Raw genomic sequence first — 142,314 nt, 5'->3', positions numbered from 1 at the left:
GCCACCTACACCCAGTTAAAGGAAAGTGTTCAAGCGGTGGGTTGTAAAGATGTCACCAAGGAGAAAAGTTGATCTATTGAACCTTTGTTACTAGCAATTTTGCAGTTTATATTAGATCTCAGTCTGACCTGGTAGGTAATTTACTTAAAATATTAACCCATACACAGCCGTGTATGATCTGGAAATCACAGGAGATCCAATAGCTGTAAAACCCCACCTGCTGCACACAGGACTCTATTTTGGGTATCATATCTGCACACACAAAAATCAGGTAAGCTGTAAAGGCTCTCTCTCAGCAGCAGAATAACTGCCCCCTGCACAGGCAAGCGCTGCTTTGTTTTCTTTCCAGGACAGTCTCATGAACCATTTCCATCTGTCCACTCTCTGACATCCCCTGTGCCAGAAGCATTCAGGAATGCACTGGGGCTCTTCAGCACCTACAGTCCAACTCCATTCCCACCTGATGAAGCAGAATAGTTCCTTTTTAGTGACCCTATTTTCCTATTATACTCTCTCTTTTCTTTCACCATGCATTGCCTGATGCTAGGTGCTCATGCTAAATGCCTGATCCAGATTTGTGGCTGCATTCCTAGTTTAAGTAAGAACTGAGCATTCCTTCATTATTGCAGCATATTTACTCTGTTATCAGTGAATAAGCTGTCACCCTTACACAGTTCACTTACCACGGGCCAACACCACACTGCACTGAAGTTATAGATTCATATGTGTGAGCTCTTACCTGCATCATATGGACCAAACAATCTGTACTGGGCAACAAGCTGCAGATTGCATTGAATGCCAGGCAGGATCCCTGGGGGAGTCTGCCCCAGGCACATCCTAAAGAGGTTACGTTCTACGCTGAAAATTAGGTGCTTAGTTACTAGAAAGTTCACCATGTCCTGCGAGCAAAAACATACAAAAACTGCAATCTCCAGATCAAGCCTCTTCTTATATTGCTTATTCTTGACAGGTTGGTTCCATTGCCTCTGTTGGGATGAACACACAAGTGCTTACATTTCATCAAACAATACAGTAGCATGAGACCTACATGTGACAGTTTAGAAGATAAACCAAATGTATTTTACATGGACTTGTAGTCACAGTTTTAGCATCTTAGATCACATTCTGTAAATGATACTCACAGTATCTGAAGACAGTTCTTCAGCTGGTATAATACTCACCTACCCTGAACTGAGTGGAACAGTGCAGCTGTCTGAGGTCTGTGCTGCCTCCAAAACAGGCACAGCCCAACAGTTCGTGATGGCCACCAAAAGTGCAGACTCTGATACATATGAAAATGGTATTATTTGCAATCACTTTAAACTTTTTACAATATCATTTTCAACTGAGTCCATTGCTTTCAAGTCTGTGACAGCAATAGAGTTCCAAAGCACATCTCTAGTTGCCCAAACACTGCACTGCAAGCTAAATTTGCTTCACATTAATGAAAGCAATTCTTTGTACTAGTGACTGGTCTATCATTAGTTTATAATTGTAATAATTAGCAATAGCATCTCTGACCCACTCTTACCTTCAGCTTAATGCCATTATTTCAATCAGTTCAAAAGCTCTATATGTAAGCACAGCTGTACTCACAAGCACTTTGCACAGGTGGGGAACAAAGCAGGATTGAGAACAGAGGAGACTGTTAAAACTCTTGGGTTTAGCAACCAGTAAAAATTCCATATGATGCACTGCTTTATACACACCAGCTCCTAAGCAAACAGGACTACAAAAGGATATTTATCTATAATACAAACTAAAGACAGAGATGTAAAAAAGAAAACCAACTGGCCTATAGAGTCTCTATCACCTAACTCAAAACTGAGTTTTGAGACTCTTTTTTTCTGACATCACGTGAAAGAGTCCTGCACACTATTTAGGACATGAGAAAACAATGTCCTGAGTGGGCAATAACTGATTTACCTGCATTATGTTTCAACAGGACAAGAACTTGCAAGCACACCCTCCCTACCATGTAGCATTGTCAGGAAACCGCACTGTACATGCTGTAAGTTGAGTGAAATCCACCTCTTACAAAATTGAGGATTTAAGGAAAAAAATAAAAAGAAAAACCACAGACAAACAACAAAAGTAACTTATATACTTAAAATCTTCCTACACACAAAAGTAAGCAAATAAGTAAAAGCAACACTTTAATAAGAGATTTAGATTCATGCTAGAGCTTCTCATACAAGTTACACTTTTTATTCTGTCTCATTATTTTTGGTAAACTTACCTTCTTTCTTGTATAAAGTTTTAGACAGCCATTTACTGAAGTATCTCATCCTGTCACATCTGCAGCAATATGTTTGCTAAACTGTAAGTAGCAGCAATCAAAAACATTAATTCATAAACTGTTCAGATCAAAAGCACTGATTACTGCTCAAGTCACAGACTACAGTAAATAGCTACATGAGCTTACATTTTAATAAGAAACATTTTTTTTCAGTATAAAAATTCCTGACTTCAGGTATATATAATTGTAAAGGTCTTATTCCAAGCTGTATTTCTTTACCAATGTTCATTCAAGAACACTGGAAGCAAAATGTAGGGGAATTCTTGTATGCTTAGACAGAAGAAAATGAAAGTCAGCCCTACTGCAGGAGTCCAAATAGACATTTCATAGCTCTAGACTGAGAAACCCACTGCAAGCACTCCTGAGGGATATCTGCAGTGTTATGAATTTAGTAGCCATTTTCTCAAATATGGCTACTAAAGGGGTTGAAATAGCAAGATCAAAAAACCCTGTTCTAATTCTTAAAGCTTCTATATGTGCTCTCGAAGGCATGGATGGAGCCCATGCTAGAGTTCCTTCATTTCAAGAAGGTACTGGGTTAGAAAATGCAATTAAATAAAAACTCAGGAGATGCTTAATGGTGTAGCTAAGTCATCTTCAGCATCCCTTTTGAGGTAGGTCAGCTTTGACCAGCTCTGCATACTGCCAGCAAAGCTTCATGAGGAAAGGTGGCAAACAGTCCTTTGAGATTTTAATTGCTGACAGTACACATGATTTATGAAAAAGCAAAAGAGGATGAAAAATATCACCAATGCCCAAGCCATAAAACTTACAAGAGGCTTGAGATGTAAAAGACTGGTGTTTAAAAAATACTTCCAATCCCTGATGTGCAGCCTATGTAACCAATATCATACCTGGACTGCACAGAGGTTGGAACAAGCTATCATAAAAATTAAGTTGCAAAACTTCAAAGCATAAGAAGCATTTCAAGAACAGAACAAAAGAAGCAGATGCAGCTAACAGGCAGGAGGCACGTAATAACTATGAATTGGTGAGGCTAAGAAGAGATGGGGCAAGAATTCCTACAGAAATACCTTTATCCCACACATCTCAGCATCCATTCACAGAGGAACAAGTGCTAGGAAAGGACAGGGATTGGCAGTTACAACAAAGCTTAGAGCATGGACTCACCTTCATGTAGAGGCAGTCTTTTAACACCACAAGATGCAACAAAGAAAAAAGCTGCTTGTCTTAAAAACTAGCTACAAATTAAGTGCTCTTTAGCCACTTTATTTTATAGTGACTAGCAAAAACAAGTCAAATTCAGGAGCAACATTTGGAGACTGAGTGGTGCTTAGTGAATGGTGCATATCTGGCCCTGTCCCATGGATTCCTGTGCCACACTACCTCTGCTTCCATTCTTTTATGAAGTTGAAAATGGTCCCACAGTTCATAATGTGCACATTTATAGAGCATGAACACCAGTGAGAGAGTGCTGAAATCTAAAAGCATCTATCACATAGTAAGAGCTGCATTTCCTGTGCATTTATGGATCTGAAGCCTAGCACCAGAGCAGCTACAAGTCATCTGAATGAGGAAAAAGAAATCACACACTGTAATATTTTAACCATCTCTGAATACACATTCTTCACATCCCAGCAGCAATATCTATAAAAGACAAAAGAAATGCCACACTCAGATCAGATGCTCTAGTTCAGTGTCCTGTCTTTGATACTGGAGAGCAGCAGATATGTCAGCAAAAGCATGGAATAAATAGTTGTTAAAAACCTACCTCTTGAGGAAAGCATCTCTTCTCTTAATGCCATCAGCACAAGGGTTGGCACCATTACGAAAATGGGCTGGGTTTTTTCCCCTCATGTCTTCTATATATTCAGTCTCTCCCCCTCTTCCATTTCTTTTCCTTCCCTTTTCAAAGTCTCTGCATCCTCTCAGGGAGTAGAGATAGCCAAGATGTCTCACGAGGTCTTCTCTCAGCAGACATGGGAGAAGCAGCCAGGAGGGAGGGCTGCCATATGGTACTGCCCTTCCAGCAGGATTATCCTGTTCTGAGGCTTTACCATTTAGTTCCCAATACTGCCCTACAAGGAACAGGAGCTAGCCAGGAGAAAAGCTGCAGCTCTGAAGGGCTAGGACACAGAACTTCTTTCTGACCTTTGTTTCTAGACAAACTAACAAAAATCAGTGTTGAGGACTGGTGGGAACGCAGTTCTCATGGCAGGGTGAGCTACAGACACATGCATGGCTAGTACACGTTTCTCTCAGCAAAGTTTATATTTAGGGAACACAGAAACAACTCTCTGCTAGAAATATATATGAGATGACATTTTATTATTATGCTCAATTTTTGTCATTCACAGCTTACTGGTCTGTAGTCCTGAAATGAAGTATGTACAGTAGCAAACTTAAATGATTTTCCATTGACAATGAAAATAAATCACATTTTAGTGTTACATCACACTATTCATTGCATCTCAGTAGACATAGATGGTATAGAATAAGCAATAATAATTCTCATATATTGAGAACTCTAGGATCTTCCACCCCCATTTCCCTTACTTAGATCTAAAACGCCTGCCCTTTAAACTGATGTCAAAAAACCACAAAGCAACAAAAAAAGCAAAACAGGAAGGAAAGACAAGAGGTTTCAGACTTGCACAGATGTGGTTTTCCTTTTCTTTTTTTAACTCAGCAGTCTTTGAAAAGAAATACATGGTATCAACAACAACTGTGTAGTTTTATATTTCAAGTCATACTTTAGCTCTTAAGAAGTTGAAACAAACCCAACAGAACTAGAATTTACTTTGTAATTCAAGAAAGTAAAGAAATACTAACATATACAACATTTCAAACTTTAAAGCTAATCATTCCAATGATGTTTCTTGGTTGGAAAAGTGTTGAAATAGTCAGAAAAGAACCGCAAAGACAGCTGAGTAGCTAACAATACAGTGTTTTACTGTGCATGTATTAACTACACATATTTTGCATATTTTTATCACAGCTTTGTTGTTTTATTATTTGTTGGGAGGTTTTGTGGCAAAACAATAGGAAGCCCAGTTGTTTCACAACAGAAGGTTCTTAAGGGAATAATGCCACAGTCTTAAAGTCCATGCTTCAGTGAGGTTTCACCACTCTGCATCTCCAATGGCTTTTGCAAAAACATGGTCTTTACCCTCAAAGGACATCACTCCATCTTTTAAGAAGAACTTCCATTTGTTCTTAGTTCGATGTATCTGATAAAAAGTAAAAATCAAAATCAATGCCCCCACAAATATGTATTAGACCATCCATTTAATAAAAAAAAAAAAAAATTTTAGCACACCCTGGTTTACGCACCCAGTTTTTATTTGAAAATCCTGATAGCCCAAAATATTCAGTGGAAGCAGTATATTTCATTTGTCTATAATGAATTCCCTGCCCTTTCAAGAGAACAATCTCATGAATCTTAGCACACCTTCTCCCACGCTCCCTCCCCACTCTCCAAGAAAATGTGAGCTATGTGACAACTCAACACCAGCAGGACAAGACAACAGTAATGGAGCAATTTCATGAGAGATCAGTCTGCCCCAAAACAAACTGCACCTTGAAAACAAGTACAGCTTAACTGAAATGCAGTGTTTTCCTTTTTCCATACACATGGCAAAGCAATGTTGCATGCACAGCAGTGTAAGAATAAGGCTAAAAGCATGAAAACTTTGCTTAAGAGCAAATACTGCCATAAAAAAAAAAAATATTATATTCTGTTTCTTTTTGAAGGCCTGCAAAATAATCCCTACTGCAGAAAGCTTTGTTTGATACTAAAAGAAGGAATTTCAAACAACTCTAGAAAATTCCTTGGATTTTCAGCAGTCTAGTTTCATCTCTAGAAAGAAAAAGAAACAGGACAGCAATTTTGCCAACAGCATTCTTTTATAGGTAACGAGGTAACAACAGAAAAATATTTTTATCTACTTTTCACTATGCCTAGTTACTAATCACTTTTGAAAGACTAAAAGTCAAGGCACATTCTCAAGCAAACTATAGCCATATTGTTCCATATTTGTTTTAAAATAAAATATGTACTTTGTTTTGTTATCTTTTAAATTACTGATATATAAGCATCCAAAACCATACCAGAGTTAGTACTTAATCTGATCTTTGGAAGTTCAAAATAAGGTTGGATTTTAAACATTAAAATGAAGGACAAAACGGCCCTTGACAACCAGTTGGTTTTTCAGCCACAACAGAATTCTGGTATGAAAATCTCCCAGTAAGCACTTCAAAGACAAAAAATGTTAAACACTTCTCTTTCTGTTACCCATTTCAAAAGTCTTAATTCATGGCTGAATATGCCTGTGTACATCCATGGAGATGTTGCTATTACTTAAAAGTTAAGGAAAAGCATAAGCTTTTGCACCTTTACACATTTTAATTTTGCAAGACTTGTTCTCTTTTCCTTTAACAGGTCATTCTGATTATCCTCATTTCAGAAAACAGCAGGAAAGTTTTCAGACTATTGTCAGCTAAACACATAATATAAACACTTGATTATTACAGCATTAGATTTTCTCTAAAAAGTATTGACAGTAGAACAGACACAGATTTGCTGAAGATATTATTTGGAATGATTAAGGAACAAAGATAAAAGTACACACTGTACCTTGTCGTACTGACAAACTATCACGTTGTCGGTGTCAAATAAGTCTGGAATGTCCTGTTCACTGACATCATCACCAGAGTTCAAGGGGTCCTAGAAATTAAAATTCTATTTTATACACTCTTTCAGAATAGCATTGAATATACTTGGCATCAAACACACCTAGAACAATAAGGGTTATCACTGAAAAAAAATCAAGACCTAGAGGCTGTGAAGACCACGGTACACAAACTTCGTTTATAAGCACCTTTACATGCTTGCATTCTCAAAAACAAGAACAACCTAAACAAAAACACAGGTCAAAAAGCAAAACTGCTAAAGGATAAAGTGATTCCAGTAACTGGAACACTGATCAACTTGTATTTATTTGAAGTCCAAATGCTACAAGTTGATTCTCTTGTGAACAAATCTCCAGGATACAAAATCACACACCTTTAAGAAAAAGGAAAACCTAGGAAACATATGTACTTGTATCATATTGTTAAATCCCCTATGGTTCTTCAGAAGGAAATCCAGATTTGTATCCTGATCTTATTTAAATATATCTTATTTAAAATCTAAATTTTTTTAATTATATCTTATTTAAATAAAAAGCAGAACTCCATTCCTCTGAGGCCAGGGTTTTACAATAGATCTTTAATTCTGATAATTTAGTACTTTAATTAATCCAATAAACAAATGACTTTTCAACATTTCTTTCATTTGTCCACACTCTTCATAATGAGCTTTGAGTCATTTCTCAGCAGTACCTCCTATCTCCTGAGGCATGTAACTTCACTGTGCATTAAACTAACCAGGAATTGTTCTACGTCCAACAATTCAAGTCAAGATACACCTACTATTGTTACGTGCTTCACAAGGCTAAAAAGTAAATTACCTCCTCAACTATATCTATTTGGAGGTCTTCATTATCACCACCACTGCAGCTAGACTCCATATTTGAAGTACTGTCACATTCTTCATCATAGTCTTCCTCATCATCCAGAACTTTTAGATCCTCTGATTCAATAATTCCAATGAATTCATTCTCTTCCTTATCTTTTGCACGTGCTATTTCTTCCTTGGAAGAAACATCACCAGTACCATCCAGCTGGATTATGCCTTCAATGGCACTGCAGGTATCCTTCTCCGATTGGAAGTTATATTCTGTCTGCTCAGTAGGTTCCATGTGACGGGAATAAAAGAGACCAGAGACAGCTTGTGAATTAACACCACAATGAAAGCTATGTTCAGTACAAAGCCTGAGATTTTTGTTCATAAACCAGCATGTTTGGGGCACTAAAACGAGAGTTTCAAGTCCTACTACCTGTAAACCCAGAGTACATTTGCAAACTGTCATTACATCGAACCTTAAATTAAACCCATGTCAAATATTCCTCACCAATACAGGAAAAAAAAAAGAATTCTTTGACTGTTCTTTAAGCACTCCTGTAGTCAACTCTAAAAAAAAGGCAATTAAGTAGGCCTTTAGAATTTCTATTGCAAAAAACCTTCAAAGAAAAAAAAAACAAAACCCAAGCTACTCCTCTGACTCAAAAATAGCATTTGTCATTCTTTAAATAAAAGTCAAGATGAACTGATTCCTCTCTTTCAGCTCAATCAAAATGCTTTGTTTAAATAAGATATAAAAAGCTGGGAGAAACAGTAAACATTTCACTACTTCAAGTTACTGTTCATAAAAGTGCTAGAACTCCTAAACAGAGCATTCACAGGAGCATAAAAAGGCTTTGGCCATCTTCAGTTTCTCATTAAATCCTTATTGTAGCACTTAATTCCCATTCACATACACTTTCTAGCTCAACAAAATAACACTTTGCTTTGACCTTCCATTCTTACTGGGGACAGTCTTCATCATCCTGCCATCAAAGTTCAGATGAGCAACATAATATGCTTTCTATTTTCAGACATTTGGCATTATTGTCACTAAATCTGCATTTAATAAATTTGCCTCAATCACACATAAGCACTACAACTCAAAGCGAGCAAGCCAGTCTGAACTTCAAACATCTGCAAACAATTTCTGGAACAAAAATTAGATGAGGTCGGGAAAGTGGCTTGTTAATAAGTCATTCAAGTTTTCCACACCGCTCTAGTTGAGTTCTAGTTTGTTCAGGACTTTTTCCCAAGGAAATACATTTTCTTCCAGCAGATTTTCACTTATCAAATCTGACTTTTCATCCTCAATGCAACTTAAATGCTCTTCATACATTATAACCTCAAACTAATCCTAGCTGATACTGCAAGCACTTTGTCCACAGCTGACCAGTATCCATATGCTGATCAGTGTCAGAATGATATGGAACTTCTCAAGAGGTCATTCATGTCTGTTTAGTCACCAAAACAAAACAAAAAAAACTATGATCCCCAAAAGTAATCAAGAAGTCTAATACATTATATCTATCTGTTATCCATTACACTTCATCTTTTTAGACTGACATTCTCACCCATCACAGTATTTTACAGTATTTTTGACAAATTCTTAATGTAAAAGTAAGCAGTTAGCTACTGCTCTTCTAAACAAGCTCAAGAAAGAATTTTAAGATGAAAATAATTTTTATTCTTACAATTGAGGTGCTATTTGTCATTTATGGATGTGTTCAAACCACCATCTCCAACAGATATATTTTCACCAGCTGAGAGACAAAAGGCATTACCTCGTCAGAGGAAGCAATGCTGCCCTGACCTTTCAGGAATGCATTGTCATCCAAACTTTCACTCGAGATAATCAGGTCGATGATATCATCAGACACTTGCTGCTGCACCAGGTCCGGAGGCTCCATGTCCAACTGCCCCTCCACATCCAGCAGTACACTGCTCGAGCTGTTTGCCAAGGATTCATCGAGAAAAAGCCCTACAGAGGATTCTGGAGTAAACACAGCTGTGTGAAGATTGTCGTGCTGGGAGTTTTCTGTGGAGTCTGCACACCGATTCAACACTGCATTAGTTGCAAGCTCCTGCTGACTCGCAGGAGGCTGCTGGACCAATGAAGCAGAGTTCTCCAGGGGTTTTTTTTCTGCAATGTTTGGTTTAAATACCATAGTCTGTTGGACAACAGCCTCCTGGGGTTGCAATGTTTCACCAGCTGCCTGGAAAGAAGGTGCATTCATCTGTGCAACACCGGCAACGCTGGCTTGCAGAACTGAAGGTTGCCCGAGGGGATGAATTATCTGCTGCACAGGAGGGTGTAGAATGCTGCTATCTGCTGAGGCCTGTGTAACCATAACAGGCACATTTACTTTATAAAGTTGCCCTACAGAGAGAAGAGTTGAAAACTGCTTCAGCAAGTTAAACTACAGGTTCATCCAGGCCACTGACCTCTTACCACTAAAAACCAATAGCAAACACTCAGGCAAACTACAAGAAAAGGGATGTTTACAAAGGAAAACTTTCCTCGAGCACAGTTTCAGCCCTTGAAAATTAAGCATTCAAAAGCTTTCTGAATCATGGCTTCCAATCCAGTCCATCATGTTTTACACCCATTTTTAGTCTTGGCCTACACAGTGCCCTGTAACAGTAAGTTCAATAATTTAATAACGTACTAGCTTTAAAACAATACATAAATAAAAATCCTGGTTTGATTTTTTTCTATGTTATTTCAGAAACTAACAAATACAAGATGAAACAATAAACTATTCTATATCTACAGGGAGAGTTCAGGACCTTTAGGTATCCCCTCTAAAAAAACTACCCAATTAAGTTAAAAAAAAGAAAAAAAAAGACCATTCCTAATTTCTGTATCTTCTCATTCTATGAAAACCACTCCAAATACTGAATCCTTAAAGTCATTATTATCAGTGTTAGAATTACAATGCCAGAGCCAAGTTCCAAATTCCATTTGATTTTTCTCCTCCACACACACATGCTCACACACACATGCTCACACACACATGCTCACACACACATGCTCACACACACATGCTCACACACACATGCTCACACACACATGCTCACACACACATGCTCACACACAACAGCCACTGGTACCAATCTATTGGTCTCAAAACGTCAGGAGTTATACCTGAAATAGATAACTAGTGACATTAGTTCACAAAGAACAGCTGTTTGAGGAAAGATTTAATGACTGAAATAAGCCTTCCACTGATCATACCTAAGCAGCACAAGCACGTTTTTGTACAAGCAACATAGGCAATTTCATCAGCAAATGAACGTGAGCAAAAAGGTTAATGCTTGATTTTTATTTTATTTGAATAAGAAATCAATTTGTTTCTGAACCAGTGGAGTGTCTTTACCTTTTTAAAACATGGAAGATTGTCCCTCATATAAGAGAAGGAGATACCTTCTTGATCTTGCAAGTGTACACAACTGACACACTAACTAATCCATGCAATTACTTCCCCCACACAGCAATCATGGACACAAACTACAGAGGAAGAGAAGGGTAACTGGCTTTACCCACCTTTACTTTAACTTCTCATCTGTTTTATCTCCTGCACTTGGGACCATCTTTCAATATCCACAGTGCACTGTAACATCTCACATGTCCTCTTTAACCTTACCTGGGGCTGTCTGTAGTGTCACTCCAGCTGGCAGGTGTATGGGATAAGCAACAGCCGAAGGGAGAGCAAGAGTTGTCCCTGCTTGTGAGGGCCCCTGGATACATGAGAGCTGGATTTAGTAAGAAACAGTGCACACTTCATCCCCTGGGGCTCTGACTGCCACACCTAACACATCCATATGGAACACCAATGAGGACCTTTCTGTGGTCATCTTCACTGAAAAGTTGCTTCATGCTTTTGAGATTCAGACAGATGAAGAGTATTCTGCATTAACAGGGTAATGCTTTGCCCTAAGTGTTTCCTACTTCCCAGCTATCACATTCCCTTTTTGTTAACAGAACACTTTTCCATACCCCTTCAATGTACCCACCATCCTGAAAGGTATTTATCCACCTAGAGTCACTTTTCCCTAAGTTTATGCATTACTCCACACAGCACAGACTCCTTTCCTAGGCCTATGAAGTCATTTCACATTCTCTTTTCCTCCTGGAACTCCTCCAAGAGTTGGATATATGGCTCCCTTTCAAACTAGCTGTTTCAGGGAAATCCAAATTTTAAATCAGGAAACTCACACATCGCAGAAACATCTTCCCAATATTATGTTCAACTTTACAAGCTAATTAGCTTGAGCGTCAGGAGGCTCTCAGTAAGTTCATCAAGCTCTGACAAATAGTAGCCACGCCTCAAAGAAATTTTGCCATTCCCAAAGTTCAGAACTTGTCAACTCTAAAAACATCCATTTGCTTCTGGATGATTCCTACACCTCACAGATAATGCTGCTCCCAGCTTCACTAGTGCTAGTATTTCCCAACCATGCATTATTTTAACACCCAGTAATTTATTTTTTTTAAGTAACTGTAGATGTGCATTTCCACTACACTTCCATCCTATGGGCTAAATACATGCAGCCATGTCTTCCAACACACCTCTGGCTGCACTGCCTGCAAAACCGGCTGGTAGATCCCTATCCTTTTTCACTGCTCAAATAGAAGCAGAAGTGTTACAGTTCTCCCCCTTTAAAACTATTAATAACTGACAAACAACCCTTTAGGAGTTCAGGATAATCAAAACTGAAGTAAAATATCACTACAGCTACATACCAGTTCTGCAGCTGTGAAATGCTGAAAACCTCTGCCAGCTGGGATGACAAAAGAAGCTATAAACAAAACAAAAAAACCCACTACTTAACAAAAACATTAATTTCTTGGACACAGTTATCTTTAAATAATTTACCACAGTTATCTTTCAATAATTTACAGCAAGTACACATGAAACTAAAGCAATCTAACTTCAGCTCATACTCATTAGATCAACAACCAAGTGAGCACAAGTATTGCCTTGTCAACATGAGGAAAACATGCAAGTACTTTTCTGCACCAGAACAAATCCAATGGTGCTAACAGTAGGAACAGTAGGATAAGATTTTTCAAAAGCACTTAACACTGACTTCAGTGGGAGAAAAAAAAAAAAAAACCAAAGGGAAAACTTTCCCAGGCTTCAGGAAGCAAACAATTTAGGTAGTCCTAAATACTTTGAAAATCTCTGGCCATAAGGCAATTCAAATCCCATTTTTAAAAAGAAACAGATTCACTGGCTTCAACAGATTGTTTTGCCTTAGTATTGTCACTAAAAACTTAGGAGTAACAAGGTAATGCTCATTAAATATAAGACCACCAGTAGCATGCAAACCCAAAAATATATTCCCTTTCAGCACATGGAATAAATAAAACATCTCTCTCCAAAAGCAATTCATTCAACTATGAAGACTGTAAAAAAAAAAAAAAAAAACAGATGAAGAGTGCCTGCCCAACCCTGAAGTGCACTACAACACAGATTTAAATTAAACCATCTCATATGGGTTTTGTCCTTTATGGGTAAAGGTCCTAACAGCCTCACACTTTGTGATAAGTCTCAGCTGAGCATTACACTCCACCACAACAATACCACAGTGGTCAGCTGGACTTAATTGAGAAGAATAGGTCCTGATGTCAGAGGCCATGTGAAAGTCAAGTACTTCTCTGCAACAGGAGCACTGCTTTTAGAAAAACTAACTGAAAGAAAAACCAAAAAGCTCCCTCTCTTCTGTTTGAGCAAGAGATTACATTTCAGCCACTGGAGAACCAGATTAAACTCCAACACGACAGCAGAGCTGCATGGCACAAACGTGCCAGATAACCTCTGCACACATCAGGACACACATTAAACAGGGAAGCAAAAGCTTAACTCTACAAGTAAAAGGTGCAACTGAAGGGCTACACTTTTGGACTGCAGACAAGAACACTAAAATTCTCTGCATGTTTTGCTACTGGAAATAGGCAGCAGATCAAGAGCACATACAGAGAATTCCATTAGTTTATCAAAGTTTAATTCATCTTTTATTGGTCAAGTTCTGCTTTCAAATAGTTACTGTTCCCCCTCGTGCAATTTACAGAAGCATCACAAACCAAGATTATTGCAAGTCTTCCAAAAATATCCCTGAATCACAGAGCTATTCTTAAATTGCTTCTGTTGTGTCCAACACCTGACCTGCTGAAGCCTGCAGAACGCTGTGAAAATTGCGTGGCAGCTGCAGGGTGAACTGTGGAGAACAGTGGCCATGCCTGAAGAAGCCTTCTGTTGCTTTAGACTCTCTCACCTTGGTTTCCCAAAGCTGCAGAAAGATTATTATTAAGGTCAACAAACATCAGCTTTGAAAACAAACTACGTCTAAAAAGATAATCAAGTATTCCCAGTTTTTTGAGAGTAAACTGACTGATTCTAACCAATAAACATGGTAACAACATGGATTTTAACTGCCCGCAGCCAACATATCACTCACAGGATACTTGTAACTCTAAGTTAAGGTAAAAGTTTGTGTTTTGGAGGGCAAAGAAATGAACAGGTACATCTTCTCAAACAACAACAACAAAAAACCCCACAGCTGCTATTTACACAGGGGAAGCAAACAAACCTGCTTCAAGTCTTTCAGAACCTGTTCCTCTACCCCCTCTTCTGCAAAAAGTTCCCGCACACCTTCAATCACATCTTCGATAATGGAATTGTATAGCACAGACTAAATTAAAAAAAATATATTTTCAAGTTAAGATGAGCATTAAGTCATTTGAAAAGATAGCACAAATTCTAATCTCACTGCATAAACTATTGTTATGAACTGAACAGCAAGAACAGATCAGTTTAATAAACTGAATGTCAAACGTGAAGGTCTGCAATTCTTTTAAATCTGACATCCCTAGAAAAATACTGGATTTGAGCAGCAAATTATTAGTTAGGCTACAGAAACGTTCAAGAAAATCGTAGAAACATTACAAAAACAACTGCTGTGCTTATTTTCAAACAAGCACGTCCAACCACTTTGTATTATTCTATAATCATTGCCCCTAACTTAAAGGCCAACCAACAGTACAAGCTACTAAAAATGAGATGTGCCTATTCCATCAGAAGCAGAATGTAAGGAACCTGCAAAAAATAACAAAGATTTTTTTTTTTTTTTTTTTTTTTTGTGGAAACAGTTTTATGCTGTATAGTGGATTAGCTAAGGAAATTTTAACATTATCATTATCAATACATATCATTCATCTTATATTACAATAGGACTTCAACAGAACATTTTATTCCTTCTTCTGCCCATATAAGTGATTAAATTCTAATGCTCCAGTTAGACCTGGACAGCAGACACACATGAGCTTCAACATTCATACACTCAAATGTAAGATAATTAGCTTGTAGCAATTTAAACCTTATTAATCTTGATTATCATCGTCGCCAGAATAGCCTACACAAGGTGAAAGATGAAGCTAAGATATTTTAGGAAACAGAGGAGTCTGAGTTCTTAATTTTCATTTTTTTTAACATCAAATTAATATTTTACTGCTCTAAAGTTATTCTAAAGTGCAGATGAAAAGTAATTTCATTTTTAAAAAAAAAATAGAAGTTATTAAGAAGTAACACATTACACTTTTTGAAAAAGCAATCAACACAATACAGCACTACTTTAAAATAACCGTACTCATGTATAATTTTTTTATCTGGGATTAGTGATCTCCAAAAATTCTCCACCACATTTCAGGATACTAGGAAGATGAGAAGGAAAAAAAAGTTTACTCTTGTGCCACTGCCCTAAAAGCTGTTGATCAGCCCATATGTCAAATGCTCTGCCTTCACTGTTAATCCAGAAGAGAAACTGTATATAAATCTTTAAACGGGCCTATTCCTCTCCCCAGGATTGCCAAACTAGAGTACAAATATTCATTACGCTACGTAAAAACTGAACATAGCGACTGTAAAATTCAAACACCGCATGCTTCCAAATTAGAGAAAAATGGTTACAGTGCAGACATTGTTGTACTCCAGCTTTATCCCTTCACACACAGGCACTCTTTTGCCGGAACCAGGCCATCCATATCGGGAACCGTCAAACTCCAGTTTTCTTTGTACACAGCGAGGCGGCAGGAAGGGCTTATCAACACTCCATTGCGGCAAAGCCCGAAGTGAGTCTAAGAGTGAAGCCTCCAAGGCTCCCCTAGGATTACTATCCCCTGAGGGACCACCTGAAGCCCCACGCACGGAGAGACAGGAGCAGATGAAACCCAGGGCGGGGGCAAAAGCCGCCGCTTCCCTCCCTGGCACTGCCGGGCTCGCACAGCGCCTCGCTGGAGCTGCCCGGCGCCTCACGCCAAGCCCGGACACGACCCTTCCCCCCGCGCTGCCCACAACGTGTCATTGTCAACAACGACGACGACTACGACAAAAAGGGGGAAGGCAGGGAGAGGGAGGCGATTTCCCCATCCCGCAGGAAAGGGCAGCCCCCGGCCCGGCCCCTCACCACGGGGCTGCCGTGATCCATGGCCGCGGCCGCGCCGCCGCCGCTCCCGCCCGCCTTTAAGGCGCCGTTGCCATGGGGACAGCCCGGCCCCGCCCGGCCGTCCTGGGCGGGCTCCCTGCCCTCCCACATCCCTGAAAATCCGGGGGCCCTGGGAGCGCTGGGTGCTACACCCACACACCGAAAGCAAGACGCGAAAAGAGGGACGGGCCGAAAGGAGGTGTGGGATCCGAGCTCTGGCCTGGAGCTTACCCTCATGAGCGCAGGGGAAAGGAGGATTTGTCTGGAGAACCACAGCTGCTCCACGGTGCGAGAAGGCACGGAGGAAAGCTGGATACAAAGGCATATCATTTTGCTCTAATAAACCCCGAAGTCATGATTACCTCCTAAACAGGGGGATAGCTGAAGCTACTAGTTAAGTAGCAGCAATCTGGCACAACTACTCAAATTATTGCTTACATTTGCAGCAATCTGTTCATATGTTAATACAGAGATTTACCAATTTAGCAATTACTCATCTGGAAAAATGTTCATTAATCCCATATATGTAGTAGAATATATGCTTGGGTCTTTCTGCACCTTCAGTCAGTGTTGCCCTGGTGATTCTGAGAACCTAGAAACATAATCTTCTTTTTTTCCTTTCTTTTTCATTTTTTAGGTAGCTATGTAGTTACAGTGCTGTCTGGCTTGTGAAGAGGAGACTCACCCATTAAGCTTTCATTTTTAAGGCTAACTTACACATCCTGAAAAATGAAAATATTTTAATGAAAATACTGACAGACCCTTAATTATACAGCCACACTAACACCTACAAAAAAAAGAAGCAACATCCATAACTGTATTCTAAGCTGCATTTTCACAAGTGAGACAAATACAATTTCCTATTGAAGTAATTTTGCTCTACCAGAAAATATGTTTAATGACACTGTCTGGGTCTTGAATTAAACAGCAGTTACATATGCAGCTGTTCCGTATGCCCTGCATCTTCACAAGGAAAGGAAGAGCCATGATGCTTTTATTTAAATAATAAAACATGTTTTTTTAAACCACAGTGCTCATTTGAAACTGTCTGGGATAGTGCATACCAAGAGTGTCCTTATTCTTGTCCTGTTTTTTCCCTTCAAGTTAGCAGAGATAGCAGGAAAGAGCTGCAGCCTTGAGGATCTTGCTGGGCCCTGAAGGTCGCAGATGGTGATCCTGCAGCTGGATTCTGCCTTCCTCATCAGGCAGATAGACCTTATGCAGAGCCTTCTCCCTGCCAGCATACTGTACAGTGCTTCTAGAAAGGTGGAAGTGCAGAAAGAAGATCTATAAATGAGCTCCCTTCTTTCTACCTCTGTTTATCTAGGGATTGTGAAGTGCCTTGAAATTGTAACAGTTTGTATGCCTAACTTCAAAAAGGAGAACTGGGGAGCTTGATACCAAAGGACTTCCCAGCTGTCTCAGATAGTGGTCAGATTACTTCGCCTATGTCCACATGTTGCAGACCAAAGCAAATTATCTTCACCTGCACTTCAGGTGGAGAGCACGTCTCTGTATTTGTACTCCCACAAGGCATGTGGGCATACCCCATCTGTTCTAAATTATACCCTTTGCATGGCGAACAACAAAGATCCTGTCACCAAGGTCAACATGTGAGTTCCCTTCATGCAGGGGACAGCAGATAAGCCTACTTATAGTACACTGCTATTGCTGAGGATAAAGTAGAAACTGGGAAAGGGAATACAACTTTCCAAACTGCACAGGGAGTTTGTAGAGGGCACTTCCTGCTAACCAAGGTGCTTATGCTTTCATCTGAGGTCTAGCAACATACCTTATATACTTTCTTTTACAAATGCCTAGGGAAGTTGGTTTTTCACCTAAGCACTGCAAATAGTATCAGCTGAACAGCATGAGAAAGCCCGGTATGCACTGAAAAAATTCAATCATCTCTCAACAAGGAAAAAAATATTAAAATACCTGTGAACAGCATTATCCATACTGACTGCCTAGCTTTGATATGGTGATCTTAACCTACTATCAGTGTCCTGCAGTCATTTTCATGCTTATGGACTTTTCTAACACTCAAACTCTACTTTCAAGAGAAGAAACTAAGGCACAGACACAGCAAATATCTTGTCCAAGCTCACAAACGGCAGTGGGGAACAGTATCCAGGTTTCATCAGCCTTGGTTCAGGTTCCATTCCAGCTCTCCCCATTGTAGTCTCTTCAAGATCTCGCAAGAGTTTTAGAAATGAGACTATCAAAAAGATTAACATGCTGTTCAAACCCTTCTGATTTTTCAGGGATTTTGTCAGCATTTGGGATAGTGCTGCTTAAGGACACCTCAAACATTCGTTTTCTAGACAGGTTTTAATTTGTAATTATTTATACTACTCTTGATACATGATGTCTAGAGGAGATTTATTTTTGGATGATGAAGCTTTATTAATCATTTTTAAAAAATGTACCTTTTTCAAATACCTTCCGTCTAGAAAGAGAAATCCCTCAGTATGCTCGGATGCTTGGTCATGACTGCCCTCTCCTGTTTAAATCTAGCATTGCTGCTGTAGAGGAACACAGCCACTCAACCGCAGGACTGCAGAATTCTATCTCAAGGCATATATTACAAATATCATCTTGCCTTTTCTTTCCAAGTAAAAGCAATCATTCTTAGGAGGAACCAGTTGCAGAATCCAGACAGTCCTCATGGAGATACTGTGACATGAGCAAAAGTGTAATTTCATTTTAAAGATATTCTCTAACATGCTCCCTTTGTTTTTAGCTGTTGACTCATAGATATACAGCACTCCAGTCTCATAACCAATTTTATTAACAGCATGATTTTGTTACAAGCTCCATCATCTCCCTCAGAGTTCTGAGACAGATAATACCAGGACCTGTGATTTGTTCCTTTTTCATTTATCATGTGTGACTCCTGTTTCTTCAAGAGCCTCTCTTTTTTTTTTTTATTACCTGATTTAAACCACTTTATCAGAAGAACTATAGAAAGACCTGTCTCTTAATTCAATTTAATGACAAATTTTCAGGACACTGGGTGGCTTATGAAGGGCTCTGACCTGTACAAACTGCTATATAAAAATGGCAGTCTGATGGATTGAATATACTGAATGGTACTGTATATCTCAGCTCCTCGGCAAGCCCAGAGACTTGTATAGTATGAGTAAGCCTAATTAAGGATGAAATAAGCCTTGCCTCTCCTAAATACTCACTCTGATACATATGCCTTATGTGGAGAGAAATTCTCAAAGGGAAAGAGCAGCCACCAGTCATTTCACTGTCCTTATTCTTGTCCCTGCTTTCTATCACACTCCTGCTGCTGTACAGCTCAGTGCTCATCCCCTGTTCCCACACCTCCTTTGCTGTCTGCCTTGTTTCCCTGGGTGTGACATACAGATGTTTTTACCACCCTTTTCTCCCACAGAGACCCCAAACTCCTGCCCTGTGCCCCAAGAAAGCCACAGTCCAGCTCCCTCTTTTGTCCACTGTCTTTGCCTTCTCTCCCTCTAAGTCCCTTCCCTGCCATCTAGTTTTGCCCCCTTCATCAGTGATTGAAATCCCACTCCTTCCTCACCTGCCTGTGATTGCCACTTACCTGCTCCTGGGCTCCTTGACTCCACTGGGGAGGGACAAGCTAACAGAAACGTGCAGAACCACTCAGAGGCAGGGTGCAGTGGGAGAGTAAATGCCAGAAACATCATTTCTCCTTATTTGAGTTAGCTGATGGAAGTTCAGAGCGGAGCAGACTATTGCAAAAGTCCGGCAGTTTTAGTTCGAATTTAAATAAGAGCAGAGCAGCATGTTTAGGGCAAGGCCAATTTGCTCTGTCTAACTTTGCGTTCGGTAATTTCAAGAGGAATAAAGCTGAGGGACGACATCAGCCCCTTTCACCAGCATTGGGGTTTACAACACCAACCAAACCACTAAAATCATGCAGCAAGTGACTGAGAAACAGGCTGAAGCACAGTTTAGCCGTCAGGCTCTCCTTTTTACTGCCTAATTGATACCAATATAACTCCATTAAAGAACAACTCTGATGTATGGAAACTAACCTGCATTGCTATATTGGGTGTGGGAAGCATTGATGGAGGACCCCAACATTTGCTCAAGATCATATTCCTGATCTTCCTTTTCTGAGCAAATGTGGATGGTGTAAATCTGCCCAAAGCAGATCATTTAGACAGTAAAATCTACTCCATATTACAGATTACTTGACAGGTGAAGGTCCCTTCCTAGATAGCAGTCTAAGAAAGTTACAGTGGTAGCTTACCTCTGGGTATCACCAGGCTAAGGTCTAAGTTCTTGCTGTATATCCTCCCTGTTTCACTTCTGGGTTTTGTTTGATATTTTCATTGCACCGCTTTCAGCATGACTGTCTCATTCCCCTTGCCTGAGCAAGATTGCCCTGTGCAGGAAGACGGGTCACCATTACCAACAGCTGTGCAGAGGTGACACGGGGATGCTCTAGGGGGAGCAAGTTCTGCTTGGTGCACGATGGCAGCACGTAGTGGATGAGAGCAGGGCCAGCTGCATGGCATGGTGCTGCCTTGAGCTGCAGCGCGCCACAAGCAGGTACCAGCTTGGCTTGTTCGGGGAGGACACCTCTCACTGTGCTCCATCAGTTTCACAACCACCTGCTGTGTCTTCAGTGGCTCTGCCCCTGCCCCCCCACCCACCCCTTCTTCAGCTGCTTCAGCTCCTCCTCCCCACCCCAGGAGATCACCCAGTTCATTTTGCTTCACCCCCCGCAGCTACTCACAACTTTGTTCTCAACTCCTTCCCTTGACGGCACTTCTCTACATGGTTTCCTCACCACTGTTCTGTTTCAGTCCTTCTTATAGTTAAGCTTTTCAACTTGACTTGAGAGGCATCAGTTCTCCTTATCCCCTGCAAAAAAGCTCTGCCTGTTGCCCTTTCCTTCTTGCCAACTCCCTGCTCACTCCCTGCTTCCTCTGTCTTATCTCCACTGCTGGTCACTCTTCACAGGTCTCTTCTACTCCCAACCCATCCCCACTTCTGATTTTTCCCCCTTGGACTTTTCTTGTTGAAAATGGAAATGGAAGTGGAAGTTCTTCCATATTAAACCGAAAAGGCCATCATAGTGCAACGTAACATTAGACTGTATGCACCCACAATCAGAAACACCTAATCACAATAGGGTTTGGGATGGCAAAACAGAATTTAAGTGAATGTTTTTTTATCAGTAAGGCTTCAGCAGGGAGTGTGAGCACCACTTACCACATGTTATGATGGTTATTGTAAAAAATTACAGGTTGTTTTTGCTAAGGAAAGAGCAGCGCTATAAAATAGCGCATACTAGGCATAACAGAATCTAGGAAGCTGTCCCAAAATAAATGTTTTTATGTTTTTACTTATACTCTAGTAATTTGTCATCTCACTTTTCATGCACCTGAATCATTTTGTGCACTGATACTTTTAAACATTGCAAAATGTTTAAACTCTGTAAGGGAACTGTACTTTTGCTAGACACCTGCTTTCCATTTGCAGGTGCTCACTGAAGGATAGAACACCACTGAAGTGAGAATGGATGTTAACTCTATTTCCCAGTGTTTCCCAGAATAGCTGACAGCTTTGGTACAGACGCAGCAGCATAGGACAAGTGGCATAGTTATTTTATTCTTTAAACCCATTCTTTGAATGCTGCCTCACAAACCTCTCACCTTATTCCCATATTTCCCCACAGAGGTTTCACTGTTTCCCTAGTAACAGCTCATTTCAAGAACAGGCTTTGAAATTTGTGAAAGTCTTAAACAGTTGTCGCTACATTATATTCGAATACCCCAGAGAGATTAGAGGGAGAAAAACCAGGGTATTCTCTGGGTTACTGTTATGCAAATAAGGCAGGAAAAGGGTCTGTCATAAATGATCATCATGAGACCCCCACCTGGAGTACTGCATCCAGCTCTGGGGCCCCCAACAAAATAAGGACATGGACCTGCTGGAACAAGTTCAGAGGAGAGCCACAGAGAGGCTTGTAGTGCTGGAGCACCTCTCCTATGAAGAGAGAGAGCTGGGTTTGTTCAGCCTGGAAAAGAGAAGGCTCCAGGGAGACCTTATAGCACCTTCCAGTACCTAAAGTGGACTACAAGAAAGATGGAGAGGGACTTGTTACAAGGGCATGTAGTGATAGGACAATGAGGAATGGCTTTAAAGTGAAAGAGGGTAGGTCTGGATTAGATATTAGTAAGAAATTCTTTACCATGAGGGTGGTGAGGCACTGGAACAGGTTGCCTAAAGAAGCTGTGGATGCCTCATCCCTGAAAGTGTCCAAGGTCAGGATGGATGAGGCTTTGAGCAACCTGGTCTAGTGGAAGGTATTCCTGCCTATGGCAGGGAGCCTGGAACTGGATAATCTTCAAGGTCCCTTCCAACCCAAACCATTCTATGATCAATGGAATTTACTGCATCATTGAGCTTCCTGCAACTGGGTTTATCTAGTATGAGGAGTGGTGTTACCCACTCACAGAGAAGAACAGTTCTTTCTAATAAACTGCAATACCTGATGATTTAGATCAACCAGTTAATTATAGTAAATGTAAAACTAGCTTGATAAATTTCTAGTGAGGGGACAAGAAACTGCTAGTTTGAAATACAACTTTATTTTTTTTAATCAATATGCAATCTACAAAATGTTATTACAAGATTATCAGCATGATCTGTTTGTACTTATACTGACAAAGAGATCCAAATAAAATTATAGTTTCCATTAACAGTAACAACACTGCTTCAGAGTTATCAGAATTATTGCTAAGAACTACTAACTGCAGCAATTAGTGTGTTTAGTTAACAAAAAGACAAATAAATGCAAAATAGAAGTATGGACACCAATACTGCAGCTAAGAAGCCTGTCAAGTAAAATAAACACAACCAAAAGTAATATGTGAAAATATGTTTTCAGATGTAAAGTACTTTTGGACAATTAATACAGAATCTGGGGAAAAAAAATACAAGGAGCATAAGGATGACAGTGGCTTGGCACCAAGTTCAATGGAATGCATCATCATCCTCATTTCTCAGGAGCTGCTACACAGGGCCAACTGGACCATTGTTTCCAATCACTGTAAAGCTTCAGCTTTGACACCCAGTAACACCTCTTTTCCTATCTTTTGTGCTCTTTTCTGGTTGGAATAAGCACACACTGCAGGTTGCTTACTAACATCAAAAATCTTCTACAGCCCATTACCACGATTTCTTTCTTCTTTTTTTTTTTTTTCCTCCCCTTAGAGATTTTGATGCAGGTCCCATTTTGTCGGTTAAAAGACTTCCATTGACTTCAATGGGTGTTTGAATCCAAAATTACATCAAGTACCATTTACCTACAGTAATACAATTAGTTTGAGAAAGATGAATGCGAAGATAAGGTCTGTCGGTTTCAGCTAACACGGCGCTTTGTAAGTAAGGCAAACACACTATAAAAATAGCTGTTCTCATTGATTTATGTTTTAAATACAAAATATCCCAAACCCTGCTGGTCCTCTCTGAAGGAAACACAGATAGTATCTAAACACTGCCTTGTAGTAAACGTTAGCAAAATGTCAGCATCTTAAGTGACCCAAACAGTTGGAAGCATTGCAGTGACTGCAGGCACTCACTGCGGGAAGCACAGATCAGATACGTGTGAAAACTGGTTCCTCACATGATGCCAGTGTACCTCATGGGTTATTTAAAGATCCAATCCTTCTGCTAGCTGGACACTGAGCATCACAACAGCTTATTGCAACTGTCCTTCCTCTCCATTCCCCCTCCCCCCCCAAAGAAAAAATTACAATTAGACTACTTACAGCCCAGATTTTTAAAGAATCAAAGTCGGTATGTTTACTCACTATCGGCTGCTGTCGTGTTCATGGAAAATGTTAGCAAATGAGTCGTAAACATTGAGAATATTTACTCAGTAGGTTATACTTAAGGTCACCAGACAGTGCAGAAAAAAGGGGAAGCCAGGGTGTTTCTGCTTAGGCATGTTGCAATACAATAGGAAGTTAGAATTTGAGGAGGGAAAAAAAGTCAGACAACCCAAACTTTCCTTCATTAAACTGCAGCCTATTTTTAAATATTCTGACACCAAGGCATATAAACATCAGTTTGAGACTGAACAGGGCAATTATTCAACCTTAGGCTGCACTAATTGTCAGGTTTAAACAGAAAGCCATGTATTAAACAGAGTAACTTTCTTTCAGTGTGGCAATATTTCTATGGAATTAATTCCCCGTGATCCTGATCCAATTCCTATTAAAGTTAATAGCAAGACTTGCAAACCTCAGATGGAAATCCAAGAGTTTGCAACATATACAAAGCTGTAGCTTGACCTTTTTATGTTAATGAGTTCAGTAAGTCTGAATGACCATTTGCACCATACCAGATACAATACAGATTCACTAGGAGGAATGATGACTTGTAAGGTGGTTGTTCATCATTTAGGCCACTCACTCAAAACAGTAGCTCATATCTTGAAGGGTCAACACTAGACAACCTTCTTAAACACATCCTGAAACAAAGCAGACACCTGAGAGAAAAAAAGCAGCCACTGCTTCTGTAACACCACCGGGTACTAAATGCCCAGGAGATGAGTGCTGTGAATGGAGGCACTAAGGTGAAAGAGTTCCTCCTTCTTAAGAAACAGAAAAATAGGGGCCAGGTGTGCAAGACAGGCTTTGGAGAGTAACCACTGTTAATAGGTTTACTAAATTAGATGTATTAATGCAAGTCAAAACAAATCAGCCTCAGACAAGGGTTTGTGCAGGTATTTGCAACACGTATTTTGCTTCCTCTACCTCATGGAGCAAAGAGGTTAATAGATATTGTAGCTCTAGTATAACCATGGACTTCAGCAAACTGCAGAACTTGTCATGGTGCCAAGTACAAACACTTTGCCCCTTAGTTCAGCCAAGCAGTATATAAACCAAAATTAAATATTAATAAAACACAACAAACATGATTTGAAGGTGGCTAATGGTTTCTCAATTCAAAACACGGATGGAGGATGGAAGAGCTGAGACACATTTGGATCACTACTATACTCCAATGCTTGCTTAGATTTATAACAATATAATCTGCTAATAAAAAGGGATATATAGAGAAGCCCAAATACCATAATAGTCTATTTGGAGCTTTGGCAATGCAATACCCATAAAAAACCTGCCCTCAGGACTTACTGTAGAATCTATTACCCATTTCATTCTCAGCTTCCAAATGGGGGGAAGAGTTTATTGTGATGAACTAGGTTCATATTATGGCCTTCTGTTTCCTCAGACTGGTAATTTTCTCAGTGCATATCCCACATATTTCTACTTTTGGGGAATAACATTTATCTGTATTTTTACACAGTGTTCATATAAACAGTTACAAGCTGTACAAAATATAAAGTGAGGCAGTGCATTACTATATTTTTGTTCTCCACTAATTTCAGTTTGAAGTAAGGACAGTTTTAGGAAAACTGCAGCCAAAAAAAAAGTATCAGGAGCATTTTTTCAATTTATAAGATTTTTTTCAGACCTGGAATTACAGCCTGCAGAAAATGATCAAGGGGAAAATGGCTGAGGGGAAGTATTAGAGCCTTTCCCTAAAAGACAATTGTTTGTTGAAAACATATTTAACACACTGACGTGATTAGTAGCTCAGGCTGCCTGATGAAGCATCACAACTTCATGTCTCTTGTGACAGTCCATTTCTGCACTATTTCCCCATGGAAAATGCCTTTAAAGTCAGTAGCATGAAAACATCTCCATTCCCATGTATGAAAAGACTGTCTTAAAAGTTACTCAAAGCCACAACTTCTGCAATTTCCAAACCAACATCTGGAATTTGCATCCTAAAGGAGACCCAGAGCAAACAACAGCCATCAGCCTTTTCCTCAGCTTGTGGGGGAAAATCTCCTCTGGTGTATATTCTCAAAGCTTCATCAAATGAAATGGGCCTGGACCGATTTACACTTGCTGAGGATCCACCCCTTACCTCACTTGCTACAGTAGTGAAAAATAATTGTCTAATGCTGGCACAGAAATTACAATCACATGTGCCATATGTTTTTTTTCCCCTCGAGATTACTTTGAGTGAACCTATAAAGTGCTGGGGAGGAGACAGTCACAGCCACAGAAAAATGAAGAGTATTATTCCAGAGGAACTTCTCCCATTTTACCAATGAAATCACCCAGTTTCCAAGTCATTAATTAAGGCTCTTGTCAAGAATAGTGTTTTGCCTTCTTCTGTTCACATACATCAAGGGGAGCAGAAACATGAGGGACTTGAATTTTCAAACAGCACTAAGAAATATAATTGGTCCTGTTGGACCTTACACAGATGCTGGTCTGCATATAAGCAGTCTGGAAGTTTTTATTACCAAATATGACATGTCCAAGTGACATGAGTTCTTTAAGTAGTGCCATTAGGTTTCAACATGGAGTATGAGATCATTCCCAAGTCATAGATACACAACAGGAAAAGAATATATTACAATCAGTCAATTAAGTGCTCACATCTTGCAGCTCTTTATAAGGAGAGCTTACTCATATCGGTATTCCCATGACAGGAAGCTTACTTGAATGCAGGCCAGTCAAATGAGCACTGATTTGCAGAATCAAACCCATAAGCATTAAAAAAAATTCAATGACCATGTTTATCCTAAACTAGGTCACTGCGCTTCTTCTAACAATAGAATTTCCTACGTAAATTGATTCCTACTAATATCCTATGATGATGCCTCTTCTCTTTCACTGCATTAGGCAGTTGCCAGCCTTATCTGGGTCTTCTCCATCAAGCCTAATCCACTTCTTTTCAATTTCAACCTGTAGTTAGAAAACAAAAAGAACCAGGTAGAATTAGCAAATAATTGGACACTGAAAATGTGAACTGCAGCAATGACATGAAAAAAAGCTTTGACAAGAACCAAAACATTTCCAGACCCAACAGATTTCAAAACCACTACTCCCAAAAATAGCTCAGCTGAGGAAAAACAAGGCTGCATTCACAGTTCTGTTTTTCAGCATCATCTTTGATCAGACAAGGAATTATTATTTAATGATTCTTTTGCTCAAAATCATTATCAAAAGTACATGCAAGATATGTTTAGAATACAGAGTACATTTGCTTTTCAAACACTGTATGGGGGAGTAGGGAAGAAGAAGAGGAGGAAAATACAGAAAGCATAGCCCTTAAAGTACCTGGCAATTGTAAAAAGCTTTCTGAACCACGTGTTTCTGGGGCTGCAGATCACTCTCTATGCCCAAGGACTTGACTTCTGTTCCTGAGGCACAGGTATCATGAACAACAAACTGGACAGTAGCAAATGGATACCAGTCAGATGGTATTTCCTGGTCTGATCCAAGTTCCAACTTATAAGACAGGCTGTGTGGATGATCTGAATCTTGAAAACAAAAAGAAAACCACCACATCATCAGTGAATTATCTTTTCTTTGTTTACAATATAAGGTTCATCTCCTAGCAAGAGAGCACAGCTCTATTTTTTATAAATACAGAGCAGTTGTTATGATACAAGATTATTCTATCTATAACATTTTGCTACTTGGACATAAGGTACCCCTTTACTCATTTTTTTCTGCTTCAACACACTTTTCACAATCAATGCAGTTTTACAAATTAATTTACGCAAGATTTATCAGATCCTTCCAGCTTCAAATTGAGAGAAGAATGTTACAAACTTAGGGCTTCATTGCTATATTCATACTGTTTGGAAGAATCTAAGTTTTCTCTTAAAAATGCACTTCTTATGCTCATAGAAAAATAAAAACTGAAAGGAACCAGTGTAGCTAAGGCAGAGATGCTGCCCTGTGTGCAACAAGCCCCCTTTCCAGAGATCTCCGCTGTAGGAATTTTACTGGAGTGTTTATTTCAAGTACTACAGCTATCTTGTGTAACATCATTTATTACAGTATGTCTACATCAGAAAGATAAAGGCACAGCTCAGAGTGCTGCTCAAACAAGATATATCCCAGCTGCCAGGCTAAGGGCTACCTGGACTCCCTTTCTAGCTTGTTTTGTTACAGGAAAAGAACATAACCCCATGTCTTCAGAAAAAAAAAGTATTGCTAAAATAACTGCCATGTTATAAAGCAGAGTCATGAAGGCCATGTGCAGGATATTCTGGAGCAGTGTAATCCAAGCTTAGATCCTAGGGATCAGTTGCTTTAGCATTTCTTACATGTGGCAGTGATATGGGAAAGCACTTTTGGCACAGAGGAACACCAAGGTGAAAGCCTGCTTTCCAAAGCAACTGAAGTCAGTAGGCTCACTGTGTGCATGAAAGCAGTACAATATAACATAACAAAAAGAATCCTCTCCAAATTCTTTAGGGCAAAACGTCGTAATTCTGTGTTTCTCCTTCTCTCCAGGATTTTAATCATCAGCACAGACAACTAACTATGCTTTGGCTGCAGGCAGAAAAAAAAAGCAGAGAAAGGATTGGCTGTATTTTGTCAAAGGCAAGCCTGGCAATGCATATTTGGTTTTCATCTATTACAATGAATGGCATCTCAAAGTTCAGGCAAAAACGTTCCATTCTTTATGTACTGGCTTCCTCTGGTGACAGGAATCAATTTCATATCAGAATGAAGGAAATACTGAAGATGGAGTTAACACACACTGAGCTTTATCCATCCCATGGGAAAAGTCATGGTAATATTCCACATCCACAGGCTCACAGGCATTTTGTAAGGCAAAAATAAATAAAAAAAGCTACATCTCCATTGCTCCTAGGAGTCTTGGATCATCCTCTGCTCTGTGCTGCAGGTTTCCCTGGAATCTGCCTCACAGCCTGCCCAAGAGTTTAGGTAATAATTTACATTTGAGGAGTTTGACGGGCAGAGTTCTGTCACACATATCTCTGACTGCACTGGAGCAAAGTCTAATTCAATAAACCATCCTCCACATTTCATTTCAAGTCTGGCATAAATCAAAAGGCCCCCAAAAATCAAGGCTTGAAGAGCATGAAATTCATGCTCTTTATTCTTAATCATACTAAAACAATTCATATTTTTTTACTAATTACATAATTAGCAGAATTAATAATTCCCCTCCCTCTTCTTTGCTGTTACACTCAACAGCACAATTGAAACTTGACTGCCTGAAATAAAAGGTGAGGGAAAGGCAGGAAGAAATAGGCAGTGTCCTTTGGATTATCAGCCCCTAAATTTCAGAGGGGGAGGCCTCTGACTCTTTACTCTTTTTCTCCACTCTTCTTTTTAACATGTTTAATAACAGCAAAAATCAACAGTAGCTTACAAAGCTGTTTGCTGACTGCAAGTGTTCAATGCCCCAAAGACACACACACACAGGAACACAGCAGCATTTACAGCCACCACTTCAGAGAAGAGACTTGGCACTGGACAAGTGCAGTCCTTCACCAGCTGGACTCCATATGTGGCTGATTTACAAGCATCCCCTGCAGACTTGCTCCCAGCAGTACATCGCATTCCATCCTTATCCTAAATGCTGATTCTTCACATGGATTTCAGAAAATAGTGCTATATGCACACCAGCTAGGATCCTGCACCATGGAAGAGTATCAAACTCTGGCCATGAAGTCTCCCAGGCGCCTCTGAAGAAACATGTATCACAATGGAGAGCCAGCAACCACTCCCCATGTGGGAGCAGATGCTTCTTTCTATCAAAGCACAGATCTATTACATGCTCATAAGGAAATGGTGACAGAAATCGAGGGAAGATGTCATGCAACTCACACATAAATGCAAGGGCAGATCCATAAAAGGGACTGGTAGGGATCACTGCAACAAAAAATGTGTAGGTCCCAAGTTTTGGGAACAAAGCTCCCCTAAATATGTCCAATATAATAGCACCTTTAAGGTGAGCGAGTAGGCACCCAGCAATGGTCAATGCCAGCACAGAGGGAGGGAAACCAAAGCAAGCAGGACAGGCTGGAGAGATCAGATGGAAGAACTTCACCCCTCCTTGCAGACCTTGCAACCCACCCACCTCATCAGTCAAGGCAAAATGCTTTACAACCCACCTGCACTTAAAAAATGACAACCATCACCCAAACCATGGCCCATGACCAAAAGGAGCAGCACTATCACTTCCCTTTCATACAAGAGCCTGCTGTTTAGTGCACTTGTGCATGAACTGGGCTCAGTCACACACAACTAGACAGCAAGGCTGGTGTGCGGGTGGAGTAAGAGGGACTGACTGCAATTTGAGCTAAATTGGGGCTCTCAGCATGTGTGAGACATTGCTCACACCTCTGAGCACACCACAGGACAGGGTCCTTCAGGGCACTAAAGCAAAGAGTGCCATGCCAGGGGCATGCAGCATGTGGCTGAAGTCTCAGGACAATAACACAAAACACACAGACCAGTAAAACTATAACATTAGGGATTTTATTTCAGAAATAGAGGAGGGAACAAAGTCAGAAATAAGGGTTAGAGACACCCGCCAACCCCTTCAGAATGAAGCTGCAGCACTGAACAACTGTGAGGAGGTGGTGTTTCATCACTCATGTACCCAGGGATGGGCAGATCTCTGTATCTGTGATGTGAGCCTTGTCCGTGATCTGCTGCTGCTCATCTCTTGCTGTGTCCAAGCCCATTTCTCCTGCACTAACACTCTCTTGGTCCACAGTCCCTCTTCCAGACACCCTGGACGTGGTGGAATGAGCCCCTGTCGAGGTGTGCCTCTCCATCCTTGAATCCTCCATCATCCCAGCAACAGCTGTGGTGACAGCAGCACCAGCAGTGAAGGAGGCCATAAGGAGCACCCCAGTTTCAGAGCCAAACCATGAGATGTCATCCCACGTGTGGTGTCACAGCACCACAACCCACCTGAGCTGTACTCCTTTTGGCTCCCTGGGCCTGGTCCATTCTGCTGTGGTGGTGCCAGGATGCAGCTTGGCAACACACTTTGTTGTCCTGGTCTTTGTGCTGTTTGCTGGGTTGGGCTGTGCAGACTGCACGTCAGACACAACTGAAGCATCCTGAGGAAGATAAGCAGGGGTTGCAGCACCAAGATGGCGTGTCATGTCTTGGCTAGGGAAGCAGCACTCTCTGCCTCTGGGTCTATGGTTAATCAAGGATCTGTTGTTTGGAGTCCATTTGTGGTAGAAGGAAATCAGCACAGATCTAAGGGCTTTTGGAGATCAAATTCAGCATCTTCCAGCTGGAGGGGGGGAGGTCTTCGAAGAAATAAGCAGCAATGGGAGTTGTCTGGATAAGTATTTTGTCTTCCCAGAAATGGAATCCAGAAATAATCACTGCTTGGAATTTTCCTAGGCAGAGCTGATGGCAAATGTTGGATGATAGGTGTCCACTTGAGTCCAGGCATAAATGGTCCACAGTCCACAGCCTAGACCATTCCTCTTGGTCTGCTGATGTTAGTTGTGATTCAGTACCATACAGCCCTTAAAGAAATCTCTGGGTTTATATTCCAGCTGACCCACACCCATGAGGTGGTCTTCATGTTGGGATGCAGTGAGTTCTGGGATGCTTCCTTTTCCTTAGGTGGTAACCTGCAAAGGTAGAGACAATAGTTTTGGGATCTCAGTAAGGCTACTGCCTCTGGTCCTCTGGAGCAGCCTCCATTGGACATTTTTGCATGCTCCTAAAATACAGAGTTCCTCCCAGCCCATCTATCCCTTGAACCAATGTCAATGTCAGGAGGAGGTACTCACCACTTCACTTGTGGAGAAGTCCTGAACTCCTAGCAATGCTGAACTGTGCTAGGAGCGTACAGCAACTTCTTCCCATAAGCTGTCAGATGACAAAGTGACCAGCATTGGTTGACCAAACATTGCCTTAGTTTCCACCTAAAATTGGCCAGTCCTTATCATTTCTCCTCCATGAAACTACTGCTTCCCAGGCCTTGTATTACACTGGAGTTAGAATAACAAAGAGAGGCTGCATGTACAGGATCCTTTTGCAAAACAAACTGCAATGCTCTAATGGCCAGAAGGAGAGAGAAGGTAGTTCTGTGGAAAGACAAGTGGGTTGGAGTAGGCACAGTGTAATCTGCATACCATGAGACAACATATCCAGATGCAAGCCCAGCTATCCAAAATGTGGCCCAACAGGCATCCTGGAGAAATGAGCACCTGGCACGATGAAACTGAATCACTCCTGAAAGGCAACCAGATAATTTGGGGAGATAATTGAGCTTTCACTAGCTGATTTAGGAGACAGAAATCCTACAGTTTAGGTGCCTGTGCAACTTGTTAAGACTTCTGTGAATTGAGAGACTTTAGTCTGTCTTGATTCTTCAAGTCTGGCTCTTGTATCCTAAAAAACATTCCAAATTCTTGCTCTCTTTCTCTGAAGAATACCAACAAGAAAGCCAAAACAAACAAACAAAAGATCAGTAAAACTATGAAACTAGATTCAAAATATCATTTAACACTCATATGGCATTTCAAAAGCAATTAATAATCTAACTCTGCATCTATTCACAGTGTTTAGACCTTATTCATCTCTATAAGTAACATTCAAGCAACCTTGATCTGAGAAAGGTTCCTGAAGCCAGGCAATTTAAGCCAAAAAAATGTACTGGTTATTTCAGTTAAGTTGTAATTCTATTTTTGCCAAAATTGGTCCAATTATAAAAGTCTTATTTTGAACACGAAAACACCAACAATTACTAAGACACAGATTTATAATAGGATTGTTAGAAGTTAATAACTCCTACAGCTATGTCTAAATGGCTGCATTTACCCAACCTGCTGGGAGAAATCCACAGGAAGTAGGGGAGTGGGAATGGTACCACCACCAAGGAGCAGCTTGCAATGGTGCCAGTGCCAGAAGGAGGTGGCTGGGCAGGGATGGAGCCCACCTGACAAAGTCATGGCTTGGAGTTTCCACCTAGGCAATTTAGAAAATAAGAAAAGCAGCAGCAGTTGCTGAGAACCGCATCACCTCCCACACTCCAGAGTCCATGCTCAGATGCTAAAGGCAGTAAAGGGCTGCCACCAGCCACAAGCTCCCCTGGCTCCAATTTGCTGTGTTGTTTAATCACTGCTTCCTCAGTGTGACTCCAGGATGCAGAATAAAAGAAGAAATAATCAGCTGAAGAGCTGTTGCTTTACACAACAGCCCAAGGAAGGAGGTGTCCTAGCAGGAAACACCACGGGACTCAAATTTACACAGCAAGCAATTAAAACAGAGCATTTCAAAGTCTCTCCCCAGTCCCTGGACGAGACAGGTGCACACAATTTCTCCACTGCAAAGACTGGCCCCAGCACTGTGCTAAAATCGTAATATGTTTTGCATTTCCTTACAAGTGCCCTGACTTCAGAAATATAGAATCAATTTGCAGAAATTTCACTGGATCAGCCCTTCAAAGTCTGTGGCTTTTTTACTTTTTTTTTACTTTTTTTTTTTTAAATAATGCTAACATTCTGACTCCAAGCTCTACAAACTCTACCTATGTATATCTGAATAAGCATAGGCAGCTTTTAAAAATCTGGAGAATCTCACAGCTCATATCAACTTCACTTGACCACTTTTCCAAGAAGTGCTTTAGTAGAATCCAGTGGATAATAACATATTTCAATGTCTATTATCAAAGCCACAATATAACTACAGGCAACCTTCCCTTTTCTTCTTTTTTTTTTTTTTTTAAGAAGCCTCGGGCAAAGGCTTTTTGACAGCAAAAGCCTCAGCATATTTTTCCCACTGCGATAAACATATTATGAAAGTTTACATATTTCTATTAGTCTGACTGTTTCCAGATTTTTGGCACGCCCTGGGATAACTCTATTTTTAAACTCTTAACTGTGTACGGAGCACTTGATAAAGAGGTTTAAAATTTGACCAGGCAGCATTACTACTAAAATGTTTTTTCAAACACATGAACATTTCAAGGATACAAATGATTTTGCAGGTCTCAGGCAGAGGAATTATTCAAATGTCAAAAGTTTAAGCTACTGGTAGAAAATAACGTAAAGCTGTAGAATGCCACAAAAAAACCCAGTTTTTACTTTTAAATAACATAAATGTAAAGTTAATTGTGCACACCAAATCTTAAGGTGAAAGAACTGTAGGGAATTAAAAACTGGAAGACTTAAAATCTTTAAAATTTCCTAAATTGTTGACTTGGTTTTGCAGAACCAAACCTACATTAAATAGCAAAGAATACTAAAAGCTTCCCAGTTAGTCCAGTAAGCCTTGAAAAAATACATGGGTCATAGCAGCATTTCAAGGTGCAAACCCTTGAAACCTGGAGCACAGGACACCCATATCTACAGATCTGGAAGACCTGAAGAATCTTTTTCTGCCTACTAATTCTCCAGCACCTCTTCATCAAATCCTCTGCCCTCCCTGTCCATTTTCTACTCTCCCCAACCCCTCCTTTACTGCCTCCCCTTATCTTCCTTCTCTCTGTCATTTCTCTCCCCCCACCATTAGTTCTGGCTTGGCTCCCTGCCTTGTGTTGGCACATCTGCTGATGCTGCATCTCCTCCTCTCTCCCACTGCCTTGGCAGCCACCCGCATCCTCTCCGAGCAGAGCAGCAGAAACCCAGCATGTAAAAGGGAGGGCTCAGCCAGTTCAGGGGGAACTGTATATGGCATTAGCCACAGGTCCAAGCCAACCACAGCTTCCTCCAAAGAAAAAGAAAGGGAAAAACAGAGGTGGCATTAACACAACATAATTTCTGATTGCGACCGCAGCGGGGTTTGTGCTGTTCCTCCCACCGAGTGTATCATGGGGAAGTGAAAGGCACAATCACTCAAGCCTTGAGAGACCTCAGCACCTGAGCAAGTCCCAGTAGACACGCAAAGGGGACAAGCATTTCCATGCAGCATTGTTAGTAAACATACCACCTCTCATCTCTTGATGCAGGATGATTACAAATGCTGTTCTAATCCACAGGCAATTTAGTTCACACATAGGCTCAGGATAATATTCTCTTTTCATTTGCTCCTGCCTCAGTCAATCTGTTACTTTTGTCACTGAAATATCAATCTTAACTCAAATATCAAATTGTAAAATAATGAAATAAAGTCATAAGTACCTAAACAACAGGTCAGATTAACTGTAACTTAAAATTAGTTAAAAATGAGAGGGAAAAAAATCCTTGGGAATTTTTTTGCCTTTACCCTTCTTTTTTTTTTTTTTTTTTTAATACTTTTGAATGTTAACTCTCACCTGCACATGCATTTAGCTGTCAGAACCTGGGAGCTTATTACTAACATATCTGAAAACAGGACTTAAGAAGATGAAATCTTTTCTGGACATTTTAAAGAGGCAGTTAGGATAATACAAGACTAGGACAATCCATTTGTTAGTAACACACACTTACCCCCTTTTTAAAAGTACAGATTATACAGATATTTTAGGCAAAATGCTTTAACAGGTGCCCTTGTCTTACACAAATTCCCAAAGCCCAAAGTACGTATAATGCATATTCAAGCAAAGGATCAAATGCCTTCACTCTACAGAACTTAAAGCAGGATATTGTATTCCTCAAGAATTTTTATGCCTTTAGAAAAGTATTATGCCTTTAAGAAAGTACTGGTAACATGATTGAAAATTGGAATTTTAAAACCAAATATTTATATTTTTCTTCTCCGAAAAGTCATATTTTTTCTGGTAAATTAACTACTTCCATGTATGCAACTATAAACACAGCTGGTTTTATTGCTGCAAGTTTTCAGTGAGGTACCACCACCAGAAAGAAATGAGAATAAAGTGGGAGGCATTTTTCATCAGTGCAGCTATTGCCGAGAATGTACAGTCTCAATGCACAAACTAATGAAAGAGGTACTAGATATCAACCTTTGCAAAAGCACAGTCACCTTCCTATGGGAAATTTGACCACAGAATTTTCTAATTATGTATCATACTTACCATTTCTTAAACAATGCTGGAAAGCCACACCCAACAGTGACAATACCACCTTTCCTATTAACTGTGTGATATCAGGTGGACGAATCATTTTACCAAAAGACTTTTTCTTCCCATCCCACCCATTGCCCAGCTGATATACAGAAAGAACAAACCCTTTCCTCTGTCTTACTGCAGACTTGATGTTTACTCAGAATGATGAGATCCACTTCCATGATGCTGCTCACTTAAAATGATTGACAATAATACATCTGTCTCCATCAAATAAATTAGGAAAATATCCTTTCAAAAAAATAAGGCTATATTCTCTTTTTCCTCAGAGATTACTCCAGCTTCTACCAATAGCAGCACACAGATAAAAACCCAAAACAGGCAGATAATGGAGGTACGCAAGCACAAAAACACTGAAGACACACACCCAATCCCATAACCTTATAGTGCAAATTATTTACTTGAATTTTTATCTGGAAGCCTGTCAATCTTCCACACCACAGCCCTGTAGGCACTCTCGTATTTTGCAGTTCCAACTGAGACTTGTATTACAGGATCGGATTCAACCTCGTGCAAAGCGCCAAGGCATGCTCTCCTATTCATTTTTGCTTTTAGGGACTTCTGCCTTTGGAGGTTCATGGTCCAAAGTGCTTTGATCCACTGTGTGGGAACAGGAAAGCGTATCATAACGTTTTCACAGTATTTCACAGAGGGTAAACACGTTGGGATCAGAGCAGTTGAAGACATATTTATAAAAGCCTGAAGTTCAATGTATGCCCCCTGAACCACTACCGCAGCCTTCACGGAAAAGGGAAGGTCTTGCCCATTATACCGTGTCCTGAAACGCATCAGTTCCAGCCTACAGGCATCCGGAGGTGTAAACTTAATAATCCGTGACTGCTCGAATTCCTGCGCTTTGACACAGTTATGGAAATGGCAATCGAGAATATCGATCCACTTCTTCTCCTCCTCCTTGTCGAAGTAACGCTCGTCCCTCTTCTGGAGCTCCAGGTCATTCAGGGTTAGAAAACAGTCGGCACCTCCATTCACAAAACAGAGGCAGTAAATGTGCGTGATGACGGCACTTTCTACGAGTTTTCCTTCTGCCTTAGTGACTTTCCCCCAGAAGTTATCCACTATTTCCAGAGTCATTTCTTGCTCTTCATAATTCCTCTTTTGTCTAGAAAGAGTAGGAAGTTTCATAAGCTCTTCCTCAACTGTTACGAGGAAATCAGTGAAGTCATTATAATCTGTGGTGCCCAGTTTTAACATCTGCTCAGCCTCTGGCTCATGGATCACTTCTACTTTGGGATGATACCTCCTTTTCTCTGTGTATGACACACACTCGATCTTCACGGTATGGATTTTTCCCGAGACATTGTAGCTCTCTAATTTGGGTTCGGATAGCTTACATTGTGGCTGCAGCTGGAATTCCTTGAAAGGTTTCTCCAGGCCCTTTTCGTAATACATCTGCAACACACCTCCGGGTAGGACGCTCAGGTAAATAGGGCCCCATTGCCGAGATGACATCATGTTCTTCTTTTCAGGAATCCTCAGCATGAATGGCCACCCATCTGCTTTCTGGCTCCTGAAGAGGCTGTGTGGGATAGTGGGGGAGAGCTTGTGCCATGTGTGAGTGCTCGAGACGGGTGGGTTTTCCACGGTGTCACAGCTATCAACCTGCAGGTGTTCCAGCCTCTCACAGATGTAACTGAAGGAGCCCTGGTTAAGGCTTTTCTGATCGTGACAAGTTTCTTTGTCTTTAGGATGATAGATGCTCCTGTCGAGTACTCTGTCCTTCTTGTGCATGCTAACATTAGCTGGTGACATGCTGAGCGAGCACCCTTCCTTCCAAAAAGGACTGGAAAAAGCACAGTCGCTCTGGATGTATGGGAAGCGCCCTGGAGCTAACTCCTCACAGCTTCCTGGTGAGTTAGGGCTTCCTTTGTCTGCTGATTTGGAGACTGAAGTCTTAACTGGATAGTCATTAGGTGAAGTGTTCAAAGGAAGGCTACTTGGTTTCTGTGAGGCTAGGGGTGAGCAAATCCCAGGTGATGGAAGAAGGTTAACGTTTGAAGGCCATTCAGGGATGGGATAAAGCATGTGAATCCCAGACTTTGGGATACATGGGTTTCCTGGGTACTCTCTGGTAGGTGTAGTAAGTGGAGAGTTGCTGGGAGGTCCAGGACTTAGGAAGAAATCAACTACAGGAGATGAGAGTGGAGTGCTGCCTGTAGAAGATGACCTACTTGAAGACTCATGCAGACTAGACAGATTGAGTTTAAGGCCATTTGCTTTACAGCTACTCTGAGTATCAACTGATTTCTGAGGTGACTGGAAGAGCGGCTCATCATCAAAGGTGACCCAATTTGCTGGATTTGTGGAACACATCTTGCAGGAGGAGCTTGAGGCACTTGCACACACATCACCCGCACACCATCTATGAAGAAACAACAAACACGAGCAGAAATAAATTCTCTTGAAAGACAAAACAAACCTAGCCCTTATAAGATTCAAATCACACAAAGCTCAAATTTGCAAGCAGTTCACAAATCCAGTGTACTTTGTGTTTTACATGTATAATCTGGCATAGCTGTGTCGAAACAGATAAGCTGCCCAGGAATCCTCACTGCTCTCTCATGTTGGGAGTTCTAAGCTCTGTGAGCTGCTCAGAGCATCTGATGAACGCAGCCTCTCAGTCAGAGAGCAGAAAGCCCCAGAGTGGTGTAGGACTGCTTGCATAATACTTTCAGCTTAATACTATACAGCATAATACTATACAGCTTACGTGTATTTTGCAGTATGGACAGAGATTTTCCATACTAGGGATCTGCTCCAGGTGAGGCTTCCCCTCCTTCCCCTCATGAAACAAAACAGCACTTTACTAAGAATGGTGCAACTGTTTCCAAAAAGAAAATCAGGAAGGTGAGAGGGGATTATTTTTTTCATGAAAAGCTGTAGCAACTAGGTGCTGATGGCAAAGGTACACAAACTACTGCTATCAAGGGCAACCAGCCCACCAAGATAACACACACACTGAGCAATCAAGGCAGGCGTTCTCCTTCTGCGATGGACATGAGCAAACAGAGCAGCTCCGTGAGCATCCACAGGTGAGAGGCAGCAGGAGCATGTTGTGGCCACCAGAACAGACCTGGGACTCATCACCCACTCCACGCTGACATCTGAGGTGCCTCCTGTCAGGAACAGCATGGGTAGACTGGCCCCAGATGCCTTCCGGACCTGGACAGGAATCTCTTTACATCAGTTCCTTCAACCCAGACCTATGCTCTCAAGGACTGGACATGTTAGAAAGAAGGGTGGAAAGGCATAAACTTATAAACAAGAAGTTAGCCCTAAGAATGAGTGATACGTTCCCGTTAAAGGGTAGACTATGAGCATCCACTGGAGATAAAACACTGGTGAAACAGAAGTCAAGGCCAAGTAACAACATATCTGCTAAGCACTCAATTGGCTGGTGGCCTGGAAAAAGGACAGGTCTTTAAACCAATTAATAAACTACACTCCATCAAACAAAGTGTCTTTGGTAAAGGGCTCAGCTGGATGTCCTCAGAACAGGACTATAACCAGTAAATAATTAATCTTGCCTTCGTGGTTTTAAATCATGCACTGAACTTTAAATGTGTTCACTGCATCCTTATGCAGAGTATGCTGCCCCTAAAGTTTTTCCTCCCCACTGCTCCTGACTGATGAGGGAGTGAGCAATAAATTGCTAATGCCTGAGGAGGAATCGAGTACAATGAAGCACCACAGGGCACATATGAACGTCACTCATTTGATAAAAAGTTATTCTTGTTGTGTCAGAACACATTCACATTTGCCTGAAAGCACAAAGAAGGCAAAGTTCATATAGACAAAAACCACCTGCACATACATTACTCCTTTAATTAAGGTCAGCTAACGATGACTTAAAGCTATTCCCCTTCATGCACAGACAGCCACAGTTAGGCCATTTCTTAATTGCACAGCGCTACAGCACACAATCACGTAACCATAAAAGCCATTCTTTATCTGTAACATTTAGAGAACAGTTAATTTCTAGACATGCCACAGTTCAGCCAAGTGAAATCTTACGCTACGAGCCATTATTTTTACCGTTTCTCCATTATTTCTTGGCCGGTTTATGGCCGTTAAGAAAGTACCATAAACCATGGCACAGCCCACTCTCTCTGCAGCTGAGCAACTGAGGGCTTGCAGTGGAGGAGGACTCTGGTCCTTCATTAGTTTTTGAACTCTCGACCTTTTTGTTCAGAAAAATATTTGCACTATGCTAGTTATTTTATAAGCACTCTCCTCTCCACTTACAGAAAGAGAGAGAGAGAAAAGGAACAAACAAGTTACAAATTACTATCATAGCTCAGACACACACAAGTACCAGTGTATCATTCACCCACACAATCACATCATCAAAATAAAGTGCAACAATGAAAAGAAAAATCATAGCTATTTGTTCTTAGACTTGGTCATCATTTTTGTCTCCCGTTCCACACCCTTCTCCTCCTCTCCCTCTGGTTGCCACCATGCCTCCTTCAGCAGTATATATTGATTTATTTCTAGATCGGGAAATTTCAAAGTTTTCAGCCCTTGTTTCATCTTTAACAAGTGTCATTTGTTAACAGCAGCTTACGTGATGCTGTCTCGGGTAGTGGATTTTTTTGTAACAGCCAGGACCGTGGGGCAGCCTGGTAGACAAAGAGCATAAGGAAACGGCCTCAAAGGCTGCCACTAAAAACTCCTCTGGAATTTACAAGAGATAAGCATCTGCCAGTGAGAGAAAAAAAACACACTGTGGATGGGAGAGGGAGCCTTTCTCTCCGGAGGGGCTCCAGGGATGATCCTGGAGTACTGGGTGAAACTCAGTGGAACTGACAGTGAGCTCAGCAGCCTGACAAGGCACAGACCTTTGGTGTGACCACAGCCACACTCAGGGGGCAAATCACACAACACTGAGATGCACCAGTAAAAGAGAAATCATACAATGGGAATGTAAGTAAATAGAAATGTGGCTTACAATAAAGAACAAATTTTGCAGTCTGTTTCCCTTTCTTGTTAGAAATGAAGCTTTTCATTGTCTTTTATTATTTCGAGATGTTTGGGGTTTTTTTTTCACAATGTTACTATTCACTTTTTAAAATGTGATGTTACAGATTATTTGGCAGGTTTTTTCCTGTTACAAAACAGGAAGATGTTTGAAATCCACCTGCCAAATATTTAATGTCAGTCAATAAGTGTCAATGAAGAAAACCACTTTCCCAGGTGGAGCTCTCCTCTGCAGTCACAATACCCTCAATTGTACCTGTCTGAAGCTGAAGCTTTGACCTTTTGTTACTGTTCCAGATACATGTGAGGTTTTTTTAAAGGAAAAAGGTACTGATGACAGCAAAAACACACAGGTAAGAAGTAAGTGTTGCAATTGATAGCAGTTCCCCTATTGTTGCTCTACTGATCCCCCAAACTGACTACTAGGAATGGAGGAAAAAAGTCCAAATGGATTTCTACAAGCTGTTTGTATAATGTCATGTAATAAAAGGAAATGAACCCTTCATCTAGTATTTAAAAAAATATAAAATAAGTCTTATGCTACATCACTTGTTCTCTGATGCTTTTACATCTGCACAACACAATAAAGGAATGCTTTCAAGTTCTGTTTTGTCCTAAATGGTTCTCCAGATTCCTCCTTATGAATTGGGATGTTCTTCCTTGAAATTGCAGTAAATCTGGGCTTCAGGATGGATGTGTTTTGCCTCCAAATAGCAAAGGGCTCCCATGGGATCCCCATAAATGTAACCCAAATGCTTTGGCTAAGAGGAAAATGATACAAGATGCCATTGATCTCCATTACCATATAAGTTATGTGGCCCATAACATTTAAATTACAAGCACGTGTGGTATCTCCTTCAGATATGTGACAGGAAATACAATTTTTAAAATATTGAAACTGCCAATAAAAAAAAGCTGGCTGAAATAAAGAGTTGCTCCTAAATGCATTAATGCCAGTGAACCCAAAAGTTATGACTCATCTCAGTTCATCCTCTTCTGCTGAAAATGATCTTCCCATTTATCAGATTAACGCAGTCCCTCAGCATTTAATGAACAGTAGTTGCAGCTTAATTTCTTCATTGTAATACCTCAAGGAAGGAAGGAAAAGAAATTCTACCCTATTATTGAAAGATTTCATAGGCTGTAGCTATTACTGGGTCCTTTGTTGCTTCAGAAATCCCAGATCAAATCTACAGCAAAAATACTCAACTTTTGTGTCTTGCTGGGGAATACTGTAAACTCTTCCTACACTGAACACTAATAATAACTTCCTACTCACTCCACAGTGCAATTCAAGGTATTGACTTTACTACTTTTAATCCTTTTAACACCTCAGTCCTCAGCAAGCTGAGGATGCTCAGTTGTCATCAGCAATATCCCCACCACCCTGATAGTGCAGCCTTGCACCACCTCCTTCACAACAGGGAAGGAGCAGAATCTGAACCAGCATAGTGCATGATTGAACCCTCTGTGCATCTCACTCCCAGGGTCTTCCCTAAAATTTGGCACCAGTTAAAACCCTCAAGCATGTCCCTTCTGACTTAAACACAAAGGTCCTCTTTAAAAATATTGGAGGAGCATGGGGTCAACGAATGGAGAATGACGGGGAAACACTTCCCTTCTGCAAAGCATAAAGCAAGTAAACACAAAGTTTAATAGACAGTAGTCACATTCCCAAACACAGAGGAAAGCATAATTTTATGAATACATTCTTTCTTGCCTCTCTAGCTCCAAAGGCCAACGCGGCTTCAAAACTGTTAAGCCATACATCCTCTAAACAAATTGTCTTTTTAACACCTGAGCACATATCTTATGAGAGCCACTTGCACAGTGGACTTTTATTGGGCAAATATCAGCCTAACTAATTGTTTCAAGCTCGAAAAAAAACCCCAGATTTATATACATTCAGTGTGACAAAACTGCTAAATAAATCCTTCAAAACAAGCTGAGCTCTTCTCATGAGCTACTCTGTGGACAATGCCTGGACATTTTATTTCCACCCTTCCAGAAAAACTATGGACTCCAAACACTACTACGTGTCAATTATATTTCCAGGAACAAGGTCATCTGTTGCATACAGGCTATACAGAAACTTAATGCAAAACTCTGCATACTGTGCAGGCTATGGTGAAGCTGTCCCATAACGATACCATACGAGTTGTTACTGCTTCTTGAACACATACATAGACAATTCTTCATGCATTTTGCCATAAAGTGTAGTAGTCTTGCAGGGAAGTACAAATTCTCTGCGGATTAAGCAATAAAGAACATATGGTATATAAAATACCCTAAACGTTTCTAAGCCCTTGTGATATCCAAGTATAATATGGCAGATTTATCTCTGTATTTTACAGCCATATTCTTTGTATCACTGTTTCAGTTATTACTTAACTCTGGAAAAAAACTTGAAGCACACCTTCTACATAAAATACTGCTTGATTTATGATGATTTGCCTCAAATTTTATTTTGATACTACATATGGCTGCACTTTTATTTAACTCTGCTCTGCCTCTCCTAGACACACCCAAAAAAACTTCTCCAACATATAACTCTGAAATAAACATAAGCAAAAGGCACAACTGACGGGAAACAGGAATTTCTTGGCTCTCACTGGTATTTGGGATATATACATGGATTAAGCCTCCCACTGCATTACTCATTTTAGGAAAAGGAATTGGTGTAATAGTCAAAAATATACAACTTCAAAGTGCAGTGTGACCTTATATTTACATTGCCTGCTCTCTGGGGCATAGGCACAGCTGGGAGAATTTTGGAGCTCACAGCTAATCTGTTTAGTTTGGAATTCCTTACTCTTGGCCCTGAGAGCTGGAGGAATTAAAGCTTTCAGCTTTTGACAGTGAGCACGTCCCCAGAGCAAAGGCAGGCGCAGCTCTTGCAAACACCTCTCGCCATTACTTGTTTCTGCCCCGAGTCAAAGGGGAGGTTACAAACAAGGTGGTTGGTAGACACACACGCAGGCTTGAGAAAACTGACATTTTTAAGGGCATCAACACAAACACCACAGTATGTTCACAAGTGGAGACAACTTTCCTTGATAGGAAAAGGGTATGGCAGAGACTGAAATAGTCCCTAGTGAGGATGATGTCACAGTTTGGGATGTGGGGGACGCCCCACCACAAGGACAAGTACTGACAGCTACAGCACTGACAGTCTCTGCACGCCAGGAAAGCATCCAGCATCCAGCTCCATGCTACACACAGGAACTGGACAAGGGAGGCCTGAAGAATTGCCGACTCCTCTGCCTCAGAGTCACGTCTCATGCTTTAAAGGCTTTAAGCAGGTATGAGATTCACACAGGAGGGAAAACCTACGGGAAGCTCTCAAATGAAAAATGAAAAAAAGCAGCAGATTCACATCCCTGCTAACTATCCAAGCCTGCTCAGCTGGGGTTGAAGTGGGTCTTCCCCAAAGAAGTAGCTCTTCTTGCTCCCAGCAGGAGGAGGTTAGATGGTGAGGACCTTCCAGTTTATATGAAAATTTAGCATAGCTATTCAGAACAGTTCTCATCTTTGCCATGAATAATCACCCAAACCTCAGCTGCTATGCACTGTAAGTAAACTCCTTTTCATGTCCAGATCCATTCTAGGAGACCTTCCCTAACACTCAGATGTGAAGTCATTCCAAAGCTGCCTCAAAAAGACAACAAAACATCATGCATGACTGGTCTTGTGTGTAACACCATCGGCTTCAACCAATCTTCCCATTCAGAGTAAGCTCCAATTCCCACACCCTCCCTCAACCCCACTCCAGCAGCCACACCACCACGGGTGAGTCAGATCAACTTTGTCCTTCAGTGTTTTCTTAGTGAGGAATAACAATTAAGGCAGCAAAGCATAGGGACATTTTACTGAAAGTTTTCATACGATTTTATGGAGACAAGCCAAAGGTATTTTCTATAGGAGCTGAGAAATTTTTAAAAAATCATGGCAACACAGTCACCTGGGATCCGCACTGCCATTCCTCTCAAGAGTTTTGCAGAGCTTGCTATCAGGAACATAACTTTCAGAATGGAATAAGGTAAACTAAATAGAATAAACTAAAAATAAATTTAAAATACCATAAATGAAATAAACTAAAATAGAAGTCTAATTTATTTGTCATTGGGAAAGATCCCAGAATGGAGACCTGAAGCCACTCTTGGAAGTCACTCAAGAACTTCTCCATCAGCACACACAGCCAAGCATTGAGCTGCAAAAAACAATAGCAGTCCTCTTACCCTTCAGGCCACCTCTCTCTCCTGAGGGGAACTATAAGGTTATTTGCAGAAGTTCCTACACTACTTGCTGTGACTTAGCCCATATGCAAACACATTACAAAACACGAGTCAGTGAATGTGACAGCACGGAGAAGTCAATTGAAAGCCAATCTCCAGCTACAAAACACTCCAAGACCTCAGGCTTGCAACGAGCATTTTCTAACATGAAAGAAAAAAAGTTTTCCCAATCCACAGCTGTATGTAACTATTTTGTTTCAGGAAGATGCAACCACATCTTACATCACAGCACCAACTCTAGATAATTCTGGCACATAAGAAAGAGCTGGATACAGGTACACTTATAACCTGTTTTGGGTTTTTTTCCATGCAATCAAAGTGACAAAACCCCACACATCTCTGGCATATCATTATGTCTTACTGCAAAAATAGCAAACACCATTACTCGACACAAGTCTAAGCATCTCTGTTGGGTACCTCGGTTCTAATTTCTCAGTCATTTCTTCCAAATGACACTCAAGAGTTCCATCTCGGATGTCCCTCATTTTCCTGTTTACAGGGCAGATTTCCTATCTCAGAAGGTGACAGACTGTTCCAGTTCCAAGTAACACATGTCTAGTAGCACGTGGTTCTGTGCATCTTTGGACTCCAGGCTGGTAACGGAGAAGGCAAGACAGGGTGTACCCATGTTTGTGCCCCATTTGCTGGCAAACGGGACGGTCACGAAAACCCTCAAGAGGACACAGTCTGCTATCAAAGACAGTGGGAACGTTTTTACTAGCTTGAATGAGAACATGACTAAATCCTAAAAACCAAAAAAGAGTTCTCTATGTTTTACTGAACACCTTTAACAGAGGAAAACTCACTTTTCCTAGAAGAAATAACAAAAAGGCTAATCAAATCAATATTGACTACTCAGTGTTGTTAATCTCTTCCTATCTGGATATCTAAGACACATTATTTGTGTGAAGACGCGATTGCAAGTTGTTACACAAGATGAAATTGCATCTCCTGAAAACAAAATAGTTACATGCAACTGTGTATTGGTAAAACTTTCTTCTTTTTTTTTTTTTGTGTTATAAAGTGCCATTGCAAGACTGCAATCCTTAAATGGTTTTTAGCTGGAAACTGGCTTTTGACTGACTACTCCGTGCTGCTGCACTTAATTTCTTCCTATCATCAAGTCAGACAAGGTATTTAAAAAATTCCCTTCACTGCATGTATGTGTTTCTCTCATTTATACAACACACCCCTCCATGGGGCCTTTCTTCTTTCCGCAAGTAAAACCCCCTGTTAGAAGAGGGATGGGGAGAAGGCAGAGGTTGCTGGTCAAGCTGTGGGGAGCAGTGTGGGCTCACTCCTGAAAGGTGCTTCTGTTCCCACTCCCATTCAGTTTCCTGGCCCAGTCCTGCTTTATCCTCTCTGAATTGCACTCCTCTTCAGCATCACCATAGTGACTGCATAACTTACACTCCGTAGGCAGATTTCAGAGAGCCAAGGGACAATTGCAGTAGAGTCTCATGTAAACTGTTTATTGACATTAGCTGACATTTTACTGTAGGGAAGGTTTGTTGGGTTACTGTAATTAAAAAAAAAAAAAAGCCAACCAACCTTCAACACAGTGCTCTGGCCTGGAAGAGACAGGAAAATAAGACTATTTTTATTTACAGCGCTTCTGCGGGTCACTAAGTTAATGGATTGTTACTGCATCTACTGAAGCAATTTTTAGCTGTGTTTAGGAAACATGTTATTATTAGGGACGCACGCACATCCCACAAAAGAGCTCTGGTCACGGCAGCTCTGCAGAGTGCTCTGGCAAGTAGTTTAACATCCCAAACCTCCCCCTCTCCTTTCCCCCCACGAGCAGAATCAGAGATTTATAATAGGCTACCAAACATCAGAAATGCAGTTATGGGTGGCTGTCCCACTTCTGTAATATCAAAAGCCTTTTTTTTTTTTTTAGGATTAAGCAGCCCTCTGGATTAAAAAAAAAAAATCTGGAGTGCTTTGGCACACAGATCACACATCAAAATACTAAGCTGTCTGTAGTTAGAAACAAATTTAAACCTGGTCCTCTACTAGTGTTTGCAGTGTCCAAGGAAAGGGATGGATGAAATGCCACAAAGAAACGTGACATAGAAGCACACTTCAAAACCTTTGCCACTAATCTCAGAGTGAATATTAAAAGATAAGGAAGTTAACAGAAATATTATATTTAGCATATTCACTGAACAATATAATATTCTCCTTTTTTAAAAATCTATTTTTGATTCAGAGTCAGTTTTTATATCTGCATTTAAAATTACCTCATGCTTTAGTGCCCAACACACAAGTGCTAATACCCTCCTGGAAATGACCTAAGCTTTGCAGAGGTCTCTAAACATGAAAAGTACTGCCAGACAGCTATTAGTAACACTTTCTGACAGATCAATTCTCTCCTCCATTGCAGGATACTCCCCTTCTTCCTGCCTTAGAAATACTAACACTAACGAGAAGGAGCGTCCCAGCTGAATCCTTGTTTATTTGGATAGAGGTATTTTTTAATAGCAACTGATGACAGTCATGTCAGAAAGTATAATTCATAATGCAGACACCTAAAAAAGCCTCTTTTTGGGTTCCTCTCCAAAAGCCTTTTAAGGCAGACATGTGGGTAGCCTGGTTTCCTGAAGCAAAAGACATCAACTTATATTTATAACGATCAAAAACATAAAAAAAGGAGTGGTGGACTAGAGGGACCTTGTTTACCAAAACACAAAGTAAAACACTGTCCATAAGAGTGCATCTCTATTTGTGTAGTTGTGTGCGTTCCATGCTGGAGTTAATATTCACACACAGACTAATTTAAAAGCTTACATCAATTTGCTATTCAGAGATCGACAAGCTGGGCCATTAAGCTCATAAATCCCAATAATTTTTAAAGTGACAGAAAATAACATTTATTATATACTCATCAGGAAGAAGGAAAACAATCACACTGAGCATGAGGCAAGCACCTCGTACCTGCCTTTGGGCATGTTTTCCCACAGGTGTGATTTACAACTCCAACATCAGTTAAGTATAATCTCCAGCCACACTTCCTGTTGTACAAACTACTTCTATGCTTGACCACAACTAGTTACAGAGTGCAGTGCTAAGTTGTCCTCGACTCAAACATGTAGTCAAGAAAGCAGTTAATCTTTCCTCACAGCATTTTCTCCCTGCAGATGCTTCCAGTGCATGAAACCAGGCAACAAGTGTTGCCTTCAGCTACTGCTTTTTTTTCTTTTACAGATAGAGAAGAATCTCAGTCCCCAGACAGGCAAAAGTGAGTTAACAGCAAAATAAACAGTTCATATTTAAGAGCCTCAGGCTCCAAAACTTCTGTCCCCTCCTCCCCAGACCGTCAGTACCACTCTCCCAAAAAAAAACTAAGTCCTGTTTGCAGAGAAATCTGTCAGGGTTTCTATTCCTCTCCACCTCACAGAAAAAACACTGGGGAAGCACAGAACTGTGCAATTTAACTTTCGCTTGGCTCCCTAAAATACCTTAGTCAGCAGTTTTCTCAGCACACTTATTTACAACAAATGTCAGGACATCTACATCTTTAAAAAAAACTCACTGCACAGTCTCCCTTCAGTGAGTACTTACCTAAAGCCAGAAAACGAACACTTTCTGTATTTTTTCCCATCTACGGTACGTTTGAAACACCATCTCTGGGATTTGCACTAAGGGTATATATGGTAAGTGCAGTCTAATCATTTCAACCCCATGTAGCACATCATTCTGCATCCGCTCCGGTTGTTTTCCCAAAGCTTCGGCTGGATTTACCGGAGAGATTTCTGCAGCAATGATTTCAAACACCATGAGCCTACGTGCATAGTTTAACATCATCAGCTGAACCACTAGGAAATATGAGAAAGGCTCCAGGAATTCACTTAACTTCGAGTATTAAATAAAAAACACTCCTCAGCTGCCCCAGACTCCTCCCTAACAAGGCAAAAGTCATGGGAATGTGATCCAGCAGGATGCCCGGCACCCAAACGCTACCGATTTCCGCTGCGATTCAAAGCTCCGGGCAAAGCCATCCCTTTCACCACTTTCTACTTTAAAAAGAAAAGGAAAAGGGGAGGAGGGGAAAAGGAAAGGGGAAAAGGGAGAGAGAAAACGAGAAAGGGGAAAGGAAAAAAGGGAGAAAGAAAAGGGGAAAAGGGAGAAGGAAAAGGGGGAAAAGGAAAGGGGAAAAGAAAACGGGGAAAAAAAGAAAAGAAAAGAAAAAAGAAAAGAAAAGAAAAGAAAAGAAAAGAAAAGAAAAGAAAAGAAAAGAAAAGAAAAGAAAAGAAAAGAAAAGAAAAGAAAAGAAAAGAAAAGGGAAAGTAAAAAAAAAAAATAAAAAGGAACCAAATATTTTTGTTATATGTATCATGTTCTTTAACTAAAACAAAGCAGCTCCATCCACCGGCCCGTTTCAAGCCAGAAGAACTTCGGGGCTGCGCCGCAACTACCGGGAAAATTCCACCTCGGACGGAGCCCCCACGGGCCCCACTCCCCCGCCCCGGTCCCCGGGACCGGCTGCCCCCGAGGCAGAGCCGCCCCGGCCCGTTCTGTACCCGCTCCTTACCAGTTCCTTACCCGCTCCTTACTCTCTCCCTGCCCGTCCCGGTCCCTGTCCCGGCGCTGGCACGACCCGCCCGCCGCCGGCAGAGGCAGCAGCGGCACCGGGCGGGGGGAGGTGGCAGGACAAGCCCCGCCCGGCCACATCCCGGGGGAGCATCCCCCAGAAAGGGGCAGAAGCTGCTGAAAGACGGGAGACTCCGAGGTGGACCAGCACCGTCAAAGTTCCCCTGGGAACAGGAGTTCCTCTGGAGACATACAAGGCTTGGAAAATGTCTTTATAACCAACAGGATAATATAGTCGTATTATCTTGAGTAACAGAAAGTCGTTTTTATACGGTGCCCTGTGCATCTCTAGAGTGCACCTCCCAGAGGCGACAAGGTACCATGCAGAGAGAATTCTTTCCTAAAAGGAAAGAACACACAGATAGAATAGAACGGGTAGAATGAAGAGGGAGAAAACACCTATAAAACCCTCTAGAGCGTTCCCAGGGACATGGAGCAGAGTTGCCAGGGACGGCAGACACCCAAATTGCCCATATGAAAAGCTATCAATAGCAGTGATAGCTCACTTACAGAAGTGAGCTCATTTCTTGTGTAATTCATCCAAAATTGTTTGTAAAGCATCATCCATCCATTTTAGCTCCACTGCTTTTCAGTGTTGTTGAAATTTCCCTTGTATTTTAATACAGAGGGATGTCCTTCTGTAAATTCATAGAATCATAGAATAGGTTGGGTTGGAAAAGACCTCCAAGATCATCAAGTCCAACCCCTGATCCAACTCCAATTACTATATCATGGCACTAAGGGCCACGTCCAATCTCTTTTTAAAAACCTCCAGGGATGGTGAATCCACCACCTCTCTGGGTAGGCCGTTCCAATGCCTGATAACCCTCTCTGTAAAGAATTTCTTCCTAACATCTAACCTAAACCTCCCCTGGCAGAGCTTGAGCCCATGTCCCCTTGTCCTATTGTTGGTTGCCTGGGAGAAGAGACCAACCCCCACCTGGCTATAACCTCCCTTCAGGTAGTTGAAGAGAGTGATGAGGTCACCTCTAAGCCTTCTCTTCTCCAGACTAAACAACCCCAGCTCCCTCAGCCTCTCCTCATAGGACTTGCCTCTGCAAGAAGCTGAGTGATTCTGAATTAGCATTGACATGTCTAAAGCTGCCTACACACAGAGCAGAGGCAGATAATGAAAACTGCCCCCGGCAAGTTTCCGTGTGGTTTAGTTCACAGCCCCAGTCAACCAGTAAACCTGGTTTACAAAGGTCCCCAAAAGCTCTTCTCTGTCCCCCTCTGTAACCAAGCCAGCAGTTCTACACAGACAATTACAGTTAAAGCAAGTCTCTGACTCTCTAATTAAAAGAAATATTCAGGAATTCAGGTAAATGTGGCCCCTTCTAAACAAACATGGTTTTAATTCATAGCTGAGCAATTCTGCAAGTAATAACAGAGGCAGAAAATGCAGAATAAGACAGAACAAGCATTCTTAATCGAGCAGCATCCAGCCTTTGTGGGAGGAAGTAATCAGACCTCTGGCAACAATTACCATTTTTTACTGCACTAAGCTTTATTTTTATTATGACCCTGCTGTTGCTAAGATAGTGCTCTCAAATTACCTTACATACAGACTGTATTAAATAACAGGTTTGCCCAGGTTACAGGGCCAGATGGTTCTCCAAAGTTTAATATATCAGTGGATTTATATTATTACAAAATCCCACAGCTTTCACATTGCTCACCCAATCCAGTAAATAACCTCTCCAGTCTAGGCAATATGTGGATACAAAATTTATTTCCTTTCCTGTTTGCAACTGATGCTTTATATGTCCAAACAAATCTGTTCTTTGGAGTCCTAGTGAACACTGTTAAACAGTGTGATCACTGTGTCCAAAGTCAGCATCCAGGTAACATGCTGGGCCAAAGACCTTCACACCAAAATTTCAACTCATCTGTTAGTGAGGGAAAGCAAAGTATGTGGAGCAGCATCCTCACAAGTACAAGAAATGGAGCTGGCTTGGGAAAAAGAGAAAATAATCCACAAAACCAGCCAAAGTATTTCAACAAAGATGGGAAAACCGAATGCTTCAATTTCAATACTGATGCTGCTTGGAGTGCTGCTAGATCACATCCATCGTGAAGATCCAGCCTCCACTATTACTGAAATGTTGAGCTGGTTCAGAATTAATCTGAAGGAACTAACACAAGACATGACAAACACCACCATTTTTAAACCAACATTTTAGATGATCGTTGTTCAAATCACAGATGAATAATTATGTAACAAAATAAGCAGATGATTGTTTAAACAGCAGTGAGATGAGACCCTTGCACAGCCTACAACGTCAGCCTAAGATCCTGTTTTAGAATTTAATCTCTCAGGCAGGGAAACCTCTGACCTCTAAGAGCTTAGGGTCTTTTAAAATAGCCAATGTATTTGGTGTTTCTTGGGTATTTTCATGACTCATGAAGCAGTAGCTCTTAAAAGGGCAGTTCTGAAGTTGAACTCATTCGTGATTACAGCAAATATTTATTTTGAGCACACAGAATAGTTACTGGGGATGTGTTTTCAGAAATCTAGGATAGCTGAACATTTTAAAATCCTTAAATATGTTAGTATAGCTTCAAAAACAAAGTTCAGAGAGAACTTCTGAAAATCCAGTTATTAAAACCATTAAAATAGTGATGTTTCCTGAGTTATTCACTTATGCATGAGTGTGAGAGACTACTCACGAGGTGCCCAACATTATGGAGACATGAATTAAACACTCTAAAAATGCTTTAAAAACTTGTGTATTACAGTGAACTGTCCATTCAAAAAGTTAACTGTCATTAGGGTTTTTCTTTAAACTTGGTTTTACACAGTAATGTTCTAGATTTTTTTCCAGATTGCAACATTTTGTCATTAGTTTCCCCAATTAATCAACTAGTAAGACAAGCATTCACACTGTACACTTTTGAGGATTAATTTCAGTATTAGTAGCATTTCTTTGCCCAAATTTTGTACACCCCATGATAATCTGCACATACTATTTCATATACACAAAGTAGTTCGAGTTTCTATTTCTGGACAACTTTGCCTCAAAGATGAATTCTTCACTGCCATGTTGAAGTCAGCCTTCAGTTGCATAGCCTTATGTAGTAGCAATTTAAACATTTAACAGCATTTGAGATATTCAGAAACAGATTCAGAATCACCTGGTTAGCAGATAATAAGCACAAGCTAGTTGGGCATTTCTACTTGATCCAGCTTCTAATGCCAATAAGTTAAATGTAATGTACTATGCCCCTTTACAACATTACTATAGCAGTATCCAAAATACCATTTTAAATTTTTTTTCCAGATTCTATTTTCGAGTATTGGTAGTTTACAGTTTTCTAAAGCTTAATTCAAAACATTTTCCTAAAAAACTGAAGGGAGCTCGAGTGATCAAAATTGTCTCTCCCTAAGCATGTTTACTGCTGATTGGTGAGAGGGACACACAAACACACTCCCAAATAATACTGCAAAGAAAAAATGCTGATAAACTAATGTGCATTGGAATTGTACCTAAATGCCTGTACATTCTGTATGAATTCCAGTTTGGATGTTGAGATATATTCTGTTGTAATGTTTGAGATAACATTTTATGCAAGCTCTAAACACACTCTCTTCAAAGCATATGTTTTAACTGGACATGTCAAAAATGCCTAAGCAAAACCTTTTTCTGAATGCAGCTACCTATGAAAAGTAGCATCAGTAACACATCTAGTAATTTGATTCAGAGAATTAAAATAACTGAATTAGCACCTTCACTGCAAGATAAAAGTCTTCAGAGAAGGCAGCTTCAAAAGAATTGGAAGAAAGCACCTTCCAACGCTAACTGAAACAGGCGAAGCTGTACCTGCTTCCATAAAATGGTTTGAGAGAAAGCAAACACTTCCCAACCCGGATTAGCACCAGCACCCAGTTTTAAATTCAACACCGTGCTCATAAGAAACCCTGCAGGCTCTCCCCATCTCCTCTCCCTTTTCTAACCACATCTATTTTGCATTTCTAAAAGGAAAAAACAACAGAACAGTTCCACAGTGGTGATCAAGCAGACCAGGTGAGAAATGCTAATGTGGGCTCGATGTACTTTGCACAGAGCAGCATTAGGTACAGAAATGCAGCCTGGCTCAAAGAGAAGCACCATTAAGAGTAACTAGACTGATGTACTTACCTCAGCTCACCTCACCAGCAACACCTGTTAACACCCCCCCACAATATCACACCATGCAACCTGGGCACAGCCAGAATTAAGAAAAAAGTCAGGCTGGTTTCATGTAGTTGATTTTATTATTACATATTGATAATACATATCAACACTTTCGATATCGGAGTAAACCCTTATGGGACAAGTAAGTGCCATAATGCAAATTATGGAACAGAAGATCAATGTAAAGTGTGGAGCAGCACAGCACCTGATTTTAAAAAAAAACAAAACAAAAAAACCCCAACCAACAAACCAATGCTGTGAAAACTTGTGGTATTAAACTTCACTTAAAAAAAAAAAAAGTCTTAGGAGAGGCCTAAAGTTCACAAACTTTTGAAAACACAGGAAAAGCCATGTGCATCCCCTCAGTGAATCCATTAGGACTTAATTCCATAAACACCTTTTGCAAATTCAGTGTTTAAATCTTTCACATATTTTGTATTCTTCTTTACTGTAAGAGAGCACAGTAAGGTGATCTATTCTACACATATTGTTTCACTCTTTTGGGGTAAATGACAATCACAGTTTCCTCTAGCTTTAAACAGCTGTTTCAACCAATATATATATACATATATGTGTAAACAAAATGTTATTGTAAGGGCTTAAAGCAGTTTCATAGAAGTATCCCAATTCAGCTGTTTGTGCTCTTTACTTCAATATCCAAAGTGCCAAATGCAAGCAGGAAAAGTTGCAGTCTAAAATAATGAACCCATTTACTTGTGTGAATTCGTAAAAATCCTTTCAAGCCACAACTCCAATTAATTCAAAAGGGCTGAGAATAGGAATAATACACTTACAGTAACTGCACAGCTTGCATGGCCAAAAAAAGTCTCAAAACTCATTTTTAAACTGTTACTAACAAGTAATGGAATGTACACATATTGACAATGAAACGTATAACTCAAAAACAGACAACTACTGCACTGATCCAAATTTGTTAATACATACATATATTTGAAAATATACAAAATCTGAAGTTATTACATGAAATCAAAACCTGGTTTTAAAAAGTGCACAGTAAAAACTGAAGGTAATTACTATATAAATTATCCACAGAGTGTGTATTTCCTGGTTTAGAGCCAGCATTAAGTTCTGTTTTATCTGTTACAAGTTCTAAATATTTTAAAGCCATTTACAGCACCAATTCAGTTTTTACTAGACCCAATACCAGCCTCTGCTTCCTGGAACAAACAGGTACTGGATAATGAATGGTCACTATCTGCATCCTGTGCAGCAGCAGCTTCCAAAGACTCAGCCGTAAACTATCGACTTTTGTTCTTTTTAGAATTTCCCTGCAACAAGAAACAAGTGAACAAAACATGTAACTCAGATAAGAAAATTTAGACAGGTAACACACAAAACCTTGATGTCTGATAATTTGTGCCTACAGCAAAGAAAGTACAGTCAAACTGAAAACAGACTACAGACTTTTAATAATGGCAGCTTGTAGCTGCTTGCTCTGAAAATCCCACTATTTCTGTAAGTATAACAGAGGCAAATACCAGATATTTCAAATGAAGTAAGGTACTTCAACTGAAACCTGTGAAAGAGACATTTGAGGTATGTCCCAAGACACTCAACTGTATTAACACCAATATTGTAAGGGCAGTGAAGGCAAGTCAAATCACAATTCACCTTTAAGTGTTATTTCAAATATATCCTATAAGAATAATTGCCTCAAATAGAAAAATCAATCCCCCATCCTACAGCTTTTCTCCAAAACATATTTTAATTTGGTCTGTGCAGATTATTCGTGGTTTAAAAAAGAAATTGTTCCACAGCTAACCAACTCACATTTGACTTGCAATAGTTCCACAAAGGAAACATGTAGCTTAAAATAAACTTTACTGCAATAGTTACTTGCTGGCAATTCTTCACCTTTCTATTTCCTTAAGATAAAATTTGTTTTTAATCTAACCAACAACTCTCTCCAAGTGATAAAGGTTTTAACTGCATCATTTTGATTTCAACTGAATCGCCTTCTACACTGGGTAACATCTGAAAACCCGTGTGGCTTCTGTTGTGAGATTCTGAGGTACTTCCTTACAGACAGAGTACCACTTCAAGTCCTAAAAGTATGGCAAGTGAAAAATTCCAGAAAATGTTTTATAAAAACATGAAGTGCTACGATCAGTGTGCAGCCAAGAGCTTTCTTCGAAAAACACAAGAGCTTATACACCCAGAAGTAATTTTAAAGAATACAGTGCCAAGTTAAAACACTTAGATATCTGAAGAAAAACATTTCTGTAAAAGGAGGGGGAAGAGCTTACTCTAAAAAAACAAAAATTGCCATCTTGGGATCTTTAACCAAAACATAGATTTTTTTTATTAATTTTTTTTAACCCTTCAGTAAAACCTGCTTCCGTGCATTCCAGGATTAAGGAGAATAATGCTAATTTATTCATTTCACAGCCAGACGAGTGAAGGGCAAAGGCCTTCACAACACCTGCCAATCCCTAGAAGCACCAGAGTAAGATATACCATGGTTTAATCACTGACTGCTCAAAACAACAGACTTCTGTATTTTTCATCATTAAGATAAGTCAGAAATTTATTTCTTATAAGTGGGCAGATTCCTTGCTTGGAAAAGGACTTAAGTGTGCACTTCAAACTCACAGAAGAATGTAAGTAGTAACTTTCTCATTCCTCCATGAGAGACAAACAAGCTGGAATATGGAAATAAAACAGAGAAAGAGACTAGCTGCCGAGAACAGAGTATGCTGTGACCAACAGGGGTGCAGAAGGGACACTCCTACCCAGAAGTTAATCATAACCACCTGGCATCACCAGCTGGATTTACAAATAGTTCTATTTTCACCACATTTAAACAAAAAAAGGTGCTGATCTGCCATCGGAGGGTACACTTTGAAAGCCTAATGTGAAGCAGTGACACAAAGAGTTTGTTCTTTCCCACATGTATGTTTTGCAAGAATTTTTTCTTCACTGCAAAGTGCAGAAGCAGGTTTGGAGTTTCCTTTCCACTTGGCTGAGAATGAGAACTATAGCTTGGGAACTGGATAGTTAAAAGGGCAGCACTGCAGAAACACCAGATACAACCCACACACCTCCAAAATGCAACCAGTGCCTAAGGCCAGCACCTGCCAACTTACCTTACTAGCCATCTTTAGAGTATCAATTTCTTCCCTTTGTTTAGTTAAGGTTTCATTCATGCTGCAGAGATGGTCACTCATCATACTTAACTGATCCTCATAACTTCTCTTTGTCGTCATCAATTCATCCTAAGGGAAAAATAACACAACCAGAAGCCTTTGCTCAATATTAGTGACAACTGGCAAAGCAGCCAACTTCTACCTCCACTTGTGATACTGAATGTGTGCAATTCAGCTAAAAAAACAATTGCTTTATCAAAGAAAGTCAATAACTATTTTTCTTTTACCTGAAGTCTCATGCATGGTTTATTCCCCTTATTTTTGTGCTGTTTCTGTTAGATTTTTCCCCCCCGCTTTTTATGGCTTACATAAAAGAGTAACAGCCAAGTTTTCCAACATTGCCTCCAGCCAGGAAACAAGTAACATTTATAGGGTTAAAGCATGGCCTGGACATGAACACACATGGCATACAAAGCTGAAGGAATCCACATGCAGTTACAGAGCTTGGATTAGAGAGATGTGGGGGATAGTGTGCATGACTAGAACACAGCAATGACGGGATACACACACTTTAGGGAAGACAGGATAGAAGGGAAGAAATCATGCTTTATGTGAAGGAGTGTCTTGAAGACAATTAAGATCTCAGAAGTAGGGATTACAGGAGAACAACAGGGTGATATGGTAGGCATCTGCTACAAGCAGATAAAAACCTCTCATCCACAGCCCCTGATCCTCATTCGGGATTTTAACTACTCTGACATCTCCTGGAAGGGCAGCAAGGTGGAACACAAGCAACTCAGGAGTTGTCTTGAGTGTGGCAAAGAACTTCTTGATACCAGTGATCAACAGGACTAAGATATGATCTCTGCTGGACCTGTTACTCACAAATAAGGAAAAGCTGGTCAGGGATGTGAAAGCCAATGGTGGCCTTGGGTGCAGCAACCATGAGTTAGTGGAATTTAAGATCCTGAGGGAAGCAAGCAAGATGAATAGCAGAATTACAGCAACCCTAGATTTAAGAAGAGTAGATTTTGGCTTTTTTCAATGTCTGCTCCGTAAGTTCCCAGGTAAAACTGCCCCGGAAGTTACAAGGGCCCAGGAAAGCTGAATGATCAAGGACAGAGCAAGGAACAGCCCAACGCTTAAGAAATGGAATGACTGCGGCACAAGGCCAGCATGGCTGTACAGGAAATATCCCGTTCAACAGCTTGACCTGAACTCTCTCTGCTCTGACCAAAGGAGGGGACCAAGTGACCTTCAGAGAACCCTTCCAATCTAAACAGGTCTATGATTCAATACTATGCAGACTACTAAACATACAAACACTGTGCCTGCTATCTTTTTTTAGGAAGTTTAATATGTACTCGGAGATTAACATCTCATGCCAAGTTGGATTTTGATTATGGAATTTCTTGGAGGAACAAATCACAAGAGTGTTTAAAAGAACTGTTCATGGATACAACTGTTCAAAGTTTATAACATTATGTTCACTGCCTGTATGGAGCAATTTCAGTACCCACCATCACAGACAGGTGAGCAATAAAGTTATGAACTATATGTAAAGAAAACATGAAGGAATTTAGGAACCGAGTATTTACATATATACTTTATTTAATATTGGTTCCTTTCTTAGCTGTGTGGAGGGGAAGGACAAATGGACAGGACATCCACAAGATCTGGCATAAAAGTCAACTATAGTTAACAACAGCTTCTTAAAAATTAGCCCAAAGTTATCATTGCTTAAGATATCTATCTATCTCAAAAAGAAAAAAAAAATTAACCTGGCATCTTTTAAAACTTTCAGGTCCAGGTGCAAGAAAGGATTAAGAATTCTTTGTATAATCTGAAAGCTGTCACACAACCACACCTTTTGACATTAAAACTCCCTCATTTTCACGAAAATCCTTGACATCGAATGCGCTAAAACACAGGCCTGGCTACTACAGCCTTTTCCTTGCAAGGATGTTCCACTTCAACTTTATACCTGGGATTTAAAATGTATCACTTAAGGTTCTTCTCTACATACTATTAGAGATTTTACATCCCATACCTAAGGACCTAGTAATGGCATGGCCATGCTAGATGGCTGTAATTTTTCTCCTCCAACTTCACCTCACACATGATTACAAAAAGCATCTATTGCATTATTACATTATATAACAATTCACTTGCCTGTAATCTACTGATGTTTTGACTGGCTGCCTTCAACTCTTCCGTGAGCGATTCCTTGGACTTCTCTGCTAAAGACAGTCTTTTGGCAAGTGCTCGACACTATCAAGAGGAACAGGATAGGGATGGGAGAAGGAAGGAAACTTAGTTCCAGAGTATTAGAAATACTGTGCCTTGTGGTATCTTTAGGTGACTACTTTGATTTTTCCATCTTTCTGTAACATTGAGATTTCAAGAAACTTAATCAGAGCTTGTGCACATTTTTAAATGCAAAGGTAGTGTAATAGTTAACATGAAATGTTTCACTTTACAGAATTACCATATTGCCAATCCTCTAATATCATGTTTTTCCCATAATTGCTAGGAAATTTTTCATAAGTAAAATACAACACAAACAACTCACTTCATACCTTGATCAAATATGACAGGAAAGATGGCTCCTCCACTCTACCATTAAAAAATATTTAAGATTATTTGTTCTGTTAACCTGGAGTTTTGTTATATTTCACATCAGTTAATTACACAAATCAAAACAGCCACTGTTTTCAAAAAAAGTTACCTTACAATTCTAAATGAAAACAGGAAACTATGGATACAATGAATAATTTTGTTAATTCTTGAAGTTCTTGAAGTATAACTTATGTCTAAGAACCAATTTTCACTGAAGAGAGTTGCTTTCATCACTTCATGATACACTCATACATTTTTGAATGACATCAGCATCACCTTAAAATTAAGTCCAAACTATCTAGGTAACTAAAACCAGCTACTTCAGCTTACATGAACAAACCTATACATGATACACATTATACTTCTTAATACACCCAAGACAAGGCTACTAAAGAATTTATTTTAAAAAAGTCGCTCTACAGTATCCATTTTCATGCATACTAGACCACAGTCAAAAAATAAAATACTCCAGGAACAGATTTTTAAAAACACTATGCTCCATATATTTAAACTCACTATCATAGCACTTGCCTGGGGAAAGCTGAAAAAGAGATTTACTGTTTTCAGCAGAGCCACTGCCTGCATGCTCACCTCAGCATAAAAGTGCACTGATTTGCTGTCAGCAAGCTGCAGATGAGAGGTAAGTTCTGCTATCCTTGCCATATAGTGGGTTTTTATCAGGTCTTCACGAGACTCAACATCTGGAGCCTGGCAAAGCAAAAATTTAAGCAGACAGTATTTACGTTTAACAGACTGAACACTTGCATCACAACATTGCCTCTATACAGACTTCTCCCCTCCTGAGGCCTGGCTGCTCTACCCGAAAGTATTAAATTGCCCAAACACAAGAGACAGATAACAGCAGGTCACACTGCAACTTGCCACTCTGATGGTGACTCTCAACATCAAACTTCCTTGAAGGACAAAGAGTTGACTGGAGAGGTAAGAATTTAGCTTGATTTAACATGTCTGATGAAGACGAAAATCCACTGCAGAAGTGCTTTCACCCACGTAAAAACATTCTATCTTTTCCCAACAAGGAAGAATTCCTTGACATGACTAAATTTCAGCAGCTCACAAAAGTCAAAACTATTTCTAATGCTGCATGTTCCCAAAGTTTCTTTAGACATGTGAATTTTAAAAAGAAAAGAAAAAATAAAGAAGCCAAACAACTTGCTAGTTAACTATAAGTTAACTGTATAAGTAGCCCGCTGGAGGCAGCTTTCACATGATCTGTCATTACCTTCAAGTCCAGCACTATGCTGAAGCTTTTAAGAGCTTGTATGAGTTATTCCCTGGCCCCCTAACCCTTTTTAATCACACCTTCAGAAGAAAAGGACGCATAAACTGAAACACACATCACTTCCTTCAGCATCAGAAAAGGGAAAGCACTGAATCTTATTCTGCGGAGTTCCTGTTGGGACAAGTGTTACACTATAGCAGTGCTAAATAAAGTGAGAGCAGGTTCCAAGTTTCTTTCAGTATGACCTCTGGTTTGGGATAGCCTGTACACCAAGCACTGCAGTCAGGGACTTATTAGCAGCTTGAGCCCTTCCTCAAGAGATAAGAATGGAGGCTTGGAATGCAGTGTGGGCTACTGAAGCACAAACAGACCAATGCTTTCCTCAAATTACACATAACAGACCTGGATCACAGCTCGCACTGCTCCAAAATATTTAAATGGGTAAAATAAGAGTTCACTAACAGAAGAAAAAAATTAAGAAATACGTGGATTTCAGAAATTTGACTATATAGTATATAGAGACTACACAGGTGACTCGTGCCATTATATGACACTATTCTTGGTAATTAGACCTCTGGAGTAAGTTTAACAGCATCAGAATTGAAGTACTTAGCAGATGTGCTTTGATAATGCTTAAAACAGATTACCTTTTCATTATCAGTAGTTATAGTCAACATTCCAATCTAGAACAAGGAAGAAAATACACTTAATGAGGACTGCAAAAATAGATACCATAACTGCAAGTCATTATGGTTTCAGTCAAAGAAGAACTTTAAATTTAAAAAACCTTGCAGCAGTTCAAACTGAAACCAAATTTAAGTATTTCCACCTGTAACATAAACAAGAGTGATTACATGGATGCCTTGAACAGAATTAAAGCTGACACCAACTCTCCAAATATATCCCCTGCCTTGCTATGCACAGAGGAAAAGGCAATAAAAGCAACAAGATGCAGCTGGGCTTTTATGATTATGCAACTGCTTGATCATATGAAACTAATTCAGAGGTACTTCAGTGCATTGAAATGTTACTTGTCTTAAATAAGAGCAAGGAAAGACGACTTGGATTTACTGAGTACCTTCCGAATTTCTTCCTTTCCACTTAGACAAAACTCTACAGGAGGGGTGTATGCCAATAACTAGTTTCATGGAAGAATATCTTCACAGAGAATCAAAGGGTTTTTTCCTCTCCATCTCAACAGGACTAGAGACTGAGGTTTATGGGAAATATTTATACGATATGTTGACCCATAATTTATGTTAAGCATTGTGCCTGGAAAAATTCTCCTCAAACTCCTAACGATTCAAATAGAGGATCAAAAAGTTAAGGTCCCAGTTTACTTCAAAACTGAGGACTTCAAAACAATCCACTGATTATTTCTTCCTGGAGTGGGACAGTGGGGAGTTAAAAAAAAAAAAAAAAGAATTCTGTTGAATGCTGAGCAGAGTAGTTTGATTATTTCTTACAGATGACATTCCTGCTAATACCACTTCAGAAGTGGTAATTCAAGGGAAGAGCCAACCCATTTTAAATACTTGTAGTAAACAGGAAAAAGCCATTTCCCAACACAGAAGAGCAAGGACCGAATCCATGCTACATCCAAAAGCAATTGCTGAACCCCAACTGACATGTAGTAAATCTTATAACCCATTTACAAACACTAGTTACCTACTTTCATTTGCTTTAACATACCTAGAGATGAATAAAAGTATTGGAAACTCAGAGCCAACCTGAGATATGCACCAATTGCAAGGCTTCCCAGCTACTGAGTCAGAAAAATCTAGAGGTTAAGCACCTAATATTTCCCCCTCAGTCACACAAGAACAGAGCTACAAAAATATCTCTGTGACAGTTATAACAGCGAACAAAGTCTCAAAATGCAAGAAGTTCCAAACTCTGCAGAAAGTATTCACAGGCAGCTCTGCAAACACAAGGACCCCAAGCATGAATGCTCTTCAACACAGTCAAAAGGCTTTCATTATTACTGTTCCACTGATCAAAGAGCACTACTCCTAAAGAAAGTGGACTTTTCTCTACTGAAGTAAAAAAGGTCACTTACCAGACTAGTACTCTTAATGGGTTCCCTCTTTTCTGTGGTTTCCTTCTTTTGTTCTGTTACATTTGGCAAAATGGAATGCTCCTGCATAGTTTCAGTTAAATTTCCACTAAGAGAGTTCTTCAGTTTCTGGTTTTCTTTCTCTAGCTTTATTTTAGCTAGCTGGGCCTCCAACATCCAGTGTTCTTTTTCTTGTTCAAGTTTTGCAATTTTCTCCAAACTCTGCTGAACCTTTAGGAGGGAAAGTTTACAGTCCAGGTTATTGAACCCAAGGGGAAAAAAGCCACACACAGGAAATGTTTGAGGACAGTATTATTTTAAACCATTACATAAGTGAGCTAACAAAGAGTGCAGCAGGTAAACAACTACTGTTTCGAGCTGTACAAGTAACTACGGTCCACTGTCAAAAATGACCATGTTTTTAATTAGTTTGAAACTTGTGTCACAAAGTTATAGCTCATAAAACTGGCAGCATTGTATGAGGTGAAAAATCAAAGCAGGGAAGAATTTTATAAAAACTTGAAAGATGTGTACCTGGCACCACCAGCATTATAATTTTCTACTCTAGAAAGACAAACTCTCCCCTCCAGCTGCACCACCTCACCCAGACAGAACCACCCACTTTGTCTAGTTAAGAAAACAACCGTGGAACAGAACACATCTAATCACTCCACACATTTGTGCTGAAATTTATTTCACCCCTACTAACACAGTTTGAGTACTAGCCACTACTCACAAAAAAACCCAAACCAAACTAACAAACAAACAAGAAAACAACTCCAACAAAACACAGAAAAGAAAAACCAAAACAATCAAAACCCCCACATACACACCAAAGTATTTTTCTTAAAGTTCAATGACAATGAGTCAAGCACAGTCTGAGCATTCAAGCTAATAAAGAAGTTTCAGTATTAATCAGTCAGTCTCATTCATATGAGGAGATGGGCAAACTGTGTAGGCCTTTTAAATACCATGTAACCTTCCCCTGTTTCAGCTTCCAGAAAAAAAATAAAAATATATATATATGCACACTGGAAGACAGAAACTGGATTCTATTACTCTAACTGAATAGAAAAATCATTGTTCTTAACCAGTACTAATAAATCCTGCACAGTCCAAAAAAAAGGACTCAAAACAAATTAATCCTTCGGTATGCCTTATTTTTGTCTTTATTTTGCATTTAATTGAATAATTAAAGATTGTTTGACTTCTTGTACTTACAAATAAAGCTATCAATGGCATAATCCTGTCTTTTATAACTACATGTACATTCTGCAGGTAGAGAAGATAATCCAGCCTGACAAGGGTAAGCTTTACTTTCAAAACTCTACCATACATCTACAGGCTAATTTTAAGCTTCAATACATGCATGACCACAGACAAAGTATGTGGAGACTATTTGATATTACTTTTCTCCTACAAAATACATTATCATACATTAGTAAAATTTATACCAGAATACCTGTTGTGCAAGACCTTCTCTACTTTCTGTAGAACTCAGGAGAACTCTGCGATTGGCTAAAGCCTCTTCATAAGGCACTGAATCTGCACAAGGCTGTAGAAGAACAAAAGAAACCTCAAAACATGTTACACAGTAGATCAGAATGCATATTCTACATTTATTTTCTTACTGCCTTCCTTACTTCATAGTAAAGGGAAGAAAAACCATGTTCCAAGTGCTTACCAGCCAGTAGGAAAAAATGGTTTGAGCTCACAAGAAATACTGCCCCAAAAGGTGCAGTTGTTTAAAGCACTCAGAAAACTCAAAAGTGTTTAATTAATCATCAAATACATCTTTACAGACATTGCAGTAAAGTGATTTAGTAACAACTGTTAAGCACACCATCACTTAATTGTTAAAATTAACAGAGACAACAGAGAGATCTGGCGGCATTCAATCCTTTGGTTCAGCACATTTTTTCCAGTGCTCCTCCTTTTCAGCTGCCTTTTTTTTCTCCCTGTTGCTCTCCACTGTGTTCCAGTGAATGCAAGTGTAAGAATATGATATCATTTGCTCCGCATTCGTGGTGGATACGGGAGGAAAATTAAATAAGCAGCTACCATCTTCTCCTTGGAGTCTTGGCACAGAAATAATTAGTGGAAATGGGTAATGGCAGAATTGGCACATACCCTCTGTTGTGAGGGCAACTATGCTCTCTAGTTTTCAACAGCATTATTGCTCTAAGGGTTCCATTCCCTTAGCCAAAAATTCTCATTCAGAGAATCTAATCCATTCCAAATACTGAAAATCCTTAGTTTGTATTGTCTGTGGCATAACCAAGTATCAACAGAACTGCACTTTCTCTGTGCAAGCACAGTAGCTGAACAAACCTTCTTCAAAGACTTCATGTAAGCAGCTGCCTTTTTCTTGTACTGCAGCATACACTCAGCTGAGAGAGGGCTGATGAACTCTGTTCCTCCTTTAGGGCCATAGCTCAATGAAGCAGTGAAGTGATCCAAGTTGTTGCTGAAGAACGAGGCGATCTACACAGATCAAGAGAAGTCACTTTTTTAATTAAGTTGACCAGAAAGATTCATCAGAGCAATTACTCTTTCAAAAGACAAGTATTCAGTCAAACTGGATTTCGCAACAAGAATTTGAAACAAGTCACAGGCCCTTCCACACAACCTAGACCTTACTAACACAAAGCATCCTCTTCACAGTATCCACTCTTAACACTCATTTATGAGGGGGTTTTTAACTCAGCCTGAGAATACCTTAAGAACAAACCTGATACTATAGATTATTAATATCAGAGGCACACACAGATTTTTCAAATCATTCAACTAAAGATTACTTCTTTTTCTTAAAAACCTGCACAACTTAGGGCATTACATTGAAATCATAATCTCCAGTACCTTGCCTGCTCCATTTGTTAAAGCCGCAACAGAGGATAAAATACAGTCATTTGTAGTTATGAGTTTCTGTGTGGCAGTTGGAACATCTTGTTCTAAAGTAGCTTTCTGACTGTAGTGTTTGGAAATATCTGGAAAAGGAAAAAAAAAAAAATCACATTTATGTCAAATTACGATTCTGGTTTATTTCAGCAACCATTTTCAAATTCAGTTTTCGACCTCAGGTTTCAAACACTTCTCCCCTCTCTAAGTTGTATAAAAGTTTAGTCTGGCTACTCTTAGTTCTTCAGTATGGTGTCTTAGACAACTGTCTGTGATCATAAGGAACAGACATTATGGCTGTTACACAAGGCAGAATAAAGGTGTATATTTAAGTGTACTCTGTGTTCCAAAACTCAGAGCTATATAGGGGATTCAAGCTCACACTGACCTAGTGTTTCATCTCGCAAATACACTTTTCATTTCCATGTGTTTACATCAGGACACTCAAAAGGAGAATTTTTTGTCACGCTCAATATCCAGGTGTTAAGCTCACACAATTTCTAAAGGAAGAGTATTTTAATTCTGTCAGAGCAAATCTAAAAGACTATCAGAAGCTTAGAATGTTACTTTCTAATATTCTTTCAGGTAAAATTAACAGAACAGTCTTCAAGGGGGAGCCAGGTGCAGGAGCACGGGGAGGAACACACAGAACCTTTTTGAAGTCATTCACAGTAACATCTAGGTATGTTGTTTGATTTCAACAGCACCAAAATTTAAAAAGAATCAAGTCTTTATTACACAAGAGCAAACATTCTCTACTTGCCCTAATTAAAAAAAAAAAAAAGGTAATTGTTTGATAGATGAACATTTTGCAGCTATTTTACAATAAAGTACTATTGGTACAGAACGAAGAAGTCCCAGCTCATCAACACCACAAGTTATAATCTTAGGCAAGCTTAAGCAGTTGGAAATTAGTTTGGATCAAGAAAGAAGAGAGAAGTGACAAATCAAGCATTCTGGAGTGTGGGAGTGCAAAATGTTAAGCACAACATTTCTGTGGACAGCTAATGAATTCTACTGACAGTTTTCTTCAGTACTTCTATTTTCCTTATTTCTTTTAAAGTGTAAGTTGGGTTGATTTTACATTGCAGTAAACATACTAAGAAGTAGAAAGTATTTATCAATAAACTTATCTATTCTCTAAAACTCTTGGTTTGAGGTATAATCTTTAATATAATTTTTTTTTAACAAGGACTCTGCAGAACGGAGCCATGCTATTGATGTTATTATTAAAAAAAATTTGCTTAAAATTACAAAAGCTTAATGTTTAAACAACTGACTAGGAATAAAACAACTCATCTGTAGAGATTATTTTCTCCCTGGGAACAGAAATTCTAGGACATACAGAAACATCAGTTTTTTAAAACTGTGAGTTTTAACCAAACATCACTTCACTGAAAACATAACATATCTATGTTCTTCTGATAAAAGGAAGGTAAGCCATTTTTCAATAGGAAATTAAGTTTCAAAAAGAACCCAGACTTCTTTGTAAGCTTTGGTAATATATTCATGTTAAAAATAGTAACCAACCTAAAAATAGTAAGGAAAAATTCCACTTTGAAGACAGGTACTAGGTCAACGGTATGTAAACAGGGGAAAATATGTACCTTTAATAGCATTCCAATCTGTATGCTCGTTTCAATAGAGCAATGAAGTTCAGAAAGTAAAGTGATACTGCTCAGAAAGATGTGGTGAGCCACAATTAAATAATCCAGCAACTTCAACTAACAAAGTTAACAGAACGGAGGAATGAAAACCACACACGAATGTTTGAAACAAGTGGTTAGTAGGTTTAGTTTCTCATCTTCACTTTTAAAGGCAAAACAAACCAGATTTATCACATATTATACATTCAATATTGTTACAGAGAGAGTACATGTGTGCTATGTTAAACAGAAAGAAGCAGAGCTGAAACATAACAACATTCTCGTACTCTCACCTTTTAAAACGTCATGAAATCCATGAAGACTTGCAGCAATGTTTGTAAACACAAAGTTATAATTTGTCCTAAGTAGTCCTTCTGGTTTTGTACCTAAGAGTGCCACATAAAAAGGAAAAGAAAACCACAACACCAAGATTTGACCATGAATGAAAAGAGTCACCCTAAAAATAATTCCATTTCCACCTACTAGAACCATTTGCATAGAGCGTGAGTCATAACAGATTCATTTACTTAAATTTCCCCTTCATTATCAAATGTATATATATATATATATATATATATATATATATATATAATTTTGCCAGAGTAGACAGGTAAAATACTTTCCAGTTCCCTAAGTTTTATTCATATTTTACCAATATCAATTGGTTTGGTCTCAAAAACCACTTACACATGCAGAAATACTTACATGTTCACTGCTGTAGGAAGGAGCATCTGGGCTCTTCTAAAGAGTGCAGACTGAAACAACCTGAAGCTACACAATAACCATTTCCTCTTGTTATTTACAGGATGCATTTGGAGATAGTTTCCCCATACATATAGAAGTTTTATCTGATCTTATTTAGTCATTACCATGACAGTTGTAATAATCTTATGAACAAGAGGGCTTGGAAGTGATGATTAGTAATAAAATGTAGTTTATTAACAATTTCCTAATTAAAGGATGACAAAAGACACACTGTCAATCACACTATAAAAACCCAGAGTCGTTTCTTCTCCTCTACAGCTAACTATGACTATCTAAAATCTGGTACGTGTGACTGCCTGGTAATTTCCAGGCCTGCACCATGCCCACGTCTGTCCAGAAGGAGGAGTGTGGAGCATGAAACACTCTACAGCACACTCAGTTTCCCAGCCTGGATAAAAGAGGCTCATGACAGAGAACACTGCAGAACTCACTGGCCCAGAGTTCAGACTGCACCAAACGAGCAGCATTCATATTGTTTTCTTCTATCATAGAAGTGGCATTTGGTGTCTGTGTGTATGGTTCAAAAAAAACTCAAACCAAACAAAACAAGAAAAAACAAAACCAAAACAAACCCACCCAGTACTGGTCCAAAAATAAAACCAGTACCTTCCAGTCAGTGTAACCAACCAAGCCAAAACTGACACTTACTCGGTAAGGCCAGAAGACTGACATACGTATGTAGCTTCTCAAAGACTGCAGTCAACCTTTTCATGTCTCTGTGTAGCTCCATATTTCTAGCTCTTAAAGCAGCTGTGCAAAGAGAAGACTCACACTCTTCTTCCAAACTAGGAATATATGAATTATTTTTTTTAAAAACAAGCAATTATCTTAAAAAACAAGTTCACGAGTTTTGGAATAGATAAGTGTTCTCTACATCCCCAGTCCAAAAGAACAAGAGACTAGGAATTTACTTTAGAATGGTTAACATAGCAGAGTGACTTAGCAATACATGAAAATTACTGTGTGCACCCCCACTCTTAGGCATTTTAGTCACAAGCCAGGAATGGTTTACGCTCACAGCAAGGAATTGACTGCATCTGTTTAAAGACTTTTTCCTCCACTACATAAATTATTTTATCTTTTGCTTCCTAAGGAGCAAGAGAACAGGTGTAAAGAAGACATAAATAAAGCTTTTTCTTCTTGTGTAGTCCAAACCCACTTTTTAAGCAGTTTTTTACATCTATAATTCACCTCCCTTCGACCAGCTCAGGAATAAAGATTTTTAAAGCAAAAGGGATGTGCATCTGGCCAAGTTCTACTACATGTACTGAATGATAAATAATCCTCAGACAGGCTCAAGGCATTAACAATTTCAGTGTACCATACCTGAATAATATCAATGCTACTGAATAACATTAAGAAACACTAATGAAAGCTGCACAGATTTTTTAAAGTCTCATCTGGAAGGGGGGGAAAAGAGCCTTAAAATACATGAGTTTAGCTCTAGCACCTTGAAAGAAAGATGCCTAACCTCAAGGCTCAGAAACCAGCATTTAAAAAAAAAAAAAAAAGTTCTGCCCTTTAAGCCAGAGTGTGTTTTAAGGGTTGACTTAAATATTAAGTTGTAGGTGTTGACAATGCTGCATACCTGACACTTACTGCACCTTTAAATGAGATCTATCAAATCAAAAGTACCTTTTTAACTGATAAGGAAGAATCTTTCTTAAAAAGCACAAGTAGGAAGCTAAATGTTCTGAGAAGGCCTTCAATTTCACTGTTGTTTCCTGAAAGGAAAAACAACATATAAGTGGGTTTGCTCTGTAAAAATCTTTTTCAATACTAAAAGTAAGAAATCTTACCAGGACTGTCACAGTATCCTCCGTGATGCTCTCGAACAAGTGCAGCATTCCTTCCTCCAGAGGGCGAACGTACGAAGCGTTTTCATGGAGATATTGTGAGAACTGAGAACAGAGAGATTTTAAAATGGTGCTTGTTGAAGGCTCTTGTAAAATCTTTCCAAGTTAACAACTGAACGGTCCATTTTAGCAAAGCACCTGTCATCTTAAACGATGCCCAAGATGTCATTAATAAGATATAACAATCATGTGATGTACAGCAACCACTTCCACAGGACACACAAACACACCTTGAGGGAAAGCGAGAAGTAGTGGCAGTCCAGGCAAAACCACATCTAGGGCTTTGCCACTGCACCCTATCCCATTTTAATTGTCATGCACAGCACACCAAGCCCTTACTTTTTAAGTTTAAACATTCTTGCATTCCTTCCTCAACCCCATCAAATTAAGGTTAGATCAATGCACCATTAAGCCACCAGAATAAACCATCCCACCTTCCTCCCAGCTGTTGTTTGCCTCTCAGCCCCGTGTGAAGTACTGAAGAACTAAACTGAGTTAAAACTGAGAGCAAGAGATGTGGTTTTATCTTTATCTGTGTCCGCTGCAGTTTTCAAAATGACTCAAAGCATGCTTATCCCAATGCAAAGGATGGAGCACTAACTAATCAAAGGAGAATTCTTACTTCCAAAAACTATGACAGCTCTGAGCAATAATGAAACTTCAACCTCGTGGAACTGCCTGACTTTGCTGAAAATTGTTTAAGTAAATTCTTTGGTTAATTTTGCCCTCAAAAAAGCATACCTGAGAATGAAGGTGTGTACTCTTACACACAGTCAAAACATACCAACACCATCAGCTTTCCCTCTTGATACCTCAGTATCATAAAAACCTTCTTCCACAGATTGGAAGATAATTCCACAGATTAGCTATCACACAGATACAGGTAGCGAAAAGCGATCTTGGTTTTTATTTTGCCCCACAGAAAGACACCTTCACCTTTGGTTATTTAAACCACAATAGCAGCTAAAGATCCCAGGCAAATAGGGTACAAGAGATTTTAATTATTTCTTGTATTATTATAGTGCAGCAACACAGTGTTAACAAGAAGAGTGAGATGCCAAGCCCTCATTCATGCATGCACAAATCTAGACAGAATTAGGGAAAATTCCTAAATATAAGGAGGAAGAAATGACACATGCAGAATGCTCCTGGCTTGTGCTGCAAGAGAGAGGACTTGAGTTATCTGGCATGATGCTGAAGACCCAGCAGAACCCAGCAATTCAATACTTAAAGAGAAAAGGAATACTTGAACCTGGAAGGGAATTGTCCACATCTATTTTGAGTGTTTGGTGGGGAAAATAGCTCGAAAGCACCAGACAAGACCTGGAGTTGGGGAAAAATAAATCAGTGCAAATCTGCTAAGCCACTACCTGACATTTGTCTCATTTTCTCTACCATATTAATGGGGAGGTTTTGACCCGTTCAGTGGAGTAGCTAAAAATCACACTGAGAACACTTGCCAAGCAAACAGATAAATTAATCAAAAATACAGTAGTAACTACAGCTTCAGTCAGTTATAAAAGATGCTTCACTGCTGGAAAGTCACAGCAAAAGACCTGAGAAGTAGCATGCGCTGAGGGAATTAGGTCATAAATACAGAATAGGGCAGACTAAAAGAGACATAATTACAAAAACAAAGCCTGAACTACTGAATCAGAGTAAATTATCAGAAAAGAAGAATCAAATTACGGTTCTGATTAAGTTGCATATATCAGCTGTGCTGAAAAGCAACAAAGAAATGTTAACAAAGGATGTTAGGGGGAAAAAAAATTCAGCGAGAAGTGATGTCTAAGCAACTTGACTTTATTCCTTAGTGTAAACTGCACTAGTGTCTGTAGAATCCAGTCACCACATTGGGCCATAGAAACAAAGAGACACAGTTCCTCCCCCAAAGCATTTGGAAGATGACAAAGCCACACAGTTTTCCCAGGAAGGATATGCCATTTTGAGTGCATTTGTGGCAGAAGCAAGAAAATGTTCTCAAGCTTATATCTATGCTGACTCTCTGTAAAAGTGTATTCTTGACTGACAGAGCTGAATCAACTGAGAAGGCAGATAGAATGGGGTTTCTCTAGTGGATAAACACCTTCATAAGCATATTTGTTTACCTGCAAAGAGATAAAAAGGAGGTTTTCCCAAGAGCAAGAAAGTTTTGTGATAGTTAACATTGACACTACATGCACTGCAGCCACTTGGTCAATGCAAACCACATCCATCTCAGTAGCTTAAGTCTGAGCCCTACCAACTACTAAACAGAAATCAAAATCTGAATCATAAAATACTGCCATCCAGCAACTTAAATCCACATAGGTCCACTTACACTACGAAGTCAGCTCTGATGTTAATGCAATTTTGTTCCAAAGCATACATATATGCATCTCCACACAAATCCTTGTGCACAAAGCTCTATTCCACGCTTCATGGCATAGAAAATGCAGCTGATAGCTCTGAATGACTCTCAAAAAGCCTTCCCACGGAGTTGAGTCGAAACAGATGGGTCAGATTTCTCATATTGATTTCAACATGCTTTATAGACTTGCAGCTTCAGCAAGAAGATCTTATATGAAAGATCTTTTTGCAAGTAGCCCAAAATCAGATTATAAAGTTGTTTTTTTGATAAGGGAACAGAGTCTAGGATTTCTCCTTCAGAAGTCTACCTTCCATCCATTTTATTTAATGTTACAGTTAAACACTTTATATAGAAAACCAGATTCTGTCTCAACATCTCCCATGCCTCGGTGCATTGACTAAAACAAGTTCCATTTAGCAGTGCAGTATTTGAGTATTATTATTTTAAAACAAGTCAGCTGAACTTTTAACAAATGCACTTCGGTTTAGCAATTAAAAAGGAAAGCTTTGATTTGATTATCACATTGTTCTTGTTGCAGAGGCACAGGAGAAAAAGATTCTCTGCAACTGTACCTTTGGCCACATTCACAGAATTCACCCAACAGAAAAGACTTCTCATGCAGGAAGGAGAGGTTGGCTCTCAGGAACACACTCACAGCATTCCAGTGAAGTGGTAGAAGTCTGCATGACTAAGATTAATCACTACTGAAAGTCTACATAACTGAATATACTTGTAGCTGAAATCTGTAAGCTTTACCTTCTGATTCAACGGTGATATAGTGTCTGTTGCAGAATCAATGGGAAAGATCTGTACCTTCTGCTCAGTGTATGTGTGGAAGTTCAAGAGAGCTGTTACGAGTTCTTGAACAAAAGCCAGTGCCTTGCCAGCAAGGTCTCGCAACTTCAGCTGTAAAGACAGTTAAAAAATTATCTTATTTGACATGTATCTGTTTAAATATAAAAAAAATCCCCTACATTTGGATAGAAAAAATTGTTATCAGTGATTTCTTTCTTGTTACTATTTCAGCCTAAAAACATAGCAGCAATTATTGTAACTTAATTTTTAAAATTTCATCCATAAACTACAGTGCCACACAGAAGGGCACATTGTTCTATGACAACAAAGGATGCTTTAATTTCACACAATTGGTGATACTTTGCCTCTACCTCATTTTTCAAACTGCAGGCCACAAGAACACTCAGAAGTCAATACAGTTACAGAAATCATCTCTGAAATTTCCAGAGACCAACAGACTAATTGCTGACAACAGCAACCTGGTTGCAAGGAAACCTAAATTTACTTAGTAAAAATCAATGAGGTTTTCTCCCAGAATTAAAGGTGTCTGCTTTCTAACCACTAACACTCAATTCTTATTCTCCCAGCCTTGACAGAACTGAGCTGTTGCTCATGAATAAGGCTGTTCTGTGGCTTTAGTACAGTAGGAAGGTATCCCAGAAATTAATCCAAAATGGAACACAGTCAAAAGAGAAGAAAACCACACTCTGTTGTGACTTATGGAGGAGATAATAAGGTTAGAGTGACATTTCAGCCAAGAATGACTTATCCTTCAGAGATGTATTCCAATGCTTCAATGAACTGTTAAATCAAGTCAATCCTGATTATGGATCTGGGATGGTGGTGAGTAATTAATGTATTCATTAAACTCAGTTTCTGTATGTTAATTAGCTACACAAAGAAGGAAAACAGACACTATTGCTGTTTTGCTGTCCTTTACACTGCATCCTGTGCTAATACATCAGCATTTTACCTTCACTGGCAAAGCCAGGCATAAAAATCTGTCCTGGAACATTTTCAAGACTGCAGATCTTGAAGTATGAGGCTGACATAGTTCTAGCAAAAAACAGTAAAGGGAGAAATTCTCCATGCAGTTATTCAGATTTTTCTTAGAACTCAGCAGCAGCGACCTGAAATTTAAGGCTACTTTCATCACAAAATTGAACAGCAGGACACCTGTTCTCACAGCAGATGTATTAGGAACAACATCTCTTTATAGGCACTTCTGAAGAATGGAGAAAGCAACTATTTGAAATCTTTCTGCAGTGGCATCTGAATGCACTCACTTGAAGGTTCAAGACATCTCATACAAGCAAACAGAAAAACCACACTGCTGTGGAGCCCATCCTCAGTGGAAGCAACAGAGGAAAATTTTGACTGCATCCAGGTATCTGATTTGCTGCAGTAAAAACCCTTAATATATTTAGCTATTCGCAGAAAACTAATGCTCATTTTTGAATACTGAGTAAACAATATTCCCAAGGAAACTCATGAAATTACAGTAATGAATAGAAACTTTCTTTTTTTTTTCCAAATAAAAATATTTAAATTTATAAGGGTTATTTTGCTGCAAGTAAGAGATGTTTTGGCAAGATGAATCCCATAAAATGCAAATGAACCATGCAGAGATCTCAAAAAGACATGATTTATTCCTCAGGATTATGATCAGTGACAAGTAATGTTAACTAACATGGCATTCTAGTGTACACACCAAAGTGTAGTTTACAAATGCAAACATTCTTCAGATCTCAAGTGAAGTGATCAAAAAAGCTCAGTTTAAGGGAAAAGGAATTTAAGATACCAAACCTATTTTTTTTCCCCTCAACAAAAGACCTCTAAAATAACACAGTTTTAATCAACTTCAAAAATTAAATGTTCAAGTTCTAGCTCACTGCAGGCTGACTGTTGATAGTACAGGTTGGCAGTGATGAGATCAATAAAAGAGGTACCAGGGCAATTAAAAAGGACTTTAAGGCTTTGGGTTGATTAGTTGATAGGGCAGGAGCACAGGGAGTGTTCACTTCGATTCCTGCAGTAGCAGGATGAATGAGGAGTAGGAAAACCCATTTTACCAATAGGTGGCTAAAGGATTGGTGCCACCAGCGGAATTTTGGTGTTTTTGATCATGGGGCAATTTTTATGGTACCAAGCCTGCTAGAGTTGGATGGGCTTCACCTATCTAGCAAGGGCAAAAGAGCCCGAGCATATAAGTTGGCAGTGCTGATTCAGAGGGCTTTAAACTAGGTTTGAAGGGGGAAGGGGTTGAAACCAGGCTCTCCAGAGAAGAACCCAAGGGTGGAAAGCCTGAGTTAGAAGTGAAATCAGCAGCCCAGCTGAAGTGCAGGCAGCTTGGGAAACAAACAATAGGAGCTGGAAGCCATCGTGCAGCAGGAAAGCTATGATATAGTCACCATCACGGAAGCGTGGTGGGATGATTCGCATGACTGGAGTGCTGCCATGGGTGGCTACAAGCTCTTCAGAAGGGATAGGCAAGGTAGGAGAGGGGGGCTCTATATGTTAGAGAGACTCTTGACTCTGTAGAACTTGAAGGCAGTAACAATCAGGTTGAGTGCCTGTGGACCAGAATCAGGGGGAAGGCCAACAAGGCTGATATCCTGGTGGGAGTCTGTTACAGACCACCCAACCAGGATGAAGAGGGTGATGAATTATTCTACAAGCAGCTGGCGGAGGTTACAAAATCACCAGCCCTTGTTCTTGTGGGCGAATTTAACCTGCTGGACGTCTGCTGGAAACTCAACACAGCGGAGAAGAGGCAGTCCAGGAGTATAGACGATAATTTCTTGTTGCAGCTGATAAATGAACCTACCAGGGCTGGGGCCCCATTAGCCCTGCTGTTTATAAACAGAGAAGGGCTGGTGAGTGGTGGTCAGAGGCCATCTGGGGCACAGTGACCACAAAATTTTAGAGTTTTCAATACTTGGTGAAGTAAGGAAGGGCATCAACAAAACCTCTACCCTAGACTTCCAGAGGGCAGACTTTGGCCTATTCAGGAGGCTGGTTTGGAGAGTACCTTGGGAAACACCCCTTAAAAACAAAGGGGTCCAGGAAGGATGGGCATACTTCAAGAAAGAAATCTTGAAGGCATGGCAGCAGGCTGTCCCTATGTGCCGAAAGGCGAGCTGGTGGGGATGATGACTGGCCTGGTTGAATAAGGAGATTTTGCAGGAAAATAGGAGAAAAAGGAGAGTCTATCGCCTTTGGCAAAAAGGGCAGGCAACTCATTAAGTGTTTAGGGATGTAGTTAGGTCATGTAGAAAGAAAATTAGAGAGGTAAAAGCACAATTTGAACTTAATCTGGCCACTTCTGTTAAGGACAACAAAAAGTGATTTTATACACATATCAATAGCAAAAGGAGGGGCAAGGAAACCTTCCATTCTTTGCTGGACACGGAGAGGAATGGAGGGGAACATAGTTACCAAAGACAAGGATAAGGCTGAGGTAATTAACACCTTCTTTGCCTCAGTTTTTACAAGAAGACAGGTTAATCTCGGGACAACTGGCTTCCTGGGCTGATAGATAGTGATGGGGAGCTGAATAGCCCCAATATCCAGCAGGAAGAAGTTAGTGACCTGCTAGACTCGGATCCTTACAAGTCTATGGGACCAGACGGGATCCATCCTAGAGTGATGAGGGAACTGGCAGAAAAGCTCACCAAGAGCTTCTCCATCATCTACCAACAGTTCTGGCTCACTGGGGAGGTCCCAGATGATTGGAAGCTTACTAATGTGATGCCCATCCACAAAAAGGGCTGGAAGGAAGATCCAGGAAACTACAGGCCCGTCAGCCTGACCTTGGTGCCTGGCAAGGTTATGGAGCAGATCATCCTAAGTGCAATCACACAGCATCTGCAGGATGGACAAGACATCAGACCCAGCCAGCACAGCTTTAAGAAGGGCAGGTCCTGTCTGACCAACCTGATCTCCTTTTATGATCTGGTGACCCGCCTGGTGGATGAGGGGAAGGCTGTGGATGTGTCTACCTGGACTTCAGCAAAGCCTTTGACACCGTCTCCCACAGCATGCTCCTGAAAAAGCTGGTAGCCCACAGTTTGGACAGGGGCACTCTGTGCTGGGTTAGGAACTGGCTGGAGGGCCGGGCCCAGAGAGTGGTAGGGAATGGGGCTGCATCCAGTTGGCAGCTGGTCACTAGTGGTGTCCCCCTGGAATCAGTGTTGGGCCCAGTCCTGTTTAATATCTTTACTGATGATCTGGATGAGGGGATTGAGTGTACCATTAGCAAATTTGCAGATGACACCAAGTTGGGGGGGAGTGTCAATCTGCTGCAGGGTAGGAGGGCTCTGCAGAGGGACCTGGACAGGCTGGATAAATGGGCTGAATCCAATGGTATGATGTTTAACAAGATCAAATGACGGGTCCTGCACTTTGGCCACAACAACACCCTGCAGTGCTACAGGCTGGGCACAGAGTGGCTGGAGAGCAGCCAGACTGAGAGGGACCTGGAAGTTTGGATTGACAGGAAGCTGAACATGAGCCAGCAGTGTGCCCAGGTGGCCAAGAAGGCCAATGGCATCCTGGCCTGGATCAGGAACAGTGTGGCCAGCAAGACCAGGGAAGTGATCCTTCCCCTGTACTCGGCACTAGTTAGGCCACACCTTGAGTGCTGTGTCCAGTTCTGGGCCCCTCAGTTCAGGAAGGATATTGAGGTGCTGGAGCAGGTCCAGAGAAGGGCGACAAGGCTGGTGAAGGGACTGGAGCACAAGTCCTATGAGGAGCGGCTGAGGGAGCTGGGGTTGTTTAGCCTGGAGAAGAGGAGGCTCAGGGGAGACCTCATCACTCTCTACAATTCCCTGAAAGGAGGTTGGAGTGAGGTGGGGGTCAGTCTGTTTTCCCAGGCAACCAGCAGTAGGACAAGAGGGCACAGTCTTAAGCTGTGCCAGGGGAGGTTTAGGTTAGACATCAGAATTAAATTCTTTACAGAGAGAGTGATCAGACATTGGAATGGGCTGCCCAGGGAGGTGGTGGAGTCACCATCCTTGGAGGTATTTAAGAAGAGACTGGATATGGCACTTAGTGCCATGGTCTAGTTGACAGCATGGTGTTGGGTCATAAGTTGGACTCGATGATCTCAGAGGTCTTTTCCAACCTGGTTGATTCTGTGATTCTGTGACATAGTAAAAGATATTTCATATAACTTTAGTAAGACATGGGTATTAGACCTTTTTGCCATTCTTTTTAGAAAGGGGTATCTGAGTTAATACCTACAGTGATCATGAGCCAAAAATCAATGGATTAGCTCTAGTGAGGTAAGCAGACAACTTGACTCCTTGACATAAGAACAATATCCACTACCTTTGGAAAAGTGCAGAGGCTCTGTGAACAGAAAAGCCCTTAGAATGTCATTATAGCTGTAAGGTAGGCTATCTTCTTTTGTTTCAGTCACTAAAATGACTGAGTTTATTTCAGTATCTGTGTAGAAAGTTATATATGAAAAGTGCTTACCTGATATCTTCTGTTGTGTAACGGTACATTCAGAGCATTGTATCGATTAGATCCTACAGGACAAAAATTGAGTTTGCACTTATTAAATTGTGGGGGTTTTTGAGAGACACTTATTGGTAAACAGTGATTTTTTAAAAAAAATAAAATTTCATTGCAGTAATCTTACAGTTCATGTAAGCAATATTAACTAAAGAGATACAAACAATTGACTTCAATAAGGTAGGCCTAAATATTCCCACTTAAGAACTGTTTCTGTGACTAAGTGGAGAGAAAGCAGTAAGTCAAATTTAATCATCTGAACGTCCTGAATTTGACAGCTAAGAGCAGAATCCTCTTGTACAAAGAACAGTAGTCATGACAAACAAGAGTAAAAAAATCTTTTAAAAGAAATTACACTTAAGGAATTCAAGGTTATCTTCACATCTCAATTACATTCCAGGGAGTGTCAAGTAAGACTAATTTTTTAATGGTTTGAACATTTTTTTAAAAAAGCTTCTGTATATACTTGATGTGTTGATAATTCAGACTAAGATGTATTCTCCATGTATTTCAGCATTCTGCTCCAGTCATGAAGTAACCAGACTGATTATTCGACTACAAGCAGGCACAATTTTTAAAGAGAGAGGGATATTTGTACCTAGAGAAAAGCTTACGAAGTCTTATAGATTTTAAAAGGGATCACATTCATCCTCAATTAAATTGAACAACTATTTCAGTTTAAAATTTGCACTCAAAGGAAACTTGCAGCTTTTTATTCCTTTTCTGTCATTCACATGGGAAGAGGTAGTTATATTCAGAGGGCAAAAAAACTCTGTCCAAAATTACCAAATCCTTCTACTCTGGAAATCATGCTTAGCAGTCGAGAAGTCATTTGATTGTTACTGAAACTAGTCAGCTGGTAGTTACACTTAAAGCCAACTACAGAGCCTATAGGAAGACAGCTGGAATCCACAGCAAACAAACATCTCCCAACTTCCATCACTAAAGATCTGTCCACTATTTGTAGTGTTTTCTACACAAGCAAAAACATTATGCTACAGCAGCTCAGTGAGCAGATAAATTATTTGCATCAAAGTTATTATTTGCTACTATTATATGATAACTACCTATTTAAAAAAAAAAATGGAGCTAAAGAAGCCAGAGAAATAGAAACAGGCAGTAGATGCCAGGCAAGGTGACCTTTGTGAAAGAAGTGAGAAGGATATCAATTCAAGGCACCAACACCTCAGCATGACGTGCTCTATGGGTGTCAATATTTTCTAAAGAGAAGATGATCTGGTGTTCCTAAGCCAAGACTCACTGGATTGCCAATCCAGTGGAGAACTTGGAAGGCTCACCCCTGTAGCACCTGCCAGATCAGCTTTTAGAGAACCCAAGGCTATTTAAAACATCATCAAGTTTTATACTGAATGAAAAATGCAAAAACCTACCAGCAAAATATACAGGAAAGTCAAAAGCCTGTTTTCACTTCTCTGCTCCTTCTTCGCTACTTTCAGCTTTTTCCACTATTCCAGGTCTTCCTGGTGTCTCTGCCAGAAGAGTGCAGGTAGTGCCTGCCTGACCTTGCACTCAGCTATTTAGAAAGCACACAGTGCACAGCACTGATCTGGCATATACTAACCCATCCTTGCACCACAGCAATGCAAAGGCTGAGCATTCCTAAATTCATGGTATCCTCTGCACTTCAGTTTTTCTAGCAGCAGTTGGAAAGGAAGCACTGCTTCAGGTAAAAATCCCCAAATTCAAAGGGCATTTTTCCTTGAAAAGACAAACAAGTCTGAGACAAACTACAGATAAGAACTAGTCTGGGTGTTCCCTGATCAAACATGAGACACACTGACAAACTTCCCACTAAGTACAGATCACTGTTGATCCAATGCCTCTAAGTCAACACCTCTGCAACCACCAGTTTATCCCCACCTTGCTCCAACTTGAGAATATACCCTGCCAAAAATAGTTACTCATCTCAAAGAGTATTATTTTTTACAGAGAAACCATTAAATTGACAGTGTTCCTTTATCTTCTGCAATATTCTGTTAACTCTAAGCAAGAGAAGTGGCAAATTACTTAAAAGCCTTCAAAAGTTTTAATTTCCATTGTTATTTATATATTAGATACTGTTATTTCCATTGTTATATATATTTCCATTGTTATATATAAAAGCTTAACATTTTCGGATTACTAAGCAAGACTATGACAAGTATTGTGAATACTTACTACAGTTACCTCCAAGTGTCTGTTCAGATGTCCAACATTTCTTACAGCTAATACAGTTTAATTCATAAGGTGTACTTCCTCCAGATGGATACCCAAAAATCAAACAAGAAACCCAGACCAAGGCAATACGTACTTGTGTCATTAAAAGGTACTTTTTCATTAATTATGCATAGTGATTCTTCCAGTCTACTGCCCAAAGCTGCTTGAAGATTCTTTAGCTGTTGCTGGCTAAATAACAAAGACACAAACGAAAAACCACACACACACACAGAGTAAACCTTTAAAATTTAATCTGTTCACCAACACCATATCTCACCATAAGCATACCTTGAGCGTATAGGTATCTGTCTCCTTCTAGACATTAGACAGGAATAATAAAGTAGGACTTATTTGTCCTCCTTTCTGTCATATTTAATAAATGACATTCTATTCTAATCCCTAACAAATGTAGTGAAAGATGCAATAAACTTGTAAATCAGAAGTTCCATTCTTGAGAAGCTCAACTTACTTCAGAGTTAAAATTTACCTTGTTTTCCTATTCTGCAAATATTATATAAACTATATGAAGGCATTCTTTTCTACTAGAATTTGAGTGGGAATGTAAAAGGGCCTTCAAATTAAGTTACTATGTATCAAATGTGGTATTCTGATATGCAGGCAATGAGTTGTCAATAATTCAGTTAACTATGTCACATCACTATTTGAAATACATAACAAGCCCTTTAAAATCCCATATTTAAACACTGCCACGACACAGCCTCTTCTGACAAGACTTGGCAATTATGCTTCTTATGCATTCTAAAGTGATTTTTCTCTAGATCTGCTTCACTTGTATTTGACTTTGTATATAGATGTGAACCTAAGTAATTAAGATTACTAATATAATTAGATTCCTGAGAGGAAGAGTAACATATCCCAGCATTATACACATATGTCAACAAAGATCACTGCATATTGATTCTAAATTCCACACCTTACCCAACTTAGGCCCCCAAATTCTTCACTGTTTTGCTTCCCGTTTGACATCTAGAACTCCTGCACATATAGTGGAGGGTGGGGGGAAGGTGTCAAAGCGACAGTTTTTTCCTTTTTTACAACATTTGATACACAGAAATTTATCAGGACTAACATGGAAAAATAATCCAAAATAGACAAGCAAGATATGAAGAAACTAGCCAATAAGTAGCTCATGCACATTAAGAAACAGGGTTATGGAGCAGATCATCCTGAGTGCAATCACACAGCACCTTCAGGATGGACAAGGGATCAGACCCAGCCAGCAGGGGCTTAGGAGGGGCAGGTCCTGTCTGACCAACCTGATCTCTTTTTACGATCAGGTGACCCACCTGGTGGATGAGGGGAAGGCTGTGGATGTGGTCTATCTGGACTTCAGCAAGGCCTTTGACACCGTCTCCCATAATATACTCCTGGAAAAGCTGGTAGCCCATGGCTTGGACAAGTGTACCCTCTCCTGGATTAGGAGCTGGCTGGAGGGTCGGGCCCAGAGAGTGCTGGTGAATGGAGCTGCATCCAGCTGGCAGCCGGTCACCAGTGGTGTTCCCCAGGGGTCTGTGTTGGGTCCAGTCCTGTTTAATATCTTTATTGATGATTTAGATGAGGGGATTGAGTCCATCATCAGCAAATTTGCTGATGACACCAAACTGGGAGGAGTGTCGACCTGCTGGAAGGCAGGAGGGCTCTGCAGAGGGATCTGGATAGACTTGAGAGATGGGCTGATTCCAATGGGATGAAGTTCAATAAAGCCAAGTGCCGGGTCCTGCACTTTGGCCACAACAACCCCCTGCAGCGCTACAGGCTGGGCACAGAGTGGCTGGAAAGCAGCCAGGCAGAAAGGGACCTGGGGGTACTAATTGACAGGAAGCTCAACATGAGCCAACAGTGTGCCCAGGTGGCCAAGAAGGCCAATGGGATCTTGTCCTGTATCAAAAATAGCGTGGCCAGCAGGAGCAGGGAAGTGATCCTTCCCCTGTACTCTGCGTTGGTGAGGCCACACCTTGAGTATTGTGTTCAGTTCTGGGCCCCTCAGTTCAGGACGGATATTGAGGTGCTGGAGCGGGTCCAGAGAAGAGCAACAAGGCTGGTGAAGGGACTGGAGCATAAGTCCTATGGGGAGAGGCTGAGGGAGCTGGGGTTGTTTAGGCTGGAGAAGAGGAGGCTCAGAGGTGACCTCATCACCGTCTATAACTACCTGAAGGGAAGTTCTAGCCAGGTGGGGGTTGGTCTCTTCTCTCAGGCACTCAGCAATAGGACAAGGGGGCATGGGCTTAAGCTCTGCCAGGGGAAATTTAAGTTGGATATCAGGAGAAAATTCTTTACAGAGAGAGTGATTAGGCATTGGAATGGGCTGCCCAGGGAGGTGGTGGATTCACCATCCCTGGAGATTTTTAAACGCAGATTGGACGTGGCACTGAGTGCCATGATCTAGTAAATGGACTGGATTTGGACCAAGGGTTGGACTCGATGATCTCGGAGGTCTTTTCCAACCCAATCGATTCTATGATTCTATGATTTTTCTTGGAAAGCAGCTCCAAAATTGCAGAGAAACGGTACAGCATGTACTGCAGTAGCATTGGGCATGATAGAAAATAAAGACAAACTGCAAATGTACAGATATTTCCTTTTTGTTCTATAAAGGAACGATAAACAAGTAGTTTGATATGTTTTGTTTTATATTCTGCCCTTAAATTCTCAAGGCATGCAGGCTGTCAAGTCTCATATCCCCTGGCTTTTCTGAAGAAAGAGTGGGTGTCAGAGGCAAATGGATCCCTTCCCCTGAAAGAGTGGGGAAAACAGAAGAGCAGTATTCTCAAAGACATATTCTGTCATGTGCTCAATAGATACTGATTTCAGTGTTTAAAATTAAGAAGTGTCAGGTTTTATTATTTTTAAAAGCCTCGCTTCTTAAATAGTAGGGACAATTTTTTACAATGACATTAACTACCCAGTCATCACAGAATGTGATAGACAAGGTCTGAGCTGAATAGTAGCAGATTAAGACTACAGTTTTTCAAACACCACAAAAAAGCAAACAGCAGCAAAACACAGCTTTCATCCTCTTTCGCAAGTGATTTTTAGTGAAACCCTGACGTGTATTAGAGGAGAGTTATTGGATTCAAGTATCTTCGGATCTATCAAAATAATTAAAATACATACTTCGAGGTTACCAGGTGAAAGAAGGAACTCTGCATCTGAAAATTCACTATGCATCTTACTCATTACGTTAAAAAACTATACTGCGCATATAAAATGCACCTTAAAAATGAACTTCAGAGAAATGCACCCTAATTTGATTTGGCCCACAGTCCTCAACTTCCCATTTTCTACAACTTGCGTTCAAGACAATGAAAGTATTCCAAAACTAACAATATAATTCTTCAACAAAAACTCTGAAGTGTTCTAGCTGAGAATGTTATGTCTGAAGCAAAAACAATTGTTCAAGAAGCTTTTGCAGTGGAGGGGGATTTTTTAAATCATTTCAGTCGGTTATCTGAGTGTACCTTAACCAAGCTTTGTTTTTAGAAGCAGTTTTTACAAACTCACAGATCTTTGTTTCATTCAAGTTCTTTAATTTCTATAGCTTTCCATTACAAATAAATTTTTCAAGCCTTCATCAACATCATTGCTATTTAAAATAGCCTGGAGACAAAACTGCTACTAATGAAAGCAAAATTTGTGGAATTGTCTCATTCCATACACAGCTAAAGAAAGAGGGGTTTGACCTGCACAGGTCAGGCTTGTCTTCATACTATCATTTGAGTTTTATCAGAGTCTTTTTTTCTCCCCCTTTTTTAAAAGGTATTATTAAAATGATTAAAAATAATTACTAAAAATAACCCAGTTAATGTTTTACAGCAGTTATTTTTTTCAATCATATTTTCATTATATTAAATAAAAACACTTACCATTCTTCAGTTCGAAGCCTGCAGTCCTTAGCTTCTCTTTCTAGTGTCTGAGACTTGATCTTTATGCAAGAAGATAATCTCACAATGTAAGTACTGACACAGTAAGACATTGCATTTCAAAATTTTTCAAACTTGCAAGTAAGAGGAAAAGCTCCTTACTTCTAATTTGGCTTTATCATTCTGCAGCTTTTCTATGGTATCTGTGTATTTCTTCGTTAAACTGTCCACCACAGCTTGGTGCTGGGCAGCATCAGTTTCCAAAACCTCAAGTCTAGTTCTCAGCTCTGCTTCCAAACGTTTGTGCTGCTCATCTGCTTCAAAGAACTAAAGGAAGAAAAGCAAAGTTCTTAGGAAAGCTTCATTTTACTGTTGAATCCAGTCCTGTGAGTTACACTGACCTCATTAGCCAGTTCAGGTTAATAATTGCTAGGTTTCAGACAAATAGAAATTTTATTTTATTTACAGAGAAATGATTCAGGAACAAAGTAGTTTAATAAAAACAAAGTTTTGTAGTACTACCAAGTACTCCTTAAATATATTGCTGACTAATAGCAGACACCTGAAAAACTGAATTTGAGCCATAAGGTTTTTTTCAAGTTTTCTAAAGTGAAATGCATTCCATTTTGGTAAAGTAATTCCTGACTTAATTATAGCAACTTGCAGAAAATATCTTCAACTTTAAAGCAACTCTGAAACAGTTAGCGAATTAATAATGAATTTCCACCCAGCACCAGCCTATTTTCAGTACAGTAGCTGTCACCAAAAAGTTAAAAATCTAAATGAGAAAATATGTATTATGTGAATGACTCCACATACTGTCTTAAGAATCTGAAGTCAAAATATTTTTTAACTTGCCCAGTGAACATCTTTATAAACAAGTTATCTGATCTAATCTACTGTTTTGCATAGAACTAAGCCTCTAAAACCAATAGTTTTCAGACAGCATTTTATTTTCCCTAATTTTCTTTGTGTGACCAGTTTTCCAACGGAAAAAAAGGCTAAAAAAAGCTTCACTCACCAGTATATGTAGTCGTTCATTCTCTTCTATTTTCTTCTGAAGATCTTCATTGAAGACACTTTTCTGTTCTTGACTCAACTGAGATGAGGATTCTACACTTTTCTAGAAGAAAGAAAATGCCCTCATTTTCTCTGGGGACATCCCAAAGCCCATCCCCAGGTATGTGAGAACATTCCCACATACCAAAAGAGCCACATGAGCATATACTCTGCTTACATTGACTAATATTATTATTGACTAATAAAGGTAGGCATATTGGACACAGCACAAGCCTAAAAGCAGCACTCTTCCCTTCACACCATTGTTACTGTACAGTGGTACAACACTGACTGGGGAAAGCCCCTACTCAGATGTCACATTCACACAACGAAACCAGTCCTACGGGCAGCTGCCCATCTGAATTCATTGGAATACCCATGCAGTCAGTAACACAAAACCCTATGCACACAGACTCATTTGGTTTGGCAGCTGTGTGTGAGGCACATCTGCCTCCAGCAAGTGTCCAGGTGTGAGCCAGGCTGGTCTCAGCAGGCTACAGCACAAAGTGGCACTGGAAAGCACAGGGTCTTCCCTGCCCACCAACTACCCTGAGAATACAGACATCTCTCTGCCAACTGTCTCCTCATTTTTCACCCATTTAATCCAAAAGACTCAGAGACCACCAAGTGAGTCCCATGGTGCTGCTCTGCTTTACCACACTGATGAAGAATGGCAGTATCATCACCAAAAAAAAAAGGGAGGCTCCTCACATTTAAACTTAACACCAAACTTCAAGTGCTCAGGACAGACAGGTCAGCTAAGCCACATCTGCATTTGGTGCCAGCCTGTGAACTACACCTGAGATATGGGCACATGTTCTCCTCCTTCTACAAGCAGTGCACTCTGACACAGATTATCTATCTGAATCTTAATCTAATTAATTTTAGATGTGATTTACATGGTTCCTGATGACAAGTCACCAAAATAAGAGTGACATGGAATTTAGTGTGTACGTACTTTGTGAGAACCTATAGGTAAAACTAAAGAGAAAATATTTAAAAGATAGTATACTTCTTAAAAAAAAAAGAAATAAAGCTGTGCATTCTGACAGTTGAACAGGAAAGAAACTCAGTGGCAATGGTTTGCAAAGCTACTCAGGATAGGCTGATGCCCTTCAAAATTTGGAAACACTTCTAGTGAAACAATGATTTACATAATATGAAATAAAAGAACTGAAGGGTCAAACTGCATTTAGAAGAACGACCTACTACAGTGCATGAATAATGCAGTCAGAAGTACTATGCCTGTCAAGGAATTGGAGAGCAGAAAAATGGACAAGAGTTTAGGGAAAAAGTAACAACGATGACTGTATTACTAATAAGTTGAATGATTTCTTTAATGTCAGGTTTGATAGCTACAGCATATTGAGAACTAACCAAAAAGAAAAGATGACAGTAATTAAGAGGGGTTTCCTCATAAGGAAGGTAACAAGAGGTGCTTGAGAACTAGTTAAGTCCAAGCACACCACACCTGGAATTGTGCTGTTACCTACAGAAGGCACAGCTGACCTTAGAATATGGTATTAGCAGGTTTAATCAGCAAGCATTTTAGCAGAGAATGATCGCAGTACTGAAATTGCTCTGTCATTTTGAAATAACATAAGGAATACTAGCTAAAAATTGAGATTTCAGAGCACCTGACAAGATTTACAAACTAAAATCACAGACTGAAGAGTTAATCACCAACATCAAAATTAGAAAGCAAGGAGGTAGGAATATGAAATGAGTGATCAGCTTTCTTCATAGCAGCTGACTGATCACAGAGCTCCAAGATATTTCCCAGCTGTTTGAACACTTAATAAATATCCAAAAAGGGATATAGCAATTCAGTGTCAGATGACAGACTAGAAGAACAGAGAACTACTTAGCATATATTATATGTATCAATACCTGTTTTATGGATATTCTCACTAAAGGATAAAGCATTGACAGGTGAGGAGCAGACACCTGCTAAGCAAGATTTTTTGCCTTTAGCACATACCTTGCTCTTTTTGCCCCTGGCTTCACTTAATGCAAGTTCATCTTGAAGTAACTCCACCCGTTTGGCAAGCTGCTGATTTCTAAACGTTAAGCTGTCCATTTCTTGTTGCAGCTTTCTCAGTGATTGATCCTTCATCTTCAATTGCTCCTGAATGACCAAAAAATTTAATTTTAAAACTTTCACACTCGCTTTTAATAAAAAGAGAACAAATTAAAACACATTAAAAAAGAGAACAAATTATAAAAAGAGGCAAAAAAGTATCATTTTTAAACTAAAAAACAGATTTCACTTCCTCGAGCTGCCCACATTCAAGTAGGTACTTCATTCTATAGGCTAATCAAGAAGCAACCTTCCACTTTTACAAAGTCAGTACTTACAGAGAACAATAAAGACTAGCTGCTAAGAAATTCTTCTCGTAAATCAAGTTCCTTCTTTATTCTCTTAATTACAATAATTTTGAGTAAAAAGTACTCCTGTTTACCTATTTTGTCACAGCTTCATACATCTGACATGAGCAGGTTTTAGAGATTACCTTCAGTGAAGCAGAGTTTGCTTGCTCATCTACAACTCCTTTTTTCAGTACTTGGTTCTGAGCTCGAAGCTGAAAAATAAGAGATGCCAGTAACTATGCGAGACAATGGAATAAATAAGAGCTATTCATAGAGCATCTGAGTATTCTCTCAGGAGAGCATCAGATATGAATGCTTTTTCAAGTATTCTTTTCAGGTAGATACTAGTGGTATCAGGTTGGAAAAAAATTACCCAATTCATATCCTTAATTGCCAAAAAACAGGAAGTTACTTTACCACTTGAATATTTTGGTCAAATAGATCATAATTCTTACTCAATAAATACCTTTGAGGATAATTTAACTTAAATATAGTGAAGGCTTGAAGAACAGTGAATACATATGGAAAATCTGCAACTTCTTCCTTGACTACTCAAGTTCTTGGTCATATTCAGTGTTATTCCTGTCTCTCCCCTCTTCTCCCCAGAACTGCTCATAACCAGTTCTGGAACGTAAGCAGGGCTCACAAAGTCAATATCTGTATCAATTCAAGAGGAGCTTAACTATACTCTAATGCAAAAATACTTATTACCTGTGGCAGCAGTTCATCCAGAGATGATCTGCCTGACAGATCACAAGCCTGACATGAAAATGCATAAAAAGCATAGAAAGAAAAGCCCTCTAAGACTTATTTATATAGTCCACAAATCTGAGCTAAAATCACTGCAGTGAAAAGTGATACTCAAGAAATCTATTTCCTAGTCACTTCACAGAGTACCTCTACCCTGCAGCAATGAGGATACCCACAGTTCCATCTTCCTATTCCTTGATAATTGCTTGAATCTTGGTATCTTCAATGACAGTTTGTATTCATTTGACATGTCTGAGTCCAGCTGTTGCAGATATTAATTAAAAGGGTTTGTACAGTGTTTGGGAATATCCCTGTCAGATGCATAACAGGCAGGATTCAATGCAAAACAGCAACAGCTAATGGTTCCAGTCTGATGACTGACTGTATTTGAAGGTCAGAAGTCAGCTGGCATTGCCAAGCACAGGCCTTTCCCCTGTAGTACTCCCACTGTGCTCTCAGGCATCACAAAGGCAAGAGAAGAAACTGCCAAGAGCACCACAGAAAGGCTTCCAAGCACAGGGTTTCCCCAGCAAGAAAAAGCAGTGCAGTAGTTTTCCACACCTGTTTTTCTGCCACAGTTACTACTGCAGGACTATGTCAGGTGCAGTGGATGAACCCCTCATGGATACCCAAGCCGTGCCCCACCACAGGCTGCCACAAACTGAAAGAGCCTTTTCACTGCTCCTTCATGAGAGCTGCAGGAGAGAGCCAGAAGCTGCAATTTGTGTGTTTTCAGAGTCTCTTCTTCACCTCATCCTTCTCCTGGACTGCTCTGCGAACCGGGAGGGAAAGCAATCCAACGGCAGGTACTTTCCCGGGCACTCCTTGAGTCTGTCAAGCTCTTCCCAAGTGAACAGGCAAACAGCTTCCCAAAGCTACTCTCTGTTTCCACCTGCACACAACAAGCAGCCAACTGAACAACTGACCATGTACACGCAGAGAAGAGGTGTCTGCAGAGGGGACTCCCACGACGATTCATGTTGCACAAGAAACGGGATGAGATGAAAAAAGTAGTTCCCGCAAAGAACCAGTGAAACATCCCAGGCTGAGAAGAGCATAAAGAAGGTCAAAGAAAGCTTTTGGGTGCCATGGTACTAAAAGAAAGAGGATCCAGCAGCTGGAACATTTATATAGTCAGAAGTCCGCATTTTGAAGTTTCATTCAGGAATCAAGCAGCAAAATCCCTCAATCACCTTATCCTCAGCCACCATTAATTTCCAAGGCATAGCAGAGCCACTGTATAAAGCAACAAGAAATAGGAACTCTGTGACCTACAAAGCCCACAGTGAATTCAGTTTTCTTAAAATGATTTTGTGGAAACATTAGAAAAATAAGTACCCGTGAGCAATTTAGACTGGATACAGGGGGTTTTAACAGCATTTTCAAGAAGAATAGTATTTAAAGACACATGGTTCTGCAGCATATACAGTCAAGTGCCTTGTGCCAATCACCCTGATGCTGGACTAGCCAATGATGCTTTCCTCCCTAAGGCTGTTGAAGGATCGTGCCATTCAAAACCATCTCCTCTTCCTTTTAGCGAAGAAGAAAGAATGAAGAGCTCTGCTATTTTAAAAAGCATCTCAGGCACCTTGGAAAGGGAAGGCATTCTCCACCGTGAGCTGTAAATCTGTGCAAACACTGTGTTAAGCGGCACCAGAAACAGGATGCAAAGTCACCTGGCTGGGGCAGAGGAATGGGAACAGACACGCAAGTGTGGAATCCAGTGCCCTCGCTTCCAAGACACTGCAAACACCACTGACACCGCTGAACTCCCACTTCCATCACAGCCAACTCACACGGCTGAGATACAAGACCAAGACCGAGTCTCGCGCCCAACTGGAAAGTGCAGAACAATGGAAAACACCGCCAGTTTCGCTTCCCTGGCACAGCCGAGCCCGCTATTTGTATTCCAGGATGTTTTGCAGCCGAAGCCACTCCGCTCCTCGCCGTGTTCCCTCGGTACCTGCAAACCCAAACCCGCACCTGCCCCGCCCGGGTCCGCCCGAGCCCCATTCCCCGGGAGGCACCTCCGAGCCCCAAATCCCCCGCGCTGCCACAGGAACCAGCGCCGAGGGCTCCGGGCCCCGCGGGGCGGCACCGCCAGGGCAGCCCCGGTCTGGGCTCTGCTGCCTCCTACCTTGGAGTACTCCTGGGCCAGCTTCTGGTACTTGCCCTGCAGCTCCGCCGCGCCCGCCGCCATCTCCGCCCGGCGTGGGTGGACTGGGCTCGGACAGGCTTGGCTAGACTCGGCTCGGCTCGGCCCGGCTCTGTTCGGCTCGGGTGGGCTCGGCCAGGCTGGACTCGGCTCAGGCGGACTCGCCTAAGCTCGAATCGGGTGGACTCAGCTCAGCTGGGCCGGACTGGGCACAGTTCAGCCGGGCTCAGCAGGGCCAGCCCCGCACGCCCGAGAATGGGCAGACGCACTTCCGGGTTCAGGCAGTGGGAGCGAGATGACGTCATCGCGCCGAGAGGCGGGGGGCGGAGCTTTCACCTGCCGGCGCCGCCATCTTGACGCAACTTCCAAGATGGCGGCGCGGAGGAAGGTGGGGCCGCGCGTGCTGGATCACGTGACACCGGCGAGGCGCTCTCTGACGCCCCCTGTTGCCATAGCAACGGGCTACGGGGCGCCGCCCCGCCCAAAAAGCTTCGCCCTGAGGCGGGAGCGGGGCTGGGGGGTTATGTTGCGATTATTGCGGCGCGGGAATCGGCGGACAGTACTCCAGCGCTGCCCCGCTGTCCCTGCCCGGGCACCGTGCCTTGGCTGGTCCCGCGAGTCCCCAGCCCGGGCAGCGCTGTCGCCAGGGGGAGCCCCGACCTGGGCACTGCGGGCACGGAGCACGGACGCTCGCGGACGAGGGAAACGCGGGTTTTGCGGATCCGTGGGGGAAGAAATGAGACAAAAGGCGGTCGAGACGCCGCTCAGGGCTCGCAGTGCGTGTCAGTGCAGCGGTTTGCTCTTCCTACACCGTTCAGCCCTCACATCCATATTGGAGGAGATACTGCATATATCCATTTTATCCCAGTGAAGGGGGCTAGGGCAGTCCCATGTCACTGCAGTGCCCTCGGTTTGCTCCCAAGGTGCAGGAACTCGAACTCCACAGTCTCAGGGATCATTGAGAGCGGATCTCATAAACACATTTAAATACCTCAAAGGCAGGTGTTAAGAGGACGGTGCCAGACTCTCGGTGGTCCCCAGTGACAGGTGGAGGAGCAATGGCCATAGACTAAAACACAGGGAGTTCCACCTCAGCATAAGGAAGAACTTCTTAAATTGAGGGTGGCAGAGCACTGGGACAGGCTGCCCAGGGAGGTCGTGGAGTCTCCCTCTCTGGAGACATTCAGAACCCACCTGGACGCGTTCCCGTGTCACCTGCTCCAGGTGACCCTGACTTGGCAGGGAGTTGGGCTGGATGATCTCCAGCGGCCCCTTCCAACCCTAAGGATTCTGTGATTTGGAGTATCTGCACCCTGTGTTTTCCGGAGGGGGGGGGTGTCTTTCTCTGATGCCTCCAGCGTGCAGGTCTTTGTTTCAGAGCCGCCTTTGATGGCTCCAGCATTCAGCCATCCTCCTTTAGAGACTGCTGAGGCTCTGCTAATTATCTCCTATTTGCTTCTTCTTTATCCTCAGATTTGCCAAACATTTAAATGTGTATATGCCATCAGCACTCCTTGAGCAGAAAGTGAAAATATCATAATAGGTGTGTTTGGTCCTGCCAGATACTCAGCCAATGCAGGATTTTCTTTCTGAAAATGACTGGAAACAGATGTGTAAGGAAAATAATAAGGCAAAAATGTGATGAGATTTCACCAGCTGAGCATCTGATGATTTGCAGGTTAAGGGCTTCCTGATCTAGGATAGAGATGTAACAGCAAATTATTATTTTTGTTCAGTTTCCATGGTATCATTTTTTCCACTTGATTTCAGCACAGTGTCTTCATAGCCCTTCCTCAGTAGTGGGTTGTGCTAGAGGTGCTAAATCATCATTTTCTTACCTCCTTTGGTCTTTGTTCCCCTTTAAGTAGGAGTAGATAGTAGGTGCCTGTAATGGAAGCTAATCTTTTTCCTTAGTCTTGAGGCTTTGATGGTGTGTGTGCTATTCTTCTGCTTATCACAGTAGTGGAGTTGGCAAGCCCTAAATATGATATGGTGGCCAGATTAGTAAATCTGTTTGTATCTCCACAGGAAGTCTTACCATTGGAGGACACGTTTCTGACCCATATTGCCAACAACAGAACTGCACATTTTTAGGAAGTCTGAAAGGGGAAATAAGCAAAACACATATTGTCATTACTCATCTGCTTGACCAGAAGAGCTTAAATAGCAATACTGGAATAAGAAATGAGGAAGCTCTAGTTTTTAACAATTAGAGCCATGATATACTCCTTCCTCTCCATTTTGCATTCCCTACAGAAGTTCTTACCAAAGTAAATGGAGTTTGGAATTGTCGTTCAGCACATCAGGGCTAACAGCAGCATGCCTTGCATGGTATGTCCTTATATGTCAGTGCAGTAAATTTTATAGTGGACAATTATTAAAAGCCTTTACAATTGATTCCAACCTGTATTTTTAGGTTTGCATTTTCTAGGGGGTGTCTTTCATGAAATGTCACACCAAAATACTTTGAACACACTTTGCAAGACACCACACTCCCGTTTCTACTGCATTCAAAGATGCTTTTGTGATACAATTTTATCCTTCTGTGTGGTGCAGTGGAGGCTGGCAGAGAGGTTTCGCAGCTGAAAGCTGGAAGAGGGAGCTCAGAGAATTACAGTGCCTAGTTGTAGCAGAATGAATTGCTTTCCCACTGACAACAACAGTGTTTCTGACTAGGCAGCGAGCATTCAGAGTGAAGGAGCACAGAATTTATTTGCCTGCATCCATCCAGAGTGGCAAGATCCAAGTGTACATTATATAGGGCGTTTATCATAGGAGGTAGTGCCAGTTTCTTAAAATGCAAGTGAATGGAGTGAATCAAAAACTTTGTGCTTTTGCTGCTTTAAGACTGAGAGCTGACTGTGGGATTTTTAGGCTCATCAGAACAGCTCTACCTCAGTGCATTTAAGCATCAGGCCAGCCTCTGGTATTTTAAAGTGGTACTGCCTCTTGCCCAGTTTCTCGTGGATCCTGGAGTCCCTATAATGCTAGGAACATGCAGTGTTGTAATTTATCACTGCTCCATGGTGGTATTTGGTGAATAGCTTCAGACAAAGCTCCCCAGACATACAGGTGACAGAAGTTATGTGGCTTGTTTGTTGGTGGGGTTTTTTTTAACTTTCTCACAGGAAATTCTCAGATTCATCCTTTTGATTTGATGTTGCAGCTGCAGTGGTACTTCCCCAAACTTCAGCTGTGAAAAAATGTCTTTCTTGCTCTGTTTCCTCGCAAGCATGTTCTTAATTCTCCTCTCTCCCTGGAGATCAAGGTTGTCCAGGCACTGACCCCCAGAGCCGCATGGCACATGTGGCAGCAGCCAGTGTCACACGGAATGACTCACTGATTGCAAAGGACTGACCCCGTTGGCAGAAGTTCAGATCGAGAGAGGTCATGGGAGTGGAATGCCAGGCAGTGTCGGGTGGTGGCCACAGGATCCCCTGAACACCACCTTCTGCAAACCCACCCACATAAATATAAGTACAGGTTATGGCAGCAGAACTTAATGCAAGCTAAAACATGATGTGTCAAGCAAAGAAATCCCTTTCACAAGGGTCATGGCATTTTTGTTTTTCCTCTTGGTTTTCATGAGCGAGAACAGAGAGCAAAGGGTAGGCAGCGTAACAGAGGCTATGCTTTCCTTCTGTCTGTGCTCAGCAGCTACTATAATGGGTGTTTAATTTTAGATGCTGTCTCAAGACAGTTAATTTATTTAAGAATTACAGGGATTGTTTCAAAATGTCCTATTTTCAAGCTCGTTTATCCTCCCTTCCCTGCTCAAACAGTGCCTCCCCCTCTGTCCAATTAGTCAGAACTTGTACTCACAGACGCTGTGAATAGGTGCAGGTAAAGAAATAAACAAAGAATATATTTCAAATTATCCAGAATGTTTTCTGTGCTTTGGGAAAATAAAATCCATTGTCATCACTTACATGCTTACAAGTATTCACAACAAAAGGGTTTCTAAGAGACAGACAAAGATTCAAAAATGATTGGAAGGGAGCCATCTTCAGTCATCCGACTATCACAAGCAGCACATAAACCACATCCTCGGAAGCTGCAAACACCCTAAACTGGTGTTTTGTTTCTGTTATCGTAGCAACGGCAAGTACGAACAGCAGGATATGTGCTCACAATACCGGCTCGTTATTACTCGTGGTGACTCTGTAACAAACTGCTTGTTATATATAACCTTTCACCTCTTCAAAGCCTGATTGTGCTGATAAAATTAAAAAAAAAAAAAGTCAAGTACTAAAGAAAAAAAGTATATGCATGTACAGATATGCACTTCACAGAAGAGTTTACTTTAATAATTATTGTGTTCATTATCATAATTTTAGTATTTCCATAGCAGTTAAAAATAGAAATGAGAACAAGTCTTTCTCTCTCTCTCTCACGTCCCTTCCCAGCCCATAGGATAAATAGCTTGAGTCATCTATAGGGTGTGTGCAAGGCCGAGGGAGCGGTGCCTTTGTACAGAAAGAAATTGCTGAGAACGAGAAGATGGAAAAACTGAGCCGGCAGCTGCCTGTGATAAGTCAGTGCTGAATTTTGCAGCTCACATTCCACTTGGGCACAACACATACCGGCCCTGGGTGCAACAGCAGGAGCGTCTGTACCTGCACAGCAAATCCTCATTTACACTCGCTCCCTAAAACAGCAGAACTCAGTAACAGCTGAAAAAGTTTCATTCTTACTATTTTTTTTCTGAATGCGGAATTACCCCTCTTCCAGGGAAATGAAACCTCTCCCCTAGCTCTGCCATCTTTTGTTGAAGGTCTGCACATCTTCTACAGCCTCATTCCTTGATTTTCTTCACACTTGCAGGAGCCTTGGCTAAGAAACCTTGGCCCAGCTCAAACTATCTGCGCTCAAATTCCACAGTCTTGCTGGAGAAAGAAAAATAAAAGCCATATACATTAAATTCTGAGAGACAAATTGCCTGATTTCACAGAGAAAGATAGAAGACTGAATTGAGGAGCACTGTGAAGATTGTACAGTGAGAAGTGGATGCTCTTTCACATACACCAGTTGTGGACACAGACCTGCAGGCATTCAAAAGAAGTCCCAAGTCACCCATGAGAGTAACATCCACAAAAACCAGGAGCTGTTACCTGAAGTAAAGATGACATGGGTTTGTCTTGGTTTTCTCATCTCCAGAGACAGATATGTGAGCAGAGAAAGGAGAGAGATCTGGAAGATTTACTAGTAGTTCAGGAAACATTTTTATCAGAACTATTCCCATTCATGTTTTTTTTGTTGTTTTTTTTGTTTTTTTTTTTTTTTTAAATTTTTAAAAATATTGTGGTGCCTCTGGAAATAATTTGAACTTTCGGAAAGAGCGGAAAGAGCTAAAGGCAGGTCTTTGATGTGTATAAAGACTGTCAAGGAAAAAGAAGAGGGATGGAGGAGACGTGGGCAGGGTTCCTCACTGACAGAGCACAGGGAGAAGGCACAACACCACACAGAAGGAGACAGCGATAAATAGTTATTTGTACAGCACAAGCCCGATGGGAAAGGGAACTGGAAGCAGTGGAAGGGGAAATGCCTCAGGAGGATTGAAAGGCAGAAGGGGGGTATTCCAATCAAATTGACTGCTGGAAAAAGTGCCTTGTTGGAGACAGGTTTGTCTTAGTGGATTAGTATGAATTGGGAAGGAGAAACAGCATGAGGAGGAACACAGTGTTGGGTTTGAATCCTAACAATGGGAGGAGAAAGAATCTTAGGGAGGATTATGAGGCTGAAATCAACTATCTTAACATTTTTAAAACTATGAAAAATTTTTTTTTTAATTATACTGCATTTAGGGGGCAGGGAGGTTGTGCAGTTCTCAGTGTTTTTTCTTTTTTCTTTTTTTTGTGGTTATGATACTGACCGCTAAAAGCTGAGTTATTTCAACTGAGCGAGGTATCACATACCTTTAAGAAGGTAGCACTTGAATGCACTTACAGGGATGTGCGTAGTAATTAATCACAGAGTGACACAGCTGGTCAGAAGCATTTTCCTTTTTTTTTGGTAAAATACAGGAATAGGCTTCCAGGCTTCTACATTTTAGAAATAAATGAAATGTAGATAACTATAAAAAACCTGAGCACAACAAACAAAACAACAAAAAAACAAACCACAAACTAAACACCAAAGAACCTCCTGAAAAAAAACCACAAACAAAAAAAACCCTCTCCAGGACTTCATCATTATCTATAAATACTCTATGTAATAATTTAAAAGAGTTAAAGTTTTGTGGTGTTAAAAAACCCTTAAATTTCAAAATTACATCTGTTTTTCTCAGTGGCCATAGATAATACAACAAGCTTCTTAACCAAGATGAAATTCAGCAAGAAACAAGAGGACACATAATATTACTAAAAATTGAAGCTTAATTGTTATTGCCAGCTTCCCATCCACAAGCATTCATTCACTTGAAATCCAGCATTCCTTAGAAGGAAAGCAGGGATGAGCCACTTGCACAAGCCAGGAAAGAAAGGAAGATTCACAGAACAATGCACGATTGTCACCTCTGGTTGCATCCCATATTTCTGTGTATGGGTCAGTGCTAAAAGGAAATTTGGCATTGAGCTCTACCTGGGGCACTTGGGCTTCTCCTCTTTTTATGAGACATTATGTGTGATAAACAAAACAGCAACACTGTGAGGATCAGGGTATTTGTGAAGTTGGGACACCAACAAGTAGGGATTAACAACCACATCGGAAATAATGAACCTTGACAGATCTAGGGTTAAATACTTTAAAATTAGATCCTGCTGAAAGCCGAATCTTGTCGCTTAGCAACGGCTGCATGGGATGCTGCTGTCACTCAGTGGATGCTTCTCTGGGGAGTTAACATCATGCTCACAGAAACTGGGTTATGATTGGGTCAAGGTGACATCATGCAGCACGACAGCATCATTTTTTAAGGTAGCATCCACCACAATCACACCCAGAATTGTGTAGCCACTTGGAGATTTAAGGGAACATCTTTTGTTTTGGAAGGGCTCAGCTCTGCCTACTCCTTACCTGGCCCACGAAAGGGCTCGCAGAGTCTGTGTGAAAGGGCAGGTCGTGTCAGCCACCACAGCACAGCCAAACTCAACAGGTGGATTTGTCATTTTTTCAAATTCCTCAGCACCAAAAGCAAAGCAAAATACAAGCTGCAATTTGGGGAGCTCTGACTGTATTCAGAGCATGGAAACCTCCACCAGCAGTTCAGAAAACATGCACAAAGCTTATGAGAGAGAATAAAATGTACTCTTACCGAAAATAACTGGAAATTTAGTTTGCTGTGCTAATTTTAGCATTTAAAACCACTGGGAACCTACTGGATCTTAGTAAGAAACTAAGATACCAAGTTAATTAAATTAAAAAAAAAAAAAGCCTTTGAGGTAAAAAATCTTTTTTTCAACGTGATGCTGTGTTAAGGTTGGTACAGGCACCCACAGAATTTTTCTGAGTGCCTGCCTGCCAACTTCAAAGCATGTAAGTGTGAGTGTTTCTGGTCTGATAGAGACCAACCTGCATTTCTAGGCATGAAAATACCCAAATGCTTAACTGCTACCAGTGTCTTTGGATACAGAAACTGGGTCTTCAGTCCAATCTAGTATGCCGACCATTAAGAGCATTGGAAAGTCAAGATACCACGGAAATGGGGATTATGGCAACCAGCATAAAAGCAACACAAGGTAGACATACCTAGTTTTAAGATACAGATGTCCTTCTCTGATCATTGAAAGAGCACAGACCTTCCTTTTTTGGGACAGACTGTGTCAAAAAGGAGCTCCTGGTGAGCAGGAAGGTTACCAGGAGGGATCACAAAGAGTCAGAATCATGACAGATCTCATTAAATCAACTTCCAGGTCATGAACTAAGAACTTTTTCTGCTGACTGGGGCCTCACCACTTGGCAGTGATGGAGGAGAACAAAGATAGGGACACATTAGTTGATAACAGGATTAGTCAACTGCATGTGACAGGGTAAAGGCCATGCCAAGCCTAGGACATACAGACAAGAGTGCTGCAAAGGCAGGGAATTATTAAGGCCAGATTTCAAAGAAAAGCACTCTACAAGAGTGGTTTTCACTCTTCTCATGTACATGCTGGCAGGTTGAATTAAAACTGGAATTGATGTACAGAAAAGTGGTTAAGAGGAATGAAGATCATGTCTTCCAAAAGGAAAGCACATAATCTTGGTTTGTTTAATAAGTCAAGAGTCTAAGGAGGGAAATGATTGCTTTTGTACTGATGCAATAGGAAAATAAACACGCTGGTGTTTAACGAGGAGCTGTTTAAACTAACACTGGCGGACAGCAGTTAATAATTTTACATTAGCTCTAAGTAGTTTATAATGGTAAGAGCAGGCAGCTTTCAGGACAGCCTTCTGGAAGAAAGAGAGAAAAAGAAATCCAACTGATCTGAAGACTGAAAATTCAAGCAGAGGTGATATTGCTTTGCCATCTCAGAGGGGAGAATGAACCTTGTGGGTAAAAACAAGGAAGAGTTTTTATGTCTAAATATGCTGGGGAAGTTCACAATAACATTGCTGGACTATGATGTGATTACCTCTAAGCACACCAGATGTTCACAGCTACATGTATTTACTCAAGACTACTCAAACTAAGAACACTTACAGGTACCTGTAAGCTCAAAATCTGTGAAAGAGTAACCATATTCTGTGTCAAATTTAGACAGCCATTTTTTCAAAATAAATCTAATCTAAGAAGTATTTCCTCAGCAACTGTCCTTAAAATACAGCTGGTGTAAGTGCATAATTGCTTCAGTTAATGCTTTATTTTGAGAGTTGTGGCTTCATACAGAGGGTAATTTTCAGCAAAGCCATAACAGAGGAAAACACTCTTGGGAAATTTAACAATGAGCTCAAGGTTCTCAGCATAATACAGAGAATAACAATTAGAAAGTTATCATTAACATATGATACATAGTTGTGATTTTGTCCAAGCTAATTAGAGCAGTTGTTCTCTTATCAGTATATTAAGATGAACACTAAATCAAATATCTTAATAGCACTTATGTATTCTGTAATGTGATTTAAATTTTATTTGATATGGCAATGAAAGCAAGTCTTTGTTAACATCTACTGTATCATTTCAAGTATTGAGAAAGTTGTATTGTCATCAGATTCTACAGAGCAAGCTTAACTCAGTGATACTAGTAGGTTAAACAAATAAAAATAGAAAAGGTGGACCAATGTCTGCATATAACAGAGATAAGCATCACGTCACATCTTGTTTCCCTTCTCTGGTCTTTCTGCCTCTCAGGCACTGGAAGGCACTGGAATGGCACATGCCACGTGTGTGCATTTGAGAGGAAAGCTGGCCCAGGAGCAGCAAGCTGAGGCATGTATAAAGTGGGATGGGGAGCATTTCATTCCTGCTAGTGAAGAGGGTGCGTTCCCACCTCTGTGCTTTCCATAAGGCCTTCTGGATAAAGACTTGACAGATATCAAAAATCGTATGTAGGGAAAGTAAACACTGAAAAAAACCCCAAGAAGACCTATGGAGCTTTATCCAGGGACACATTTTTTAAATTACCTGTCCTGTATTAGGTTGTTGATCTTTTGAGTATCGTCCAAGCAACTTGGCCACAGCAGTATGGACACGGAACAGTAAATAATCACGGTTTCATCAGCAAAAGATTCAAGTTATTTCTATTTAAACAAATGCTTTGCACAGAAGGGCAAAATATTATGCAGTAGTGTTTCAGCAATTTCTAACACATCAAAACATTCTTTAAGTTCCTGGTTAAAGGGTAAAATCTTGGCCTTAAAAGATGCTCTTCAATTATTATGGGCCAGCTATGGATGAACCTGACTGTCAGCAAATCCTGCTATGGACTGGTAGGTGTTTTACAGATGACTTCCACATGCATGCAACATCTTAACCAACCTTCAATGAAACACACATTTGGCTTTTTACACTGGTCCACTTCTCGTGGAAGAAGTTTAAATGGGAAGGTGGAATACTCAGCACCGTCTGAGACCAGAACCAGGGTCTGGAGATAAAGAGAGAACACAGCGCTTTCTGTTTGCAATGCTGTTTATTTTAGAAAAGCCCCTTTGATCATCTGAATGAAAAATGTGGGCAGAAAAGTCACAAATGTTATAAAACAAAGTTTATTCTGCAATATTTTGTCATAATGAATTGCATCTCTTTGGTAAAAATAAAATTTATAAACATTTTAATTAACAGAGATTAGCATACAAAAAACTAAACTTCTGTAAATCGTCTTTAAAACGGGTAAAGGACTAAACCGGAGGAAAAAGGGTTAGAATTGGTCACCTACTGGCAAAATTATTCTAAACAAACCCAAGGACATTGTTTATGCTACATTAGAAACAAGCTAACGGGAATGGTTTAAAAACAACTCTGGTTCATTTGATCAGAAAGCATTCTTACAATTCACTTTTAAATAAATAATAGTTACAATGAATTGGCAATTATAAAATGTTTTATATCACTATATGGCAGTAACATAATACTTTTAATTATGCACTTTTTAATTTGAAGAAATGTACACTTATAAAACAGACTTGATAATGGCACTGGCAGTTAGGTGTGAAGAATGTGCTTTAAGATAAAATAGCAGGTGCAACATTTAAATATTCTACCTTTTCAATAAATATTCTGACCACACCATTATTCACGTGCATGAGTGTACTTTGCTTTAATTAAAGCTTGTACTTTTCAGGTTGATGAAAAGTTGCAAACCACACAACTTCCATTTTACAGTTGGATTTTAAAACATTTGATGTGACTTCTGCCAATCAGTATTTAGGACTGGAATCTGGAAGGCCAATATAGGTTTGTACAGTATTCACATCAGATTTACCCTGAACAGAGCAACCTCCCAGGTACAAAAGTCTCATACACTTCTTCACTGCATTTAAAGAACTGAATGTGGTTCATTAATACTTTTCTTGCCAAAATGTATCCAAGTCAACCATTGGCATCAACGTTTTACATATGTCACTAAAAAAACCCAAAGCCCAACAATCAAAATAACTTTTAATTATACTCCATTTATACTATATACACCAGGGTCTCTGGCTGAGGTGGCAAACAAACCCAAACCCAATAGATATGTAAGAGAAAGGAAGGACAGCTCTTCTCCCACTCCCAAGAGGGGTGCTCTGCATCTGAGCTTTCGGCCTTTGCCTCCCAAACGTGCAGGCAGAGGTGTGGGACAACACAGTGGAACAGGTCAGGGGCACAGATTGTCTGCCTTCTCCTTTGAAAGGAGAAAGGGAAAACAGCAAAGCATGAAGAGCTTTGCTCTGTGTCCCAGGGAAAGACTATGATTGCTTCCCCACTTCCAGAATTCCAGTTCTCCCAGGCTAAGAGCTGTAAGGATGGATGCAGCTAGCTTTCACTGCTGACTTTGATTAGTAATTGGTTTTTACTGGTCATTGCATATGGTAATTAAATGCACTGTTAGCATCCCAACTCCATCTCCTCAGATATGCTGAAGTCATTATCACCAGCTTCAGGGTTAACAGCAGCACAGCCACACTCCAAGTCAGTATTAACCTTCTCCAATTTTATCTGAGGCATAAAATAAATGCAGAACCAAATCAAAACACAGAGCCAACTACGACCGCAGAATTTCTAGAATACTTGGACTTTGATCCAGCTTTCACTGGAAGCTACAGAAAGGCTGCAACCACCTTCAGCAGGAGCCAGGCAGCACCCCTTTCCAACAGCATGAAACTGAAATCATGGCACTGAGCAAAATCCCAGGCTGCTACAGAGTATTTCTGTGTATCTGAATCTTGGTTTTCACATTGACACAAACTCTGCCCTTTGCAGTTTTCCATCAAAGTTCAAAAGCAACCCATGAGCAAAAAGCAGTTCCACCAAGCATTCACATCTTCACATCCTGAAATCCAAAGAATCACCGTGTTGATAATTCATTTTCCTTTAAATCGCAAGTTTTACCCCTACTACCCATCAGTAACACATCCAAAATCAGATCTAATTGGCTAATGCAGCACTTGTGATAGCCAGAAGACATACACATCTGCAGACGTTGCTCTGCTACAGGTATAGGCTAACAGGTGTTCACACAAAGCAGGAATGAAGCAGAGTATTTTCCTTCCCTTTCCAGAAATAAAACAAATAATTCTTAAAACTGAAGTAATCGGAAAAAGAAAAAAAAACCCCCACACTTTTTTTTTTCTCCTAGGGTTTGTGCTTTAAATTCCAAAACACAAAGAACCTCAAATATTTCAGGCTTGATCCAACAGCCATTGAGTCAGCAGGAGCACCACCGTTGTCTTCAAGAGGCACTGGAATGGGCCCTCAGAGCAACAGACCTTCAGCAGCATGGCTGTGTTTGTATTTAAAACAGTTTATGACAGTATTCATGAATAGACTGACAAATACGAAATAAAAGAAAAAAGGGGCAAAAACCCCCACACTAGTCTAATAAAGGCTTCCAAAGAGCCAGGAAAACACCCCCTTAGGGAAAGGTTAACTTTTGGCTGAATCCAGCACTGTTCTCCACAGTGGACATTGGTTTCCTAGGTGGCTCTGCTCCTAATTTTCAACCAGCTTGCCCAATACCTGCTGGAAGCAATAGCTTCACGTTGGTGAGAACGTTTATGGCACATCATGCTACCTTTTAGCAACAGGAAAGATGACCTTGAATAGCTGTATACGATTCTGCAACATACTTAAGGCATCCTTGTATGTACAGTAATGTTAAAACCCACTCCAACTGAACTGCTTGTCCATTTTTGAACAGAAAATTAAAAAAAAAGAAAAAAAAAGGCCATTATCTACAGGAAGATGTAAGCAATCACCACTGATTTTAAAAGGAAAAAACAATAGGGATAAAGTTCAACATACCACAAAACATTTTTGGCTGAAGGATGTCTAGGAACTATAAAAAGATTCTCTTATTGCAAAATGAATTGTGAAGGAACTTCTTCCCAAAACAGAGGTCCTCCTGAGCCTCAATGCACATCCAAAGGCAAAAGCTTTGCCCATTGGATGCCCCGTATGTGGCAGAAGGCTGATGGGGTTCAAACAGCACAAGGCACAGTGATCTGGGAAACAGAAGGTATGGATGGACAGTCCATGTGACAAAACCAGCAAACACTGGGGGAAGGGGAAAAAACCCCCAACAACACTAAATTGGGATGAGCTGTCATCTCCCCAGAGGGCAGGGAGGCCCTGCAGAGGGACCTCAACAAATCAGAGATGGGCAATCGTCAACTGCACGAAGTTTAAAAGGGCAAGTGCCAGATTCTGCACCTGGGATGGGCAACCCTGGGTGTGTGTATGGACTGGGGAACAAGAGCTGGAGAGCAGTGCCGTGGAAAGGGACCTAGGGGTCCTGTGCAGAGCCAGGAGTTGGACTCAGTGATCCTGATGCATCCCTTCTAACTCAGCATATTCTATGATTCTATGGATTCAGGGTTCAGAGATCCAAAAGGAAGCGATTCCATTTTGTCTCAGATTAGGCAGCAGGACATTCCCTTTTCAGCAGCTGTTTGCCAACTAAAGCCTCCACCTCATCTAAATTGTCACCACCAACAACTACTGGGCTCTTTTTTCCCTCCCAAACCGGTACAGGGGAGCAGAAGGGTAGATGTAGCAGAACTGTGTAGGTACTACATATTCAACAGTGGTGGTAACACAAAGACAACATCTGACTTGGAAGGCAGCAGCTGTCACTGTTGGCCACATCCAAGGCATGTGTGGGCATGCACGTATCTGCATGAAAAGGACAATCCCCCACCCCAAAAAAACTCACAACATGTCTTAAGATAAAACCACAAACCATGTTCCTTCGGCAATCTGAGCTGCACACAGGAGATTTGGGGGAAGGAGGGACAAAAAAAAAACAACTGTGGGTGGTACCCACTTCAGCTACCCCTTATCCCACTCTTCCAGGGGGTGTTTAGTATCTTGCTGAAAGCAGCTCCTGCGGGTTTTCAGCCACTCTGTCAGATAGGCCAAAAAATGCAGCAACTCAGAGTTGCATCACCAGTGTTTTCACTAGGACCTGTCTAAAAAGTGAAGAGAGGACAGGTGGAAGGAGGCATCCAAGGCCAGGACCTTTTCTTTCCCCCTTTCTTTTTTCACCTCCTTTTTAATCCTTTACATGGAAGTCAGAGCCCTTAGACAGAACAAAATTCACCTCTGCAGATGGGGCCCGCAGAGATGTAAATATGATCCACAGTGTGCATCTGAACAAACATATCTCTGAAAAAAAAATAAAGTCAACTATTAAAAAGAAAAAAAATAAACAGTGATCATTAAGTATGCTTTCAGGTTTTCACAAGTCATGCATCTCTAATCTGAGAAGATTAAATATTCTATTTTTCTTTTTAGGTGGTGATTTAAAAATAAATGGCTAAATTATAGTTTGCGCCAAAAAATAAAAAAAAGCAGTGAGTCCTCTTATGGCTTTGATCTCCCTTGTGAAGGGTAAAAGTAGAAGAGTATTGCCACAATTAAAAAAAATATATGTATATATTCAACACTGACAAACATATTATTTTTTCCTTTGTTTGTGACAGTGGGTCTTTGCAGTACTTATTAAGGAACTCAAGCACGTTTGGATGCCGGCAAGGTGGAGCAGAGACCCCGCTGCTTCTTTCAACTCCTCATCGATTTCTTGACATAATTCCTCGAATGCTTTCTTGCTAGACTGACTTTCCTTAGAGGTATCTACACAAGGTTGTGATGCATAGCCACTGTCTCCAAGAGGATCATCTTCATAGTCAACGTCTGTATCCACTTCGCTGTGAAATCCTTCACTGCCATCACTCCCGTCATGGCTGGTCTTGGAAATAAATTCATACACCTCGTCGAGGGAGGACAAGGAAGACACGCTGGACCTGGATGCACAGCGCTGGGAACCCATGCTGCTGGCACTGTAATTGTGATCCTCGTTCGGATCAATATTGGTGGCCGCAGAATCATTTTCCGGCAAATTTATGGAACTCGGAGGGTTGAATGCACTGCCATAGCTCCTCTTCTTGGGTGTCTTCAGAGGCTGAGGTTTCTCACCTATTAAAAACAAGATGTGTCAGTAAGCAAATGCTCTAATGGTGTCACCTGCACAATGAGCTGGCTGACTGCAAGGTGAGCTGAACGTCAGCAGTTAAGAGTCCCGGTCTCTTGTGCACATTTACTGTCATCCACAGAGGACAGCAGTCCTCAGCTAATTGCAACTAAGAGCTGCAGAGAAGCAGCCAAGAAACTCTTCTTACCATTTAGCACAGAGAGGGCAGGGGAAAAACTTTGCATAAAACCCCCAAAATTAAATGGCAAAAGAAAAAGAAGGTGGTTCTAATAAAACTCTTGCAGTGCTAGCTGAAACAACAATCAAACCAGAATTACTTCTTGGCTGCTCCTGTTATTTGGAAACTAGACCCTACTTGTTTCTTGAAATTTTACACAGAAAGCCTTTAGCTACTGAGTAGAGAAGAAAAACAGAGTAAAATGGCTTATGCTTACAGTCCAATATCCCTTGCTGAATGGAAGTATTTAACAGCATCATTGCAGTAGCAGCATCAATATCAGATTCTGTAAAGCAGAAGCAGCAAAATGTTAGATCTCAGGTAAGCCTGACAAGATGAGGTCCCTAAAACATACAAAGAACATATATATCCGCCTATACTGGCCTACAACAAAAAGTGGGGGCAGGGGGAACGTACAAACTCAGACCAAGCATGACTTGTACATCACAACACTGTTACAGATCAGTCTCATACCTTAACTATGCCGTTCAAAAGCTGAATTCTCACGTTGCACTTACCGAAGCCAAGATCAGTGACATAATTAGACATTCATGTGACAATGCTGTTGCTATACTTAACAAGTGCCTTTTGTTTGTACCAGTCGAGAGAGAAAGATCAGACACATGGCACAGCAAAGCATCTCAGCAGCTTCATACCCTGGCTGTGTGAATGTGCAAGGCTGAGAACAACCGTGCCTATTAACCCGGCACTAATTCAGAACACCTCCCTCCCCCAGCAGTATTTTTCACACTAATAAGTCAAATGGAAGAAATTGAGAATATGAGAGGGGAAAGAGCTCTGAACTGCTTGATCTAGAAAGCACGGGGATCTAAATAATAAATAGGCACGTAAAAAGGCTTAGGTGAACTGCAGCACTGTCAGCTGGGGTGACAAGCGCTGCTGTAAAATGCCATCCTTTGCTGCCCAGAGTGGATTGCTTACATCTCTGAAAGGCACCTGGAGGATATTAGGGCAAAGAGTGACATTTCTAACCAGCATCAGGTGAAAAGGAAAAGAAACAAGCACGCCTTTCCCACTCATTTCAGGATATGCTCATGCACTTTAAAAAAGAGGAAATCCAAGGTCTTCCTTGGCTCACTTCAGCAACGGATGATGAATACTCCTTATACAGGACAGAAATATATATGGTGGACTAACCAGGCAAAAGAAGAGCAAAGAGACAGTGAGCTCTCACAGGAGTCTTGGTGTCTGAGAACAAAGGATCACATCTGAGGCATATGTAGGTATGAGCAGGGAGTGGAGAAGAGGAGTTGGAAGATATTGTGCTGGAAGGGACCAGCAGCAAGCAGAACAGGCTCTCAGTTCTGCTGAACTGGAACCTGGGTGGGAACTGTTAAAGTGAAACATCAGCAATGTCATTTCTGATGGCATTTGTTTTCCCCCCTACATTAACAATATTAACAATTAATTCCCCCCTACATTAACAATATTACTTGTTTGAAGGGAGGGGACTGCAGAGTCGTCAGTGTGGCTTCCTTATCTTGACAACTATCCCTACCTTCATCCCTGGTCAAGGACAAATCTGAAGAAGATGACACCTTGGGATATGTTGTATTGCATCAACATAGAAAGGGGACTGACCTGCTGTTTCCAGCACAGGTTATAAAACATACACATTCCCTCCTTGTTTTCGAAGTCTTTCATTTTAAACTCATCATACTTTAAGGTCTATCCCATTGTACTCATGAGATTATTTTTTTTATTCTGTTTTGTCTTTCTTTGGCAGAAATAGAGCCCCTGAATTTATAGGTCACATGCATCCAACCAAAAAAAAGAAGTGGAAAAAACTCCATGAAGAGTTAATTTGCTCCACTAGTGTAATCAGAAAGTGAAATACTTCCATTCCTTACTTGCTATCACAGACATTTTGTTTTATCATCTGATGTTGGTACATAAGCACCACTTGTTAAAATGGCAAGTAATTGGAGGCATTAATGCAACACAGGATTATTACCTGCAAAGAGTATTCTGTACCTTAATACTCCCAAAGAAAGAGGAGAGACATTTCCGCAGTGACTTCTTAGCAGTACTCTGTGTCACTGTTAAGGTGCTTTGGCTTCATTTGCGATTGCTCTCCTCAACAGAGCAGTATTTCCCAAATTCATGCTTCCCCAACAGAACAGCTGAGGAAGCACCTTATTACAAGGAATTCTTTCATGTGCACAAGAGCTGCCCTATGTGACCCCAGGAACATTAATGGCTTCCCTCTAATGCCAGAGAAATGCTGAGCAGGTTCCCTGAGATGCAGAAATTAAATGATAACAGACACAAATCATTATTTCGGCACCTCTGGTGTAGCTAATTGGAACAGTTAGCATCAGGCTGGCAATCTCCATACCTGTCACAGGACACACCAGCAAAATCATTAAGAGGAGGGGAATTCCTCGTATTCTCTAAGGAGCCCTAAGAATCCCAGATCTAGCAGCCTTGCAGCAGCCAGCCAGCCAAGGAAGCTTCCTTGCCACTCACGTACAACCATAAACCTCCATCTGGATGCACGGTGATTATCATCTGTGGGCCAGGCACCTGATTCGTCTCTATAAAGCCTTGGCTTTGCTGCCTAGCCAAAGCTGCTAGTTTGTGTCCAAAACTAAAAGCAATCTTCTCCCCTCTAAGCCTACCACGCTATCAAAACCAGGGAGCTGTGTGTCTGCTGTGCTTGCTCACAGACCCACTCTGTCAGTGGCCTTTCACTGTCCTTTTTGAAAGAGCTTTAACAACACTCCTATACAACACGTGCTCACTTTCCGTTAGATTCAACTTTTGTGGCCACATCCCACAAGTTTTATACATTAAAATTTGCTGCCCTTGGTTCTCAGTTCTTGGTCTCCAGTAAAACTAGTACAGAGATGTGTAGCTTTCGGATTTGTTTTCTACTGAACTATTCATTCTTTAAGTAGGTCATTTTTGGGAGTGATACGTGTGCTGAATACTTTGCTGCCAGAACAAGATGGCCCAAATTACACCTTGAAATTCACCTCATGGATTTAAAATTAATACACAGGTGGCTAATATAATACGCATACGCTGTATTACATCTGGGTTTTTTTTGTCATCTAGGAGACCCTTCAGAGCAGGTCTGTAGACAACATCAGCTGGGCTGCAGTACATGCTTGTGACTAAAGCCAGGGGAGCAGAGTGAAGTAAGAAGAAACGTTTACCTTTGAGAGCTCGGCCATGGTTCTGCTGAAGGACTGAAGTTAGGTAGTGAGGGGACGACGACCTACTGAAAAGAAATTCAACAGCTCAAAGCCAAGCCCTAATTTAGGCAAATGATTTGTACAAAGTGTAGCAGACACCATATTATGATCACAGAAGGGTAAAAACAAAACCAACCCTATTGCCAGAGGTGGGCAAGCAATTCCTATTGCCCTCAGTAAATGGCTTGACACTTGGTTGATAGTTTGTGTAGCACTATTTAAGCCACCATCAGCATTTGGAAAACACCTCCAAACACACACAACTAAGCAAAAATCTTGTTGGCGAGAGATACTGACTTCTACAGATTTTATGTAGTTGCCTAAAGGCTGGATTTTAAACAAAACCATGTATTTTATAGTATGTAAAACCTACGTGTGAAGTAAACTTCAGCTTACACAGGGATGCTCAGAGCCCAGGAGCAACACAACAGGTAAGGGGGAGTTGTGTCTGCCTGCTCCTCCAAACGGCAGAGGGCAATTAACAAAAATGAAAGGTAATGTGCAAAAAGCTGGGGAAGAACAAAAAAAAACCCCAAATCAAGATACCTGATGATTTTAAAGTTATCTGAGGCTTGGCTGTTTTGGTGATGCTATCTGGGGCTTTTTCATAATCAGACCAGCTTTGCACCTGGCAAAGCACCATTAAATCCCCTACAGAATAAAGGGCAAGCTAAAGCTTTTGCTCGTTTGGTTGTTTGGGTTTTTTTTGTTACGCACCCAGTCCTAATTATTCAGTTCACTATAAATATACTAGCAAGCAGTTACAAATAAATACAACAAAAATAGTACACACTATTAAAATTGCATGAAACGTAGCAATGTGCATCTTTTATAGTGTTGCTGGAAGAATTTGAAGGGTGATGAGCAGAATTTTCAAGCCCAACCTGTAACAGAAGCCTCACAGGATTAATGGGGTGATTTTCATCCTTAAGGTGTGCTTACCTTTTACATTTATCATATTTAGGCAGCTCTGTTTTCCAAAATAAGGTACAGCCACAAAACCCCCCAAAATCACAAAGTTGCTAAATGTTTAACATTGTAATTATTTGTCTAGATCATTCATTAAAACTCAAATAATTACTTCAGCTTTAAAAATAACTTTTTTAAACTAAAATCTTCACTCTTCAAATTGCAGTTTGAAGAAAATGCTTTTCACTGGTGACTGGCTGCTACTGAGGCTGCACACATCTCAGCCACCCTGAGATCAGCTACCCTGCACAGATGTTAACAAGGGTGCCCATTTAATAGCCTCACTGCTCCAACTTGCCATCACATTAGCCAAACTCAGCTGGCCAAACTCAGCTCCAAAGGCTGCTACAGTGCAAGAGGAAAAAAAAAAAAATCAAAGCAAGGTGGCTTGAAATGCACCGTCTGGGCTACATAAGGAGCTCTTGCTGCACCACAGCCTGCCTGGCACTGGTAACCAAAGCTACTGAAAAGGAGAGTAATATCTGAGCACCTCCCAGTGTCGTAACCAAGGGGAAAAAGTTCCAGCTCAGCTGAATGGGGAAAAAATGGAAAACTAGAGCTCACTGTCTGGTATGTTTTCTTGTAGCAGCCATGGAGCACAAAGGGAACTGCAAAAATGAGGTGAAAAAAAAAATTAAAAATAAAAGGAAAGCAATGGTCCAACCCCAACAGGCTGGCTCTGCAGCCCACAGGTCCATTGTACAGAGAGATGCTAAACATCTTCATCCTTTTGTTCTAAGCTCAGATCCTTCAAAAATCACATCCACATGGAGCTTCCCCAGAGCAAATTAATGCCCAGTATTGATTAAGACAAACTATGCATAAGGTATCTGCAAGATGAGGGCTGTGGCCATCCCCGGAGCCCAGGGCTGTAATACATGTAGTACAGAAACAAAATGCAGCCAGGGGCTCTGCACCAACTTGTTGAACAAGCTGTGCAGAAACAAAATACAGCACAAAATGCATCAAGGATGCCAATCATCTATGATAATACGAATTTCAGTGTCACTAGACACAGATTACAGTTTTGGAAAGCTTCTGCTCAAAGTAACAGCTTAAATTTTATTTTAACATCCTGCTGAATGACAGGCATACTCCCCACAAACACACTGTAAAATAATTATGAACACTAGCCTTCCCACAGAAAAATTCAGAGACTCTCACAGTCGAATTTTAGGATCACCCTGTAGATAAATTTGGACAGTACTTCCAGAGTCTCTCCAGCTGTACCTCTGGGCTTTCTCTCTCTCTTCAACAAGGCAGACCCTTGGGGGCCCTTCCCCAAAATTAGGCCAGAATTTAAATCAAATCCAAGAATCTTTAAACTTGGAAGGGGAAAAAAAAATCTGGTTTTCTGTGCGTGATGGAAAGTCATATAAATGGTTTTTTTACTATTAAAGGAAAATAAACCAGCTTTCATTAGGAAGAAGTCTGGTATCTTAAAATGCCGTTTCTTATTTTCTTGTACTCATAAATACAAGCACTGCAAAACCCTTCCTGTATTGAAGACAGTGGGAATTTTGCCATGTGGCTTCATTAGAACCTGGATTTCCTTGTAATTGTGATTGTTGGCAAGTGTGACTAGTCCTTCAGTGAAGGAAAAAAAAAAGTTACCAAAAACAACAGCTTCAAATTAAAGTCATGATCTTCTAAGTACTTCAGCATTCAGATAAAATCTCTCCTTCCCTACACCTGATTTCAGTATGTTGTATTTAGACAAGCTAAGTAAACCACACTTCAACATAACTTCTGCTGGACTAATCTTGAAGACCTTGGAGATACTAAAAGCTTAACTGAATTCCCTACCCTAGGCTGAGCCTGTCTGGATCCTCTGTGCCTCAGCTGGAGAAACAACATCCAGAGGTCACTCTCTATCTCCATTATTCTCTACATATTAATGTCTGATTGTGTTAACACAGACATGGTATTAAAGCTTTCAAGGACTAAACTTTCACTTGAGTTGTACCAAAAAACCAGAAGTCTATGCCCTTACATAGAAACATTAAAGCCTGTAAAAGCATTATCCTCTAGAGCCCGATTACAGTCATTTCAATAATCTTTATTCCCATAAAACCAAGCAATACCACCAGTCATCTCATACTTTCCAAGCTGACTATTTCTTAATACTTAAATGCTTCGCGGTTATTTTAGTATTGCTCCCATTCCAGTAGAAAGCTGGAAAACAGGATACTTCCGCCTGGCTTGTTCCAACCCAAGATGGCCCTGGGTTGGAGAGAGACCAGAGATCACTGGTTATATCCTGCAGGTTACAAGCCCAGCTGGAAAAGCCCCTGCCACACAAAAATCTTCAGCCAGACAGCTAAGGCTTGCATGGGGTTGCCAGCTCCCAGAGTCAATGTCCTGTTGGACCCTGAGAAAGGCCTGCTCAATGTTACCAGTCCAGTAATCCCAGTTCCTCCTGTTTGTTAAGGAAATTCCTTGCAGTAAGATTAAGGCATAGGTCAATGTAGAGAGACCTTAATTATCTCTTATCTTACCCAAATTCTTTGCTGAACTAGACAAACCGGCCACATGCCTACCTAAGAACTGAGCTCACCCAATGCATTCCTCTGCTTTGTGCTCCTCCTCTCTGTCCCACCTCTACAGGCTGACCCAGCTCCTCTTCCTCTACTGAGGATGCATGAGATTGACTTCAAATTCCCCCAGATCTATTGCCTGATCTTAAAATGTGCTGGTAAGGAAGCCCTGGTTTCGGAAGTCTTGCATGCTTCACCTCAGAGTATATTTATGTCAAAGACTGTTTTTTCCATCCCTGCTGCAAAATCCTTTTAACAGCCTTTGAGAAAAACAACCCTCACAGACCAGCCTCTCTAAGCACTTCTGACTGTAGAAAAGTTGATTGTTTTTGACAACAGCGTGGAGTATATACATTTTATAACCAGATAAGTGACTTACAGAAAGACACCCACCTCCTCCAAAGCCAACAGCACCAGTCCGGGTGAACTGGGCTTGAAGGAGGATTTTGCTCCAGTTCCCGGGACTGCTTGCCCCCTGGAGAAATTGGGCTAACCAGTAAGCACCCAGCACACTCCTGACCTTCTTCTTTGAAACTCTCCCACAGTTAAGGAGACGACTTGGACACACACCTCAGATGTCTATCTGGGAAGCTCGAGCTCATTAAATCTCCCCACCTCATCTAGCTGGTCTCACCTAAGCCCCACTCAAATTCTTCTCTCGGGTGGCAAATGGTAACAACAGATCAACAACATCCATGTGGGCATTTCCTCTGCCGGGTGGAGAAACGTGACCACACACCCTGCTCGGATGGGAAAATTCACCTACCTCGGTGGTGACGCCGGCGGAGTATAAAATGCAAGTGCTGAGGAAAAGGGCTGTTTCTTCAGTGCTTGGACAAGATTAGGTTTATATTTTGGGTCAACACACCACAATGACCCTTTTCCATTCACCTGCAAGAAAGAAGCATGGAAAATCAGAAAACCTGGGGCCAGACTGTTACAGTCCTTTCTAATTTAATACTCCCAAGTTGCAGCACAGTGCAATGACTGTACATAGGCATACACCCCAGTACAGCTGATGTACAACATCCACAGGCAGCTTCACCACCAGCATGGAAAGTGCATGCTCCCAAATTAAGAAAACAGTCCTTATACACTATGGAAGCACCCATCTTGCAGCTTGGGGTAGCATCTCCAAAAGCCCCTTCTCCAAAGCCCCATTTCCATTCTCATTTGTCCCCCGAAAGCTGTAAACCTTATTTTAACACTTGGTAAACACAGCTGTGCATTTAAGGATCTGTCCAAGCACCAGCAAACTAATCAGCAGTCTTTTCATTAATAGGTTTCTAAGTAAAAAATCTAAGCACCCTTCCTTTTGCTTAAATATGGCCACATACTCATTTAACTTTACAGCGTCCTGTAAAAGGATCTTGCCAGATGCGCAAGATCTTCCCACATTTGCAAAATCTGAAAACTTAATTAATGTATTTTTGATGCACCTAACAGTGTAAGCACCACTGTGCTAGTCATTCTTGATATTAAATTTGGTATGTTGAAACTCGAGCAAGATTAAGCACCTCTTACCCCTCCCAAAGGTTTCCTCAAAAATTTACTAAATAAAGAAAAAAAACCTGTTTTTTTGAGCCTGTTAGTTCTTGAAGACCTGAAGAAAATTAAATAGGAAAGCTAAAACCTGACAGATCAGCTAAAAACTCTGCAGGTAGCAGCACCAGATTTTTTCGGGAGAACAGGTATTACAGAAATGATCATGTACCTGGCTGAAGGGTGGGGCAGCTCTACACCTGAACAGGAAGGAATTTTTAGAGTATTTGAGGGGGCTGATTCTCAGAGCAGAAACCCAAGCTTCGTGGAGCACCTCCTGTGAGCCCACAGAGGACAGCTGGCCTCCTCCTGCCACAACAACAGGGGGCAAAAATACCCTTGTAGGGATGGATGCTCCATGACTTACTCAAGACTGAAAAGGACTCACGAAGCGTGTAAGTCTGTGGTTCTATTTAAGTAATGTTTTTTTTCTGGAGAAGAGGAAAAACCTTGCTATCAACAGAGAAGAGAGCCCCAGCTGAGAAAGAGATGCAGCTCCACAATTTTAGTTGAAGTCACTGCCTTTCACAAAGATCTGAGCTGTCCCATCCCTCTGAGTTATTTATTTTTTAACCTGAATCTTTCTTACACTCATATTTTCATACTAAAACTGAGCACAGCCTGTAAGATACTTATCAAGAAGTTTACCTTTAATTATTAAACAGCCATGGTGGCTGGGAGGATGATGTAGCCACCCTAAGTACTAACAGGGAGTATCCTCCCAACTGGCTGAATCCATCATCTCCATGACACTTAAAACCCTGATCCCTTTCCTGCACCTCTACCAGACCCCTTTCCCCAGCATCCCAACCCCTATCCAACTGGCTTTTTTTTTTTTTCCCCTCTCTTTGGTAGCTTTGAGGCCCTCAGAGAACAGCAGGAACTCCCCTGACCAGCAAACCACAGCTCCACAGGGTTTTATCTGCTACTTTAGGTGAGCACTTTCGCTTCATGCCTAATTCAGTTCAGCTGCTGGGGATTAGTTTCCCTCTTTCATCTTCCCAGCCAGGTATTCCCGCCAGCTTGCTGCTATGACAACTTAAAACAAGGATTTTGGGTGGGTATTGCAAGCTGAACCAGGCACATCTTCAAGCCATACAGATACTGACCCAATGTAAGAGGCAGTAAAACAGTGACTTCTTCTGTGGGTTATGTGTAATGTGAAGTCACACTTCCACCCACCATTACAGATACTAAAAGCAGACACTGAGCAAAAGAAGTGATGCCCATGGGGCTGCTCCTGTGCAGTGCTTCGCTTGCGCCCTCTGCCCAGCAAAGACACAGTAGAAGTCCAGACCAGATCTGAAGTTAAGTTTAATGTTTTAGGGGAAAGCCAGCCACAACTGGAGCTGGCAATTCCAGAGAACTAATACATCCAGCTTTAAAACAAGACAAAACAGACTGTGCTATTTCTCCTAGCAAAGACTAATCCTAGGATGCTCTAAAATGCTAAACTGCCTTTGGAGGTTACCATTTCACATCAACAGCCAGGCAAGTGTTGATGTGCTAGCTGAAATGTAGGTGAAACTTTCATTTAAGATCTAGAGAAACACCCCTCCAGAGCCAGTGCAGAGAGGCCACCAGGCTCTTCTTAATCTGCATCTCAGGACGTGTGGAGCAGTCATACGGTTCTGAGATTATTTTTTGGCCTATCGTCTGTTTTGCATCTTTCTAATGTCTCTAATTTGACTTGCAGGACTTCATCTAGGCAAAAACAAGGGAAGGAAAGTAATCCCTATGTTTTGAAGCACTGGAGCTATTTTGTAAAGACAGTAAATTTCCAGCCCCCAGCATTTTGGGACTGGATTATAGAAAAACGCATTGGAAACAAGATGCCTCTCATGATCCAGCCTTACCCTTTATCACCACCCCACCACTAGTCCAGTAAGTAAAGCCCAAGGAGCAACCACAGCAGAGAATTCCAGCTGGTGCTGCTGGCTCGGGCTCCCAGCAGAGGCAGACACATGTCCCTGTCCTGCAGAGAGCCCTCCATAAGCTTCAGCCCTGAGCAGCATCCTCAGCTCCACTGGGTATGGACAGTGCTCACCAGCTGCTTCCACTCGAGCAAGGTGAACCACTGGAAAATACTGTATGTGTGCACAAAGGTATATCATATATTCACCAAGAGTTTTATCAGGTAATAGGCATCTCTCTCCTATCTCTACAGCCTTATGGATGGGACCTGCCCTGCTCCTTGCCCAAATATTTGAAGAGCTACACAGACTGCATACCACCATTACTTGTCAAAGAAGAGGAAAAAAAAAAGACAAACACTAAAAGAATAAAACCCTAAACCACATATTTACCTAGAAGACAGAGAGCTTTGTTGAAGATATTCAAGCCCTGCACCCCATCCTGCAGAGGAGCCAGTGGCAGGGCCACCCACATCCATGCAAGCAGTGGCCTGCCAAATTGATGCTTGATGCAAATGCCACTCCTGCCTCCTTACACCTTTTCTTCCCAGTGGTATCGATTAATGCATAATTCCCAATGCCACAGTTGTAAAACCAAGTCTAGAAAAGAGCAGGGAGGCTCTTCAGGGCTTCCAGCTCCAAAGTGCTTTTCACTTCAGTTTCTCCTGTGCTGTATAGCAGATGCTGCTCCCTCAAAAAAAGCAATTTCCCACTGTAGGCACCTCTCTTCCCAACCCCAGGGAAGCATGACAGTGCTTAAGATGCAAAGAGCATTAGGTGTATCTTCTGAAGATCACTAGCCCACAGTTGTACCTCCACATCTTCAGGGGCACCAGGGCCACAGCAGGTACATTGGAAGGCAAGCAGGAGTCCTAAGACTGGCTCCAGCATTATCCCCTTGCTGTTCATCAGCCCCACCTCCCAACCACCATTACGAGAGACCCACTGGAAATCTCATGTGCCTGGATGACTGCAGACAGGTGCTCAACCCCAGCTCTAACAAGAAAGGGCATTTCAGCTTGTAAGTCTGTTACCTGGGGTAAATCTTGACAAACCACTCAGATACAGCAGCATCGTGTGATGTGCATTCAGAACAGGTAATGTGTGTTTCAGCAGAGATGTGACATACATACAACCCTGTTTCCATGGCATGAGAAGTTCCTCCTCTAGACTGCAGTGCTGGCTCATAAGGCATCTCAAACCAGTTACTTTCCCTTCAGCACCCTTCAAATCATCAAAAGAAAACCATAACATACAATTTTTTCCAGCTGTCCAAACAAGGACAGCCTTCCCAGCAGGGAAGCTCCAACAGGGTCTTGTGGACAATGTCCAGAGCCATCAGGGCACAGTAAGCACGCTACTGCAGCAACTCTTCACAAATGAATTCAGTTTAAGTGTCCTGAAACTGCCCTGCAGCGCCAGCTCAGTGGGGTAAGTGGGGAAAAATCAGGAGATTCATTTCCATGTGCACTCCCAATCCAAACCAAAATATCAGCATTACAGCAAAGATGAGGACAGACTTTTCCTACTTTTGCTGCCAGACCTCCAAGAGATGATTTCATAGCTGACAGCCAGCAGCAATAGCCAGGGAGCTGTTAGACAGCAGCCTGCCCAGAGATGTGGGGGTCACAGACCGTCCCCTCTTGTCAGACATTTACACTCTTCCAACACAAGAGCCCAGATTCATTTGAAAGGCTTTAAAACCCTTCTTACCCTGACATTACAAAAAAACCCATGCTCATCCAATACAGCATGCCATGGATCTCTCTGCTTCCACAGACACTGGGGCTAAAAGAAAACTGACTGTGTGCTCCCTTCGAGATATAAAATGCCATAACAAAGGAAAAAAATGGAAAAAATACAAAATTATGTTGCCCTCTCAGGGAAGCACCCAGAGGCATGGCTAGCACAAGGTTACCAACAACCAGTAAAATAAGTTTGTAAGCCACTGCTGCTTGCACCAGAGGAGCTCATACAAAGGAGTCTGTAGCATTTCCATCATCTATCAGATCAACTCCCATGCAGTCTGTGCGTGATGCTCTGTGCCACAGACTTATTTTGCAGGAAGAATTTGGAGCAGTACCCTCATCTGGTCCTTTTCTAAGCAGGGTAGAAGGTTAAGATTTAACTACTGTTTGCTGGAAATGGGGAAGCTTCAGCAAAGTTTCAGGAGGGGCTTTTTTGGGTTTTTTTTTGTAAACGCAGTTTCTGTTCTTTAGAGTTAGAGAGTTGTGCAGTCCCTGCAGCCCTGGAAAAACACTGACAGAGCACATCAGCATCACCCTGCTGGTAGCAGTGGTAGCTGTTCTGCATTTTGCTCTTCCTACTGAAGATGTCACATCGAGCAGCAAGCCATCCTCTGAGCCCAGCAATACTAGTGGAGATGCCAGGGCAAGCAGGGGACCACGCCAGTCTCAAGCTCCTGCCACCCAAATGCCAAGACAAGAGGTTTGACTGGTAACTCCTAACCCATGGGGGTTTCCAGGCTAGAAACAGCTGAGCATTAAAGGGCAGATCCACAGACAGCAGGAACTCATATACCAGTTTAGGTTTCCCATTCCTGCCCTAATTCTTCTGAAACTCATGTCACCATTCCTGGACAGAGCCACACAGTCCTTTAAGGGCACCTCTGTCACCTGCAGCAGCGTGTGGTCCCTGTTCAGATCCAGTCCTCCTCACAGGCACAGCTGGCAGCATCCCAGTTACTCCATTGCAGCACCTGAAGTCACATTAAGAGCCTGTCCTAACTCTCGGCAGGACTTGACAATGGGGGAGTTACTGGACTTGTCACATTGCAATAAAAAGTCACTTTTTCAGGGGCAAAGCTGCTGCTTGGGCAAACAGTGGTTATCAGTTAAATGTAAAAGCAGGAGTATTGAGAAGCAGTGGTATTCAGTCCTATCAGTAGAAAGCAGTCCTTCCCGATGCTCACTCAGCTCCAGGACCACTATTTACAGCAAGAGGTTGTCAAGCACGCCAGGCATCACAGACATTTTTGATAACGAGACTGTTACCACTGAGGCTGACCTCCAAACACAGGGCTCCAGGATTTGTTTGTTGACTTCCAGTATGTGGTTTGTTAGTTTATATAAGTCAGAGCCAGCTCTTTGAGGAACAGGATGAGAAATGAGAGAGGGAGGAAGAAAGTCATTAGTAAAATCATAAAAGTCAAAAGAAAGAACTTGTACAAAAAAGAGTATCCTTGACTTCAAGAACTGCCTCTGCACAATGCAGAGTCACACACTGTTATGCTATGACAGGGGTTAAAGCACTGCAGTACATTAAATGCAGGAATTAAGATGGTTATTGGAAAGCTAGAGCTGAGTGTAACAGGAGATCACAAGTGAAGGAGTCAGTTTAATATTAAAGAAAGCTGTTTGGACTGAGAAACACTTAGCCACATACATACAGTGTGCCCCCAAGTAAGAAGACCTTGCAGAGGACCACATCTGCACCCAGAGGGGCAACACCCACGCTAACTAAGCGGGAAACCTGGTTGGCATCCCACAATCTCTTCTGCTTGTCAGTGCAATCGTAGCCATGGCTGTGTTGGAAAAGAGGGGAAGGAGGAACATACCCCAGAGTTTCAGCACTGGAGAATAGAGAGAGCACTGGTTTAAGAAGCTTTATCAAGAAGACAGCCTAAGAGAGATATCTGAAATTTCATTTGGCTATTGCAGGCAACCGAAATTGTATGTGGAAACGAGGTCCTTTACAATTGCATGTTTGCCAGATTTAAAAATGATGCACCACAGCAAGATCTACCCAGGTCAGCAATAAATAACAAACCCAAATGACTTTTGTCATCCTGTGATTTGTCAGAAGCAGCATTTCCAAACCATCTCCAGCTGCAAATAAAGCGTTAGAGGACATAAAGAGGGGAAAAAACGCCAAACAAAACATCCTTGAGAACAACAGAATCTTTTTTATTTCCCCCTGAATTTCAAACTTGCTCCACCTCCCTCCTGCCAGGTCTCACCTTGCCATGGCTTTTCTCCACCTTTCGGAAACACTTGTTCAAGGAGAGGTTGTGCCGGACCGAGTTCTTCCAGCCGGTGGGGGCTGTGGCGAAGTAGGGGAAGCGGTCCAGGATCCAGCTGTAGATTTCTTTGACTGGCAGGCTCTTGTTGGGGGACTGCTCGATTGCCATGTAAATGAGAAGGCTGAAAGAGTAAGGGGGTTTGGAAGTGGAGGATTTTTTTTCAGGGTTCTGGTAACAGGACGGTGAGAAGGATGGCACGCTGTCCCCCTCGATGTCGTATAAGGGGCTAACGATCGGAAGGCCCTCACTTCCGAGGCTGAAGTTTGTTAGAAGGTTTGTACTTTCGTGCAGCCAGTTCAAATTTGTGAGCTCATCGTCTGCTGCATCTCTGTCCACCACAGTGGCCTTTGGCTTGCCGGCATCGCCTGCATCAGGCAAGCTGCCCATCCCATGACACTGCCGTAGTCCTGCAGCTTTTTCTGCTCCTGGCGTTTCAGCTTTCTTATCCGGAGTCATTCCAGTGACTGGACCCATTTAGCTTTATTGGTCTGCAACAAAGGAGATGGTCAGAAATCACTGCAAACCGCCAAAATCACATTCAGCCCACCAAACCCAAACACAGGGCTGCACCATCCCTATGCTGTGCAGGAATACTGTAGTCACTGATGAGAGCCAGGGTCCAGCAGGAGCCTCCCAGTAAGCTCATGAGCATCTGCTAGCTCCCCTCCATTTGTAATCAGAGATTATGGTAATCATTTGGAAACTGCTGTATCTATCTTGAAACACCAATTTAGACACAGAAATAATAGTTATTCTCATGTCAACCTCTGAATCTGGAAAAGACCTTAACAGGTAGGATCTAATCCATGTAGGTCTGACATTAAATCCTTAGTTATACTCATTATATTTGTAAATTGACCCTGTTTAGAAGTGTTTGCCTTTGGTGCCCAAAGAGTGAAAAAAGCTGCAAAACTTACAACAGCATAAAGTGCGTTTGTGGGCTCAGCACAAACGAAGTCTCTACAACTCCCTAGCAGTCACAGTCATTCCCAAGTGCTGTCACATACTTCTACCAGGGAAAGATCTGGCCAGTCTATCAGTTCATCAGCTGTGAGTCCCACAGAGCTGCCTGGGTCCAAAAGATCTTTTTCCCTCCTGCAAGAGCTTGCTGCCCTAACCTGAGCTCTCCTGCAGAGCAGAGGGTGGTGGGACCACCTCTTAACAGGAAAGGATCATCTCTGGGGTGGCAGTTCAGACTTGGTGCAGGAGCAATGGCTGACCACTTCAACTAAAAAAAAAACCCACACTAAAAACCTAACCATAAAATTATTATCTACAAAAACCTGCAACCCAGAATGCATGGGCTAACATGCTTTAGAGGCATTACACTAACAAAAACCACCTTGCTTGTAGGATTTTAAATGGGATCCTCTAGCAAACTATGTTATGGGAAGAGCTGCTTTTTTCCTGCTGATGTGACCATGTCAGAGCTTCACTGCACCCACAGCTTTGGCCAACACAGCTATACCAGAACTACAGACCAACAAAACCACTGTACAGATGTGGGCTGTGTATACATACACACACACATACACTACAGACATAAGACACGCCAACTATGGATGCTGTTTACCAGCAAATCTGAGATTCACATTAACTGTAAAAAAAACCCCCAAAAATCAAACATACAAAAACCCAAACCCCAACCCAGTTCCTCATCCCAGTACATGCTATCATTCTGGTCTCATGCTCTGGCCCCCAGTGCAAGAGCTCAATTGCAAGACAAGGAGTTTCCATATCAGGCTTCACCAGACAGCTCTGTGCAGTTACTGGATGCTTTCTTACAAGAGTCTTCAGTAAACATGTGGCTCCAAGCACTTGCATCTTCTCCTACAAAGTGGAGGCATGGAGTCGGCCAGCCTGTGTACAGCTCTTGGCTGTCCCACCTACAAAACCAGAGCCAACCAGTTCCAACCTCACTGTGTCCATGGGAGTACCCTGTCCAGCCTGCCTGCAGACGTATTTGCCCAGCCTCCTTACTCTGGAGAAGGGGAGTGATGTGTAATGGAGGAGTGACATGGTGACCTAAAAAGGCAACAGGATACATCCATTCTATGCTCCTCAACAAGGGCCAGAGTCCTGCCAGTCCCTTCCTGGTGCCAGGTAGTCCTGGGGTACAGAATTTGTGCCTCCTCCAGAGAACACACCAGGTTTCCCACCAGCAATTTTTGCTCCTCTCTTCATATGTTCAAATGCTCTTGCACCAGCAACTGCAAAGCTGTTTTGATAGTAGCACCTACATCTATGCTTACCAGCAGTAGTGCTGGAAACCATTCCCAAACCTTCTGTTTTCTATTTCTTATTTCTATTCAATGCAGGGATGGGCATGATCAACTACCAGATCAGTTATAAAAATAAATAAATAAAGTGAGCTGCTCAAATAGCTGGTCGAAAATAGCTTTGCTCTCCCTACAATTTACTTCTCCCCCAAGCCATCAGAGCAGATTTATATTGGCAGTCAGCGATGGCTGGCTTTTAACACAGCCATATATACATACGCTCATGTCACTTCTTCAATGCTTTCTTAAATTAAAAAACAAACAAACAAACAAAGAGCTAGTGAAAAAATTCATACAGTGAAACAAACCCCAACTCTGCTGCAACCTGAGTTGCACCGCTCTCCTTATGAAGATTAACTTTACCTCCTTGTTCAGCACCTCTTTAGCCAGCTACATACTAAGCTTACACCTCGCAGCCGTGTGTCGGTAATTTTAGCTCTCGGTTCATGTTACCTGAAATATCCCTTTGCGAATCTTCCGTCAGCACAGCCGATCAAGAACACGCACACATGCGAGTCTGAGGTCACCGTATTTATTTCTTAGGTGAAAGGGGGCGGGGCAGTAAAGTCTGTTTTCAACTCAAATGTGGCGTGGGCACACTCAAAATTATAGAGGGAAAAATATTAACTTATTAAATTGGCATTGCATATCAGGCAGGCTTTGTGGTAGCATGCAAACCAATAGTGCATTGACATTATCTTTTAGCAGAGAATCATCACAACAATTAACACTCTGCTTATAAAAAATATTATTTGCAGGTAATATACTTACAGGAACTAATTTAAGTTAGTGCCATATTTCTCTTAGTAGATGTGTTACAAAAATCCACACGTCTCATTACCTTCTCGGTGCCTAGTTCACCACCCTGCACACCTTCTACCTGAACACATCAGAAGTCAAAATATTTTTTCTAGAAAGCTAAGAAGGCCATTATTAGATTATTATCATCACATAAATAAAAAAAAAAATAAATTTAGTTCCATAACTGCTGCAGTTTTCAAAGAGTGTTCTCCAGCGGTCTGCATCAAGGATAACTGAAATATAGAGATAGCAGAGTATGCAACAGGGAAGCTATTTTAATGAAGAATTTAACTCCATTGTGATGGCAGTAATAAGACTGGTGACACTGAGGACCATCAGCTGATCATTTCGACACTGCTTTTCTGGAGACACCATCACCTCAGCCTCAGAATATAGAATGCAGCCTCAGAATCTCTAATTCTGTCTTGTTTACTCTGGCCTGCTGCTGCATCAGTCTGAAGAAGAAACCAACACTGGCAGCCTTCCGACTGCAAAGGACTGCAAAGTCATCAAAAGCTGGCTCTTCCCCTAAGATCAACAACCACAACTCCAAGGGTTGCCCCACAGATGGGGTCATTAGCAGACATGGTAATGTCTGTCTCATCTCTCAAGCACCCAAGGACCATCTGGACCACAGGACCTTCTCCCTTCTCAAGTAGCCAAGGGCCACACGGACCACAGGACCATCTGAGACAGCACTGCTTTCTGCCTGCAGCAGCCTGGTGGGGAGAGACACCAGTGCCTCTGGAGCATATCTGAAGGCACACAAGTGGTCAGTTTGTGTGCTCTCCAGAGCCCCTCTTCATTCAGAGACCTTCAATGACATGGATATTCACAATTTTTCTCTTCATGTGGGCTCTGCCTGGCCATAAGCAGATGAGATTGTGAGCACAGAGCTTCCAAGATGTCATTCTCAAGATTACCACTTCCAATATTCAGGTTTTAATATTTTACATAAGGACCGTGGGATTCACCAAAGCCATCTTTGCTGTAAGCTGGCAAGGTTTTGTGGGCAGGCATGACCCAGTGGGAAAACCACAGTTAAGAGTAAGGAGAGTAGACTGTGAGAAGAGCACGGAAGAAGCTCTCCGGTGCAGATGTTTTGATAAAATTGTACATGCTTGGACCATCAGGTTGTTTTCCTAATGTTTCTCACTGTTAACCAGCTCAAAGAGTCGAAGCAAACAGGGTTAGAGGTGGCCACCAGGACTTGCTCTCCACAGTGCTCCTGGACAAGCTGAATTAGCAGCACCAACATGAAAACAGGGAGGTTAAGAGTGTGCATGCGCGTTGCCAGGTCACTCAGTGAAATTCATCTTCCGCTCCTTTATTCCCTTACTGCCACTTTCCCTGCCTCTTCAGCTACTTCAGGAAAAGCAAGAAAACCATTTCCAAATGACAGGCAACTGCTCAGCTGCTGAGATATGCTCCCCATCCCTCTACTGGAGCTCTCCTCAAGCCAATTCTTACCGAAGGGGGATGGCAAACAGCAACCATCTACCCAGCTTCTCCAGCTGCTGCGTTGAATGGCCAGACACTTGCTGCAATTCCCACAGGGATAGCCACAGAAGAGCCAGAAAGCAACCTCCAGCCATGCACACGCAAAAATAATACGCTTTAAGCACACCTATGAAAAAATATGGAGGAGTTTGTGCTCTGACCTGTGTGCTTTACCCCACCAATAAGTGACACAGCATGCTGCTGCTCATTGGTATTAACACTTGCAACTGAAAGCAGAGCATCACACATCCAAACCTACGGAACTCAAGCATCTACCTCCTGTAAGAAAAGAAACGTTAATCAAAACATCTATTCCGAGTATCGCAGTGGAGGTGCCCATTATTTTGCACAGCAATTACAGACAGAGGTAAGACATGATTCAGGGGTAAGAAGATTAAAAGGCTGCAAAGTCAGCTGAGGTTGCTCAAACAAAAGTTAGGATGCATCAGAAAAGAGGCGAGAGAGTCAACCTTCTTTCCAGCAGTCTCCGTGATTTCTGGCATCACTCGAGAGAACACATAAAAGCCAGGAGCAGACCTCCCTGCTAACATGTGCCAGTCCAGCACCCAAAGCCCAGTGAAGACCTGCTCCTCCAGGCCACTCACAACCTGAACAGCAGAGCCCAAGTCCAAAGGGGCTGATTAAGGCTGCAGATGTGTTCAGTCAGCAGTCTGTTTCAGAGAAGCAGGCACAGACTGGAGAAGACTCAGTGTCTCAATGTTGCAAGACGATAATATTTTTTGCAGTCTTCTCTCAAACTCACCAAAGGGCTAACTTTGGGAAAGGTTATGGGGACTGCAAGGTTCTCAGCCTAGCAGAGCACACCTGGAGTTAAACCAGGTTTGTGTGCCCCCACATACATCTCCAGCTACAACTTCATTTTGAAAGAAGACCTTGAGGACCGATATGTTCTGACACAGGAGAGAATACTTTGTGTGAGCATTTTATGAAGACAAAGCTGCTTTAATGAAGGCCAACTGTTTAACAAAACTGAAAGTTCACTTGGGCATATCTTCAGGCAAGCAGGGAAGCATGCTTGTTTTGCAGCAGCCCCTCTCAAAGAAGCCCCACTCCTGCAGAGTCCAGGTCCAAAGGACAAAGCTGCAGCAGATACCACCATCACCAAAGGTGACCTTCTCCAAATCCAGCAGCACTGCAGGTGTAAGTGCACAGATGTCATTTTAGCACTGCAGCCACCATGCCTGGACTCACTGACCTGGCAAGAAAGAAGTCAGTCTTTTTGTTAAAAGATGCCACAGCCTTGTCTGTGCCAAGTCAGCGTGAGAACAGAGCTGCTGTTGCTGCTTGATCCTTCTTTACTCTACACTGGCATCAGATGAAAGGTGCCATTTGGCACCTGCACAACATCAGTGTCCCAGGTTAGGACAACCTTCTCCGCAACTAAATGTACCTATTTATTTCTGTATGACCAGCTGAGCAACTAGGTCACCTCAGCTAATAGTGGGAAGATCTGGAACCTGCCAACAGTGCAGTGATTTCCCTCCAGGTTTAAAAAAATACAAAAATAAATCGTACCCTGCATTGTCCACGTCTGAGGAGCAGAATATAATTTTAATCCGGGAAAAAAGATTTTTAGGCAAATCACACCTTGGTTAATAACAGCTGTGCACCCACCCTCTCTGCAACAAGCTCAGGGAGCACAGTCTTTGTTACAGAGCCAGGCATTTGTGTGCTTTACACACAACTTCTGTACTAACAAAAACAGGCTCTGTGAGAGTATTTAAAACGATCAGTAAGTGCTTTTGCATGCAAGCACCTATACCAACAGCAAACTCTTCTCTTGATTTTCACATTCCCTTGCATTTATGAGAAGGTATTGACACCAGGGCTTGTCCTGACTTAAACACATCAATGTATATACTGTGTCATTGAAACAGCCCAAGAATTACACAAATAAATGACTGTCACTGCTCACCTACACAAGTTGGGCATAAACTTCCAAGCCAGCATGCACACAGCACATGACCAGCTACAAATCTCTGCATATTGGAGGGAAGTGCAACAAAAAAAAAGATCCTGGCACAACTAATGAAAACCAATCACTAAAAAGCACCACATCTGCTTGACTGGGAACATTAAAAGCACAACACCAGACCATTTCCTCCCATTTTCCCCCCTATTAATTCAACCTTTCCCCCCCACTCATCTCTTTGTCTCAGGCTGCCCTGCTCCGTACCCTGCACACCTCACACCCGTGCTCAGTGGGCTGCAGGTCAGCTGAAATCCCCCCCCCCCAGCCCTGAGAAAGGCCTATATTTGATTACAACACTATATGATGTCACGTATCCAAGACAACTAAAGGCATTACAGTCTCCTGAGGACAAAACCACCTCTCGGCCATAGATTTCAGCAAGCTGGGACCCACTGCCTGCAGAGGAGACGCGCAGGCAGCTGCACCCCTGGGTGACAAAGGGCACCCAGAGATGCTCCCTGCGGTAGCACCTCCAATAGGCAGGGCCCTTCCTGCTCCTCCTGGCTTGCAAAGCGGGGAAAAATTAGAAGTAATTGTTTAAAAAAAGCATTAAAAAAGCAGTTACTGGCTTCTCAAAACCAACCTGAAAACAAACCCAACCAACTGAAGGACCGCACAAGCCGTAAGCTCAGGGGTTTCGTTTTAACCCTGGCATTGGTAGGCTCAAAGGGGAAGAGAGGTTTTCCAGGGATTTGCTGAAATACTTCCAAGCCTCTCTCATTTTAATGCTCTTTTAATGTCAGTGTTCTCCCACACCCTGTGATATAATTAAGGGGAGAGGGGCGGGAGAAAGTAACTAAAACCAATTAAAGGGTCCAGTATTAGGAAAAGCTGAGAAATGCTGCAAAATTTAAAAAGGGGAGGGATTAAGACCTTATCATAGCCCAGGGAAGGGCAGGGAGCAAGAGAAAGATTTCATCTGATCTGACTTATACGAAAAAATTTTCTATTTTTTTATTAAGTACACATATACACATACAAGTGGGTTTGTGTTCAAAACAAGTATCTGAAGGAAAAATGATAACATGAATTCTGACATGCCCAGACCCCAATCCAGACCCTGTGGAAAGCCCAGAGCCTCTGAGACATTTATTCCATCACTGCCTTCAGAGACTTTGCAATCGTGTTGCCTTTCCAAAGGCTGCAGTCACTGTTGGACCTAGTTCTGTGTGCCTCAGATTTAAAACACGTGCATGAAAACAGTCTAACAGAGAAACAGGGAAATGAAAAATATAAAAACCAAACCAGCAGTGAAACCTAAACTATTAAGAAAAACCCTTGGTGTCAGAGAAAGGGGGGTGGGGATGGAATAAGTGCTTTTAAGAAAAATGCTTCACTGCCAATAAGAGCTTTTCAAAAGATGCCTACGGGTCATGTTCCTTAAATTCAGTACTGTGCTTGCTAAATGGACTAACATGCAAAAAAATGTAAGCCATTGATATGTTCACAAGTGAGCCATTAGAGCAAATGCCTTGTAAAATAATTCTGATGCTAATTCCCTTTCCAGGGTAACCCTTCCACGTGTTTCTCTACCATCCTCTTGAAACAGAAGTGAATATAGCTACATTTCAGCTGGTGTCAGTCCAATCTACCAATGCTAGAAAACATACTACTGTCTTTTATATTCAGTTTTCCTACCTTCTTCAGCTTTAAAGTACCAAAACTCCTGACTTTCAGCCGAAAACCAACAATTTGAAGCTTCGCCCCAAGTGCCCCTTCTGCAAGATTTAATTTGAAAGCAACATCAGAGCTGTATCACAAAGCCACGGCCACACTGCCGGTACCAACTCTGTGATTGTGAAGCTCTCCCCACTTGCTGCTTCCCAGCTCCTGCTCTCAAAGCACAAGTTTTCCTCCAGAGCTCCAGGGAAGGCAAAGCAATGCTCTTCGCCGTGCTGACCCCCACAGCCAACTTGCTTTTAATTTTATTCCACAAGAGTCGAACTTGGCTGTTTAAAAAACAAAAAAAAAAAGGTCCTACTTTTGACTGCTCAACATCCCTAAAGTAAAACTAAACTGGCTGATAAGAGGTCTGGTGATGGTCCTCACAGAGCAGAGGATGAGGGATGAGTGGCCAGCAAGCTTCCCAACTCCCACTCACTCAGCTCTACTTTGTGCAACTTCTCCAGGCACTGAGCTCTCTCCATATACAGCAATTAACTTTTAGGCAACCATGTACTTGCCCCAAACTTAAGCACAATGGAATCCAGTGAGAGTGGTAAAAAGAAAGCAAGCAGGGGACCACACTCAAATCGGGAAACTAAAAGCAGCTACAAACTGCAAGATAGGAGTGCACTGAAAACAACTTGAGAGAAGAAATCTTGGCATCAAGATACGCTGCTCCAGGAGATGGGCTTCGGCAACACATCCCCTCACGTGTCAGGAAGCCCACAATAAAAACACGATGGCAAATAGCACGACACACTGGTGGGACACTCAGATGCATAAGCAAAGTACCACAAGGATGGAGCAGCATCACCCACACGCCACCCTTCCAGCACTCAGCAGATGGAGAACGCGGTCACGCCGTTAAAGTCAAAGGTGGGACCCAACCATGCTGTTCAAAGGCATACTGAGGTGTGGGGGTCTGTGACTGTAGTGCAGAGACCAGACTCATTGCTGGCCGGAGGGGAAGACCAGCAGACAGCCAAAAGCACCGCAGCTGGAGGGTGCAGACCTGATCTCAGCTCACCGCTGCACTTCAAACCCATACCATCAGCAAGTTCAGTGGAGCAGTGACAGCCATCTCAGACAACAACTACCATCCTGCCAGGCAGTCAACATACACCACTGACCCGAGTAAATCACATTAGGATGTTCTGCCAGCAGGACCCGGGTAAAAACATTTCCAAATTATAATCTAATCCTTAAGCTTCTCTTAAAACGGTCCTGGTACCCCCGAGCAATCATTTGGTAAGGTGGGTATTCCTGCCCCAGACACAACATCCAGGTTTCCCAGTTGCAGGCCTGCAGGCACTCGACCTGAGCACTCAGCAGTGCTCTCTCCAAACGGGAAAGTGACCCAACCCTCGCACTTCCACAGCCATAAGGTTTTACAGGGAAGAGGCAGAGCACCAGGGGTCATAAAGACTCTGGCTGACATCAGGCAGCACTTCTTCCTTTCCATGTAATTTATTACCAAATAATGAGCTGCCTCCCAATTGCTGACTGAAATTGTATTTTGGGAGTACCCTGGACCATCGCTGCATGCTTTTACCCCTTGTGGCAAGGATGGGATGGAGAGCTCACCATCACACAGCATGCACTGTGTCAGAAGACACGTAATGTGACAGGGAACAAATAAACACGTATCACACGTAAGGGTCCAGCCGGATAAAAAGTGAAGCAGCATCTCAGAGTTTTCTTGTTTTACTTGTGGGTGTCTCCTGCAGGAGCAAAAGGCAGCCGCTGGATCTGGGAAGAGACACCCCACATGCACCCACCCCGAACCTCTCAGCACTGCACTGGGACACAGACAGGGTTTGCAGCCTGCAAGTGTGCACTTGTTGAGGCACAGCCGCGTGCTGACGTGAGTCACCGGTGCCGCTGACAGTGGTGCCTCGGCGCAGGAAGTTGCCCAACACCATTTCAGTTGTCGAGTGGCAACACACACACTGGGATGAGGCACTCGCTGCCTTCATCTACTTCCCTCAGAAAAAGTTACTATCAGTGCAGTGACATCCTACAGACGAGCTTATACACAATACATTCATTTACCAGGAGGGGAGGAACAGCAACTGCCACGGCAAGAAAACTCAGGGAGCCAAAAGGAATAAACCAAAGTTAAACCTGTGCTAGTAGGTAGTGAGCACGCATCCAAATCGCTGACAGACTTTACTTACAGGGACTAAAGGCTGCTTTTCACTGATTTGCAGGCAGGAAACGAAAGCTGTGCTTCACACAGCTTGTTTTGCACCACAGTAGTGTAGTGAAAGTACCCCATTGCAGGGAACAGCCTTAAGGGATGCATGGTAGGGTGGCTGTGGGCTCACCCTCACTCCTCCCAACACCCATACTTCCTGCCACCTCCCTGGCTCTAATCCCACTGTGCAGCTCCTTCTGATAAGGTATCATGAACCTGCACATGGGAAAAGTCTTCTGAGTGCTTGGGGTATTTCCTCTCAAATACCAGCTCCTTTGAACCCCAACAATGAGCAGTCAAGGAGTAACAGCAGGAGAGGAAGGTGGAATTACAGCCCCAGTGAAACCAACATAAAAACTTCAGCTGCTCTTCTGGGAACTAACATTTCTGCACAAGAACTGTGTGGCTTTTTACCTGTTTAAACTATATCCATATACAGCATCTTCAAATGCCAAACCATCTCATTCACCAAAAATGTTTGCTTTTGCTCAACACGTCAGGTTTTCAAGTCTATTGCACTGAGTGAACAGAGCCTGTGGTTAATAAAGATGGTAAAAATCAGCTTCACATGTCCCTAAGCCTCTGTCGTCTTTGTCAAGCACTACACTCACTTGCCAGGCAGCACTTCTCATTCAAGGGGACCATTACACAGCCCTGTACCTGCTCCATTACTTACTGGACTGGCATGTCCTGACACTCAGATAGTTGCTGTCAATGTTGGTGCCATCAATCCCAAGTTTCTCAGAGGACATGGGAAGGCTTCTCAATCAGAAAACCCATGGTCGTTGGAGCTGTTCAAGCAGCACACTCCTTGGCTGGTGTCCCTTTTAGACAAAAAATATCCTACTTTTGGGCTGAAAAATCCCTGAGGAGCTCCTTCAGCACAGCCTCAGTGGCAGCACCCAAAGCAGGTCACAACTTCATCCTCTGGTCTAGATGCTGTCAACAAAGATATTAACCAAGTTTTATTTCAGCAAGGTCCCTGAAAGTGCTCAGGGCCACATGCCTGGATTGATACAGGGTCAGTGCCTCCAGCTTCCCTCAGGACCTGAAGGGCAGCCAATGCAGCATCTCCACCACAGTCTGCAGGTGTAGACACTGTGTACAGTGGCACCGCTCACTTTACGGGAGCATTTGATAATAAAAAAAATACTAAAAGCACAGAAAAGTCTGATACTTATTTCAGGCAACTGAAACATCCAAAGTAGGAATTACCATCCCCTCTGTATTTCCACAAAAGTCAAGTCACACAGCTGGACACAAGTGAGCCCCCAGCAGAAGCTGCAGTGCTGTGGCAGCACACAGCCAAGCTCAGAGATAACATATCCTGGCACTCAGCTAAGTTCATCAGCTCAAGCTGTGTGCTGCATTAATTGCTACTACCGAGCTTTCAGTTCAGAGTTGTGTCCAACTACCTTCTGCAGAGCTTGGGAAATGTGAGTTGGCACCTGCCAAGAAAAAACAAAAATCAACAACCTGCTAACTAGTTCAAGTTTTCTGACTTAATATAATGTCAGCTTAATTTTTCTTGCATAGATGTAGCATAACACCAGACTTCTAGGAGGCAAAAAAAAGACTCCAAACCAAGAAACACAACAGAGGTTAAATGATTCTCATGTTTGCTTTTGCTCAACACGTCAATACTACCCAATCATTACTAAATCCATCTAAATGCAAGTCCACCAATAAGATTCGGAGAGTACATATACATATATATACATGGTATATTACACATAAAGTTAGCTTGATTTCATACGTTAGCCACAAAGCTAAGCAAGTTACCTTCTCAGCATTGAAATCCACCATAATTCAGCATTTTTAACTTCACATTTTGCATACAGCATCCATCCCTAGGCAGGCACCAGGGCAGGAATGTGAGTTTATTGGGCCCTCCTCAAGGTTACCCCTTATTTTCTGCTTTTAATCTTTGTCCTTTTTACTCTTTGTTTGGGCCTTGTCAGAATCCAAATCTTTACCGACAAAAGCCAGTCTCCGCTCCTATAGAACCTGGGCAACCAAGCACGTTGGTGTGTCCAAGGCGGAATAAGGCGGCAGAGCAGTGGGATGCTGCTCCTCTGCTGCCACCAACTCGTTGCCCAACTTCACCAAAAGAAAAAAAAACAAAAGAGACGGAAAACTCTTAAGGGCCACGTGGAGACAGATCCCAGCCTCACCTCGAGCACCTCATCAGCCGTTTCTTGGATTTCAACCCAAAACGCGGGAACCCCGGAACGCCTCCCCTACTCCCCCCTCACCTCTGCAAACCACAGACTTTCTGCACATCCATGGGGGCTTCCCGCCGCTTCGGGGACGGCGGGGCGCGGCGGAATAACGCCAGAAGGGTCCCTACTTACTTAAATGAAGCGCCTGAGGGTTTTCATGGGGGCGACCCGGAGGCGAGGGGCACGTCGGGGCCGCGCTCCCGGGTCCCGGCGCCGGGCTGGCCCCGCTCTCCATCCCCGCCGCTGGAAGCGCGCATGGAGCGCGGGACTGCCCTGCCGGGGGAGCGGGGGCTAAGAGGTGTGTGGGGGGGGTCACCCGCGTAAATCCCGCGGGCGGAAGCTCCGCGGAGCCGCGCCGGGAGGAGGAGCAGCGGAGCGGGGTGTGGGGAGCTGGTCCGCGGCCGCCGTGGGGAGAGGGGGGGGTGGTGTCCCCACGCATCCCCCTCCCCGCGCATCGCCATCCAGCGCCGTCCCCACGCGGGGCACCGGGGGACACCGGTCACCCCCCGCGGAACCCCCTCCCAGAGCCAGCGGGACCCGCCGCCCCGGCGCTCCCCGCGCCTCCCCCTTCCGCCCCAGCGGAACCCTCCCGGAGCGTCAAGAACAACAACAACAAAAAAAACACCCCATCCCCCCAAACGCGCGGAAAGCCCGAAAACTAAACAAAAAAAAAAAGGCGGGGTGGGAGCGACAAAGCCGGTCGCGGGGTGGCGGGAGGGGAGCGCGGGGCAGAGCGGGCTGCACTCACCGCGGTCATGAAGCCGCGCGGCCGGCGGCGGACACACAATATGGCAGCGGGGGGATGTGTCAGGGAGCAGCTGCTCCCTGCGCAGCGGCGGCGGCGGCGCCGCCCTCCCCGCCGTGCTCCCCATGGCAACCGGGAACAAGCACGGCCCCCCCGCTCCCTCAGCGCCGGGGCCGCCTCCGGCACCGCCGCCGCCGCCCCGCGCCCGCCGGGGCGGTGCGGGCTGCGAGCGCGGCTTCCAGGCTCCGCGTCCCGCCACGAGCATCCTCGCCGCCTCGTAAAAGTTCACCTTCCCCCCCTCCTCCCTATCCTCCCCCCCACCCCCAAAAAAACCCCCGAAATTTCAAACATAAACCCTCCTTTTAGTTTCGCTTCGCTTTCCTCACCTTCTTTATAATTATTCTTTCTGTCCTCTCAACAGAAATGAAGCCGTCGCCGTGTTTGCTCTGCCTTGTAGAGCATTGTACTCCGCTCGTGCCTTCGGCTTTAAGCTTTCCAGGGCAAGAACTTAGCTGTTTGCTCGGAGGGGCTGAGCCGTCCTGCGTGTACACTTGCAGTTTTACAACATCATAAAGGGGACCTCGGGAAGTCGCTCATAGAGAGGAACTTTGTTTTGGACCTGATCTTCCACTGCAAAAAAAGTTTATTCGCTTTTCCAAGGTTTCCTCACCTTCTGAAGGACACAGCTTATGCCTGCTTCATGATGACTCGCGGTAATTTTATTTATAAAGAACGATGAGGATGTGTTTCAAGGAAATTCCCCCACTCCACGTTAGGAGGAACCAGTTGTTGGAGGTTTTTTAATTTGAAACAATTTCAGAGAACAACCTTGTGGGTTTTTTAAGAGTGAAGATGTATCAGGCTCAGGGTTATAGCACGCAAAATATTCTCCTAAGGGCAGAAGATCAAATCCAGTGGCAGGGAGGCTCCTTCTGCTGCACCATGAAGCATGACCAGCTTCAGAAACAGAGCCCAACCACACAGTTTTGACCAGAATAAATTATTCTCAGCAAATTTCATTTAGCTCCTACCTAATTTCCACTGATTGAATGCGTTATGATTCATTCAACCTCTTCTTTTTCCTTTTACAGCCTCAAAAGTTATCCAGGGCCTTCCTACCATCTCTGCAAACAACAGAGATGCACTTATATTAATTATGTATTACCAAAGCCATCTAATGCTGAAAGCACTCTCCATTCCTAAATCATTAAAAATAGACCTAGCACTGCTGGTACCAGCAATGCTTTGCCTGTAAGAGGCTCTTTTGACTAAATTCCTATCCCTCAGAAAGTGCACATCAGCGTGCCTTGTCTACCTCTCACACCTCAGCTGCTTTGGCAGAGGGAGGAGCAGGGCTGAGCAGAGCGTTGTTTGCCTGTTGGGATCAGGGTGTGTTGCTTTGACTTTTGCCCAGCTGGGCGGCAACCTGAAGGAGAGACATTTGAATCCAGGATCCCTTCAGCTTCAATTTATTATGTGAAAGGTTCAGCGTGGGCCACCGAAGGTGGTATCTATTCTCAACCTTTGACTGCATTTACACTCTGGCCTTTAAAGTGGGTCTGCTCACTGGGTTTTTCCATTTACCCCTTGAAAATGCAATCTGGGTTCTGTAGGAACGCACGCTCTCTCACCCTTTATAGTTTAGTGGTAGAAAAAAACCCCACCAGAAAACCAAACAAGAATTAAAACGATAAAAGCTGTAAGTACCCTGAAGTCGCCACTCTCTCACAGACTTGGCCATTTTATTTAAACAAAATTGTAGCACAGCACTTCACATGAAATAAAATGTTTCCACACCTCCTGAAAAACATTGTCACCTTTATCTTTCTCAGCCCTCCCTACTCTCAACATACCCACATTAGGTCCTCGTGGCTTGAACTGTACTACGTTGTTCAAAATCCAGCAATTTTGCATCAATACAGTGACCAAGATTTGAGGTTTTTTGGAGCACCTTCTGAATCTCTCCCTTAGCTCTGAGTCCAACCACAGTCACCTTTACTCAGCCTGTGAAGTCATCAGTGGCTGCAGCAGTGCATCTGGGGACAGGGGACAGAAGAAAGCCCAGCACAATTCCTAGAGAGGCTTAAACTTTCTGCCTTATGTCACACTCATCTCCATAACACGCAGTAGCCAGTTACTCTTCCAGCAGTACACATACAGTTACAGTCCTGCAACAGCTCCTCCGTGCAGTGTTAGAAGACCTGTAGCCAACCTGGCCCGGTTTGGGCGCAGAGCATTTTGTGCGGGCGTTGCCAGGTTAGGTGCTGGGTACAGGACAGGTACATGCACAGATATGGGATTTGAAACCCCTAGTGTTGCAGAGATGGGAGTCACTCCTCAAGCGTGTTTGTTCTCCCACCAGCCACAGCCTCCAGGAGCAGCCCAGCACATTCCTGCCCAAAGACCATTTGCAACCCGGGGCAATGCTTCATTTCCACCCTGTTTTCAGCAGCAGCCCAGATCCATCCCTACAGCTCACACAGGAGCCAGGACATGGCAGGGCTCCAGGCTCTCCTGGTCCCCACCAAACACACAGCCAGAGAGCAGGGTATACATCCTTCATGAACAGGCAGGGACAGTCTTCCACCACAGGTCCTCTGGATCGTAGAGGTACACACTCACACCTCTCCTGATGTTTGCCTGCTCTGTTTGTCCCTGTCTGTACTGACTCCTGACTACCAACCTCTGTCAGCATCAGGATGCTTCTCTTAGTCCCAGGCAGCTGCCAGATAATCGAGGGAACTGTGTTTATCTCTGTTCAATGTCCACACCAACTTTGATCCCTGCTTCCTTACTGTGATCCAGTTTGCCTGCTAACTTGCATGTGATTTGTGAGGGCAAGAGGGACCAGCTGGAAGCAATGGCATCAGACAGAGCCAAGGCCACTGGTATCATCCTGCTGTGCGTTTGTTCACCCCCAAAGAGCTGGAGAGCCATGGCATGGAGGATACCCTGCCAAGCTGTTTTGTGCAGAATGCCTGAAAGCTGCTTGCTCCCAAATTTCAGACTGAAGGCATTAAACCATTTTTTTCCTGCAATGTACCCTGTCCCACAATGGAGGCTTGTGGCTGCCAGCAGTCTGAGCCCACACACTGCCTTGGTCTCCCTCTTGCTCCATCTCAGTTTTCTATTGCAGACAGCACAGGCACCAGAGTTGAGGGAAATCTACAGCAAAACAGCAACCAAGCAAAGCAGAACTCATCCAATAAATATGACAAGGACATTGTGCATTTTTCTAACACAGACCTTTAAAATAGGTGGGACTGACATTAGTCATGGTACTCCCTACAGGTCTCTGCTCAGCCCCCCAGGATGTTCGTGCAGCATCTCCTGCAGCCCCCCCAGGCAGGAGGCATGGGGAAAATGGGCTGCAGAGGTGGAGGCAGGTGCTGAGGAGGTGGTAGGAGGCACTTTCCACCCTACCCTTGTCAACTCCTGCTTTGAGCCAAGATAGACTTAGCAGAGGCTGCTGGTGCCTCCTGGCCTGGCTCCAGACTGTCCTTGAATGTACTGCCCACTGAAGGACATGCCGTGCCTGCTTTGCCAAGGCAGCTGTACATCACTGCAGTCCTCCTTCCCAGCTCCTTGTGTGGTTTCTACCAGAGCCTGGCCGTCCTCTCCCCTTCAGAGTACAGTCGTGGGTCTGGGTGACTTGCCATCACCACAGGTGATGAAATGCAAGAAAACAAAGGGAAAAACAAGAGGTGGTTTTGTTGTTTGGTTTTTTTTCTGCTCTGTGCAGAAAATAAGCCTGTCCACCTCTCCCATGTCAGGGTGAATATCTTCAGCCCCTCTTTCTTGTTTCAATCCGAGATGTTGATAGTAAATGGCATTTATATGAGCATCCTGGGAGAAGACTTTCCCTGGGCACAGAAGACGGTCATCCAAACCTGTTATGTGTAGGACAAACCCACTGGGAAGCCAAATCTGTTATGTGAAGGACAAGCCCACTGGAAGATGCAACCTGTCTCCTGACAGTTGCAATTCACCTCTTCTGAGAGGAGACGGCAGGGTGGGGACCCTCTGAGGGCTGCGTCAGCCGAACATGACCCATGCCACCCAGTGCCATGAAAGCACCTCCTCACCCAACCTGTCATCTAAAGTTGGATGAGCATGGAGAGCAGGGAGCAGCAAGAAGGGAACTGCTAAAAAGCAGAGGGGTGAGTGCAGGAGGTTCAGTGGCATGCATGTGTGATATAAAAGCCAGCAAACCCCTGTTACTGTGCTGGGATTTCTACCACAGATGTGAACAGTCAACTGGGCTTCATAGTGTCTCAGCATGTCCCATCATGAGACCTCAGGCCCTTTGATCCTGGTGAACTACAGCTGTAGTATCACCCTGCGGAAAACTGGCATAAGGGAGGTTTGTCAGGTTAATCCATCCAGGAATAGCATTGTCTCCTCCACAGGAGCAAATCAGGCTGCTATTTGCAGCTCAGGCTAACCTTTGTTTCTGCCCAGGGATACTGTGGGAGAAATGCTGGCCCAGCACTGGTTGGACACCTGCTTCTTCTACGTCTTCTTGTTGCAAGCAGCATCTCCAATTTGCATCGACAGCCTGTTTGAAGTAATAACTTCCAAGGGACTTCCTATTTCTCCAGGTTGCTATGTCTGCCTACTCAGCTCTCACACCGTAACTTTCTGCTTCTGGTTTCTGCCTGGGAATGTCTCCTGCTTTGCTGTCTCCTGCCACCAGTATAGTCTAGCACTTGATCTCTTCCCTTACCCCAGGCAAAGCCATGAGGGACACTGTGCAGTGCCTGGTTCGTAGCATTTCTTCTCCTGCCATCCTGCTGCCTGCCACATTTGCTCTCAGCTCTTGTACGTCCTGAATGGGAGTCGGTGCTTAAGTTCTTGTTGTTGTACTTATATACAGACAGGCCCAAAGTCCCTCATTTTAGGGACTGAAGTACTGTCTGCTATTTTCTTTTCCCCTTAACAGCTCCTCCTAAGACTGGGGGTCTGTTAAAATCTCCTGAGACCCACTCTTCTATGGATATCTCCGCAGTATAGATCCAGATTTCAGACAAGCGGGTAACTGTAAAGGAAGTCGTAGGGGTAATGTTACCTGGCAAAATTAATAATTAGATTATTTCTCAACCATACAACCACTGATTGGAAAAATGTTCAATACTGGTTGCAGTATTCCTCCTATGCCACATGCTGCATGTCCAAGAACTGAATTAAATGTATTGAGTTACCATCAAAACATTAAGACTCTTCGATATTGGCTATCAAAAAATGATTGCAAAGCTAAGACGTTATCTTTATTAGAAAGAGTTTGAGAATATTGCTACTCCGGGAAACACTTTGGGTGGGAATGTCAATCCTAATTGCACCTGGTTGTGTGGTATTGCTTATGCTATCTCAGTAAATGATATAAGCCTAAACCTATGTGAAATGGTTCTGCCAAAACAGAATAGTGAACATTTTGCCAGTTTAGCTGTGTCACTTGAAGGTGAGGGGTTGGGTTTTTTTCAGACTTCTAAATGGTACAGCTGAAAAATACTCACAAGGAGAGCAGGCTGATGCAGCCTGGTTTGAAAGCTTGTGTAGAACTTACTCAAGAATGGAGAAATCAACCATGGATTAAAGCAAATGTGATCTACCTTAGCAACACATTATATATTTACGCATGTATATATATTGTATTTTTATATATATAATATATATGTTATATTATATATATTTATTTATATATATTTATATAATATATTTAGCACTGTCTTCTGTTTACTCTTAAGCAGAAGGAAGTTTATCTGTAGACTTGCTGTCCTCAACAATATACAAGGAATAAAATCTGCATCTTTACTATTGGAAAGAATCTTGCATTGTTAAGAGGTTACTTACTTACCTCTCTTTAGGAGTAATACAAATACCTTACAGAAAATAGTAGCAATTTCCTAAATAAGACCAAGTCAATTGCTCTTGTTGTGCACAAACAAAAAGATTCATGCCTTTTAGTATCCAGCCCACTATGCAATGTGCCAGGCTGAATTACCCAGAGATACTTTGTTTTGAAAGGAGTACAGAAATCCTGCAGGTTTAATTGCCAATAAATCAGCATGACCTCCACTCCCTGACACTTTTTTTCACAATGATCTTTTCAAGCAGAAAATGAAGAGACTGATTTTTACAGTGTGTGCCTACTGCCTTTGGAGAGATAACAGCAATGACACACAGGCAGGTTCCTCCATTAAAAGCTATCCTAGATAATGAAGGACTCAATCAATGGTGTGTTCTGTTTGCTTTCTGCTTATTTTCACCTTGTGTTATGGCACTCTCTTTTTGTTGTGATTAGGAGAGTACTTGCTTGTTTAACAATTGGCTTTCAACTTGTATTCAGCAGCACTTGAGATGAATTTACTTGTGGTTCATTTTTATCCTGATGCTTAAAATTTTAAGGCAAATGGCAATAGTTCAAGTTCTGATCTGAGGTTAAATATCTGAGTAGGGGCTTGGCAGCCTGAAGAGAGCTTGAGTACTTTTAAAAGAAATTGTTTTGATTTCAGTGCAAAATAGTCATTATGGTGCCTCTCAGCAACAAAGTTTTATGGATTTACCTTTTTATTCAAGAGAAAAGGTCTGATTTAAAGCCCAGTGAAAAACCTGAAAGCTAACCCCGATCTTCCTGCATGTTATAAGCTTTACTTGTCATATCAGCTTTTGCTCAGCCTATCTTTAATACAAATATCTTCAAGCATTTACAAGCGCTTAGCTTCAAAACACCAGCTGAGGCAGCTGGTTATTATAATCTCCTCTAACAGATAGATGGGTTAGTACGGAGGGTGACTGAGAGGGGAACAGCATCTCATCATTGTACAGTGGTAGGCTGGGGTTCAGCAGCTCTTAACTAATCCCCAAAGAGATTTTCTTTCATCCTGCTATCATGTGTTTTGGCTGAATTAGGAACAGCGCAGAAGAGCTGTGGCTCTGCTGTCGGATATTTTTGGACTCATGTTACAGGTGATGCCATCCTCATGTTCAGACCAACAGCAGGAGGAATGCACAAGCTTTCCAAGGCTATTGCTGGGAGGACAACCTTAGGAGATGCTCTCTGAATGTCCCCTTTTGCACATGACACTTACAAACCAAGGGGTGCCTAGCACAAGACAAAGGACAGTGATCCGCCTACCAATTCCTTCAGTCTTCCTGGGTACTACAAAGGCAAGGAAACAGACACTGCCTGGGTCTGAGGGAAGGAAGGACCACCAGTCTCCATATGCAGCTGCTGATGGATGAGTTGATCTTCAGACAAGAGACAGAGGCAATAGGAATGGCAGTGATGGGGGCTCTGATGACAGTAAGGACACAGCTCTGGCATGCATGCATAGTTCCTTGGCTCTCCTGACTCTCCTTCTTTGTTGCCCATAACCTGTAGTTTAAGGGATTCCAGACAAGGCAAAAAGATTGTACATGAAACTGTCAAGTTATTCTTATGAAGTTCGAAGTGTTTGCAAAAATACACAAAGGGTGAAGAAAAGAAATCGAGACAAGAAGTGGGATTATGGATGGAGCAAGCAGGAGGGCGTAGTTCTTATAGATATTTCTTGTGTATATATATTAGATACAAGCAGCCTTGTGCAATGCTTTTATTGCTACAAAGTTATGCCATCACTGGTATTGAAGCACTGACCCAGGCAGTCCAAGTTATCAGCTCCAGTGACCTCATGATGTGATAAGAGTTCATAAGGAGAGTAATGTGGAGTTCTAATCTTCTCTGTCTAGGGCCCACGTGGTTTGAGACTCCAAGTGCATTGATAATTGTGGGTTTGCAGCTTGGTTCTGCAGGGAATTTACCCTTTGTCTGAATCTCCCTCCATTCCTGCAGTTGCTTGATAACCTCTCCACACAAGAGAAACTCAAGATGTGGTCCTTGTATCAGGCAAATACCAATGGCTGACTTGGTACCTGCAAAGGAGTTCTCAATTAATTTTTCAAGCAAGCTAGGAAAAGTCACTCTTGCGTGGATTATATTCCA

General features: G+C 41.8%; 4 protein-coding genes and 1 long non-coding RNA gene across 13 annotated transcripts; 1 reads left to right on the top strand and 4 right to left on the bottom strand.

The window, feature by feature from the left end:
- Positions 1-4,567: 4,567 nt before the first annotated feature.
- On the bottom strand, positions 4,568-16,601 carry GTF2A1L (general transcription factor IIA subunit 1 like). Of its 2 annotated transcripts, none has more exons than XM_039378697.1 (9): positions 16,482-16,601; positions 14,361-14,462; positions 13,937-14,060; positions 12,511-12,566; positions 11,411-11,504; positions 9,548-10,143; positions 7,771-8,043; positions 6,897-6,986; positions 4,568-5,490 (listed from the first exon to the last, which is right to left on the bottom strand). In XM_039378697.1, exons 1-9 carry the CDS (start codon positions 16,578-16,580, stop codon positions 5,383-5,385), a joined length of 1,542 nt encoding a protein of 513 aa, XP_039234631.1. In that variant the 5' UTR covers positions 16,581-16,601; the 3' UTR covers positions 4,568-5,382. The 2 variants fall into 2 exon arrangements, with proteins under 2 accessions (XP_039234631.1, XP_027566611.1); XM_027710810.2 differs by lacking the exon at positions 16,482-16,601 and adding an exon at positions 16,233-16,298 and having other exon boundaries at positions 4,570-5,490.
- Positions 16,602-22,827: 6,226 nt separating this feature from the next.
- Positions 22,828-50,040, bottom strand: STON1 (stonin 1). Of its 4 annotated transcripts, none has more exons than XM_027710807.2 (4): positions 49,940-50,040; positions 36,500-38,478; positions 27,407-27,609; positions 22,828-27,031 (listed from the first exon to the last, which is right to left on the bottom strand). In XM_027710807.2, exons 2-4 carry the CDS (start codon positions 38,427-38,429, stop codon positions 26,957-26,959), a joined length of 2,208 nt encoding a protein of 735 aa, XP_027566608.1. In that variant the 5' UTR covers positions 38,430-38,478; positions 49,940-50,040; the 3' UTR covers positions 22,828-26,956. The 4 variants fall into 4 exon arrangements, with proteins under 4 accessions (XP_027566608.1, XP_027566607.1, XP_027566609.1 ...); XM_027710806.2 differs by having other exon boundaries at positions 49,929-49,976; XM_027710808.2 differs by lacking the exon at positions 49,940-50,040 and adding an exon at positions 48,959-49,190.
- Positions 44,313-48,670, top strand: LOC120322697. Its single transcript, XR_005562535.1, has 4 exons — positions 44,313-44,398; positions 44,694-44,827; positions 47,781-47,864; positions 48,602-48,670. It is a non-coding gene; the product is annotated as an uncharacterized LOC120322697 (long non-coding RNA).
- Positions 50,041-54,220: 4,180 nt separating the features above from the next.
- Positions 54,221-91,678, bottom strand: PPP1R21 (protein phosphatase 1 regulatory subunit 21). The gene is made up of 22 exons (XM_027710812.2): positions 91,432-91,678; positions 88,688-88,756; positions 88,156-88,302; positions 86,137-86,238; positions 85,278-85,442; positions 85,119-85,177; positions 81,329-81,423; positions 78,979-79,031; positions 73,459-73,608; positions 70,296-70,397; positions 70,132-70,220; positions 69,145-69,281; positions 68,025-68,117; positions 66,047-66,174; positions 65,519-65,671; positions 64,650-64,742; positions 63,191-63,418; positions 61,779-61,814; positions 60,480-60,596; positions 59,442-59,540; positions 57,270-57,398; positions 54,221-55,451 (listed from the first exon to the last, which is right to left on the bottom strand). The coding sequence occupies exons 1-22, from the start codon at positions 91,492-91,494 to the stop codon at positions 55,422-55,424; spliced, it is 2,337 nt and encodes a 778-aa protein (XP_027566613.1). The 5' UTR covers positions 91,495-91,678; the 3' UTR covers positions 54,221-55,421.
- Positions 91,679-100,211: 8,533 nt separating this feature from the next.
- FOXN2 (forkhead box N2) lies at positions 100,212-134,765 on the bottom strand. Of its 5 annotated transcripts, none has more exons than XM_039378694.1 (6): positions 134,720-134,765; positions 120,869-121,419; positions 114,201-114,325; positions 109,890-109,954; positions 106,925-106,993; positions 100,212-106,474 (listed from the first exon to the last, which is right to left on the bottom strand). In XM_039378694.1, exons 2-6 carry the CDS (start codon positions 121,403-121,405, stop codon positions 105,957-105,959), a joined length of 1,314 nt encoding a protein of 437 aa, XP_039234628.1. In that variant the 5' UTR covers positions 121,406-121,419; positions 134,720-134,765; the 3' UTR covers positions 100,212-105,956. The 5 variants fall into 5 exon arrangements, with proteins under 5 accessions (XP_039234628.1, XP_027579447.1, XP_027579450.1 ...); XM_027723646.2 differs by lacking the exon at positions 134,720-134,765 and adding an exon at positions 134,337-134,419; XM_027723649.2 differs by lacking the exon at positions 134,720-134,765 and adding an exon at positions 133,721-133,856.
- Positions 134,766-142,314: the final 7,549 nt, after the last annotated feature.

Source organism: Pipra filicauda, unplaced genomic scaffold (assembly GCF_003945595.2).
Source record: "Pipra filicauda isolate LSUMZ 115617 unplaced genomic scaffold, ASM394559v2 scaffold143_size2779998_pilon, whole genome shotgun sequence".
NCBI lineage: Eukaryota > Metazoa > Chordata > Aves > Passeriformes > Pipridae > Pipra > Pipra filicauda.
The sequence above is the reverse complement of the archived record's forward strand: the minus strand, read 5'-3'. Positions and strand labels throughout refer to the sequence as shown.

Excerpts from the sequence above, each read along its gene's own strand:
- FOXN2 (XM_039378694.1), bottom strand. The coding sequence starts at position 121,405 with ATGGGTCCAGTCACTGGAATGACTCCGGATAAGAAAGCTGAAACGCCA. Across the intron at positions 109,955-114,200 it reads CCGCCGGCGTCACCACCGAG|TAGGTCGTCGTCCCCTCACT; the intron begins GTAGGTGAATTT and ends ATTTCTTTTCAG. Across the intron at positions 106,994-109,889 it reads CCATGGCCGAGCTCTCAAAG|AATCTGATATTGATGCTGCT; the intron begins GTAAACGTTTCT and ends TCTGCTTTACAG.
- STON1 (XM_027710807.2), bottom strand. The coding sequence starts at position 38,429 with ATGTGTTCCACAAATCCAGCAAATTGGGTCACCTTTGATGATGAGCCG. Across the intron at positions 27,610-36,499 it reads GCTTCCAGATAAAAATTCAA|ATTCAGATCATCCACACAGC; the intron begins GTAAATAATTTG and ends TTTGTTTTCAAG. Across the intron at positions 27,032-27,406 it reads AAGCTTTTTACAATTGCCAG|GTTGAAATTGAAAAGAAGTG; the intron begins GTACTTTAAGGG and ends TTCTAACTACAG.
- PPP1R21 (XM_027710812.2), bottom strand. The coding sequence starts at position 91,494 with ATGGCGGCGGGCGCGGCGGAGCTGCAGGGCAAGTACCAGAAGCTGGCC. Across the intron at positions 68,118-69,144 it reads CAGTCTTCTGGCCTTACCGA|GTACAAAACCAGAAGGACTA; the intron begins GTAAGTGTCAGT and ends TGGCACTCTTAG. Across the intron at positions 55,452-57,269 it reads CTCTAAAGATGGCTAGTAAG|GGAAATTCTAAAAAGAACAA; the intron begins GTAAGTTGGCAG and ends TTCTTGTTGCAG.
- GTF2A1L (XM_039378697.1), bottom strand. The coding sequence starts at position 16,580 with ATGATATGCCTTTGTATCCAGCTTTCCTCCGTGCCTTCTCGCACCGTG. Across the intron at positions 14,463-16,481 it reads TTTCCCCTGCGCTCATGAGG|TCTGTGCTATACAATTCCAT; the intron begins GTAAGCTCCAGG and ends TTTTTAATTTAG. Across the intron at positions 8,044-9,547 it reads GCATTGCTTCCTCTGACGAG|ACAGAATATAACTTCCAATC; the intron begins GTAATGCCTTTT and ends CCTACTGAGCAG.